The 144,179-nt window shown below is 45.9% G+C and overlaps 4 protein-coding genes and 1 long non-coding RNA gene across 16 annotated transcripts in view; 4 read left to right on the forward strand and 1 right to left on the reverse strand.

Moving 5' to 3' along the window:
• The first annotated feature begins 6,205 nt into the window (after nt 1-6,205).
• LOC144893583 (uncharacterized) lies at nt 6,206-30,740 on the forward strand. The gene is made up of 4 exons (XR_013624494.1): nt 6,206-7,986; nt 8,152-8,287; nt 11,331-11,390; nt 30,589-30,740. It is a non-coding gene; the product is annotated as an uncharacterized LOC144893583 (long non-coding RNA).
• On the reverse strand, nt 10,479-51,637 carry TAF1A (TATA-box binding protein associated factor, RNA polymerase I subunit A). 2 transcript variants are annotated; one of them, XM_068129586.2, is made up of 10 exons: nt 51,503-51,637; nt 50,855-51,015; nt 43,498-43,611; nt 36,547-36,733; nt 35,625-35,749; nt 33,278-33,436; nt 22,490-22,556; nt 11,908-12,031; nt 11,602-11,759; nt 10,479-11,366 (listed from the first exon to the last, which is right to left on the reverse strand). In XM_068129586.2, the coding sequence occupies exons 1-10, from the start codon at nt 51,621-51,623 to the stop codon at nt 11,302-11,304; spliced, it is 1,281 nt and encodes a 426-aa protein (XP_067985687.2). In that variant the 5' UTR covers nt 51,624-51,637; the 3' UTR covers nt 10,479-11,301. The 2 variants fall into 2 exon arrangements, with proteins under 2 accessions (XP_067985687.2, XP_067985689.2); XM_068129588.2 differs by having other exon boundaries at nt 51,400-51,526.
• On the forward strand, nt 51,635-73,825 carry LOC144893582 (uncharacterized). 11 transcript variants are annotated; one of them, XR_013624487.1, is made up of 6 exons: nt 51,635-52,425; nt 52,610-52,666; nt 52,930-52,976; nt 59,988-63,297; nt 67,002-67,122; nt 73,344-73,825. XR_013624487.1 is itself a non-coding variant. In XM_078784092.1 (5 exons), the coding sequence occupies exons 1-4, from the start codon at nt 52,233-52,235 to the stop codon at nt 67,074-67,076; spliced, it is 531 nt and encodes a 176-aa protein (XP_078640218.1). In that variant the 5' UTR covers nt 51,635-52,232; the 3' UTR covers nt 67,077-67,122; nt 73,344-73,825. The 11 variants fall into 11 exon arrangements, 4 of the variants coding, with proteins under 4 accessions (XP_078640218.1, XP_078640219.1, XP_078640217.1 ...); XR_013624489.1 differs by having other exon boundaries at nt 59,988-60,352; XR_013624490.1 differs by having other exon boundaries at nt 59,988-60,224.
• A 31,203-nt stretch (nt 73,826-105,028) lies between these two features.
• Nucleotides 105,029-141,076, forward strand: RRP15 (ribosomal RNA processing 15 homolog). Its single transcript, XM_068129584.2, has 5 exons — nt 105,029-105,165; nt 116,087-116,355; nt 116,739-116,836; nt 120,532-120,724; nt 137,822-141,076. The coding sequence occupies exons 1-5, from the start codon at nt 105,156-105,158 to the stop codon at nt 137,966-137,968; spliced, it is 717 nt and encodes a 238-aa protein (XP_067985685.1). The 5' UTR covers nt 105,029-105,155; the 3' UTR covers nt 137,969-141,076.
• A 2,921-nt stretch (nt 141,077-143,997) lies between these two features.
• Nucleotides 143,998-144,179, forward strand: part of LOC137435642 (transforming growth factor beta-2 proprotein) — a 124,650-nt gene continuing 124,468 nt past the window's right edge. Inside the window, exon 1 of the mRNA XM_068129583.2 lies at nt 143,998-144,179. This exon is cut by the window's right edge and continues 500 nt beyond it. The gene's annotated coding sequence lies outside the window, so the exon portion shown is untranslated.

Below are 144,179 nucleotides of genomic sequence, written 5' to 3' on the forward strand. Positions count from 1 at the left end.
AAGTAGCATCCATGCCGGCTGGTTCGACAACTAGTCAGAACACCTGGGATGCTGGTAAGCATGTGAGGCTGGTTCCACCCTTCAATGAAAAGGAGGGAGCCAAGTTTTTTTTACACTTTGAGAAAGGGGCTCAAATGCTAAAATGGCCTGTGGGGTCCTGGACTATGTCAGTGCAAAGTGTTTTGGTGGGTAAAGCTCAAGATATATTTTCGGCTTTACCGATTGATCAATGTGTAGATTATGAGAAAGTGAAGAAAGCCATTCTCAAAGCCTATGAATTGGTCCCTGAAGCTTACCGGCAAAAATTCCGGAATGCCAGGAAGAGGGAGAGTGAGACCCATGTGGAGTTTGCCAGAATGAAGGAAACCATGTTTGATCGGTGGTGTGATTCGAAGGGGGTTGGGAAAGACTTCAACCTGTTGCGACAATTGATCTTGGTGGAGGAATTCAAACAGTGTGTCCACGCAGATATTAACGTGCATCGGGAGGAAAAGAAAGTACCAGAGTTGTATGAGGCAGCAACCATGGCAGATGACTATGCCTTGACACACAGGATGGGGTTCCACAAACCTAACTTCCCGCCTAGAGTTAGCCAGGGGTGTTATGGTAAATCAGGGGCGGAGAACAAATATTCATGGAGGCCGCCTAGAGATGACTATGGGGACAAATCTGGTACCGCGACTTTTAGGGATCAGAAGACTACATTTCCAAGACAGACTTATCTTCCGGGGGGCCTGAGGCAGACCACGAGTTTTCCCTCCGGGCCTACTTGCGCTTTTTGCAAGAAACCTAGACATTTGATGTCCCAATGTTATGCCCTGAAAAGGAAAAATCAGGAGCGGAGTCAGACTAGTACAACTCCGAATGCATTGGCAAATGCGAGAAATCGTCCTTGGAGGACAGTGCCTTGTGAAGGTTCCCATGCCAAAGTTACGGCATCACAGAACGACCTTGTTCAAGAGGGTTACAAACCTTTTATTTCAGAGGGGTTTGTGCCACTGGATGTAGACTTGACTAACCAGAGACCTGTTCGGGTATTGAGGGACACAGGAGCACATCAATCTTTGATGCTTGAAGGCATTTTGCCATTGTCAGAGAAGACGGCAACTGGTGTTGGTGTTCTTTTACAGGGGGTTGGTGGCTATGTTAAAGCTCCACTTCATGTCATCCATTTAAAGTCTGATTTGGTGTCAGGACCGGTCACCATAGGTTTACAAGCCACTCTTCCTGTGGAGGGAATATCGTTTATTATCGGGAATGATTTGGCCGGTGGTCGAGTTTCTGGTACTGTTGGTTGAAAAGCCCAGTATGGAAAAGAACACCGCACAGTTAGAGCAGGAGATTCCGGGTATCTTTCCATCCTGTGCAGTGACTCGTGCTATGGGTAGGAAGTGCTCTGAAGAGAAGGAGAAGGAAGGCGATGTGGATTTGGGTTCCTTAGAGGTATTGGAGGAAAATTCTGAAAGAAGTAATAGGAAAGGGAGTGACATCAAGGAACTTAAGGAAAAGGTGGCATCTGGAACCAAAGAGGAAAGGGAGTGTCTGTCGGAGACATCTGGGAACGAGGTTGAGCAAACAGTGCTGGTCCGAAAGAGACTTGTTGAAGAACAACACGGAGATTCGGAGATCCGGAGTTTAATTGGTAAAGCGGTTACAGAGGAAGAGGCTATGAAGATACCTGTGGGTTACTTCATGTAAGGGGAAATACTCATGAGAAAATGGAGACCACCGGAGGTGCCAGTAAACGATGAGTGGAAAGTTCATTATCAAATTGTGGTGTCACCGCCGTACCGGAAGGAGATATTGAGTTTGGCGCATGAGACACCTTTGGCCGGGCACCTTGGAGTGAACAAGACCTGTGACAGAATATTGGTACATTTTTTTCTGGCCAGGATTGCGACGTGATGTGGCGGAGTTCTGTAAATCTTGCCACTCTTGCCAGCTGGTGGGAAAACCTAATCAGAAAGTCCCATCCGCACCTTTAAAACCCATTCCAGCTTTTGAAGAGCCATTCAGCCGTGTCATTATTGACTGTGTAGGCCCTTTACCTAAAACTAAGGCTGGACATCAGTATTTGTTGACCATCATGTGCGCTTCCACAAGGTTCCCAGAGGCAGTGCCTCTTAGAAAAATTACTGCGGCAGTTATTGCGAAGGCCTTGATTAAATTTTTCACTTTGGTTGGCCTAGCTAAGGTCATCCAGTCTGATCAGGGTTCCAATTTCATGTGAACGCTTTTTCAGCAAGTGGTACACCTGTTGGGAGTGGAGCAAGTAAGACCAAGTACTTACCATCCCGAGAGCCAAGGCGCCTTGGAAAGGTTTCACCAGACATTGAAGAATATGATCAGAACGTATTGTTTTGAATGTGACAAGGATTGGGATGAAGGAATACCCTTATTGTTGTTTGCTACGAGGGAATCTGTTCAGGAGTCATTGGGGTTCAGTCCTTTTGAACTTGTGTTTGGACACGCAGTGCGAGGACCGTTGAAATTGGTGAAAGAACAGTGGCTACAGGAGGAGTCACAGTCAACAGTGGAAGAGTATGTGTCAACGGTTAGGCACAGATTGGCAAAGGCTTGTGAAGTTGCGAGGAGAAACTTGAAAGTGACACAGGATAAAATGAAAGTGAGACATGACAAGAAATCTGAGATAAGAAATTTCAGTCCTGAGGACCGAGTGTTGGTGTTGCTTCCTGTTCCAGGTCAGCCACTACAGGCTAGATATTTTGGTCCCTATGCAATCAAAAGGAGGGTTAATGAAACAGATTACGTGGTGACAACTCCCGACCGACGGAAAAAGCGGCAGCTGTGTCATGTCAACCGACTGAAGAAATATTATGAGAGGAAGGCTGTGGAAGAAATGGTTCCAGTCTCACCTGTCATGCCTGTAGTCAGGGTGCAAGAGAATCCAGAGGTTGAGGCCGGTGTGAAGTTTGATAACTTTGATGACCAGGCTTGTCCCAGATTGACGAACACAGAAGTGTTGAGTCATTTAGATGAGAAATTAGGTCATTTGACCAGGGAACAACAAGGACAACTATCCAGCCTAATTTTTGAATTTGCACATTTGTTCACAGATGTACCTGGTCGTACTGACTTGGTATATCATGATATTGAGGTGGGGGAAGCCACTCCTGTGAAACAACACCCCTACCGGATGAACCCTGTGAAGATGGAGTATCTTCAGAAGGAAGTTCAGCATATGTTGGAGAATGACGTCATCGAACCAAGCAGCAGTGAATGGAGCTCACCATGTGTGTTGGTTCCAAAACCCGATGGCGGTTTTCGATGTTGTACGGATTTAAAACGGGTTAATGCAGTGACCAAGACCGACTCATATCCCATCCCGAGGATTGATGACTGTATTGATAGGCCCAGCTAAATTTGTAACAAAGTTTGACTTGCTGAAAGGGTATTGGCAGATTTCTCTTACTGATAGAGCCAAGGAAATCTCAGCTTAAGGCACACCAAATGGGTTGTATCAGTACAAGGTTCTTCCCTTTGGATTGGAAAACGGGCCTGCTACATTTCAACGGCTGATTAATAAGCTTATTGCAGACCTTGAGGGGGTGGAGGCTTATCTGGATGATGTCATCATCCACACCATGACCATGGAAGATCATATTAAACAAATCCATGCATTTTTCAAGAAACTGACCGAGGCAGGGTTGACCATCAACTTATCTAAGAGTGAGTTTGTAAAAGCACAGGTGGTGTTCCTAGGCCATGTAGTAGGTCAGGGTCAGGTGCAACTGGTGACAGCCAAGATAGAAGCCATTGATCGCTTCCAAGTTCCAAAAGGGAAGAAGGAGCTTATGAGATTCTTGGGTATGGCTGGTTGGTACCGGCGGTTCTGCAGGAATTTTTCCGATGTGGTAGCCCCTTTAACGAATTTGCTGAGGAAAGAGACTAAGTTTGTTTGGGATGACAAATGTCAAGCTGCCTTTGCCCACATTAAAGCAATATCAATGAGCTCTCCTGTCCTAGCAGCCCCGGATATTCAAGCACCTTTCAAGTTGGCCATTGATGCAAGTGATGTGGGGGCTGGGGCAGTTCTATTACAGGAAGATGAGGATGGAGTGCATCACCCGGTGTGCTACTACTCCAGAAAGTTTAACAAACATCAGGCAAATTATGCCACAGTGGAAAAAGAGACCCTTGCTCTCCTGCTAGCGCTTCAGCATTATGAGGTGTATCTGGGAACTACTACCTTTCCTATAAAAGTCTTCACTGATCACAACCCCTTAACCTTCATTCAAAAAATGAAAAATAAAAATCACAGGTTGATGAGATGGAGTTTGGCTTTGCAGTTCAACTTGGAAATTGAGCATGTAAAGGGCAGGGACAATGTCATTGCTGATGCTTTGTCCAGAGTGAACTAACTTTGGAAATCTCTGTAGGTTGTTTGAAGTTTTGTTGCTTTATTTTTGGGAAATATTGATTATCATTGCTCACGGGAATTGGTGATTTGGGTGTGAGTTTACTTTTGTTTGTTGGGAGAGTTTTGCCTACAAAGAAAGTTTTCACTATGTTCAAACTTTCTTTCTTGAGTGGGGGGGAAGTGTTACGGATTCGTCACTTCCGTTGTGGTGGTTTGCATCCACTGTAAATATTTCTGATTCCATGTATTATTATTGTTTTCAAAAGGTTTATTGTTCATGAACTGTTTTCAAAAGGTAAAAAAGCTAATGTTAAAAGAAACAGGAAACCGAATCGGGAACCGGACGACGAAGAGGAAGAAGAGGGAAAAGAGGGCGGAGCGAGGGAGTCGGACAAGAAAGCCGAGCTGCTCCGAGTTCTGAAGCGAACGTTGTCGATCGGGAGTTACTAGCGAACTTTCGGGTTTCCCGGGAAAGGGGTCCCTGCGACAGAGTTGTCATCGCTGTGACCGAAAAACCTGCGTGTCAGGTTTTTGGCGGTGGATTCCGAGGGGAATTATCGTCGGGCCATTACGTCTCAAGAACGGTTCGTCGGCCATTTTGACTCGCACGCTTCGCGCGTCGAGCAAGGTCTTTGCTTCGTCAGCCGTTTTCACCCGCTTTCAGACTTACCTGGTGTGTGTGTGTGCACCGTGGCTTCTGAAGATTAATTTGCGGTTCGCCGACTGTGAGCCGTGAAAGTCCATACCCGAGGGTGTGATTTCCCAGTCATATTGAGGCCGCCTTTATGCAGCTTTGGGCTGTGTGACTGTACTTTCCATCCGCACGGGATTCTGGTCTCGATTGGACATCGTTCGGGCGATCGCTGGAGCGAATCAACTTCGGGCTTGAAGCCTGGAATAAGAGACATTGGGGATGTTCTTGTTTCACTCACTTGGAGCACAGTGAGTTATATATTACAAAACTGATGGTACCATCATAGGACATATTGATTGTATTTTTGATTACTATTATTGTTGTACTGTTATTCTTGTGATCTTAATACACTATTTGTTTGTGAGTAACAATTGGGGTGGCTTCTCCATTGATGTTTGACATACAGAATAACACATTTTTCTGCCGTGACTCCTCTCGGGGCTCGGAGGTACACCGTGACCAGGGGGTCGGGGAGGAGCACGTAACAATACCAATGGCAAAGTTGTGTGTTAGTGTTGTTACAGACCAGTATTTTCAATTAATTGTGCTTTGGTGAAGGTTGTTTTGCGGTTGAATGTCCTTTTGGGTCACAATGACACCAATGGTGGCTGCAGCGGCTTTGGCAACAACAATAACATAAGATGTAAAAGACACCGATAGCTTGCGGAAGATATTGTTGCGGTTTTGAGTTTTGTACAGTCAGTATAATAAAGGTTAAAATTTCCCCCTCATAGTTAGTCACACAAGCAACATGTAGCCTCGCGATAGTGTAGTTATCTCTTAGTATTTGTGAGCTTAGTCCTTTTCCTATGTTAGTTCTGCGTTGAGTAGAGTCAGGAGAATAGGTCCTACTTCTACTGACTATCTCGCCTCCCTTGCCGCATGCCCCTTTGCGCTGACTTTGGTTCATTTTGGGCGAATTAACACGAGGCAGGCCTAGGAGGGTCGGGGCGGGGCCGAATGAGGGGCGGCAGAGGAGCTGACGGTAAGCACGAGCCGCCAACCAGGGCTCAGAGGGTGTGGCGGCAGCACTGCGTCACAGGGCGTCGTTGGAAGGTTCGAGAGGGTTCAAGAAGGTTTGGGGCGTATCTATATAAGCCGTTGTAAAAAGCCCCCAAGAGGACTGATGACGGATGGACTGAGGACTGATGGACTGGTTGACTCGCAAGGAGTAAGAGCGTCAAGGACTCACAAGGGCTGATGGACTGAAAGAGGACTTGCGAGTGAAGAGCGTCAAGGACTCACAAGGGCTGATGGACTGAAAGAGGACTTGCGAGTGAAGAGCGTCAAGGACTCGCAAGGGCTGATGGACTGAAAGAGGACCTGCGAGTGGAGAGCGTCAAAGGACTCGAGAGTTGAAGGAGCGCGGTGAGCCAAAGAGGACTTTGAGAGATACGCGATCGGCGGAAAACGCGCATGAACAAGGATACGCGCTAATATAGAGCAACGCTTGGTTTGAGCTTGAAGCCGAACCGTGTAAAGTGCATTAAGTTACGCGAGTGATAACGGCTGTGTAACCGCCAGCCGCGCTGAGAGACGCGCATTTTCCTCCTACCTCATCAGCTTCCTTTTGTTCGGGAGACACGCTACGAGGATCCTTCCACCGCCTGCTTGTCATCTTCGCGGGACGTGCTGGGACCGTGGAGAGCCGGACGGGGCCGTTCCTGGACGACCACGTCGACGCGGAACATCAACCTGCCTGCCATTCCCTGTGTGAGTGTGACAGGCCCGAGTCTGGGAGTTAAGAATAAGCCTGATTCAGTGCTGCTCTGTGTCTCTACGTCCACCGATCATTGTATATACGTGTGGGAATCATAATTAAACCTGTGTTCTTCCTTTTCCATTCGATCGTTCTCGTGATTTCCTCATCGGCTAAGCGTGGTACGAATAGAACCGCTCAAATCGGGGTCCACTACCTAAAGCTGCACGGACCACGTGGTACTCAATCCGCTCGGTGTACCCAGATCACACGTGGCCCGTGCGAGGCTTGCTTCCTCGCTTCCGTGGCGGTGCAGGGATTTAGGTACGAGCGAGACTTGGTCCCGAAACCCTACTTTGCGTTTTGCCCGGAAGAGGCGTTTCAAGTCTCTCGGTTCCGCCAAGCCCAGAAAGAACAAGGGGATTAATCCCCCCTTGGTAAGGGGAAGAAGGGCGGCGGAGAACCGTAACAATATAAAAGACACCGACAGTTTGCGTAAAGAAAATAAAGAAGGAGAAGGAACGGAGGAGACAAAGGGGAGAAAGGAAATGACACATTCTTCTGAGCTGTTGCGCTTATTCTCATGTGGTGCAAATCATTTTAAAACCGATTAACCCAGTAAAGGAGGAATCGGGGGTCTTCCATAGGAGTGAACCTGGGAAGGTTCAGAGATTCCGCTATTCCCTGACCACAACAGACCAACTTCACCCTGCTATATGTTGATCGGTGGAAATTCAGCTTCATTTCTAATATCATACGCCATCTCAAATGGTGAGTTATCATTTTCTGTAATAACTCCCACTACTCGTAAAATAGACTTGTCGGACATTGCACTGCTGTTGTCTCGGGGACAACTTCAAAGCTCGTTTATCCTCACTCGTGCATTTATTAAGAAGGCAGATTGTCCATTCCTCTACTTTCTCCTCTTCTTCAGTTTACATATTGCCCTCAACAAGCTTGGAGTTCCCACCTTCAATGTCTCTCACACAACTTGACCTGTGGACAGTTCTTCTTCTTTCGGTGAGACAAGGCTTTCACCTTCTGACGACTTTTAAGATGTGACATGCCTGTCGGCTTCATCCTGTGCACACCCTCTGGACTAGATCCTTATGAACGTGCTCACCGCCAACCCTTCACCTACTTATCACCTACTGGAGTTTGCTTGAGATGAGTCGTCACCTCGAGAGTCGTGAATCAACTTGCACCAGTGTGGTTGGTTATGTTTGTACTTATTTAATTTGGGGATTCCTGGGAAAGTCATTCAGTGTTACATTTAATTCGTATTAATATGTTTATGGTAGACAGTTGTGATTAATAAATATTCCTTATAACGTCACGCTTCTGTCTCCCGTCGCATGTTGGTTTCACCCGTAAAAGGAAAAGGGCACATCAGTGTCTTTATTTTCTGCCGTGACACCCACCGTGTTACTGGTGCACTCTCGACGGTCCCTCAAGGTTGACATGTAACAGTCTGACAATCTACACATTATCTACAGCTCTAACACCTCCTCTGGTGAGTTTCTGTATTTAAATTTAAAAAATACAACTTTGACCAAATAATTTCACGAGCAACTCCACCCTCAGCAGATAGGAAACAAGATCTCTCCTCTCTCAAACCTGTCTCCCTCTTCCAAATCCTGGTGGTGTCTGGTCAAATCTGTTTTTGGTGTTTGTTCCCCCTCCATCCCCTCCCTTACCTCAAACGGCTACACAGCTGACTCCGCACGTGAAAAAGCTGATTGCCTCAACTCTGTTTGCCTCTAAATCTTGTGTCTCAAACCCATCCCTCTTTGTACCCACCGTACCCAACTGCTCCTGGACTCTGTGTCCTTTTCTCCTGACAAGGTGAAGTTTCTGTCAACCCTCGACTCTGAATCTGCAACTGGACCTGATGGCATCAGCCCACAGGTCCTAAAATCCTGCTCTGCCACTCTTTCACTCCCTCTCTGTTTTCTTCACCCTCTCCTTTGCTCAAGGTCATCTGCCATCAGCTTGGAAAACAGCCAACATCACCGCTTTACACAAAAAAGGTGCAAAAACAGATCCTTGCAACTACAGACCAATCAGCCTGTTCCCAATTATCAGCAAAGTCATGGAATCCATCATTGCTTCGGATATCAAATCTTTCCTCTTCTCCAATGGCTTGATCTCTGACCATCAATTTGGTTTCAGACCAGGTCACTCGACTCTGGCCATGCTCCTTCTGCCGTCTCAGCAATGGATGGAGGTCCTCAATGCCAATCAGGAAATTAGAGCTGTCTCCCTTGACATATCACGTGCCTTCGATATGGTCTGGCACCCCGCTCTGCTCACCAAACTCTCCTCCTATGGTATCCATGGAAATCTCTATGCATGGCTTGCGGACTTACTCTCTAGTCGTAGTCAAAGTGTGGCCCTGAATAGGTTTCTCTCATCTCCCCTTCCTGTTCAGGCTGGAGTTCCCCAAGGCAGTGTTCTGGGCCCTGTGCTTTTTCTGGTCTTCATCAATGATCTCTCTGATTCTCTTGAAAATCCTCTCCACCTCTTTGCTGATGACTCCACTCTCTGCCGCTCCATTGCTCATCCCTCAGATTGGCAGTCTGCAGCCTCCTCACTCTCTGCAGACCTGGACAAAATCACAGACTGGTCAAGCAAGTGGAACATGTCTTTCAATCCTGACAAATCTCACACTCTCACGATGTCTCTCTGAAAAGACCGACTGGACAACCCTCCCATCTACTTTCTGAACAATCCTCTCCAAGAAGTTCTGTCACTCAAGCCTTTGGGTCTCACTATCTACCATGATCTTTCCTGGGAAAACCACATTTCCAATCTGGCTTCCAAAGCCAGTCGCCGACTGGGCCTCCGTCGTGCGAAGTCCTTCCTTGGCACACCTGAGCTCCTCACCACATACCCGGCTTTCATCCGCAGCTCAATGGAATACTGTTCTCCCCTCAGAATCATTGGAATCTCCTGCGATGAAGCTAACTGTGGAGGCCTTTCACTTACTCATCACAGGCAGGTTGGTGGTCTTTCTGTCTTCTACCGACTACTCTCCGGCCTTGCTCCCCCAGCTCTCTGTGCTCTGTCCCCCAAATATTCCTGCAGGTCGCACAAGATCTGCCTGCAACCCTCTTATGGTTAAACTGCCAAAATCAACTCTCTGCTCACCTTCACTCCTCTTTTCTCCCACCTCTGGAACAAACTCCCTCACTCTTCTCCCTCCAGGTCTATAAAACAGCTGTTCACCACCATCTCTTATCTTCCCCCATCCAAAACCTTGATCTTTTCTACCCCCGCTAATTTCACCCCAAATCCACTTTTTTGAGATACCAACTTCTTTCCTGGAAGTCCTTGGTGTCCTTGTGTTTTATACTTCTCCCATCCATCCCCCCCTTCCCTCGCCTCCTCCCCCCAAGCCCTCTCCCTCGCACAGATCTCTCGATGTCCCTGCTCTCAAATGTTGTTTGTGCTTACCTTTCTCTCCCCATCTTGTCTTCCACTCCTCTTATTATATGTTTTGTGTGTCTGTTTGATTGATATGTTATGTGTATATGTTTTTTTTTTTTCCATGTATATGTTTTGTTTATAATAATATAAATAACCACCTTTAGAGGCCATTCTGGTGTGTCCATATTCTTCTGTTTGATTTCTTTGTGATAAATGTTGGCTCTTTCACGAGCCTCGATCCTGTATAGAAAAAAGAAAAGAAAAAAAAAAGATACTTTTGTTTTCACAATCTTTAATCACAGCCACACGTCTCATCTATATCCAAATGGAAACTCATCAAATCACACGAGTCCAACATGGCAATCACTCAAGGTGGTTCTCAGCAACATTAGTCTTCATATAATACATACCACAAATAAAATAAATTAATAATCCCAAGTGGGACAGACACCAGTCTCCCGATGAAGGGTGGTTGTAGTCGGGGTCATGGTTGCATTGTGTGATGAAGTTGATTTGCAGTTTATTTCAATGGAAATTATTATTCTACGTGATATTCACGTAATTGCATTTTCAGTTAATTATTTCACCACCACCTGGATGGACATAAAAAGGTCTCCATTCGTTTTTGCGCATCGATGTCATGAATCGTCATGCCGAGTTTCAAAACAATCTATTGAGCCGCCTCAAAGAAGGGGGAGGAGTTAATGGATCCTCTACCTGACTGATTGGACATCGTTCTGGTTCTAAGAGCTCCTCGACTCTGGCATTGACGAGCTAAAATTGTAGATCTGACCTCCCTCCCCTATTCTGCAAATTCATTCCCATTCTCTCCCAATCCAACCTCATTCACATTTCCACCCTCTCCTAGCTTTTCATAAGCATCTTAAAGAAGCAAAGTAGACCAATTCACCATTTATCAGTTTCTCAATAAGTTTCACATCTCTGGCCATGTTCATTGACATTAAAACGTGAAAAATAAATTGACAGTTAAGAGACAATGTCGAACAGCATTGGGTGCAGCAGAAATGCAAACACTTGCTTGTAGATGTAGATTAAACATTGTAAGGGAAAAATGCAGAATGTCTTCAGCATCCTTCATCACCTTCTTGCCTTTTTCTTCTTTTTAGGAACCATCGTTTTTACCATTTTCACGTAAGCACAATCTGGAAAGAACACGATTCACTCAGGTGAGATTTTAATTCACTGAGGCGATTTGCTGAGGTGAGACAGCTGATGGAGAATTCATATAATATTACCATCCCAATGACCCGAATTAAATGTCTGCAATTTAGAAACTGTGATGACTCACAAGTAATATTTATGACAGTACAATCCAAACAAACACGAGTCGTTTTCCATAAAGCACAACGAATGATGGAACATATAGGTGTGACATACCACGTCCAATGAGAATATTGGCTGAGCACGCCTTCCGTTTCGCAAGAGATCTGTCCAGCCGCACATCTTTCACAGCTTCAGCCTCGTGAAAATGGAACTCTGGCCACCAGTCGTGCCGGTCTTTCCACAACTCCTCGATCCAATGGTTCCGGTCTACCCTGACGCAAGTAAGATGGCAGCGAGGGAAAATATTAAGGAAGGGGAAAGTGGCAGACAACATGTAGAAAAAGTGAATTTAAGTTGTTGGCGGTCGACAGAAAAAGGGTGAACACAAATGGAGGAACAAAATGGAGATTTCAGTCTCACTCATGCTGGCAGTCTTGCAGCTGCTCTGCTAAATGGGTCCAGGCTGCACAATGGCTCTTCCAACAGGAAAAATCCAGGAGGGAGAACAGCACCATCAGACTTTCCTTCTGATGAACCTCTTTTGCTAGGCGAGTCAAGGGGAAGACATTGAAAGTGAAAATATCTTCTTGTTTTTTTGTATACAACATCAAGGCTCGTGAAAGAGCTAACATTAATCCCCCCCAAAAAATGGAAACACAAAACATACAATAAAGGGAGTGGGAGACAAGATGGGGAGAGAGAGGGAAGCACACAAGTACAACAGTAGAGAACAGGGACAACGGATGATCTGTGGGAGGGAGAGGGCTGGGGGGAGGAGGCATGGGGGTGGGGGGTGGGAGAGCTAACAAACACATGGACACAGCTAGGACTTCAAGGAAAGAAGTTGGTAAGTGGATCTGGGGTGAATTAACGGGGGTAGAAAAGATCAAGGTTTTGGATGGGGGAAGATAAGAGATGGTGGTGAACATCTGTTTTAAAAACCTGGAGGGATGATGTGGGATTGAAGTGAGTGAGGGAGTTTGTTCCAGAGGTGGGAGTAAAGAGGAATTAAGGAGTGAAGGTGAGCAGAATCTTGATTTTGGCAATTTCACCAGAAGAGGGTTGCTGGCAGATCTTATGAGACCTGTAGGAATATTTGGGGGACAGAGCACAGATAGAGCTGGGGGAGCTAGGCCGGATAGGAGTCGGTAGAAGACAGAAAGACCACCTACCTGCCTGCGGTGAGTGAGTAAAAGGCCCTCACAATCAGCTTCATCGCGGGAGATTCCAATGATTCTGAAAGCATTGGTTTCAACAGCGTGAAGCCGAGCTAGGTGTGAGGCAGGAGCACCAGCCCAGAGGGGAGAGCAGTATTCCATTGAGCTGCAGATGAAAGCCTTGTATGTGGTGAGGACCTTAGGTTTGCCAAGGAAGGACTTCGCATGAGGGAGGATGCCCAGTGAACTTTTGGAGGCCAGCTTGGAAATGTGGTTTTCCCAGAAAAGATCATGGCAGATAGTGAGACCCAAAAGCTTGAGTGACAGAACTTCTTGGAGAGGATTGTTGAGAAAGCATAAGGGAGGGTTGTCCCGTTGGTCTTTTCGGACAGACATGGTAAGGGTGTGAGATTTGTCAGGATTGAAAGACATGTTCCACTTGTTTGACCAGTCATAGATTTTGTCCAGGTCTGCAGAGAGTGAGGAGGCTGCAGACTGCCGATCTGAGGGATGAGGAATGGAGCGGCAGAGAGTGGAGTCATCAGCAAAGAGATAGAGAGGATTTTCCAGAGTCGGAGAGATCGTTGATGTCAGACCGTATCGAAGGCACGTGATATGTCAAGGGAGACAGCTCTGATTTCCAGTCTGGCATTGAGGACCTCCATCCATTGTTGAGACAGTAGAAGCAGCATGTCCAGAGTAGAGTGACGTGGTCTGAAACCAAATTGATGATCAGAGTTCAAGCCATTGGAGAAGAGGAAGGATTTGATATCCGAAGCAATGATGGATTCCATGACTTTGCTGATAATTGGGAGCAGGCTGATTGGTCTTTCTTTACAAGGATCTGTTTTTGCACCTTTTTGTGTAAAGCAGTAATGTTGGCTGATTTCCAAACTGATGGCAGATGACCTTGAGCAAAAGAGAGGGTGAAGAGAACACAGAGAGGGTGTGAAAGATCGGCAGAGCAGGATTTTAGGATCTGTGGGCTGATGCCATCTGGTCCAGTTGCAGAATCAGAGTCGAGGTTTGACAGAAACTTCTCCACCTTGTCAGGAGAGAAGGACACAGAGTCCAGGAGCAGTTTGGTTCAACTTGGCAAGGTGGGTACAGAGAGAGATGGGTTTGGTACACAATATGTTAAGGCAAACACAGAGTTGAGGCATTCGGTGTTGTCACGTGCGGTGTCAACTGTGTATCCATTTGAGGTAAGGGAGGGGATGGAAGGGGAACAAACACCAGAAACAGATTTGACCAGACGCCACCAGGATTTGGAGGAAGGAGACAGGTTTGAGAGTTCAGTCTTGAGAGTCGAGAGATAGTGCTTCCTGGCTTTCCTGAGGGTAGACACACACTTGTTCGGAGCTTGGTGGAAGGAACTGAGATTGCCTTCAGTTGGATTAGCCTTCCAAGAGGCAAATGCAAGTTGTTTCAGGGCAATTGCCTCACCACAAGATTCAATGTACCATGGACGGGAGGAAGGGTAAGACAACTGAAGATGAGATGGGATAAATCTGTGCATGAGAGACCAGTTTACTTTGGAAGAATTCCCAGGAAGAGTTGATGTCAGAGGCAGTAGAGATGGGAGACCAGTCTAGATGATTGATGGCTGCTTGAAGACCATGCCAGTCGGGTCGGCCTGAGTGAAAGGCCAGACTCGTCGACGCTGAGGAGGCTCTCTGAGAATGGCCAGAGAGATGTCCACTTTAACAAGCACATGATCAGAAGAACCGATTGGAGCAGAAGAAGAGCAGCAGACATTTGCAGGGAAGTTTGTCATAATCAAGTCTGGAAGAGAAGATTCTCCGTTGACTGAGATCCGGGTCGGGAAATTGACATATTGTATCAGTCCCAATGAGTCGCAGAAGTCCTTTGCTGAGATGCCATGGCTGGTGAGAGAGGTACCCACACCCAGCCAGCTGTCATGATGCCAGTTGAAGTCACCACATGTGAGGAAGAGAAAGTTGGGGTGACTGGATAGAAGTTGGTCCATGTTGTCAGACAGGGAGATGTAAATGGAGTCATCACTGTTTGGAGGACGGTACAAAACACATATGAACGTAAGGTGAGAGCGGAGAGGAAGCCGTAGCCAGATGTACTTCTGGGAGTGGGGTGGAGAGAGCGCAGTGCAAGGAGAGTGAGGAAGAGAGTTTTTGATAAAGATAGCAACCCCACCACCAGGACGAGGCTCAGGTCTATCATACCGGAGGAGGAGGTAACCAGAAAGAGATATTAAGGAATCAGAGACATCTTGAAGGAGGAAAGTTTCTGTTAAGCAGATTACATCTGGTTTGTCAGAAGCAACCTGAATGGAGAGATCAGTCAGATTTGAGCGACGGCCCCGGATGTTTGAGGTCCATACCGTTAAGGAAGAGGAAGGGGGAGAATCGGGTGCAGGACAGGTGAGGGGAGGGGTATGGTAAGATGAATGGCGAGAGGGGGAGGTAGGGAGAGCTGTTGATTGTGTGTCAGAGAATGCAGAAGAGTTAGGAGAAAGGGAAGGATGAGGAGGACAAAAGGTTTGATGGTGATGGGATGAGGCACAGCAAGGGGTTGTATGAGGGGGGGTGGGGGTGGGGTCAGAGCAAAGTAGAAGGTTGATGGAGGTGGAGGTATGAGATAGTGGGGATGCAGCTTTGAGGAGGAGGGGGGGAGAATTGGAAAAAGATGGTGGGGGGGGGGGGGGTGGGGGGGGGGAGATTTGAAGGGAAGGGGTTGGGGGTGAGTCTTGAAGGGGATGGCTGAGGAGGGAGTTTTAAAGGGGAGGGGGAGGGGGAAGATTTGAAGGGGAGGGGTGAGGGGGGAGATTTGAAGGGGAGGGGTGAGGGGGGAATTTAGGAGGGGTGAGGTATGGGGGGAGGATTGAAAGGGAGGGGTGAGGGGGGAGTTTTGGAGGGGAGAGGTGAGGGAGGAGTTTTGAAGGGGAGGGATGGGGAGGGAGATTTGAAGGGGAGGGACTTTTGAAGGGGAGGGGTGAGGCGGAGATTTGAAGGGGAAGAGCAAGGGGAGAGATTTGGAGGGGAGGGGAGAGTTTATGAGGGGAAGGGCGAGGGGGGAGTTTAGGAGGTGAGGGGCAAGGAGGGAGTTTAGGAGGGGAGCGGTGAGGGGGGAGAATTGAAAGGGAGCGGTGAGGGGGGAGTTTAGGAGGGGAGGTGTGAGGCAGGAGTTTAGAAAGTGGATGATTAATGAAAAACGAACATTTATTACAAACAGGGTTTGATGTGATTTTCAAGTCAGAGATCCGTTTAAAAACGATAGAGGAGGGGTGGCATGAAGGTGAGTTTAGAGAATGTAGAAAGGAAGGACTGCAAGAGATTGAATTTTTTTTTTAAGTGGAATGAATTGAAGAGGAAATTGAAAAAAGCCTTTTAAATATGAAGAAAAACAGCATGTTGTAATAAACCACTGAATAAAATACTGCAGGGGGGAGTTTAAACATATTCAAACAAAACCGTGAAAAACAATCTGGGAAAAGTCCCTCAGAGAGGACGTGGATTTGAGAAAGAAGGAGAAAGGGTTGAATGAGTATAGAGGAAACTAGAGTTGGAAAGGCTGGAGAGGTGGAGGAAAAAGGAGATAAAGGGGACGCGCGAGACACAAAGCGAGACAAGGGGGCGAGAGAACAAGCACGTGTCCGCGAGGCGAGAAAGAATTAAGAAAGTAATTTTTTTTTTTGTATTTAAAACGTTAGACAAAGGGTAAGATGTTCGTGGGAGGTAGGGGGAGAAAATAAAATCATAGACAGGAGGAAAAGTCAGCATTTGTAACTCCTTGAGGCATTTCTTGTTAAAAGTTGGTAACAAGTGTTCTTAACATAATTTGGGTATGCTGAATCCGAATCCGGTTGTTACCAAGCTGGCAAATGCTTTATAGTGGCTCAAAATCGCAATTCAAAATGGCCGCCAAAATCGCACATATTTGATGTGTCAAATTTTGTTATTTCATGCTTTAGGTTAAAACTATGTTAGCAGAGTAGGTATTTGGTCTTTTGAAAACACTTTCAGCATGGATAATTCAAACTAAGTTGATACCAAGCAAATACAAGCTGCTGGCACCCCGCCAGAGGACAAAATCCAATCAAAATCCAATGATTGCGGTAAGATCATCAATCGAATCTGACGCATTGTCCAGTTCATTTTTCAGCTGCTCGTCATGCTCCTCAAGGTAGCTTGTAAGTTGTGGTGGAAGCACTTGCCAAAGTGCCTGCAATGTTAGTTTATGAGCTCGCATTCCTCTAGAATATGACTTGCCTGCCATACAGTGTTCTGTGGTGGACGGTCCCATAATTCCACTCTCGGACCAGATATCTGCGAACCCCGACGACTGCATGTCCTGGCCAATAGCTTTGAGAAAGTTCAAGGAGATATGAAGACCACCAAGGCGAGGGATGAGAACTTCCTTGAACTCCGGTATCGCAGATTTCAACTCCAGTAATTTGCAATACAATGCTTGGTCTACCGTGAGTACTACATACTTTTGACCTAGCTTTGAGCTGATGTGCATGCAGCGTTTTATGACTGTAGTAAGAGTGTCAAGCTCATGCGCCGGGGCTTGAATAATTGGTAAGTAGCCAATCGTTGTCATTTCTGGATCCGTCGTGCTGTAAAACTGATTGTGTTGCGTCCATCCCAACTGTGGATTTTCATTTTGCCGTTTCATGAAGAAAGACGTATCTGTAGCTCGCGCCAGTTGCGCTGATGCGTTTTCATGTTCAACTTCGGTGTACCATTCTGGCTGGATTTCTGCAGTAAACGCTGGTGTACGTTGTGTTTCCCTGACATTGGCTTCTATTATGTTATTCATGGCATCTGGCACTGAAAGTGATTTATGCTTCGATGGTACAAGATCAAGGAAGTTGAAGTCTGGAGCAGGACCTCGTTGACACACAGCCATCTGAGTGGCATGGAACGTGTTCTTTCCATCCATCAATGAATCATTGATGTCAATGTTATCTGCGGAAAAATGTACAAATTTTCCCGGTGTCAAATTAGGGGGAATGACTGCACTATTTTCAGTATCCATGTTCTGGATGGTATGCTCTGCCAGAGCATTATCCACTTGTAGGATGGAATCATAGCTGAGGACATGACCTGCACTATTAAACAGTTGCACCAGATGTTTGGACCTCGTTGCCTGGTGCAATGTACTTCCAAGTCCAATGTGCTTTGGGGTCCACTTTTTCCCATGGCTGACTGCAAATACAATATCTTGTGCAATGTTTAGGACGTTTGACTGAACTTTTGCCTCAAGTACTTCGTCGTCATTTTCATCAGTGTCACCATCAAGAGCCGACTGGCCTTCAAACAGAAGACGAAGGAACATATATAGGGAATCTGGTATACATGCAGCTGCATCATCTTCACTGACGTTGAATCCTTTGTGGCCTGGCTGTGACACGAGGTCTCCTGTAATCTTAAGGGCTACGTGGACTAATGAAAGGAAAATGTCGTCTCCAGGTTGATGGACTGGCGTGAATAGTTCGTCGTTGTCTTGATCTTCCATCTGTGAAATGGGAATATGGCGATATTTTGTGGGAACGAGAAGCGTTTTGTTTCCCGAGGGTGCCCTATCTAGCATAGGGATGAACTCGTAGATCTCCGTCAAATGATGTTTTAGCTTTTCTGTGAAAGAAGCCCTGCGGCTGAGAAACGATGGGCGAATCTCAATGTTTGCATCCTTGGTCAGGCAGCAGTACCGATTGAAAACATCATGGAGTTCCAATACATGTCCTTTCTGAGCTGAGACTTGCAGCTCTGAACATAGCCACGCCATGGCTAGATCAGTTCTGTGACTAATGCTTTGAATAGCTTGTGTGGACCTCGTAAAGTTCACATAGCATTGAAGGTGGTATTTGCCTTCTGACGCAATCAGATCGTTGACACATGCAACTCGAATACGTAACACTATCAAACTGTGCCGCCTCAATTATCTGCGCACTCATTACATGCTTTATATGATAGATGCTTAGATACAAGTCTATGCTTTATATGCACAGTTTGACAGAATAAGCATTTGTCCCAGTCTACCCAGGACAAATCCTCGCAATATATGTGTTGATCTGGAAGAGATGCATGTTTCTTTGCTGCTCGATGCTTGTTCTCCATCTGTGTCCATACTACATCCTGATGTTTTCTAATGCTGGTGCAACCGCTGAATTTTTCCCTTGTCAGTAAATTGTGCGTAGCAATGTCTATGCCACACAACTGACTCTGCATCTGTTGACTGAAGCACAACTTCGAGTCTATCAATAACATCTCTGTTGCTATCATCTCTGAGTTTACTTCGTGCGGTTACAGCATCTCGGAGTGTCAGCAAACCCTGCTTCCCAGCCTTGTGCACATCCTTGTCGTCCTTCTGACAAATGATACAGAGACTCAGGGATGGTGATGAAGATCGTCTCTTGAGACTAAGCACTGGGTCCATTTTTCTGAAAAGAGATAAGCCATGGTTAACACTCGTACCCAATAAGCATGTTCTCAAATATACAGGTTATAATACTATACTTATAATTAAGTCTTAAATAAGCCGCTCCGAGTGTACACATTTAAACTGTAGCTTAGACAACAATATGTTAGCATGTATATCTTACCTAATGCCATTGCGCTGATTAAGTATGTTAAACACCTTAACTAAGTCCACGGATTGTCGTCCAGCATAAAATGATTCCAATAATCTGAAAGAGAACTTATGAAAAGCAATAACATGAATGAGGCAGTATAACTACCACTACTCCAGGTATCATCCAATATGTTTGCTGTTGTAGAAATAGTCAGTATTGTGATTAATGAGTTGTTTTAACTCTAAACCTTAAGTACTACATTCAGACACCAATAACACATCTGTGGCTAGTGGGAAACCAAATATATGCATTTTTCAAATTTTACTGCGGCCATCTTGGATTTAAATGTTGCGGAACCCAACGTCGGCCTCTGTTCCCCTTAGAGGGGGGATTAATCCCCTCTTCTATAACTGACCGACGTGGTCCCTGACGCTGCCCAGTGACCTCCGGAAAGGCCGGTGGCACAGCCCCGTTCGTACCGCGGACAGATGTTAATTGCCGAGCAGTTTTAGCAACCGCGGCACGAACTATTAACAGAAACTAGACCCGATCCTTTAACGTTGGCCAAATCGTGCCACAGGTTTTCAATGGGGAAAAGACAAAAACGACGGATGTGAAGAAGAGGAAGACGAAGGCAGAAGTAGGAAATACGAATATAATTTATTACTACTATTTACACAATGAAAGAAACCAAGGAAGAAGGAAGGATAATAAAATAATGCAGAAAGAGGGACGGACCAGAAGGACACAGTGAAACTCTAGCTTACCTATTAACAGTCTTACTTAAACCCCAGGACAACACAGAAGATGGACGAACAATCAGACTTACATGGGGGATGATGGCAGGAACGAATGGTGGGAAGGGTCCGGGTGGTTGGGGTGATCGCGGCTCGAGTTGGGCAGCCGCCGGCTCTCCTCAACCGTCTCTCGTACGGCGATTCCTTGGAAGCTGCAACTGCCGTCACCGCTCAAAGCTGCCGTGGTTCCCAAGCTCCGTCGGTTCAAGCTGCTGTGGTGTGCCGCATCTGACGTGGGGGCCTTGCGTGACGGGTTCTCTCTCTCTCTCAAAGGCTTGCTGTCTCTCTGCCGGTTCTCTGACGCAACTCCCAGGACTTTTCTGTTTCTCTCACGCAACTCTCAGGACTCTCCTGGGTATTCAACTTGTCCTCCCTTGAAAGCTTTCGCGCGCGCTTATATAACGCCTCGGTCGATCAAGCCGCCGGCCTCCAGGACACGCCCATCTGTCAGCTCGCCTCGGCCCTGATTGGTCGCGAGGGCTCACCGATCCACCCTTAGAGGAGGCGTTGGCAAGGCCACGCCTTGTTCCCGGCGCTGGGCCGACTCCTCCCACCGTCTGCTCCGAGATGACCTCGTGGCTAATGGAGTCTTGCAGCGAAAAACCACAACCCCACAGCAGCAGCAGAATGCAGCAAACCGCTCAATGCAGTTGGCAATTGACGAAAGGGGGATGTGAAGGGAAACTACCTTGTTTGAATTTGGTGCAATGGAGTGTTAATTAATGGAAGACACAGCCTTAATCTAATACACATAATAAGGAGATAACTACTGAACAAGGAGGAAATCTATGATTTGCTACGTGATTGTTTATGGAATAACTACGGGCACGACCTTTGACCTTTATACAACAAATGGAGGAAGGAGGGTGATGTTTCCATATACACAAAAACACAATTCTCAAATCCATAACAATATGCATTTTTCAAATTTTACTGCGGCCATTTTGGATTTTGTCCTCTGGCGGGGTGCCAGCAGCTTGTATTTGCTTGGTATCAACTTAGTTTGGATTATCCATGCTGAAAGTGTTTTCAAAAGACCAAATACCTACTCTGCTAACATAGTTTTAACCTAAAGCATGAAATAACAAAATTTGACACATCAAATATGTGCGATTTTGGCGGCCATTTTGAATTGCGATTTTGAGCCACTATAAAGCATTTGCCAGCTTGGTAACAACCGGATTCGGATTCAGCATACCCAAATTATGTTAAAAACACTTGTTACCAACTTTTAACAAGAAATTCCTCAAGCATTTTATATAAGGGCCTTTTGAGGTTTTACGTCCTGTCTATCAAAGAAAGAAGTAAATACAGCGAAGGAAAGAACTTATATTCACAAAATACCGACGGGGGGAGGGAGCCGAGAGAGACTGGGCCACGCAGGAGGTGCGAACAAAAAACAACGAATTACACAAGACACGAATGGGATTATACTCAAACTTCGATGTTGTGGAGAGATCGAAGCAAGCCTCCTCCAAGCCTTGTACAATGCAAAACATTGTACACGATAACTGTTAATTGACAGACAATGTACAAATGTCCAGCTTGTCTCCAGGCTGACAGTGCAGGCGGAGGGGAAAAGTCTGGAATAAATTATTACATATCTGTTCAAAAAAAAAAAAACCATCGGATGAACAATACAGTATTTAATGTATATGGTCCAATATTGTATTTTTATTTTTTTTGGATACAAGATCGAGGCTCATGTCATTGCTAACATTGATCACAAAAAAAACAAACGGACACATAAAACATATAATAAAGGGAGCAGGAGACAAGATGGGGAGAGAGGGGGAAGCACACAAGTACAACAGTAGGGAACAGGGACATTGGGAGATCAGTGGGAGGGAGGGGGTTTGGGGGGAGGAGGCATGGGAAGGGGTGGGGGGGGGGGTGGGAGAGGTATAAAACACATGGACACTGCTGGGACTTCCAGGAAAGAAGTCGGTATTTCAAAAAAGTGGATCTGGGGTGAATTAACGGGGGTAGAAAAGATCAAGGTTTTGGATGGGGGAAGATAAGAGATGATGGTGAACAGCTGTTTTAATGACCTGGAGGGAGGAGTGGGATAGAAGAGAGTGAGGGAGTTTGTTCCAGAGGCGGGAGTAAAGAGGAAGGAAAGAGTGAAGGTGAGCAGAGTGTAATTTTTCACATTGAAAATAATTTTCACATTGTTCATGGAATTATCATAAAGAAGGTAATTAATACACATAATTTGAAAAAGCATAAACAGAAAAAACACAAATTTTGCAGCAATAACATACGCCACAGCAAAGCTGCTTCGTTCACTTTTGGTGGCGACAGAGTTTCATTCACAAAGGTACACGAAAGCTGCTCCATTCTGCGATGGCCCGAATAGTTTCACAGCGATATTGTAACACAAGGAAACGTCCATTAAATATTTTGTGATCACGTGATTACAACTGGGATTACATCCGTTTCAGGCCAATGAAGACAAATATTGTTGGAGAGAATAGAGAATCAATACTTACTTGACTCATAAAGAAGCTTTGTAAAATTAAGTGCGAGCTTGTGAGATGGGACCATCTTCTGCAAACCCTGAAAGCAATAGGAACAATAAAGGAGAAAATGACATAAACGAATAGAATATGGATCAACAAAAACTATAGTATTACAATTGGTCACAAAATAATTAGTTTGCAAATGTGAAAATCAAACATATAAAATTTGTTATGAACCTAACCTAATTAACTATATTTGTTTCCTGCTAATATAAGAAAATTTAAATTGCAGGAGTTAATAACACCTCCAGAGCATCCAAACATTACAACAATTTTGTGAAATAAAAAAAAAATTTTTTTTACAAATCCAAAGCTCTTGTGGTGATGGAACTGCATGATCCATCACATGATTTCAAAGAGAACAGCATCTTTCGAGCAAGGTAACTATACACAAATAAATAATAATCATTAAAAAATTAAATTATTAATCAATTCGGTCATGGGACACATAAACCACCACCATTTCATCAGAATCTGTAACTACAAAAAAGAAAAAAAGTCATTAATTGAATAATTAAATAATGAATCGATTAATTGATTAATTGATTAATTAATAAATCAAAAATGGCCTTTGCAGCCAAATCACCTGGTCATTGGCATGTCCAAATATCAGCTTCCTAACTTAAAAGGTGCCTGAGATAATGGTCAGAAGAGAAAGGAAATTTAATTAATTAAATAAGTACTTAATTAATCGCTAATAATTAAATAACTGCTCAATTAATTGATTAATCAAAAAACAAAAAATACTGTTTTTGACAAAGGACTTGCTCACTATTGTGCCGAAATATCAGCTTCCTAGCTCAAAGGATGGCTGAGATATAGCCCAGACAAACAAGAAAGCAAGAAAACAAACAAACAAACAAACAACCAGAGTGAAAACTGAGTACTCACTTTCAGCGTGCGTCATTGCCGAGCCCCTTCGGTGCCCGGCAATAATGTTATGCAGCGCCTGGAGATGGTGCGGTGTTATGCAGCGCCTGGAGAAAGGTGCGGTGTACAATAAAAAACTGAAATATCACATTGACATAAGTATTCAGACACTTTGCCATGACACTTGAACCCGATGGCAGCCCGCTTGGAGTTTGCAAAAAAGCACCTAAAGGACTCTCAGACTGTGAGAAACAAGATTCTGTGGGCTTTCATGCGTCTTTCACTGAGGAGAGGCTTCCGTCTGGCCACTCTGCCATAAAGCCCAGATCTTTGGAGTGTTGCAGTGATGGTTGTCCTTCTGGAAGTTTCTCCCATCTCCACACAGGATCTCTGGAGCTCGGCCATAGTGACCATCAGGTTCTTGGTCACCTCTCTTACCAAGGCCCGTCTCCCCCGATTGATCAGTTTGGCCGGGCGGCCAGCTCTAAGAAGAGTCCTGGTTGTTCCAAACTTCTTCCATTTAAGAATTCTGGAGGCCACTGTGCTCTTGGGAACCTTCAATGCAGCAGAGATTTTTTTGTAGGCTTCCCCAGATCTGTGCCTCGACACAATCCTGTCTCTGAGCTCTGCAGGCAGTTCCTTCGACCTCATGGCTTGGTTTTTGCTCTGATATGCATTGTCAGCTGTGAGACCTTATATAGAGAGGTGTGTGCCTTTCCAAATCATGTCTAATCAATTGAATTTACTACAGGTGGACTCCAATCAAGGTGTAGAAACATCTCAAAGATGATCAAGAGAAATGGGAGGCACCTGAGCTAAATTTCTAGTGTCATAGCAAAGGGTATGAATACTTATGGAAATGTGATATTTCAGTTTTTTCTTTTTAATAAATTTGCAAAACTTTCTAAAATCCTGTTTTCTCTTTGTCATTATGGGGTATTGAGTGGAGATTGATGAGGGAAAAAATGAATTTAAACGATTTCAGCATAAGGCTGCAACATAACAAAATGTGAAAAAAGTGAAGGGGTCTGAATACTTTCTGAATGCACTGTTTATGTATACATACATACATACATACATACATACATACATACATACATACATACATACATAGTACATACATACATACAATTATGAACCTTGTTGACTGGTGAGGATAACCATCGGGCACAAGTGGAAATTATAGTTGACTGATGTTCTCAAAACAATCTGGAGTTAAATGTTGTGAAAACCAAGGAACTTATTTATTGTAGACTTTCGACGTAAATGGTTCTGAAATCTAACCTCTTTTTATGCCTCTGCCAACAGTCGCCAGAGGCATGTTTTTGGGTTGTCCGTCCGTCCGTTCGTACGGGCTACACCTCGTTTTTCTCAGCAACCATATATCCGATTGAGACGAAACTTTCAGGATAGTAGTGACACCCATGCAGAATGTTTTTATGATAATTGTGATGTCATAGGTCACGTGGTATGGCAGCCATCTTGGATTAAAAGCGAATAATTAAAAATATATTTCCCGGAAACTGCTGAATGGAAAAATTTGAAACTTGGCACATTGTCAAGTACTCCCAATCATGATATCATGATAATGATGACATCATAGGTGAAGTGGTATACCAGCCAAAAATGTTTTAATCGAATTCCTTATCCTAAAAATCTTAAATTGCATGCACATCATCTATGACCCATTTGTATTGAAATATTAAATTTATGACATCATAGGTCACATGGTTTGGCATCCATATTGGATTGAAGGAAAATATTAAATAATTATATCTCTGAAACCACTCACCCTATCGATGCGAAATTTTACAAATATCATCTTACACCACTGTTGCATATAGTTTGAAAATGATGTCATAGGAAACGTGGTTTGGCAGCCATCTTGGATAGAAAAACGAACCTTATCCGATCAACACGAAACCACAAATGTGATACCCTACCCATACATATGCAGAGTGATGGCATCTACACGTAGTGGGACTATAAGGAGGCATATTGGTGACACAGTCGCATTGTTCTCGTGATAGATGTGAATAGAGTCGAAATTGTTGAATCTTTAAAACTCCTTGGAATTTGCATTTCAGCCAATCTGAATTGGTCAGTCCATATTGATCATTGTGCTAAGAAAGCAACGTTTGTTTGTTTTTTGAGACACCTTAAGAGTTTCAGCGTTGATCGTTCACTGTTGGTTAAGTTCTATCGGGCAGTGGTGGAGAGTGTCTTGACACCGGTCGGACACTCTCTATCACTGTCTGATATGTTAATGCTGTGGTGAACAATCGACGCCAGATTCACAAAATAGTGTGGACTGCACAGCATATAGTTGGTGGTGGACTGCTGAATGTGTAGTCCTTGTCGAACAGTCGGGTAATTGGCCGAGCTGTTGTTATAATTCGGGACTAATATCACCCGGCAAATCTGCTTTCTGAGCTTCTTCCTCGTATCTCCATTGGGACCCGGTCTAAACGTTTCCTCAATAGTTTTTATCCAATGGCAGTACATATTGTTGTGGTTTTGTGAATAAAGGATAACCCCCCTCATAGGTAGACGCACCACAACATGTAGCCTCGCTGTAGTTCAGTTATTTCTTCGTAAATGTAAGCGTAGTCTCCTTTCCTGTGTTAGTTTTGCGTTGAGCAGGCCAGTGAGTAGGCCTCAATTGGGCTAGAATGCCGTGTGCTGGGCCTGGAACAGGTCTGGCAAGGCCGAAGGGAGGAGCTGCAGGGGGAGTGGCCAGTAAGCAGCGAGCCGCCAGTCAGAGCTCGAGGGGAGTGGCTCACCACGGCAACGAGGGGAGGGGCATGGAACATTCGGGTAAGGCCGGGGAGGGGCCATATAAAACGCTGCCCTGAGCCCCCCGCGAGAGAGTCGAGGAATGAGCAGAGACAGTGAGAGCCAGAATCGGGGAGAGCGAGAGAGAGTGCGTCAGAGCTGTTGTCCCACCGCGAGTGGATTGAGTCGCTTGTTATAGCTGCTGTACACGAATTCCCCGTGCCCTGCGCTCTGCGGCTGTATTAATCGCGCGGTGTGGAGACGATCCATCCCGGAGCCACCTACGCCGGCGACCCTCCTACCTGGGCTCCCTGCATACGTGCCGCGAACACCAGAGGGCCACGCCGTCGATCTGTCCGGGAGCGACCGACGGCAAGGCGCGTTTGGCGCGCGAACTTGCTCTTCCTCCTTTTCCCTGCGTGAGTGAGTGGGCCCTTTGTCTGGGATTTAGTTAAGACTGTTTAAGTGCCTGCTCTGTGTCTCTTTGGATCATTGTACATTATAAATAAACCCGTGTTCTTCCTCTTATTTGATCGTTCCCGTCCTTTCACTATTGGCTTAGCATCGCACGAATAAAACCGCTCGAATCGGGTTCAATAAAAGTAACGGGACGAGTCACGTGATACGCAAACCGCTCGGTGTACTCGATTAGCGTGGCTGATGCTAGGTCCGGTCCCCGTTTTTGTGGCAGCGTGGGTACCAAAGGTACGTGTGGCATCGACCCCATACCCTTTTCCATGCGGGAGTGGCGACTCGGCCTCGTGGACACGAAGACCCGAGGGGGAAAAGGGGCTTAACCCCCGCTCTGTACGTCGACGGGCTTCGGGAGATCCGCAACAATATGATGAAGGAAAATTAATGAACGATTTACTTGTGCTTGCACGTTGATTTGTACTGCATTTTCATTTTTGTTGTTTGTAGTTATCGATGTTAAGAACCTGTTTTGTTTATTTCTTTCTTTTTGTGGCACCAGGATTAAAAAATAATAATTGCACATACTAGCGTGACTCGGCACGCTCTGCGCGCCTCACCACACGTCGTTTCAGAGGGGTAGGCATCTTTGACCATTTCGGTGTCTTTTGGGTCTTCAGGGCCATTTGGGTCTTCAGGGTCTTTTGGATCCTCTGGGCCTTTAAGGGTATTTTGGGTCTTTGAGGTGTTTTGGGTCTTTTGGGTCTTTGATGTCTTCAGAGGCTTTTGGGTCTTAAGGGTCTTCAGGGTCTTTTGGTTCTTCTTGGTCTTTAAGGGTCTTTGGGTCTTCGGGGTGTTTTGAGTCTTCGGGGTGTTTTGAGTCTTCGGGGTGTTTTGGGTCTTCGGGGTCTTTTGGGTCTTCGGGGTCTTTTGGGTCTTCGGGTATTCAAGGTCCTTTTGAGCCTCAGGGCCTTGAAGGGTATTTTGGGTCTTTGGGGGTGTTTTGGGTCTTTGGGGGTGTTTGGGGTATTTTGGGTCTTGGGGGTCTTGGTGGTCTGAAGAGTCTTGGGGGAATTAAAGGGTCGGCAAAGGTCTGAGGGGTCTCAGCAGTCTTAACGCAATTAAGAGGGTTAATTAAGAGGGTGGTAATTTTATTTGAAGAAGAAGACGTTTTAGTCGCATATAAACATAGCGACAAACATAGCGACATATCGACATAACCATATACCTTTGCTCTATTATAATAAGATTATACATACTAGGGCATGCCCGTACTATATCTATATCTAAAATTATATCCCCCCCTCTATTTACATGAAATGGTTTGGTTCATGAAATGTTTTGGTCCATTCGCAACGCCAAAGCGAACGGCGAACGCTTTACATGAAATGGTTTGGTGCATGAAATGTTTTGGTCCATTCGCAACGCCAAAGCGAACGGCGAACGGCTTGCGAGTACAGTGACAATCCCCCCGGGGTTTTTATTAGTTTTAAAACATAGTTTAACGCCAACATAGCGCCAACATAGTTTGCAAACGTGAAATAAATGAATACGCTCTCAAATGTGCCATCCGAGGCAGAGTGTGTCCGCCACGTTCGGCACACGCGATAGCTCGCTGCTCTCCGATTGGTTGAATCGTTTTTTGGACATAGCTCGGTAAGTAATTGTCCGATTAATATGAAACCTTGAAAAGGCACATCCTCGGGTCCCCAGCAATATACCTGGCAAGTTTAAAGTATATCGGACCCGTGGTTGTCGAGAAACAGCGGTCACAGACAAACAAACGTACAAACGTACAAACAAACACACAGAGATTACTGGAATTATAGATAGATGACAATAAACTCGATTTGATTTGAAACGCCAGAGGGCCTTTCTGATTGTGGGGGGGTGTTACATTCTTGGTAATCCCCATAAACTGCAAAGCCACAAACATGGGGGGGGGGGGGGGGGGGGGGGTAATGGGGAAAATAGGGTGAGGGACTTCAACTTAAAAAATTGTCCAACCTGTGACCTTAATTAACATGTTTGTGCGTTGTTTTTGTGCTATGAATTTTCATGAATAAGAGAGTTATGAAGAACATAAAATAAAGTTTATTTTCTTGAGTTATTTTTTATTATTTTGCCTGGAGCCTGTGGCTGCTGGTTGCATCATTGATATAAGCGTGGCTGTGCTGCTGATGCAGTGCCCCCTGTTTCCATTAAGCTGGTAGTCATTTTGCCAACCTCGGAAGGATGACAGGCTGAGACAACAAACCTGGTGTTTAATGGCACGACAGGGGCTCAAACTCAAGACCCTAAGATCTTAAACCAGACACCTCAACCGTTAAACTAGCACCAGGCTCATTTGCCTGTATGAAGAGCATAAAATAAAGTTTATTTTCTTGAGTTATTAAGATCATGAAACTTACCTTTAATTATAATTCTGATAAACTTGATCCAATAATGCGATGTTGATGATGGCGATGATAAAGACGAGTTGAGGACGATGATGGTACGTACCCATAATGGCGGCCGAGTCTTTACCCCAAAAAACATGCCACGCCCTCTAATTCTATATATCAATATATTGCAGGGTTCTTGGAAGTATGATGAAGGTGATTTGTGTTATACAGTCTTCAAGTTTAAAATTCAATCTAAATGAAGATTGAAAGAGGTTAGGAGGTGTATACATAAATTATTTCCAGGTTCTACCACCATTTTCTCCAGCGGATATTACACTACCCTCTCTAACACGTTACATTAGTTATTCGTGTCTGTTCTTTGTGTCCTTTACAACGTCCTTAAAAACCAGGTTCTTCCCTTTGGAATGATTTTCAATTTTGTTTGACTGGCAGGCAGAGTAAAATAAATCGCACCTTGCCCAAAGGAAGCAGTTCAGTTTGGCATTTTTTATATGAAATCGGCATAGCCGAGAAACAAATGAAACCCTTTGGAATTACCCTTTAGAACGTTTTAGAATTACCCTTTATAACCCATTAAAATTACCCTTTGGAAACCATTATAATTTCCCTTTAGAACCTTTTACAATTGCCGATTAGGACCCATTAGAACTACCCTTTATAACCCATTATAGCTACCCTTTAGAACCTTTTTGAATTACCCTTTAGAACCTTTTTTAATTACCCTTTAGACCCCGTTATAATTACACTTTAGAACTCCTTAGAACTACCCTTTATAACCCTTTATAATTACCCTTTAGAACACATTATAGTTACCCTTTAGAACCTTTTTGAATTACCCTTTAGAACCCGTTATAATTACCCTTTAGAACTCATTAGAGCTACCCTTTATAACCCTTTAGAACACATTATAGTTACCCTTTAGAAGTACCCTTTAGAACCTTTTAGAATTACCCTTTCGAACCCGTTATAATTACACTTTAGAACTCCTTAAAACTACCCTTTATAATTACCCTTTGGAACACATTATAGTTACCCTTTAGAACCTTTTTGAATTACCATTTAGAACCTGGTAAAATTACCCTTTAGAACTCATTAGAGCTACCCTTTATAACCCTTTAGAACACATTATAACTACCCTTTAGAACTCATTAGAGCTACCCTTTATAACCCATTATAATTACCCTTTAGAACCTTTTACAATTACTTTTTAGAGCCCATGCGGGTGTCTTATGATACCGAAAGAAGATGGATGCCCCTGCCTTGCATAATCCCAGGTCACCTCTGGGCAAGGTGTAGTACGTGTGAGCGAGCTTTAGAGCCTTTTTGAATTATCCTTTCGTACCCCCTAGAATTAAACATGGTGGGTTAGATGGCGACGGATGGAAGACTTAAAAATGATCTCACTCCTCTGTGTATGCGCACGATCTGAACAAATTCAGAGCTAATGTGCAGTAAAATGAAACACGAGTCTTCCTATTCTTGTTCCGATTTGTGTTCAAAATATAACATTCAATTTAATTAAGTTGTTCCTCGTTCATAAACCGATGCCAGATGGACAGACGGACATTAACCAATTGCTTAACCCTACTTTTCACTTCGCGTGTGCAGGTAATTACGCTCACTGGATCAACAGGATCAGGAGTCATCATCCATCTCTTCAACACATTTTATAAGTTACAATTTATTGGCAATTAAACTCAAACTCTCACTGGTAAGATGTTACTGTAGTGACTGCTACCACTACCATGCGGCACGGGTGGTTTAGGTTGTTTGCAGGGGCGTTGCTCGTTGATCGCTATTGAAAAGTGGGAGGGGTGGGGGGAGGGAGGGGGAGGGGACATTTTCTGGGAAAATAATTTTGAAGTGGCTATGAAGAAGATAATTATGTTTTTTTGTCATTTTCATGAATTTGATATAATCGCATAAATAGTCACCAATTTGAAATCTGATATCAAATTTAAAATTGAATTGACGATATATCAGGAAGTGGGAAGACTTCCTATGTCGGAATGACGCACAATTCCTCAAAAAATAAAAACTACCAAGATACGAACTTGTAAACCTATAAAAGTACCAACCAATCCGTCAGTCTGTGGAGGATTTCACATCAAATACCACTCATTAACCCTTCATGTGCTGCATCTCTTTTTTTCTAATTTCACTTAAAAATTGCATTTTTTTTGGTCGTTTTCAAAAAAAGTAAGAATTTTCATCTTGTGACAAATCTGCAACAGCAGCACACAAAAGGTTAAAAGTTTGGACAGCATCCCTGAACTACAAAATTGACAGAACAAAAGTAGCCCATTTGTAATTATTTTCAGACAGTAACTTAACATTGGGTTAAGCGCAGTACATTGTTCAAACCGAATCTACTGCATTTTACAATGGGAAGGACCATGATGCCTCAAATTTTCCATAACTTGAAAGGATTCCACGAAAAGTAGAGGTAACTGCCTATTTACACATTGGGCAATGAAGTGACAAGATGAGTGGGCGGGACCACTGTCAATCGGCCTGATCGGGGTGGTGCCACAAACCACATTTGACCGTATGTACTAATTAGAATGTTAGATCGTCTATAAAGTACGTACATTGCTGTACCATTACAATGTGAGTACATCTACAAAGTACGTACATTGCTGTACCATTACAATGTGAGTACATCTATAAAGTTTGGACAACAACATTTATAAATTAGAATGTCACATAAACTAGAGAGCATACCTCAGCCAGGCTGAACAGTTTACGTTTTGTATCCCTCTGATAGGTCAGATCTGGATCCAGAACAGACCCAAAATCTAATTGGCTTGTTTTTGTTGCCTAACCATCTCATCCACCAAGTTTTGTCATAAGTCGTCCACAACTTTTTTTTTTGAAATATCATCCTATATATCGTTTTTTTGGCTCTACCCTGGTGTTGGCTTAGCGGCTAGGGTGCCGGCTTGGGATCCTAGGATCTTGGGTTCGAATCCCGGTCGATCGCTGAATTAACGCCAGGGAGGTTGACTCAGCCTGTCATCCTTCCGAGGTCGGCTAATTGAGTACCAGTTCACTGGTAATTCCCTGTTTGTCGTAAAAAGGCGACAAACAGGGTTGGCATCAGGAAGGGCATCCGGCCGTAAAACATTGCTTCAAAAAAAGGGGACCAACAAAAACAACAACAACCACGGTGCCCGAAAAAGGCCAACCCCCGCTTTGCGGGGAAAAATGGCCTCTAAAGGTTGTTTTTTTTGTTGTTGTTTTTTTTATTATTATCGTTTTTGGCTCTATCACTCAATGGTGAGGAATCACTTTAAAGATTAAAAACTTGTATCCGGATCCAGATTCGAATATTCACCAAAATTGAATCTATTCTGGCTCAGTTAGCACTTTCTCCAATGTAACAAGAACTGAATAACATTTTCTTACTTAAAAATTTCACTATGGGTGAGCAAAGAGGTTCCTTCAGAAGAAAATGTGAAGGAACATAGTTACACTGCACTGCAGCGGGAATGTCTACCTGCATCACACTTTCAGTGATCACTAACCACGTGATACATTTTTAGCACCCTTAAATTTTTTGGGGTCTTTAAGGGTTTTGAGGGTTTAAGGGTTTTGGGTCTTTGTGCTTCGACCAATCAAATCCAGCATGACATGCACGAGACGATACCGCTCTCTGTTATTAAATAATGCCCACCAGCGCAGTGTCAAATTAAGAGATAACTTATTTGGGGGAAAGTTAATATTGATTTATATGATTTGGATTTGATTTTTTTTGATGAGGAAATTGATGAAATTTGATGAAATTGAGTTCGATTAGAGATGATAAACTTGCAAAGGACGCTGGGGGAATTTCAACACCGACAACTATTGGTGGTACATGGGACACTCAGTTTAACGTCTATCCATTAGACGAAGCCCACATTGAAACACCAGGGCGACTGTTGGCTTTTAATGAAGAAAGCAACAAACTGACATAACTCTGGTTGAAACGTCCTTTTTGTACCTTCGCCAAACATATTGTGCAAAGTAATAATTAAGGTAATTAATTAATGGGATGAACAATTTTACTTAAGTTAGCTATTTTCCATGATCCCAAGATGCACCACAACAAGCCAAACTCTCTAAATCGGCTTACCGGGCAATTAAATGCATCAGGTGGTTTGCCATTGCCCTCCAATCGAGACCAGAATTTGAATCTGCAATCCGCGGATTACAATACACAAACTCAGCCGGTTAAACTGACCCGGAATGCTCAACAACTGCTAAACAAAAGGCAATAATAAACAAACACAATGCTGACAACAGGTAGACTTACACGCAGGACTTGAAGAATCTGTTCTGTAGGAGCATCGTGCCTCATAAGGAAGTCATATAGGTATACGTAGGCGTTGGGATTTGAAGGGAATTTGCTGCTGTCTGTGTAATCTTCCAAAACAACACGTGCTTTGTCCCATTTTTCTTCAAATTCCAGCATCTGCAGGGGAGTCATATGAACTCGATATTAAAACAAGTTTCATTGTGCAGTCCTACTCAATAAGATTAATGCAGTGCATTATTTAACACATTTAGCCATGCGTTTGTCACATGCTTTTATTACCCTGCGCTCGCGAAGCGAAAAGCAGGGTTAGGCATTCGCTTGTTACGTGTGTACGTGTGGCGTACATGTCTGCATCTTACTATAATTCACCAAATGTCCGTCCGTCCGTTCGAAGGTACCGCAAAAACGGCTCAACCGATCGCAACGATATTTTGGGTGGGTATTCCTGGGACCCCTGGGAGTAAAATAGGCTATATTGTTTTTCCAATTTTCCAATTTTCCAGTTTTTCCAAACACGATAGAATAATATTTACCGATATGAACAGTGATGTGGCTTTTGTTGAAATTCTACAAATACTGTTTATTCTACGTACCAGGAGAGAGTAGATCGACTCCTGACGAACTCTTCCTATATAAAACGTGTGGCTCTGAAGTAACATGGTAGCGTGTGCAAAGCGACTGAGAAACAGGTGTAGCGGCCGCTTCCGTGTTACAGATTCGGTGCGCACTCTTCACACATAAATGTGCGACTAAGAAAGAAGACGTGTAGCGGCCGCCTCCGTTTTGCAGAATTCAATCTTTTTTCAAAATGGGCGCCATGTACTGTTTAGATATTGATGATTTGCGTGTGATATGATTCAACAGATGTTTATATAAATCGTTTAAAATCAAAAAAGCCTTCAATTTCTGATATTTTGCCTTTTCATTTGGGCCACCCAATTGTTAGTACCGTTGCTAGTTATTAAAATTTATTTTCTCGGCAACCGTTGGTCCGATTGACACGGCAAACTTGTCTCCTTTTATGTATAGGCTATGGGATGAAAGGAATGGAAATAAAATTTGCACTATCAAATAACGAGCTAATTCATCGCTATAATTTCCTGTGTAGGACGTCGTTGTATTGTAATTTGAGCAGTGCTGTAGCCAGCAGAACCTGTCAACGCAGATTAGATCGAGGCCATGCATCCCACGTGCGATCAATTTACATATCCTTACATATTTACATATCCAATTTACATATCCTCTAGCTCTTCCACGAGCCTAGATCATATTTAAAACAATTTTTTTATCAACAACTTCAATTTGCAAATCTGAACTTTGAGCCAATCCGGGGCCTGGTAAATTTTGCCAAAATTTACTGAACTGGATCCGAACCAAGTTTTTGCTTCTCAGTCCCTGCACTACTTTGAACCTTGCAGGAATGCATCCTATGATCATGTCAAGCTTGACTATTCATGAAATGGACGTCTGCATTTGGAAAGATGATGCCGTGCGTCATTACCAACAAAGTAGCCTGGTGTTGGCTTAGCGGTTAGAGTGCTGGCTTGGGATCCTAGGATCCTGAGTTTGAATCCCAGTCGATAGTTGAATTAACTAACGCCAGGGGAGGTTGACTCAGCCTGTCATCCTTCCGAGGTCGGCAAATTGAGTACCAGCTCACTGGTAATTGGGGCACTGCATCAGCGGCACAAACGCGCTTCCAGAAAAAGATGCAACCAACAGCCATAGGGCGCATATTAAAACAACAAGCACAAAGTAATAGCTACCAACTCTTTGATAAAGGACATCTTCACGTTGTGAAATACGAAGCTTGTGCCAAGTATATTTACATGAGAGCCAGATATACCAGGCTAGACACTAACTCGTTCAGGTGGTTCTGAACACCGATGCCCGATGGGAATATCATATCTGGGGCTTGTGAATGGACATGGTAAGTTTAAATTTAATTTTAAAAAATGATGATATTTACGAGTAATCATATTTGTGCTTGTGTGTCTGCCACTGCTCACTGATAGTAACAGGAAATGTTAATAACTCGACACCTCTCAGTCTCATCCACAGATATTTCTCGTATTTCCTACATTTCCGTGAGTCTGATTTGCATCCACGAACACAACAATTATGGTTAACCATCTAGAAATTGCCTCTCTTGCTTTTAAATGGTGAAAATTATGTTTAAAAGAGGATTTGAATCACACATTTCTCCCTAGCAATGGCAGGTTAAAAGAGTCCGCGCTAGCGGAAGTGACTCACTGAAAACGTACACAGCGCTTGCACGAAAGGGCTCATTAGCATTCGTACGTCATTTCCAAAGTCCCGTATTAACCGGGTAAATAGTTCATACCTCCACATATTTTAACAAAAACACATCCCAAATTCCAGGCCATTTCACGATATCTTCCAATGGTGGCAACGCTTGTTTAAAGTGATGCTGCATCTCCTTCATCTTGGCCAAGTCATCAGGTGAACCTGCAGAATAAGGATAAGCATCTTTCATTTAAGGTACAAATGCAATCATTTGTGTTTACTACTTGTACATCAACAAAACAGGATTGTGCAGCAAGTTTCAGAAAATAATTACAAAGCGAATGTGGAGTACATTTTGTAACTACCAGACAATAGGAAGATTAAAGTCTTTTAAAAAATACAAGAGAACCACATTTCAAAAAACTATAGCAATAGCAGTCAGAGATGCGATCGGTCCCCATGGACCGGCCCTTTCCCTCTTATGTCCGTGTCTCTGTGTCCCTCTCCAACTCTCCAACTCTGTCGTGGCCCTGACTTCGTGAAGGCAGGGGTACACCATGCTAGATGTGGGGGATATCTGGGTCGCTCCTGGGAGATCAATTGGCTGTCTCCATGCCGCAAGCTCGTTCAAGATAACTGTCCGGGGCTATACAACAACAACAACCATTTCCCCACACCACACCACCCACAACACTATGTGCACAACGACAACCTGCACAGCCCAGGTTTCTTAATACAGCCTGCTAGCACACCATAACCGATAAACCACCCAGCAAATCCGGAAAGGAGAAAATTACGAAACTATGACAGTTGTGATGTAGGAAGGAGTAGAAAGAACCCCAATGATGACGGTGTCGCTTTGACACATTGCTGGGAATGAGCTGCAAATCGGAGTCAATCACACTCAGGATTAAACAGCCCAAACACATTTAATGCTAGAGCTGACAGTGCAACAACAGCCAAGTTCAAAATAAAATTTGCAATGCAGGACTACACGATCCTTGTGAGGACAAACACACCTTGGAGGAAGCGCTGCCACACTTCATGGTCGAGCGAGGCTCTGTACGCCTTGAGGAGGAGGTAGACGCGTTTTGCTGCACCAGATGACCTGTCACGTCCATGGAAAGACTCTGAAGTGAGCAACTCATTTCGGGCATCTATGGGGCGTCCAGTATGTAGCAATGCCAGGGCGTGCTCCAGGCTCACCTGGATATGAGGCATTATTACATTAACTATTTACTCAATCACACCTTGTGTGCATACCTTTATCACAACAAATCGGCATAATCTATGGTCCCCCGCCTCTCTGACAAGGTCGAGGACGAGGGACATTAAAATGAGCTCTGATTGTCCATGTACTTTTGTGTGTACCACAATATTTTAAAAAACGTTGAACATTTAGCTTTCATATTGCAGATATATATTCCTCATGACATAATCTCAACCTGATTAAATCACGGCTGTGATTGGTTGAATTACGTTGCCATATCTACGTGATATTTCAAAAACCGTTTAAGATTTAGCTTTCCTGTTACACAGACACAGACATATTCCTCATACCACCCAAAAGTTGGGGGCCTTAGAGATATCAGCTCCATATTTTATTTAATACTAGCAGAAGTACCCGGCGTTGCCGGGCGGGGGAGGGGAACGGGGACGGGGGGAGGGGGAAGGGGAGGAGAGGGGGAGGGGGAGGGGAGGAGAGGAGAAGGAGAGGGGAGGGTGATGCAGGACACTTCCTCTTCCTCCCCCCTCCTCCCCCTCCCCCTCCCTCCCTCCCCTCACCCTCCCTTCCCCATCCCCCCTCTCCTCCCCTCCCCCTCCCTTCCCCATCCCCCCTCTCCTCCCCTTCCCCCTCCGCTCCCTCGCCCGGCAATGCCGGGTACTTCTGCTAGTTCTATATATTTTCAGTTCAATGGTCTGGCGGCGAAGATGGAACATCACGTGATCGCTCTGAACGAATCAGCGAGCTGCTCTGGCACATGCTGAGATTCAGTGTATAATGTTCCTCGCTGAAATGCGCTGAGGTAAATATGAATAAAAAATATGGATCTCGTCAAATATTTTTAGGTAGGCCATGTCCTTCCCAGGCTCAATGGCCAGGTCTATGCCAAATATCAAGTACGTGAGCCTCTCCGTATAGAAGACTATAGGTAACGCACAAACAAACTGTGTTTTATATATATAGATACTGTACCAGCAAAAGTACCTGGTACTACAAAAGTACAAAAAAATATGCAATTTGGTGTCTGTCTGTCTGACGATTTTTGACCATGGTACAATCAGTCGTTACTTATCCAATCTCAACCAAACTTGACAGGGGGAGGGGCTAAGGGTCACACAATGAAGAATGAATGAATGAATGATCATTTTAAGGCCATTTTTCCCCGCTTGAGTGGGGGTTGGCCTTGCAGGCCCCATGACCTCATGGGGCCCTGTTTGAGGCAATGTTTTTATGGCCGGATGCCCTTCCTGACGCCAACCCTTAGTCGCCTCTTACGATGCGCAGGGATACGGTGTACCTATTCTAAATCGGGGTACACACCGGATCATTCATCCCAGCAAGCTGGTACTCAATTTGCCGACCTCGGAAGGATGACAGGCTGAGTCAACCACCCTGGTGTTAATTCAGCGATCGACCGGGATTCGAACTCAGGATCCTAGGATCCCAAGCTAGCGCCCTAACCGCTAAGCCAACACCAGGCAGGCTCACACAATGAAGGTTGTAGCAAATTCATTTGCCCCACACCAAAGGGGGTTTCCCCACCAAAGGGGGATTCCACACCATGAGGGCTGCATGTTAATGTGTATATCCATGTTAAGATAGCTTTATCATGGCGTTTTTCCAAGACCACTTCTAATAACAAATGTAACAACAACACTAAATATAATAGCATAATATTAACGTTATTACAAAACAATGTTAGTATTAAAAATATCCCGTCTCCCCAAGGGATGTTTCCTCCGTGAACAAACGCCATGTTAACGTGTATAAATAGTGTCCTGTCCGTAGCCGATGAACATCAGCCTAGGACCAATAGGCAAAACGGTCCTCAATTCCGAGTCGAGTAGCCAAAAATTGGCGGTTGGTCCGTCGCGCGCGGGTTGAAGGAAACAAAAGGCTTATCTGAACTGAAGCACACGGGCTTATTCCTGAACCCACAAAGAATAAACAAACACAACTAATGAGAAATGCCACACAATTAATTTAATGAGGTAGATCAAGGAATAAAAATGAAAGATGAGGTAAATCTTATATTTCCTACTGTGAGACGTCTCCACTCAGTCACAAATACAACACATAGGGAAAAGATAATGAAAATAAAATGTTTCTTTTAGACGGCCAGCACTCAGCTTTGGCCTCAACGAGGACTTTTAGGAGCTTGGTGGTCGTTGAAGCTCGAAGCCCCACAGGCGGGAAGCACGCAAGATGGCCGCAGAGCCGCGCGCCTCAGCGGCACGAACGTGAGGTACTTTGTGAGGGCGGTCCTCTTTCGGGTCCCTCTGCTGCCCGGGGAAGCATAACGCAGACCCAGTCCACCACTACCTCAGCAGTGCCAGAAAAATCCCTCAGAATCCTGCCGACTCGGCAAAAGCGATCGTCTCAGGTGCACACACACAAAAGAAAAGACACAGCTCCTCCACAAATGTCTGTTTCTCTACAAAAACGCACTCCGAGAGAGCGAGTGAGACGCGCTCTTCTTCCTCTCAAACCTTTTCTCCCGACGTCATACCGACCAATGGCCGAGCTCTATTGAATCACCCCACGGTCTTCTCGCCCAATCATGAACTTCAGGTCGTGGCCTGCCGGCTGTGCTTGGCATGAGCGTTAATTAAGGCGGGGCTTACTTTGCCAATCAGCAATGTTCGGGTTTTGTCGGCGGTTGTGCTGGTTTAATGGAGGCTTTGCATGGCTGGCCTTGCGGTAGAGGCAAAAACGTAGGGAAAGGCAACAAAGGAAAAAATCACATACTGGGGAAAACTAATCTTAATCCCTAACTAGTTATCACAGCTTCACCCCTCGTGCGAAGACACATAAACAATCTTACGCTCCAATTTCCCTACTAAAATACATCGAGATGTCTCCTACGCGTCCACGGTCCATGCCATAACTATGCAATCCTATCCTTACTATGGGATTCCTCATCTACCCCGACAAACGTAACAATAGCTTATCGTGCCATTTCGTGGGAGCAGCCCTACCAGAAGTAAAAAAAAAAAAATGATAAACCACAAACACGTTGGATTACCTTTTGAAACAGTTGATACTGCTGTTTAACACTAAACTAAAAGGGAGAAAACCCGGGGTGTGTTCAGTTACCAAGCAGCTAGCTAGCGCTTGACAAGCCTGCCGTTCATCATCAACTGTTTTGGATGTCGCGCTTGCTCGAATGTTTAAACTAATTGGGGAGTGCTCTACATGAAAATTGGTAACTGAACACCCCTCTCTTCCCCCCAATGTTCTTGAGGCCCGGCCGTTGATCTACTGTAATCTATATATCCCAGAGAGGAATGACCTTTCCTGCCGCCCCCATAGGGGAAACGGGTGTACTAGTGCTTTGGAATACACACAATCTGGGTCCGTCATATACAGGGAGTTTTAAAAACGGATGGTTCAAATCTTCGGCTTTCCTACAAGTATCGCAGGTCCAGTACAGTAGAGTAGGGTAACACCCTATCCTATGGAGGTATGACTTAAAATGACAGAGCATATGGAGGGATGATAGCTTTGCTTAAATAAATAAATACAAAGATATAGGAATCGCTAATGTCTTAATTTTTTCAGATTTCACTTCAGATTTTGATGCTTATTTAATGTATGGAATCCGGTCTTCAAATCTGAATCCAGATTTCGATTTTATACTTTAATTAGTCCATGAGAGTAGATAGTGTTTCCAAGGGAAGGCATTTTTGAATAGGTCAAAACATAATGGTGGCATAAGAACCCAGAGATGTGACAGAGGGTTGACTATGATGGCACACCACCATTTGGGTAAGGCTTATTTTGTTTTTTTGATAAGAGCACTGTGTTAACCATCTTCAAAAGGGGGTTTTTTAAACACACCCAAACACCCAGTTTTCATTCATGCACTCGATTTGAGGTCGATAAGTATACATGCAAAGTTTGGGGCCGCTATGTTTCATGGTTTTGGAGTTATGGAGGAGACACGCATGTGTGTGCAAATACACAAACACACATTCACTGGGAGGTCTCCGTTCCACCTTCTGAAACCTGCATTTGGAGATAACGACCAACAACACATGCACACGTTTTATTATTATTACAGATAAAGGCTGCACCAATGTTGTGGCGTTGTTGGTACCCAGAGTTACCCAGGAAGTAACGGCACTTCCCCCATGCTCAATGGCTATGTTTGTCTCGTCTAACAGTCCTGTGTTGAGTGTCGAACATACAGACAAATACACAAGTGTTTGACATACGTGTGTGGCCGCTCAACCATGAGCCTTAGATTCTGATTAAAAACAAGACCGAAAGTCTAACAGTGATGTAGCCGGGCTTGTAAAATATTATAAACCACAAACACGTACGATTAGCTTTTTCAACAGTCGCTCATGCTGTTTGTAACATTAAACAAAGTAATTTGGAGGAATCCCGACATCCGTGAGGAAAGTTTTACTTGCAGACCTGAGGGAAGATCTACTGTAATCTATTTACCTCAGATGGGTTGGATTACAACAGGCTATCAAAAAAACGGAGGCGAATTCCTTACTTCAGCGGTTGTTAATACCGTACACCACTTCATTCCATTAACTTTGTATTCTCGACATTCGGATTAAAGTGTTATGGTCATATTTACAATATTATTATTATTACTATTACGAAAACGATAGTACTGAAACGATACACTACTGTATTAAGAAACCTGGGCTTCATTTGTCCGAAGCGGCCCAAAGGTGAGGCATGAAGCCTAAGGCCTATACGTACCGTATTGTTTGAAGAGACGTAACGCTGATGCTTTCGATATTTGATGATCATTTTAACAATCGGTTTGTTTGTGCTTCACACTGAATGAAAAACGTAAAGGTAGAGCATGGCGATTGTGATATATGACAGGTTTGACGATATGTTAGGCCTGAACGGCATATAAATGAAATGGCGGTGTGTGCAGAGTCAGCCGCAGCACCGCCATAATGACATCAGACGTAATCACATCACCCAATCATGTGACCAGATCCTCAGCTCTGATTGGTATACATTTGAGGGGGCATACATACATACATACATACATACATACATACGGATGGACAAAAACTGTTCCAGACGACTTTGCCCTATGGGCTACACCGTAAAAACCTAACAAAACTGGCTCAGGTGTTCAGGATATAGCAATTTTGGTTTTTGTAGTGGCAAGACAGAGATATCAGTGAATGGCTAAGCACTTAAGGACTACTCAGGTTGCATCCTCCAAAGGAGCTAAATATACTTATGTGTGTATAAAAAATATTGAACATTTTGAACCACCTCGTTATGATGATACAACCACAACCTCTATACGTTTTGAGGTAGACTGGTAGAGGCTAAAATACTGACCCTGACTTAAAAAAAAACTTTGCTTTACTTTACCCTCACAATATTGTCGCGCGAATCCCTCGGTTAATACCGTAGGATCGCAGATGGCCCAAACGGACTTCAATGGAGGCGACGATCAATGACGGATTCGACTATAAAAGCACTGGAGGAAGAAGGAAGAGGAAGAAGCGGCAAGCTCTTACCTGACGCCCTGACGGCAGCCCTCGATCCTGCAGGGAATGAACTCACACGAACACAGGATTTTGAATAGAAAAGAAAATAATACAAGGATTTATTTACAATAAATAGTGGGACAGGAAAATAACACGCCGGTAAATAAATGTCCTCAACCGGGACGTCCCCACACCAGACTTAACAACAGGACAAAGGAGGAGTCAATAAAATAAAACGTTCGTTGTGTATTTGTGAATGCGTCTTATCTGTCTCTGTCGTCCAGGCCCCAACTCGCGTCCGGACGCGGCTCCGTGCTTGGCGGGAAGGAAGCCTGTCCGCCTCGTTCACGCGCTCCGCTAGTCCAGCGCACGCCGCCAGGTAGGCCCCGCTCGCACACAGGCACCAGCCTCGCTCCAAGCACTGCTCCAAGCACCAAGCCTCCAGAGCACCAAGACCAAGAGCACCAAGCAGAACCCAGGGAAGTGAGCGCGAAGGAAAACCAGGGAAGAAGCCAGCCAAGAACTCCGAGCGCCAAGAGATCTCAAAGAGTCCAGCGCAGAGAGAATCCAAAATGCCCACGAGCCAGTCGTTTTGTCACTCGCCCTGTGACGTCAGCTCTCTCCCTCTACCAATCCGTGCCTTGTATCTTATTGGTCTTTCGCGCCTTCCGCACTGATTGGCCGAGGTGTCACCGGTCGGTGGCCAATCAGTGTGCCGCTCCTTCCACCTTCCTTTCCTGGCTCCGATGTTTGTCACCCACGGTGGCATACTACGTTGCTGGTGTCTGTTGCTCTTCCAAAGTCATTGTGGTGGGGGGAAATTATTTAATGTGTGCTCTAATGGACCTATCTAAGTGTCTATATGAGTGCGTTGCCATAAGGGGCACTGGATTGCCCACAGAGGGAACGACAAACGAGGGAATTTTACCCATAATCCCTGTACTAATTAGCATTCCCCGCCTCCCGCGGCGGGGACACAGATACGCACTTATTCCGACATTCGGGCTATACATAGAAATTACAGGTAGATTCCCTATCACGACAGTCGAGCACCTACCTATGCAGACCTACCTGGATCTAGATATTCCTCTACCCCCCCCCCCCTCCCAACCCCCCCCTGACATAACAATATTATTCAAGACCCATTGCTCACATGACTTCCCATCTTGTCCCCTCTGCTCTGCCATGGCATTTCCGTTCCTCATTCCCAAACCTTTTTTGTCCATCTATCCATCTCTTTCTCTCATTTTCAAAGGTACGCCTACCTTCAGGCGCATTTCAGTGTTCTGACTCTTCATCCTCTCAGCAAATGAACCAAACTGCAAAATGTCGCTTGATGGGTGATTAAGCATTATCTCAGCTCCAGCCTTCCATAAAGCCTGCCATCCACAAAGGCAAAGTCAAATATTAAATAAAATAAGCACAATTGCTGTTCACAAAACTCAAGAAGGTCAGCACTTTGTTGTAACAACCATGTTATACCAGACTCCATGAATATTTTTTATAAACCTATAAATTACAGCCTCGGTCTTGTTTTGAATTGATATTTAATAAGTGACAAGTGGGAGCACCATTATAAATGTTGCATTATGGTTTGGTGGTTCTAGATCGCCAGGTCCCTGCTCGGTTATCTGACAACAGTTTAGCGGTGCTTGGTCAAGATGGTTGGATCTACCTCATTATACCTGAAAAATTACATCACTCATGGATTTTAAACAAACAGTGTAAACAAAGCTGGAAATAACGGGAAATTTAGACTCTTCAAACAGACCGACCGACATCAGGGGTGTGTTCCGTTAGCAAGCGGATTGCGTGATACAAGCAAGCACTCCAACGGAATGGAGTGCTCGGTACTGCTTAAAAACATGGCGGCCTCCATGTAAACAGTGCTATCGTGGTACTCGAACAAATCATACGTCGTTTCGGGGAAAAGAAAATTGCGTCCAGGTGAACTTTTATCTCCAAACAACATGTCAATGGGGCGGCTCTCATTGGTTCAAACACACACATTACGTCACGTCTTACATCATTACGTCCTATCCCGACTCACTCGTATTGAATCATGGAAATCCCTTCACAATTTTGTCATCGTTGTAAGGAGGCTATTTCAGTACGTAACATGACGGATAGTTAGGTTTAGAGTAGTTAGCATTCGGGTAAAGGTTATTATGCCCAAGTTAGATTAAAGGATTTCTATAAGGACAACTACACTTACTGAAAGTTTGGGGTAGTTATGTATCGGAATAGCCTCCTTACGACGACAAAACCGTGGTCGTATCCATGGATTCAATAGGAGGGAATCGGGACGTAATGAACAAAGACGTGACATAATGTGCGAGTTTGAACCAATGAGAACCCCCAATTCAGTTATCGTTTGGGAATTTTTTTTTGCGGCCTGGCCATAGTCTTCAGTTTTACTCGATCCTAGTAACAACAACTTCCCCAAACAAATTCATCGTGTTGGCAGTGGCTACTGAGTTTTATATGAAGAGTAAAATAAATAAATAAATGGAAAAGTCAGAAAGGAGAGTCCCCCTCCAAGCTTATTTATGGACCTTCCACTGTGCATTGTGGGGAGTGGGGTGGAGGGGTTTCGCATGTTTGTATTAGGTGTACCGGAAAGTAACGTTTTTTAAGCTGCGTCTTCCTCTTTGATAAACGACATTACTTTCTGGTACACCTAATATATTTTAAAGAATTAGGATGAAAAGTAGAAGGAACAATAAATGTGTGAACTGTAGGTTTCATTATCGCCCTCTGTGAGAGGAGGATGGAAGAAATACCCAACAATCATTTTGAGTCGGACTACGGCGGCCATTTTGCTCACCTAATGGGCGAGTTCCGTTAGCAAGCGGCTTGCTAATTGAACACATTCCAGCTTTGCAGTGTGCACTCCATTGGTGGTACAAAGAATGACGTGGACACTTGTGTACCTTCTGTAGGTTTCCCATGAAGAAACTCTGGTCAAGTATCCTGCTAAGGTAATCGGCAAGGGGTCATTGTGTAATCGAGGACGAAGTTTGATCACCAAGTTATATAGTTGAGGAAAATACCACAGATTGTGACAATGTAATAAACCTAGACCTATTAACAACCTCAATAGTAGGGAAGTTGATAGAGCCATTGATTTTATTATTATAGATCAGATAAGGAACCATTTTGATAAATTTGGATTAGGTGAAGACACTCAGCCTGAGTTTTTGGAATTTTATGAGGCAGTTAGGATTTGGTAGATGAAGGGAGGGCAGTAGATGTAGTTGGTATATCTAAACCTCCAAAAGGCTTTTGATATGGCACTAAGTAGAAGGCCGCTAGGTCAGCTTAAGGTGTTGGAATGGCTGTTAGAGGAGCTAACTGGATTTTGAACTGGCTAAGAAGAGTAACCTTTGGTTGGACTATGTTGGGATAGGAGGTGGAGAGTATGGGGTATCTCAGTGATGAGCGTTCACAAAATTCTTATTTGTAATCTGTATCAATGATTCGAACAATGGCAGTAAAGAGTAACGCGTCCAAATTTTATGGCTTTTTAATTACAAACAAGACCGATAGTCTGACAACAGCGTACCTGGGCTTGTTTGATATTTTAGTTGAAGAGGATATTATATATAGAAGAGACATGACCTGGGTGGGGATACCAGTTACCAGTTAGCAAATAATGTAAGTATTACATATTTTTGACTTCAGGCATGTACAGCCAGTTCGTGAATGACTTGGGTAAAAAAACGGCGAATGGCAAACGATGAACCAATAAATTCCACATTCCTGTGTCACCTTCAGTCGAACTTCAGGCATTTACAGCAGGTTGTCTATATTTTCATACCAAACAACATCATTCATCATTCCAATCACAATTTTTTTTTTTTTTTTTTGTACACAAGATCGAGGCTCGTGAAAGAGCTAACATTAATCACACAAAAAGACAAACCGACACACAAAACACAAAAAACAAGGGGAGCGGCAGACAAGATAGGGAGAGAGGGGGAAGAGGGGGAAGGACACAAACACAACATTTGAGAGCAGGGACATCGGGAGGACTTGGGGGGAGGTGGGAGAGGAATAAAACATATGAACACTGCAAGGACTCTGGGGTGAATTACCGGGGGTAGAAAAGATCAAGGTTTTCGATGGGGGAAGATAAGAGATGGTGGTGAACAGCTGTTTTAAAGACCTGGAGGGAGGAGTGGGATTGAAGGGAGTGGGGGAGTTTGTTCCAGAGGCGGGAGAAAAGAGGAATGAAAGAGTGAAGGTGAGCAGAGAGCCTAGACTTTGGCAGTTTAACCATAAGAGGGTTGCAGGCAGATCTTGTGCGACCTGAAGGAATATTGGGGGGACAGAGCACAGAGAGAGCTGGGGGAGCAAGGCCGGAGAGGAGTCGGTAGAAGACAGAAAGACCACCAACCTGCCTGCGGTGAGTGAGTGAAAGGCCCTCGGTGTTGACTACATCGCAGGAGATTCCAATGATTCTGAAAGCTTTGGCCTCAACAGCGTGAAGCCGAGCAAGGTGTGAGGCAGGAGCACCAGCCCAGAGGGGGGAACAGTATTCCATTGAGCTGCAGATGAAAGCCTTGTATGTGGTGAGGAGCTCAGGTGTGCCAAGGAAGGACTTCGCACGACAGAGGATGCCCAGTCGGCGACTGGCTTTGGAGGCCAGCTTGGAAATGTGGTTTTCCCAAGAAAGATCATGGCAGATAGTGAGACCCAAAAGCTTGAGCGACAGAACTTCTTAGAGAGGATTGTTGAGAAAGTAGATGGGAGGGTTGTCCAGTCGGTCCTTTCGGAGAGACATTGTAAGAGTGTGAGATTTGTCAGGATTGAAAGACATGTTCCACTTGTTTGACCAGTCTGTGATTTTGTCCAGGTCTGCAGAGAGTGAGGAGGCTGCAGACTGCCGATCTGAGGGATGAGGAATGGAGCGATAGAGAGTAGAGTCGTCAGCAAAGAGATAGAGAGGATTTTCAAGAGAGTCAGAGAGATCATTGATGAAGACCAGAAAAAGCACAGGGCCCAGAACACTACCTTGGGGAACTCCAGCCTGAACAGGAAGAGGAGATGAGAGAAACCCATTCAGGGCCACACGTTGACTACGACCAGAGAGGAAGTCCGCCAGCCATGCGTGGAGATTTCCATGGACACCAAAGGAGGAGAGTTTGGTGAGCAGAGCAGGGTGCCAGACCGTATCGAAGGCACGTGAAATGTCAAGGGAGACAGCTCTAATTTCCTGTTTGGCGTTGAGGACCTCCATCCATTGTTGAGAAAGCAGAAGCAGCATGTCCAGAGTAGAGTGACCAGGTCTGAAACCAAATTGATGATCAGAGATCAAGCCATTGGAGAAGAGGAAAGATTTAATATCTGAAGCAATGATGGATTCCATGACTTTGCTGATAATTGGGAGAAGGCTGATTGGTCTGTAGTTGCTGGGATCTGTTTTTGCACCTTTTTTGTGCAAAGCGGTGATGTTGGCTGATTTCCAAGCAGATGGAAGATGACCTTGAGCAAAAGAGAGGGTGAAGAGAACAGAAAGAGGGAGTGAAAGAGCAGAAGAACATGATTTTAGGACCCGTGGGCTGATGCCGTCAGGACCAGTTGCAGAATCAGAGTCGAGGGTTGACAGAAACTTTTCCACCTTGTCAGGAGGAAAGGACACAGAGTCCAGGAGCAGCTGGGTACGACTGGGTACGGTGGGTACAGAGAGGGATGGGTTTGGGACACAAGATTTAGAGGCAAACACAGAGTTGAGGCATTCAGCTTTTTCACGTGCGGAGTCAGCCGTTAAGCCGTTTGAGGTGAGGGAGGGGATGGAGGGGGAACAAACACCAGAAACAGATTTGACCAGACGCCACCAGGATTTGGAAGAGGGAGACAGATAAGAGAGTTCGGTCTTGAGAATGGTGAGATATTGTTTCCTGGCTCTCCTGAGGGTGGACACACACTTGTTTCGGGCTTTGTGAAAGGAAATGAGATTTCCTTCCGTTGGATTTGCTTTCCAGGAGACGAAAGCAAGTTGTTTCAGGGCAACAGCCTCACCACAAGATTCCGTGTACCATGGACGGGAGGAAGGGTATGACAACTGAAGACGAGATGGGATAAATCTGTGATTGAGAGAGAGCAATTTACTTTGAAAGAATTCCCAGGATGAGTTGATGTCAGAGGCGGTAGAGATGGGAGACCAGTCCAGATGATTGATGGCTGCTTGAAGACCGTGCCAGTTAGCCTGAGTGAAATGCCAGACTCGCCGACGCTGAGGAGGCTCTCTGAGAATGGTCAGAGAGATGTCCACTTTGACAAGCACATGATCAGATGAGCCGATTGGAGCAGAAGAAGAGCAGCAGACATTTTCAGGGAAGTTTGTCATAACCAAATCCAGAAGAGAAGATGCTCCGTTGACTGAGATCCGGGTCGGGAAATTGACAGATTGTGTCAGTCCCAGTGAGTCGCAGAAGTCCTTTGCTGAAGAGCCATGGCTGGTGAGAGAGGTACCCACACCCAGCCAACTGGCATGGTGACAATTGAAATCACCACATATGAGGAAGAGAGAGTTGGGATGGGTAGATAGAAGTTGGTCCATATTATCAGACAGTGAGATGTAGATGGAGTCATCGCTGTTTGGTGGACGGTACAACACACATATGAACAAAAGGTGGGAGCGAAGGGGAAGCCGTAGCCAAAGATATTCCTGGGGGTGAGGTGGAGAGAGGGCAGTGGAGGGCGAGTGAGGAAGAGTTTTTTATAAAGATAGCAACCCCACCTCCAGGACGAGGCTCAGGTCTATCATACCGGAGGAGGGAGTAACCTGGGAGAGATACCAAGGCATCAGAGACATCATGAAGGAGGAAAGTTTCTGTTAAGCAGATCACATCTGGTTTGTCAGAAGCAACCTGTATGGAGAGGTCAGTCAAGTTTGAGCGAAGGCCCCGGATGTTTGAGGTCCATACCGTTAATGAAGAGGAAGGGGGAGCATCGGGTCCAGAACAGGGGGGGGGGGGGGAGGGGTAGGGTAAGATGTGGAAGAGGAGGAAGAGGTAGGGAGAGCTGTTGAAGGTGTGTCAGAGATTTCAGAATAGCTTGGAGAAAGGGAAGAATGGGGCTGACAAAAGGTTTGATGGAGATTGGGTGAGGCACAGTGAGGTGTTATTTGAGGAGGGGGAAGAGCGAGGCAGAAGGTTTGCGGAGATGAAGGTGAAAGTTGGAAGGGGGAAGAAGCAGGGAGGATGCTTTGAGGAGGAGGGGTGAGAGGGGAGTCTAGGAGGGGAGGAGCGAGGGAGAGTCTCGGAGGGGAGGGGTGTGGGGGGAGTTTAGGAGGGAGGGGAGGGAAGGGGCAAGGGGGGAGATTTGAAATGGGATGGGTGATGGGGAGGATTTGGAGGGGAGGGGTGAGATTGGATTTTGAAAAGTGTACGATTCATGGGAAACGAACATTTTTTGCAAAATGAGTTTGAGACCTTCGAGTCAAAAATACGTTTGAGGACACTGGAGGAGGGGTGGAGTTCTGGATAGTTTAGGGAATGTAGAAAGGAGGAACTGTAAGAGATGGTATTATATATATATTTTGGAATGAATAGATTTGGTGAGCAAGACGAAAGCATCCTTTTGTAGGAAAAGAAGAAAAGGGTGTTATAATATATGAGAGAAAATAGTTGTTCAGGGGAGAGATTATACATTTCTAACCGCGTGATCGCGAACGAAGAACGAACGAACAAAAAGAACAACAAATAAACGAATAAGACCTGGGAAGGAAATATTTTTTTGGGTTTTTTTTTTGTTGTTGTGAGTACAGATATTAAACAAGGAGGTACGGGGTGAACGACTGGGACGAAACAGAGAACGAAAATAATTTCAGCGCATTCGACGAATCGCTGAGAGAAAAACAAAACCACAAGGTCGGAGACGGTACGGTAGTCTAAGCCTACGAGTACTAGGCCGCAGAATACTCGATACCATTAACCGACGATTGTGTATACATGTACGAAAAATTAGCACCGAAAATTTTCCAAAAGATACGCTATAGGTACACACACCGAAGGATAGATACAGTCTGGACAAAAACACGATTGTGAAAGATCACTTAGCTTCGAGAGCGTGAGCGCATGGAGCAGCTTCGAAAAGACGTGACCTCGCCGTGATCTCGCGTGAGAGTATGACCTTAACACGATAGTATCAATATATCAAAAAAGAATGTTAAATTACGATTGTATTGCGACATTATCGAACCAGTGAACCGTCATCTGTTGACTTCCGGATTCGGGAGCAAGGTCCGTGTCGATCGTTCCGTGTTTTGCGTAAATGACCCCAAAACGTTCCGCAGAAGGTTATTATATTTCCTTTTAGTAAAATATGAAACTGTAATGGTTACTAAATGCTGTTCCCCATTCATGTGACCAGATCCTCAACTCTGATTGGTGGACGTTTGTGGGGACACACAAACGCTCTTCCAGACAGCATTGCCCTACGAGCTACGCCGTCAAAACGTTTTTATTGGGATGGGGATTAGTTGCAGAATGAAGAACAAGTCTTCCTTGTAAAGGTTATTTATTACTTGCACATTCATATGCATAATTAGTCAATGAAAATTTTTTATTTTAACAATAAATATATCGAATTAATCGATCAATCTTCAGCTTTTACCGGACCAAATTTCTTCCGCACTTTAGGCTTCTCCATCGCTGAAAGAGCTACAACCATAGCCTCAGTTGCATCCGCCCAGTTTCTTTGCTGAAGAGCCTCTCTCACAGCTATGAGGCAATGTGGGGATGCAGGAGCTGACAAATCCGTCATGGCCGACTGAGCTGGAAGAATATGAGAAGACCACTTGTCAGAAATTGCAACTTGTAAATCAAAAAGCTTTTAACATCAAGTAAAGATTAACAGTAATCATCAGCAAAATAAAATTATATATATATATATATATATATATATATATATATATATATATATATATATATCCTTGTAGCTGCTCCACTTAAATTTAGTCGAACAGGAACTGATTGTGTTAACCTGGTGTTGATGTAGCACAGGTATGGTGGGCCAAATGGCCTCCTCCTACATCAAAGTACCTCCTCTATCATGTTTGAAACGTTTTACGACGTTCCCAGTTTTAATTTAACCAACCAGTAACATTCACATTGTACAAACGTTGTGTTTGCCGCGTAACCAAACCAGGAACAATTCACCTCACGAAACACTGATGGACCATGGGTAGAGAGAGGAGGCCACGAGGGCAGAATAAAAATACCAAAACGAGTGGTTAATAAAAACATTTCGTATCAAGAAGACCTTTATCCGAGGGTACATCTTCTGATGAAACGTCCCCGATGTCATCAGACTCTCGATCGCCGACTTCTGATGAAACTCCTCGGATGTCATCAGCCTCTCGATCGCTGATTTCAGACTCCATGACCAAGTCGAGTGAGCGAAATGCCCTGGATTTTGCAGGCGGTTGGGTTAACCTGGAATTTGGGATTTCCGATCCGCAGATTCGCCACACGAACATAAGACGTACACGAATCAGCCAAGCACAATAACGACTACCGATTTATACCAAATACAGTACGTTTGACAACATACCGACTACCAAGTCCGTTTTCTTTCAAATGAGTGTCATTTTTTCATGAAACGCAAGTGTTTCATTTGTGACTGATATTATTCTGTTGAATAAGAACAATTTGTTAATAATACAGTTGTGAATAAAGGTGTTAAGAAAATTTGTGGCTATCTATTTATTACGAACGCAAATAGTGTTTGCGTAAATGATGACGTCGCCGTCAGATGTGCAAAATTATTTTCTAGCTATTCGAGCACTATTTGATTGTCACGCCAATGTAGTTCGCTGTTGTGCTTCCGAGGTTTTATTGAGATTTGAGTGGTTTTTTTTCCCAGCCTTCAGCATGGTGTTGTATCCCATTTTCCATCACTTATTTCTGGTAATTATTGCAGTGAATATAATATTGATGACTTCGAAATAACGGTGTAAAATAAGAGATTTCATATCCGGGTTACATCTTACATGGGTCGGCGTACAGACCGCGTGTGGGCCCTGGGTAGGCCGCACGTGTTAGTTATTTGAGTGCATGGCCTCTGTTATTTTTTTGAAGTTTCATGGTGTTGTCGATGAGTAGAGTGTAGTTGTTTGCGGTAAATTGAATAGTACATTAGCTCAACCACAAAACAGAGTTTATTTATGTCACGAACGGTACTCGGTAGGTTTCAAAGCTGATTGAATTTGATTTTGAAAGGTTGTTTTATTGCCTGCCGCCTGTCTTGTTATTGTTATTGTTATTAATATTACCTTTACCTCGTGTAACGCGGTGTTACCTGAATCTCACCCACGAGGCATTCGTGTGTTTCTTTTTGTTCTTTTCCCGGTGGATTCCTCTCTGGCAGTCATTTTGATTCGGGGTCATAGGTCGGCTGACTTCTATCCTGATTTCGACCACAAAGGTAGTTTTTGGGTTTTATTTTTAAATAAAGGTAAAAGTAATGGAGGTGGAGGACGAACCAGTTCGGGTGTTGGAGAGGAAGGATTGCATCATGGTGAAGATTGTAGCTTTCATATTCCTATTACAAATACAATGGATGCACAAACCTGTACGGTGTGAAAATAAATAATTTAAAATAGCTCCAAAACAAAGCTAGTTTTCATATTGAATGTGTCAATGAAATTTTGTTTCCTGCTCCTTTTTCTCCCAACCCCATCTTTACAGATTTTGTTTGCAGGTCAAATGAACGTTTGTTACCTCCGCCAACAAAGGTGGGTGGTTATGTTTTCACCCCTGTCTGTCCATTTGTCTGTTTGTGAACAAGATATCTCAAAAAGTTGTGGACGGATTCGGACGAAATTTGGCAGAGGTGTAGTTTATGTGACTTGGACGAAATTATGAGATTTTGGGGAAGATCCGGATTCGGATTCGACTACTAGAATTTTTATAAGTGAATCTTCACCATTGGGAGATAGTGCCAAAAACGATACATGGCAGGATATCTCAAAAAGTTGTGGACGGATTCGGACGAAACTTGGTGGACAGGTTTTGTGTGTGACAAGGAAGAATAGATTAAATTTTGGGGAATATCTGAATGTGGATTCAGATATGAGAATTATTTAAATTTTTACGTGATTCTTCACCATTGAGTGATGTGGCTGAAACCAACATATAGCAGGATATCTCAAAAAGTTATGGACGGATTTGGACGAAACTTGTTGGACAGGTTTTGTGTGTGGTCTGATCCAGGGCAGACGTCACCAAATTTTTGAAATCACCAAATTTGGCCTTTTGTATGTCCTCTACAATGTCTGATCTCGGGCAGACACTTTTGACTTCTTAACACCCAATTAGCATAAATCCAAGATGGCTGCCACAAATCTAGGCTGCAACTGGAATTTGACTCGCTGCTCAGTAGTTACTGCTCCAAATTAAACCTGTTTGAAATATAGATTGATAGTTCTGATTTATCAGTAATTGAATGAACTGTTTCCTGGCCATACAATGTCGTCACATGGAAAGGTCAAGGCCAGTGGCATTTTTGACTGAAAATTACCAAAAAAAAAAAATGAAGATGTACCATATATATTGTTACGGTTTTCCGCCGCCCTTCCTACCCTTACCAAGAGGAGATTAAGCCCCTTGTTCTTTCTGGGTCGGCGTAACCGAGACTTGAAACGCCCCTCCCGGGCAAACGCAAGGTAGGGTTTCGGGACAAGTCTCACACGTACCTAAATACCTGCGGCACCGGGGAATCGAGCCTTGCACGAGCCGCGTGTAATTTGGGTACACCGAGCGGATTGCGTACCACGTGGTCCGTGCCGTTACCGTTAGTATTGGAACCAGATTCGAGCGGTTCTATTCGTACCACGCTTAGTCAATGATGGAAAACAGGAGACTGTCGAATAAAGGAAGAACACTATTTAATTACTATTTACACAAGTATGTACAAGTTGGTAGAAAGCAGACAGAGCAGAACTTAAGCAGTCTTATATTAACCCCAGCCACTGGCCCGATCACTCACAAACGGGAAATGCAGGTAGGATGGTGTTCACGTGCTACCTTATTCGTCCAGGAATGGCTTAGCCCGGCGTGGCTCTCCACAGTCACAGCACGTCCCGCGATGAAGGCAAGCAGGTGGTGGAAGGGACCCTTGTAGCGCGTCTCTCGAACAACGGGCAGATGAGGCAGGAAGGTGGGAGGGAATGTACGCGTCTCTTGGCGGTTTTCCACAGCGCGTTGAGTTACCGGCGCACTATCACTCGCGTAACCCAATCGAGGCTCGGCCTCAAGCTCAACCGAGCGTCCAATTTGGTAAGAGCGCTTATACTTAGTTCATGCGCGTCTTGTCTCTTGTACAAGAGTTCCAGCCGGTCTTTTCAGAGAGACATCGTAAGAGTGAGATTTGTCAGGATTGAAAGACATGTTCCACTTGTTTGCCCAGTCTGTGATTTTGTCCAGGTCTGCAGAGAGTGAGGAGGCTGCAGACTGCCGATCTGAGGGATGAGGAATGGAGCAGCAGATAGTGGTCATCAGCAAAGAGATAGAGAGGATTTTCCAGAGAGTCGGAGAGATCATTGATGAAGACCAGAAATAGCACAGGGCTCAGAACACTACCTTTGGGAACTCCAGCCAGAACAGGAAGGGGAGATGAGAGAAATCCATTCAGGGCCACACGTTGCCTACGACCAGAGAGGAAGTCCGCAAGCCATGCGTGGAGATTTCCATGGATACCATAGGAGTAGAGTTTTGTGAGCAGAGCTGGGTGCCAGACCGTATCGAAGGCATGTGATATGTCAAGTGAGACGGCTCTGATTTCCTGTTTGGCATTGAGGACCTCCATCCATTGCTGAGACAGCAGAAGCAACATGTCCAAAGTAGAATGACCTGGTCTGAATCCAAATTGATGATTAGAGATCAAGCCATTGGAGAAGAGGAAGGATTTGATATCTGAAGCAATGATGGATTCCATGACTTTGCTGATAATTGGAAGCAGGCTGATTGGTCTGTAGTTGCAAGGATCTGTTTTTGCACCTTTTTTGTATAAAGCCGTAATGTTGGCTGATTTCCAAGCAGATGGCAGATCACCTTGAGCAAAAGAGAGGGTGAAGAGAATAGAGAGAGGGAGTGAAAGAGCGGAAGAACAGGATTTTAGGACCCGTGCGCTGATGCCGTCAGGTCCAGTTGCAGAATCAGTCGAGGGTTGACAGAAACTTTTCCACATTGTCAGGAGGAAAGGACACAGAGTCCAGGAGCAGCTGGGTACGGTGGGTACAGAGAGGGATGGGTTTGGGACACAATATTTAGAGGCAAACACAGAGTTGAGGCATTCAGCTTTTTCACGTGCGGAGTAAGCCGTGTAGCCGTTTGAGGTGAGGGAGGGGATGGAGGGGGAACAAACACCAGAAACAGATTTGAACAGACGCCACCAGGATTTGGAAGAGGGAGACAGATGAGAGAGTTCGGTCTTGATAACGGAAAGATATTGTTTCCTGGCTCTCCTGAGGGTGGACACACACTTGTTTCGGGCTTTGTGAAAGGAAATGAGATTTCCTTCCATTGGATTTGCTTTCCAGGAGACGAAAGCAAGTTGTTTCTGGGCAACGGCCTCGCCACAAGATTCCGTGTACCATGGATGGGAGGAAGGGTATGACAACTGAAGACGAGATGGGAAAAATCTGTGCATGTGCGAGAGCAATTTACTTTGGAAGAATTCCCAGGATGAGTTGATGTCAGAGGCGGTAGAGATGGGAGACCAGTCCAGATGATTGATGGCTGCTTGAAGACCGTGCCAGTTGGCCTAAGTGAAATGCCAGACTCGTCGACGCTGAGGAGGCTCTCTGAGAATGGTCAGAGAGATGTCCACTTTAACAAGCACATGATCAGATGAGCCGATTGGAGCAGAAGAAGAGCAGCAGACATTTTCAGGGAAGTTAGTCATAAACAAGTCAAGAAGAGAAGATGCTCCGTTGACTGAGATCCGGGTCGGGAAATTGACAGATTGTGTCAGTCCCAGTGAGTCGCAGAAGTCCTTTGCTGAAGAGCCATGGCTGGTGAGAGAGGTACCCACACCCAGCCAACTGGCATGGTGACAATTTAAATCACCACATATGAGGAAGAGAGTTGGGATGGGTAGATAGAAGTTGGTCCATATTATCAGACAGCGAGATGTAGATGGAGTCATCACTGTTTGGTGGACGGTACAACACACATATGAACAAAAGGTTTGAGCGAAGGCCCCGGATATTTGAGGTCCATACCGTTGAGGAAGGGGGAGCATCGGATACAGAACGGGGGGGGGGGGGGGGGGGGAGGGGTAGGGTAAGATGTGGAAGAGGAGGAAGAGGTAGCGGAGAGCTGTTGAAGGTGTGTCAGATTTCAGAATAGCTTGGAGAAAGGGAAGAATGGGGTGTACAAAACGTTTGATGGTGATTGGGTGAGGCACAGTGAGGTGTTATTTGAGGAGGGGGAATAGCGAGGCAGAAGGTTGGGGGAGATTAAGGTGGAAGGGGGAAGAAGCGGGAGGGACGCTTTGAGGAGGAGGGTTGAGAGGGGAGGAGCGAGGGAAGGGGGATGATTTGAAAGAGCTGGTTGATGGGGAAGATTTGGAGGGGAGGGGCAAGGGGTGAATCGGAGTGGAGGGGTAATCGGGTAGTTTTGGAGGGAGGGGTGATGGGGAAGATTTGGAGGGGAGGGGCAAGGGGGAAGATTTGAAAGGGATGGGTGATGGGGAAGATTTGGAGGGGGCGGCAAGGGGGAGGATTTGGAGGGGAGGGGCAAGGGGGTAGATTTGAAGGGGAGGGGTGATGGGGACGTTTTGGAGGGAAGGGGTGATGGGGAAGATTTGAAGGGGAGGGGGAAGATTTGAAAGGGATGGGTGATGGGGAAGATTTGGAGGGGAGGGGCAAGGGGGTAGATTTGGAGGGGAGGGTTGATGGGTAAGTTTTGGAGGGGAGGGGTGAGATTGGATTTTGAAAAGGGTACGATTCATGGGAAACGAACATTTATTGCAAAATGAGTTTCTTGAGACTTTCCGAGTCAAAAATACGTTTGAGGACGTTGAAGGAGGGGTGGAGAGCAGGACAGTTTCGGGAATGTAGAAAAAAGGAACTGTAAGAGATGGAATTTTTTTTTGGAATGAATAGATTTGGTGAGCAAGTCGAAAGCATCCTTTTATGGGAGAGGAAGAAAAAGGTGTTATAATATACGACAGAATACAGTTCTTCAGGGGAAAGTTTAAACATTTTTAACAACGTGATCACGAACAACGTGATCGAAGAACGAACGAACAAATAAGAACAACGAATAAACGAATAAGAACAGAAAAGGATTTTTTTTTTTTTTTTTTTTTTTTTTTTTTTTTTTTTGAGTTGAGATTTTAAACAAGGAAGTACGGGTTGAAAGACTGGGACAAAAAAAACAGAGAACGAAAGTAATTGCAGCGCAATCGACGAGCCGCTGAGAGAAAAAGAAAGCCTCAAGGTCGGACACGGTAGCCTACTTGGCCTCAGAATACGCGACACGAATTAACCGACGATTTTATATACATGTATGAAAAATTAACACTGAGAATCTTACTAAAGACACACTAAGTACACACACCGAAAGATAGATACAGTTTCGACAAAAACACAATTGTGAACAATTACTTAACTTCGAAAGCGTGAGTGCATGGACAGCTTCGAAAAAACGTGACCTCCAATCTTGCGCATGCGCACTCCTCATTGTGGACGGATTCGCACGAAATTTGGCAGAGAGGTAGCATGTGTGACAAGGACGAAATGATTAGATTTTGGTGAAGATCCGGATCCGGCTAGTAGAATTTCAAAAGTGATTCTTCACCATTGGGAGATAGGGCCAAAAACGATATATAGCAGGATATCTCAAAAGGTTGTTCAATGGATTTGGACGAAACTTGGTGGACAGGTTGGATGTGTGACAAGGACGAATCGATTCGATTTTGGTGAAGATCTGATTATTTTCTGTTTTTTCTCCTTCTCCCCCTCTCTCCTTCCCCTTCACCAAAGGGGATTACCCCTTCCCCGATTTTATCGACCAATTCCCCTTTAAAACCCCGTAATGACCACTATGACGGAAGTTCCCCTTGCAGCTGAAAACTCCAAGCTGTGAGGTTTTTCCTGTCGCACATTAAATGTTTCTATTCACGCCCTCCCACGACCTGTGATGGGAATTGTTAGCGTGGGAGGGAATTTGCTGAAATATACATCCAAAACCGCTAGGGTGAAATATGAGATTAAATTTTACCTATTTAACCTTTGTATATTTGCTTATTATTTATTTTATGTTTCACTAATATATGCTAATATATGCTTCGCTTTTTGGAGGACCTGTTCTCAGGGGTGTTGCAAAATAAATGTTACTTTTTTCCCCCAAAGATGAAATGAAGTTTCGGTCGGATGAAAATCCAACCAAAGGCTTTATTTCATTCAAAAATTAAAAATTCACGTTTAATACGCGTCTATGTCCACCATTAGCTTCAGAAACCATTTGAAGTCGACTTATAAAAGATTTCGGCAAAGACACGAACATTAGTTGCAAATATGATGGAGACAACACGCAGGCAACGTGCGCGACACGACACACGTGAAATTTGAATTAAAAAATCGCGGACATGTCAATACAATCTGGGGGGGGGGAAGTATCATTTATTTTGCAACACCCTACATGAACTCTCGAGTTACCTCTGCCCCCTCAGGTGGACGAGGTTGTTTTCATGTCTGTCTGTTTAGCTGTGAGCAGGATATCTCAAAATGTTATGGATGGAGTCAGACAACTTTGTGGACAGTTTGGGTGTGTGACAAGGGCGAATAGGTTCGCTTTTGGTTAAGATCCCAATATGAGAATTTAAGTGATTCTTCACCATTGAGAGGATAGGACTAAAATGATACAGCATTCCTCTTCGCCTCCTCCTCCTACTTCTCCTCCTCCCCCTTCCCCCTCTTCCCCCTTCCCCCTCTTCCTTCCTTCCCATTTTGTTTTACATCTTATGGTTCCTTTATTCCACACACTACCTTGTATGATCCCCAAAGTGCATCCTTCCACTGGGAATATTTGCCATTTTAACTGCTCAAGTTTAAACTTTAAGGAAGACACGGTATTCTGTAGCATCTCACGAAGAAAGACATTGAGTTTAAATTGTTCTTCTCCTCCTCTTCCCTTTACAAGTTGCGAGCTCCAGGGGCACTAGGGTGCATCAAACGCCCAACTATTTTTAAAAAGATGTTGGATTGATCTGTCCCAAATTTTATTTTGTTCCAATCATAAAATAAAGTTGCTATGCAAAATTTGGTAAGGTTTGGACATCATCTTCTGGGTCCACCTCACCATTTCATATTTTGAGTCGGTGGTATCAGAGTTGGAAATTTGACACGCAGCTGTTTTGAGGCCCATAAATAAAAATGAAAGGATTGACTGATTGCTACATATAATAACTCTTTGTAAAGGTATTATTGTGCTCTGTAGCAATATATCATCATCATAGGGATAGGGATACAATTCATTTATATACAAATAGTCAAAATAATGATTTTTTTCAAAATATGGATATAAAGCTAAATGAAGAGTATTTTTAAAATATAATATATAAATTAAAGAATATCCTGAATGTTGTAGTCATCTTGTCTTTACAGAGATCTTTTAACTAGACAAGACGATTAAAACAATTATTAGGCTATACTCTAATAAAATTGGATAATTGATTTATTTGTTGTACATAATTATGAAATGACATTATTGTTACTAATACTACCTCTTTCTTTCAGATAAAACAATGGATGGCACAGTAAAGAAAGCATCTGTTGCAACAAGAGAGTCCACCAAGGTGTTTGGTCTTGGAAGTGCCATAACTGAACAAGATTCCCAGATCAATGGCACCAGACTTCCAACTTGTTTACAAGTACTACGTTGTTTCATGTGGCACACGGAAGATGGCAAACTTGAACGACGCTCTCGGTGGGAATCAGCAAAGCTTGTACTGCAGAAAGTGACACCATTTTATGGCAAGGCTAATATTCCTATCATCTCTGAACGCAAGGCTATTGAGAAAATTATCAAACTTGCAGATGATAATTCCAAGCTTAGATCAATCCCTATCAACCGAAGAACAACTCCAGCAAGCATCACAAAGGTGAATCAAATGGAGATGAAATTTATGGAGACATTTCCCTTGTGGCCCAAGGATGCTAGTTCTCACATCAAGAATCCTGAAGACTTAGCATTCCTGGAATCTATGAAGACAGATCGCTGTGCAACATTTGGCCGCCAAGATAAACTGTTGGCAGATAAGATGCAGCGTAAAGTTTGCTGAGGTGGACCCAGAAGATGATATCAAAACCTTACCAAATTTTGCATAGGAACTTTATTTTATGACTGGAACAAAATAAAATTGGGGACAGATTGTTTTCTTGACATGGGGGCGTTTGATGCACCCTAAGGGGCACCAAGCTCTTTCCCTGACCACGATACTCCTCCACTCCCCTCTGTCCTCAGCAAACCATCTCCATTCTCCAACCATCCAATGTACTTTGTTCCCTTTTTTTTTTCCGTGGTTTTTTCTAAAATGACTGTTTGAATTCTACCATTTGGTCGATTTCACAAGTTGATGATGTTGCTGAGTTTGTGTCGATGGTGGTACGTGTCAGTTGAGCAAAGTTTGAGGGTAATTTCCAGATGGAAGTGACTCAGGTCATGTATTCCAAGCCAATGTTTAGTTTCTGCTTTACCAACATTGGATTAATTTATGTGAACAGAATTTTTTTTCTTTTTTTTGTATACAAGATCGAGGCTCGTGAAAGAGCTAACATTAATCACACAAAAAGTCAAACCGACACACAAAACACAAAAAATAAGGGGAGCGGTAGACAAGATGGGGAGAGAGGGGGAAGGACACAAACACAACATTTGAGAGCAGGGACATCGGGAGACATGTGGGAGGGGGAGGGCTTGGGGGGAGCTTGGTGAGGAATAAAACGTATGAACACTGCAAGGACTTCCAGGAAAGAAGTTGGAATTTAAAAAAAAGAAAAAAAAGAAGTGTATCTGAGGTGAATTAGCGGGGGTAGAAAATATCAAGGTTTTGAATGGGGGAAGATAAGAGATGGTGGTGAACAGCTGTTTTAAAGACCTGGAGGGTGGAGTGGGATTGAAGAGAGTGAGGGAGTTTGTTCCAGAGGCGGGAGAAAAGAGGAATGAAGGAGTGAAGGTGAGCAGAGAGTCTTGATTTTGGCAGTTTAACCATTAGAGTGTTGCAGGCAGATCTTGTGCGACCTGAAGGAATATTGGGGGGGACAGAGCACAGAGAGAGCTGGGGGAGCAAGGCCGGAGAGGAGTCGGTGGAAGACAGAAAGACCACCAACCTGCCTGCGGTGAGTGAGTGAAAGGCCCTCGGAGTTAACTTCATCGCAGGAGATTCCAATGATTCTGAAAGCTTTGGCTTCAACAGCGTGAAGCCGAGCTAGGTGTGAGGCAGGAGCACCAGCCCAGAGGGGGGAACAGTATTCCATTGAGCTGCGGATGAAAGCCTTGTATGTGTTGAGCTCAGGTGTGCTAAGGAATGACTTCGCACGACGGAGGATGCCCAGTCGGCGACTGGCTTTGGAGGCCAGCTTGGAAATGTGGTTTTCCCAAGAAAGATCATGGCAGATAGCGAGACCCAAAAACTTGAGCGACAGAACTTCTTGGAGAGGATTGTTGAGAAAGTCGATGGGAGGGTTTTCCAGTCGGTCCTTTCGGAGAGACATTGTAAGAGTGTGAGATTTGTCAGGATTGAAAGGCATGTTCCACTTGTTTGACCAGTCTGTGATTTTGTCCAGGTCTGCAGAGAGTGAGGAGGCTGCAGACTGCCGATCTGAGGGATGAAGAATGGAGCGGCAGATGGTGGAGTCATCAGCAAAGAGACAGAGAGGATTTTCCAGAGAGTCGGAGAGATCATTGATGAAGACCAGAAATAGCATAGGGCTCAGAACACTACCTTGGGGAACTCCAGCCAGAACAGGAAGGGGAGATGAGAGAAATCCATTCAGGGCCACACGTTGCCTACGACCAGATAAGTCAGCAAGCCATGTGTGGAGGAAGGAGACAGGTTTGAGAGTTCAATCTTGAGTGTGGAGAGATAGTGCTTCCTGGCACTCCTGAGGGTAGACACACACTTGTTCCGAGCTTGGTGGAAGGAACTGAGATTGCCTTCAGTTGGATTTGCCTTCCAAGAGGCAAAGGCGAGTTGTTTCAGGGCAACTGCCTCACCACAAGATTCAGTGTACCATGGACGGGAGGAAGGGTAAGACAACTGAAGACGAGATGGGATAAATCTGTGCAATTTCGTTTACTTCCAGCTCATCCACGAGCCTTGGCAATGCATACAAAGAATATTGGTGATACAAGTAAAATGTACAATCTGTATTTTCATTGTGCTCATTGTCAGAAGGTGTGGTGTACAGGTCATGCACGTGATGTATGAAGCTAAACACATTGCAGCTTTCTTTTGACCCATTCTGATCTTCATCCACCCACTCGCTCTCCCTCCTTTCCAAACCACGCTTACTCATGTCTCACCTTAATACTGATATCTATTATTTTGTCCTTTCTCATCGATATGTAACCAACTCCTTGTTTATATTTCTCGTGTTCTTGCCACCAGCAATTCAAAACTACTGCTTTCCATGATCAGAACAGGTGGATCGTCCACACGGTAATTTCTGGCTGCCAATGGCATGCTAACTGATCGTTTACATGCTCCAGGCTGACTTTTCCACTTTGAGTAAACTTGCTGTCATAAAGGAAATGGTTGATCATGCCTTTCCTTATGGCTAATTTGGTGCCAATATTAGGATCATTTGGCACAACATACCCGTGTCTGAAACCTTTTCGGGGAACAAAATTCTTTCAATAATTTGCCACATTTTTTCAAAAACTCCAATTTTCACTGCTGCTTTGAATTTGTCTTATTTGCTGAAATTGATATAAATAAAAGTGTAAATGAGGAGTTGGTGGAGATCTCTGAGGTGCGGGTGGCATTGAAGAGGGTGAAGGGAAGAGCACCAGGCAATGATGTGTTTGCATCGCAAGAAGATTAGAGTAAGTTGGACGAAGAGGCTGTTGAATGTACGTTTGAGAGGATTGGAGGACAGGGTTACTTGCACCACCGGTATGGAAGGGGAAGGGCGATTAACATCCGGGGAAGTACAGTGGCATGATGCTCCTACTTCATGTCATAAAGGTGCTGGAAATGATTCTGGACGGTACGACAATGAAGAGTGTGGAGATGGAGATTGAAGAGGAGCAGCAGGGGTTTAGAAAGGGTAGGGGATGACAGATTGGATGTCCGCACTGAAACAACTGGTGGACAAGAGGTTGGAGGTGCACGATGAAATATCATTGGTACTTGTGGATCTCGAGACGACCTATGACACTGTTCCGAGAGAGACGGTGATTGTAAGACTGAGACGGGTGGAAGTGCCGGAAGCAGAAGTTATGTTGGTGGAAAGGATATACAAGGGACCGAAGGGAAGAGTTTTGGTTGGTCCTGGGATGCTGGAGTAGTTCAATGTGAACATTATATTGAAGCAAGAAAGCTCTCAGCCCACCTATGTTTATCATAGTGATGGAGCTGGTAAGCAGGGAGGTAAATGAGGGGGTATTTTGGGGAGGATTTTCTATGCGGACGATCTGGCTGTTTTGGTGGAGGGGAGGTGGGAGATGTAGGAAGTACGTACTGGGGGAATGGAAGGAGGCATTTGTGAAGTATGGCCTGAAGACTAGTATGAAGAAGAACTGCGGTGATGTGGATCAGGCGGCAGAGAAAATAAATGAATATCAAGTTAGAGGGGAAGGAGGCCAGACAAGAAAATAGGTTTGAGTATTTGGGTCTGGAACAGTGACCGGGGATGGCAAGTCGGAGCGCAGAGTTGGGGCGGAGGATTTGGGTGGGTATGAATGCATGGAGGAGGGTGGAGGGATTAATGGCAGACAAAGATTTCAAGGAAATTTGGAAGGGAAGATTCTCATGTCGTGCGTAACGCCGGCATCGCTTTATGGTCTGGAAACTGTCAATCACAGACAACAACGGAGGCTGCAGGTTTGCGAGAACAACTGGGTCAGGAGGATTGCTGGAGTGAAGAGAGTGGATAAGAGGAGGAGGATGGATGAAATGAAGAGGAAGATTGGTGAAATGCCAGCTGAGATGGGCTGAACATTTGGTGCGGATAGGGGAAGAGAGAATGGCAAAGAGAGCGGATAGGCTGAGGGAGCAAGGTAGGAGGAAAAGAGTTAGACCGTGGTTGAAATGGAAGGATTGTATGAGCAGGGATATCATTAAGGTTTGGAGAGTGGAGATAGTTTGCTGAGGACAGAGGGGAGTGGAGGAGTATCGTGGTCAGGGCAAGAGCTTGGTGCCCCTGGAGCTCGCACCTTGTAAAGGGAAGAGGAGGAGAACATCATTTTAAACTTGACGTCTTTCTTCATAAGATGATACAAAATACCGTATCTTCCTTAAAGTTTAAACTTGAGCAGTTAAAATGGCAAATATTCCCAGTGTAAGGATGCACTTTGGGGATCACACAAGATAGTGTGTGGAAAAAAGGAACCATAAGATGTAAAACAAAATGGGAAGGAGGAAGAGAAGAGGAATGCTGTATCGTTTTAGTCCTATCCTCTCAATGGTGAACAATCACTTAAATTCTCATGCTGGGATATTCACCAAAATCGAACCAATTTGTCCTTGTCACACACCCAAACTGTCCACCAAGTTGTGCGACTCCATCCATAACATTTTGAGATATCCTGCTCACAGCTAAACAGACAGACATGAAAACAACCTCCGTCCACCTGAGGGGGCAGAGGTAACTCGAGAGTTCATTGAACCGGTCCTCCAAAAATCCAATCGACTTGTTATTGTCACCTATCTAACTCATCTACCAAGTTTCATCATGATTCGTCCACAACTTTTTGAAATTTCGTTTTTGGCCTCGTCTCTCGATTGTGGAGAATCATTTATAATGGAGTGTCGACATATTCACCAAAATCTAATCCATTCGCCATTGTCACACACGCAACCTGTCCAAGTTTAATCCAAATACGTCCATAACCTTTTGAGATATTCTCACGGACAGACAAATCCTGGTGTCACTATAAACTCCAACCTTTGCGGAGGGAAATGGCTAACCAACGCAAGGCTAACCCCCGGTCTTGAAGGGAAAATGGCCTTAAAATGCCTGTTGTTGTTTGTTTGTGGAGGGAAATGTCATTCCAAACAGGAAACCTATTGTTTTTAGAGACGTCATGAAGGAGATAACTGATTTTAAATATGGTGGTGTCAAAAATAAATGGTGCATCAATGGCGGTAAACTTCAAAATGTTTTTTGTTTTTTTTAACAGCCTTTAACTTTTTTTTTCTTCTTGTTTTCAATTGAATTTTCCACTTGCACACAAGAAACACAAATCGCCTCTTCGGCCTTGTCAAAAACCTTCAGTTCAGCAGTACCTGGACATCAACTGGCATTTCGACCAATCAAATTTGCCGTATGTGCTGGGGAATATTTTTATATTTCAAATTTGTGATATTTCAAATTCAAATTTGCCCACTCCCCCTCCGCTCCCCCAAGACTGTGGGTTAATATAAGGTATTTTCTGAACTCTATTTGTTAACATGTTATGCCGACATACCTTGTCAACGTCCAAAGCATTCTGCATGGAGTACAGAAAACTCTGCTTTGTCAATGACTGCCAAGTTCCTTTCCATGAATCTTTTCCAATATCTCTGCAATTTTGGTTGAAAATAATTTTCGAATACTTAATAGTTCACAATGTAATGGAGGTTTGAAGCTTTCATTCTTCTCGATTTAAGGGTGTCGTGCTGGTGAAAAATTGAGAAAACTACATGGGTACCTTTGAGAGGCCTTTACACAAAAACAAAGTCAAGTTAATATCTAATTTTCAGTTTTTCTTGAAAGATATAATCTTGGCTTTAACTCAGACCAGTTTCAACGCTTCTTTGTCATATTACATGCATATAATTTGCATAAATTAGACCGTCAATAAAAAAACAAAGAACACATTTCTATCTTCTATGTCACCTATCATTCTTTTCACACAAAACTTGGTACATGTATTATACATGTGTTACTCTACTACCTGATGAGAGGATTTTGTGAAATTATGTCAAATGTTCACTAATTAGCTAATTATGCCAATTACCAGATAAAACTTGGTCGTCCTTCAATAAATCCACAATGGCTACTCCTATAAACAAAAGCCGTCATCATTTTAAAGGAAGTGATATTCTGAATATCCTGTCCAAATTTCAGCCCAAAAGAATGATGCATTTCCCAAGTTATAACAAATTTCATGCAAAATATTATATTGAATTGAATTGAAATTTGAATTTTTCAATAATTAGGGGTACTTCTATGACCTCTAATAGCATGATTCTTGTTTATAAGACTATAAGGAAACTGTTCAGCTAAAAAACAAAAAAATCAAAAAACAAATCACCTGTTCACCTGTACTACACCCTTAAACATTTAATTGTATTTTTTTATATCTTGTTTTGTAATCCTTCATGTGATAAACTTGTTTGATGTATATTTTGTTTCAAACTTATCAGTTTGTCGAGGCTTTGTCAACACATTGTACTCGGATGAACGTTTGATTTGCGATCATGAGATTAAATTGCAGTTGCGCCCCTTCCCCCCTTACCGCCTCCACCTCTGCTCACACCGATTATTGTCAGAGGGCTGGAGATTTCTCGTCTCCTCACCACATGCCTCCCTCATCGTCTTTAGGAGGAGGACCTACCGTGTGCCACCGTGCCTGTCTCGGACAACCAGACACTGCCCAGGATGGGTCATCTTTCCTGAAATGGCTAAAATGAGGCTGCCCATCCACCCACATCGGTGACACCAGGTATATTTTAATCTCCCTAGACCCACCCCGGTGGTATAAATTTAATGCAGGTGATCCCAATGTCGTGTTATTGTGCAGAAGTCTCGTTCGGGTTAGGTGGTAAGATATGAAGTGGTAAGATCTTTGATACAAGACGGCCCTGCCTTCCACTCCCCTTTTGTTACCTCTGCCACCTAAGGTGGATGGAGATCTATTTCTGTCCGATCCTTAAGCATGACGGACGGAGTCGGACAATGTGACGGGCAGGTTGGGTATGCGATGAGCAAAGATTGATTAAATTTTTGTGAAGATCCGGATACCAGAATTTTAATTGATTCTTTACCGTTGAGAGATTGCGCCAAAATACGATGCATAACATGTTTCAAAAAGTTGTGGATGGATTATAACATCTCGGTGAATGAGTTGTGTTGTGAAAATCAAGATTCAACAGCAACCCAAAGTAGGTTTAATCGTAATTCGTTCTCAACATCATCTAGAGAGAAACCAATAAACATGGTATTAATAATACATACAGGTGAATACAGGTGCGGACAGGCTGTATGACTATAAAAGCTTTGATACATATTGCAGACACGTTACCTTTCTAAGGGAAGCCCAGAGAAGCTCTAGAGGTACATCGCTAGGGTTACATCGTGGTGACGGATCTACATCGCCTGTCCGCGCTGATATATATATAGGAACCGAGAAAGGGTCGCGTAGCGGCCATGAGGCGAATAACATCAGTGTCGTAATTTGGATGACGATTTCATTACATTCTCCCCGCGCTTAGATCCAAACTCGGCGGTGAAGAACAGCAGACACATACAGAGGAATACATAGGAATGCAAAGAACGAAATACATTGGAAAGATGTCACAGCCGGTCGAACGTCCAAGGGGCCATCAATCCCGATGGCAGGGTTACTGCATTTCAGCCAGTTAGCCCGGTTAGCAATCAATCTCCAGCTATAGATATAGCCCTCATGATAATTAGAGATGATGGATGAATTGTATGTATACATCTTCCTCTGCAATCGAATAGAAAACTATTATTATGTATGGTACTTTAATGTTTATGGCGTAGCCCTTTGGGCAATGCCGTCAAGAACAGTGCTGGTCCATCTGTATGTATGTATGTATGTATGTATGTCCCCTCAAACGTATACCAATCAGAACTGAGGATCTGGTCACATGACATGGCGATGTGTTACATCTGGAGGAAGTCCCAGTCAAAAGATATCGGACCGAGCAAGCAGTGGTCATCCCAGGGAGAAGACGTTGAGCCCGTGGGTAGTAGTAGTCTTCCTGTGGGGTAGTCTGAGTAGATAAGTGTACCTCGTTGAACAGTGAGACACGGCTCAGTAGCTAGATGGATAAGGTGTACCTTTGAGATTCGCAACTCATTACATAAGGTGTGCCATGACGAAGAGCGACTGGCCATACGACGCAAAGCAACGCATTACAGGCAGATGTCGGTGTGGCAGATGTGTAATTCAGTAAACCATAACAGTAAGTAAGAAGACCATTACAGTAGGTCTGTACCCGTGGCTCCCAAGGGTACATACGCAGTACAAGCGCATGTAGCGGCACGCGAATCTACCGTTGGCAGCGATCGCACGAGTCACGAGCGGCCTCTGAAGGCTGCCTGGACGACCGGCATGGCCGATTACGACGACGCACAAACGGTCGAAACGCGCCTCTCCAGCGAAGCGCGCAGGACCGCCGGGATGCATATGGCAAGCTTGTCCATCTGCACCGCGCGGGGAGGATCGGAGAAGATCGGCAGACCGAGAGAGTCCCGGCTGGACAAACCATGTTTGTCCCAGCGTCGTCCCGGATCGTTATGATTGATTGTCATGATTGTCACGCGGATCGGAGAAGATCGGCAGACCGAGAGAGTTCCGGCTGGACAAACCATGTTTGTCCCAGCGTCGTCCCGGATCGTTATGATTGATTGCCATGATTGTCACGCCAGATGACCCGGATGGATTGGCCATCCCGGATGTCCGACCGATCCATCCAGTTGACGCCATCGTTGCATGGCACGGATCCAGCCGGACCGCGGATGGATCGACCATCCACGGACGCAATGGCACAGAGAAGGCCCGGATGGATTGGCCATCCCGGATGTCCGACCGATCCATCCAGTTGACGCCATCGTGGCATGGCACGGATCCAGCCGGACCGCGGTTGGATCGTCCATCCACGGACGCAATACCGCAGTGCAGCTCATTGAGGCTGCATTGGGAGGGAGAGGTGTACTCTATTTGATTGATTAATTGTATTTTTAAAATCAATAAAAGATTATCACAAAATATTTTCATAATCAATTGGCGCATCGCATAACTAACCCACAAGGGGCGAGGAGGGAGTCGCCACCCGGGCGAGCAACAAGAACCTCCCGGGTCCCCACAAGAGTCGAGGTGGCCCGATCACAGGGATGGGCCATGTCGAGAAAACAAAAGGTCGCAGGGGCCATGGGTCACGGTGTACCCAGTGAGACCAGCGCGACCTCACGGGAGCGCGGCAGATTAGCAACATGGTCATATCCCTAGGACATACTATCCACAAACCGCAAGAATAACGAGGTAGACAAAACATCTGTTAAAGAGGTGGCTGCAGTGCGCTGCATACCGAAGACAGACGACCTTCACAGTCTGGGTCAGGCTGAGTCACAGTCAGACTGGGGCATAGGGAAACGGAATCAGACGAGGCAAGAGCTCTGTCCGATAACAACGAGCCCAGAGTCAAGGACGAGCACGCAGTACGGTGTCCTCGTTACATGCGCAGGCGACGAGGGAGTCGGGCGCGACGCTCAATGTCACGAGGTCACCGTGTACTCCCACCGCGGTGACCCTGAGGGAGCGCCGCGGTACGTTGTACACGTCGTTACGTAAAGGACAATTAGTACATAGAAAGGTAACGAATCCCCGATGAGACCGCGGGAAGCACGCCATTACGCAAATGACGCCGCGAAGCGAACGCGTCTAAGATGCTGTAAAGCGTACGCGTGATACAGTCGATGACGTCATCAAGTAGGTCGGGCGGGTTTGACGGCGAGCTCCAGCCGAGCGGCATCCCCAGACGGAGCAAAGCAGCACACCGAAATCCAACGTCTCGCGCGCAGCAGCACCCGAGCGAGCCCGAGATCGGCACACGGCACACGAACCCGGCCGACGGCGAAAGCATCATCTAGGGCGCACCGCGTACGAGGGAAACCGAAAGCCGCGTCTCGGCCCGTTGATCCAGAGCGGGCGAGCCCGCCGAGCCGAGGGGCGAGCACGCCCGGCAGCGACAGACCGCACGACCCGAAGCAGCGCCCCGCCTGCCTGGCTGTCGGGTCTAAGGAGCGATCACATACAACGCCCTGAAGTAGCATCTCATATGAGGTGCATCGAGCATGAAGGATGAAGAGGAGGCCTTTCAGTCCGACAAGCCTGCTCTACACCAACACTACATAAACGCAATATAACGCAATCCAACAGCTGATCGAATTAAATAATTGGGTGAAACGCGGGGTGTAAAAAAAAAGAATGAAAGCATTCGGTCCACATACATTCCATGCACAGCATTTTTACAATGGTCGCAGGTGGTTAACGCATACGCCGTTTGATCAAGTAAAACAAAGGACGAAGAAGAACGATCACTTATAGAATACACATGGTAGTCAGGTATACGATCAACCATTAGAAGCATATGCCCGTGTGTCGTGAAAGGCTATGAAGGTCCCGCTCGACGTCCGTAGAAACTCATCCGTGCTGCGACGAGTCGTCGCATGGTGCCAAGCGAGCCTCCATTGAGGCGAATCCGGGCAGCGGAGTCGCCGGCCTCGGGGGAGCAGCTGCTATCGCAGGTGGGATTGCGACGGCCGCGATAAGAATCGCCGGCCTCACCGAGTGCTCGTCGCCTGGCGCCAAGCGAGCCTCCATGGAGGCGATTCCGGGCAGCGGAGTTCGCCGGCCTCGGGGAGTAGCTGCTACATGCAGGTGGGATTGCGACAGCCGCGATCAGAATCGCCGGCCTCACAGAGTGCCCGCGAGAGGAACCGCATGCAAAGGGGTCCATCCAGTGAAGAGGCGGCGCGCGCAACTGGCGCGTCGTGCATTTGTAGTGATTCCTTCCAGCGACGGTGCGGTGCCACGCGAAGGGTGCCACGTGTAGGAGGTGATCGGAATCAGGATGGGATCGCGGGCCTCCCAGAGTAGTAGCATGCGATGGGAGCAGTGCACGTCGATTCGCGTGGAGGAGGTGGTTCCACCGAGTATCGAGTGGTCGGGGTGAGCCGGTCGTGAGAGGCACGGCGTGCTTCCGACGAGCAGCGCGCGTTCGCGCGGAGGAGATGGGCCACAGAGTAGCGAGTGGTCGGAGTGGAGCCGGTCGTGAGAGGCACGGCGTGATTCCGACGAGCAGCGCGCGTTCGCGCGGAGGAGATGGGCCACAGAGTAGCGAGTGGTCGGAGTGGAGCCGGTCGTGAGAGAGAGATGTGACTCGGAGTAGATGGGCCACTGAGTAGCGAGTGGTCGGAGTGTGCCGTCCGTGTGGAGGCATAGCCGACATGGGAGACGTGATCACTCGCGTAGGAATCTCAACTCGGGCCGAGGCACGCATATCTAGGATGAATCCCTCGGACGGAGCCGTTAGTGCTTCCGAGCCGCGATCGGACGGGTAGGCCGGCGGCTCCAAGCGGGTCCGTCGTTCCGACGGGGTCTCAACCGCGGGACGTTGCCCAGTAGCATCGTGCTCCAGGCATCGAGCCGGAGTCCGTCACGCCTGCTCTGGCGTTCGGGTCTCATGAGAGCAGGTCGCTTTTTGTCGACGCGGTCCCGCGAAAAGGCTTGCGACGTCCCGTCTTTCGAGGCAGGCCGGCAGCGAGAGTAGTCGGAGCTCCGTTGCTGGAGCTAGCTCGACGGGTCCTCCGCTGGGCATTCTTCGCCGAGGCGAGCAGTGCAGGAGCGATGTCAGGAGAGGAATTACGATTAAGTGTTGTGAAAATCAAGATTCAACAGCAACCCAAAGTAGGTTTAATCGTAATTCGTTCTCAACATCATCTAGAGAGAAGCCAATAAACATGGTATTAATAATACATACAGGTGAATACAGGTGCGGACAGGCTGTATGACTATAAAAGCTTTGATACATATTGCAGACACGTTACCTTTCTAAGGGAAGCCCAGAGAAGCTCTAGAGGTACATCGCTAGGGTTACATCGTGGTGACGGATCTACATCGCCTGTCCGCGCTGATATATATATATAGGAACCGAGAAAGGGTCGCGTAGCGGCCATGAGGCGAATAACATCAGTGTCGTAATTTGGATGACGATTTCATTACAAGTTGGTCAGGTGACAAGAACAAGCTATTTTTGATTTTGGTTTGGGTCTGGATCCACATGTGGCCTATCGGTGGGTTTGCAAACATGAACTTTTCAGCCTGGTAAAGGTATGCATTCGTTCTACCAAGTGCCGTTGAAGTTTTCTCTAAATGTAGCATATATGGCTCTACCTTTCCATCTGATAATTTTAAGTGGTTAAATATTGTATGTGTCCCTCCAAATCGCCCTTATTTGACGGAAGTTCCCCTCGCAGCTGAAAACTCCAAGCTGTGAGGTTTTTCCTGTCGCACATTACATGTTTCTATTCACGCCCTCCCACGACCTGTAATGGGAACTGTTGCTGTGTGAGGGAATTTGCTGAAACATACATCCAAACCCAAGGATTGTTACAAGTTAGATGTTTAACTTACCGTATGTAATCTTTGTATATTTGTTTTTTTGTTTTTATTTACCAGTAATACATGCTTCCACTTTCAATGAGTTATGTGGTTTTCTTGGACTTTTCTAAAATGATTGTTTAAACTCTGTCATTTGTTCTATTTCACAAGTGAAATATGCTGCTTAGTTTGTGGTCAATGGCCGTATGTGTCATTGTGCAAAGCATGATGGGTATTTTCCAGATAGTAGTGACTCAGGTTATGTAGTCAATGCCAATGTTTAGTTTCTGGTTATCTAACGATAAAATAATTATGTGAACAGAATTGTTTGGTGATAACAGTGAAATGCATAATCTATTTTCATGGTGGTAATGGTCAGAAGGTGTACATGTAGTGCTCGTGATATGTTAACCTGAACACGTGGCAGCTCTTTTTACCTATTGCCTCCTAATAATGATATCCATTATTTCATCCTTTCTGTTCTATGAAAAACCTACTCTTGGCTTCTTTTTTTTTTTTCATGTTCTTCTCTCCAGTCACTCAAAGCTACTTCCTTCCATGACCAGAACAGGTGGATCGTCCACATGGTACCAACCTGCTGCCACCGGCATGATAACCGACAGTTCACATTCTCCCTGCTGAATTTTCCATGTTGAGTAAATTTACTGTCAAAGCAAATGGTTGATAATCCTTTCTCCTATGGCTAATTTAGTGCGAGTATTGGGGTCGTTGTCACAACTACATACCCTTGTCTTCTAAAACCTTCCACAGGTAACAAAATGTCAAAAATGTACCACATTTTCCAAAAAGAATCCTTTTGAATTTGTCGAATATTTGCAGTTTTAAAAATCTTGAAAGTACAAATGAGGATTTTGAAGCTCATTCCAAAAATTAAACATTTGTTATTTCACCTGGGTTTGTTGTGCAATATTTAATCTTGGGTTTTTGAATGTACTGTGAAACCCTGATATTTGTGCACCCCACATATTCGTGGTTCATAAAGTGGGACCTGCTTCTACATTTGTGGCCCTGTGCTTCACATATTCTTGGTTTTTTGTGGGCGCAAAATGGTTTATCACACATTCTTGATTGGGAACTGCGAGTGATAGAGCATCTATCCGGAGTTCGTCATCCACCAGAGCACAACAACATCTGGTTGGCTGTGTTCGTTCTTCTCGTCGTGCCTCCGGAGGTCCAAGCTCCCGAAGACCTGGTGCCGTGCTTCCGTCATAGCCCTGCCGAAGCCGAACAAACCTGCGGAAGATCCCAAGTCTTACAGACCGATCTCGTTGCTCTGCATCCCATTTAAGATTCTGGAGAGGATGATCCACAGCCGCATCGACCCAGTGGTGGACCCACAGCTCCCGCGGGAACAAGCCGGTTTCCGTCGTGGCAGGTCAACAGTGGACCAGGTAACATTTTAACGGTAACGCGTTTACGCGGACGACTTGGCCATCATGCTGCGACGACCAACATGGAAGGCGATGGAAAACGGTATCAACCAAGACATGGGCACCTTGGTAGCCTCCCTCCGGAGGTGGCGTTTTCAGCTCAGCATTGGTAAGATATACCATCTTAGCGGTCAGCGGTATACCATCTTAACAACAGAGAAGCAAAACGGGAACTGGACGTGTTCGTTGACAACAAACACCTGGAGTTCCAGCAAGCCCCAAAGTACCTCGGTGTACGCCTAGATCGGATACTGTCCTTCAAGCAACACCTAGAAGAAGTTAAGGCCAAGGTGACATCAAGGGTCTCGCTTATCCGACGTCTCGCTGGTACGACCCGGGGAGCCTCCGCTAAGACCCTACGAATATCCACGCAAGCCCTGGTCTTCTCTGCAGCCGAATACTGCGCCCCAGCCTGGAGCAGAAGCCCACATGTGAGAAAGGTTGATGTTGCCATTAACAATGCCCTCCGCATTGTAGCTGGTTGCTTGAAGCCCACCCCGGCATTCCACCTGCCAGTCCTAGTGGGAATCGCCCCGGCCGGCCTCCGACAGGAGGCTGCTACCCTCGCCCTGGCAAGGAATGCCCAGAAACACGACTGGCACATCCTGCACAACACCACAACGATAGTGGCGCCTCCAAGCAGACTCAAGTCCCGCCATCCCTACAACAAGGCAGCACAAGAGATGCTCAGTTCTATCCCTAAGGACCTCTCTAGAAACGCATGGCTGGCGGCATCTTGGAAGCAGGTGTGGGAAACGGCCGGGCCCACCTGCATCCACCGCTACATCTGGGACCCAGGAGGTGGTGTCGTAGGAGAAGACCTACCACGCCTGCAATGGACCTTGCTGAACCGTCTATGTATGGGGGTCGGCCGCTTCAAATCATCACTGAAGATGTGGGGCCTGGCAGACAGCGCCGCGTGCGAGTGCGGCGAGCCTGAGCAGACTGCCGAACACATAATTACCACCTGCCCCCTATACAGACCACCTTCAGAAGCCGGCCTCTTCGACGTAGGACCAGAGACGAGGGCATGGCTGCACGACACTGTGGCTGAGCTGGCCATCTGATGATACACGAAAGAAGAAGAAGTGATTGTGCAAAGTGATAGAGCAGTCTCAAACAGTTTGTCTGCATGTATGTATGTACGTCCCCTCAAACGTATACCAATCAGAGCTGAGGATCTCGTCACATGACAGGGTGATGTGTTTATCTCTCGTGTCATTGCGGCATACAACGGCTGACTCCACAGACCGGCATTTTGATTCCAATGTCGTTCAGGCCGAACATATCGTCGAACCTGTCCTATATCACAATCGCCATGCTCTACCTGCACGTTTTTAATTCAGTGTGAAGCACAAACAAACCGATTGTTGAAACGATCATCAAATATCGAAAGCATAGACGGTTACGGGTCTTCCAACAACACAGTACGAAAGGGCCTTAGGCTTCATGCCTTCATGCCTCTCCATCAGGCCGCTTCAGACAAATTAGCCCAGGTTTATTAACCCTTTGAGTATGGGATTTATTTTTTTTGATAAAAATACACCCGGTACGAGATTAATTTGGCGTTACGGGAATGCAACCAGTACTGACGATCTATTTATAGGTATAATCAATGACGTGTGGTAACGTCATCCGTACACAAAACTTTTTCTCGGCCCGTGCGGCGCTGGACGTCATCCAAACTCAAAGGGTGAATACTGTAGTGTTGTTTTTGTAATAATGATCATGGCAGGGGTCCCAGCCCTCCTATTTTTCCTATTTATTCCTACTTTTTAATAGGATCCTATAAATCTCCTATTTTTTGGTGGAAATTCCTATTTTTTAACCCTCAATGTTCCAAAATTTAAATTGATATATTAATTAGTAGAATTTCTGTATCTAAGCATCAGAACAGACATTCCTATACCAATCGTCAGCCATGGAATTGCTTTCTGGGTCCATAATCGCAAGACAAATTTCCAAAACGACTTTAAGCTCAAATCCCCGAAGAACATATGTCTCTTTGTCTTTTTCTCGAAAACCGTTTGTTCGATCGATTTCACAAGTGGTGAGTGCATTTTTGAGGACTCAACAAAGTGCAGTGTTGAGGAAAAATTGAGTATGCAGTGATGACGTCACAAATAAATACTGTACGAAGTGGAGGCATGTCGTTTACACCATGGTGTAAAGTACGTGTTGTTATTGATCTCGACTGGAAATGATATGTATATCTTATGTATATTATGTTATTGTTATTTTTGACTTTGTCATAATATTAAGTATATCCTTCCAAACAATTGTTTTACCTTTATGATTCGTGCTTCATGCTATTCAGTAACAGAATTATAAAAGATAAAATGAGATGAAAATAATATAACTATGTTTATCACGCATTTCTCTTGGATTATCTCATATACTTTGTGAAGAATGACTGAATGATACCTTGACCATTATCATTGTCCTTTGTCTTATTTCAAAAGTTCAGCTGAGCTCAATTTTTAAGGTTTGTACTTTACTTAGAGTAACAAAACCAACTGTGAACTTTGCGGTTATTCAGTTATTACTAACAACCTTTCCCTAAAGATTCTACCTGAAATTGAACTTTTCTACTAATTTGCTAAACATTGACATTTGATACTACATGTTTAACTCAATCTTTCGCTTATTACAATGAGATTGTATTTTGCCTAAAACTAATAGTATTTGGCAAAGAACTAATTCAATCGACAATTCACACATTTCATCATTTAATTGCAGATAATAAAGAAGGACCACGACACAAAATAGGGATTACAACTTAATTCTGTATACTTTCGTGTGGTAGTTGCATATTCAGCTTTTAACAAAATTACAGTAGAATTAAAATTTACATACGCAATGCTGCACAATAGGTAATGCAAGCAATGTAGGACAATAAAAAAAAAAAAAAAAAAAAAACAATAAAGACTGTTAAAGTCTTGTTGTTTCATAATCTTCTGAAGATAGTACAACAACAATACCAAAGATACATAATTGAATTGTCATCGCTTAGCTTGAACTCAGATTAGTGTTCAAGCTATTCAGCAGTGGAGAAAATGCAATTATCGGGTGGTAAACATGTTAGGACATGTTATTTATCATCTTTCTTGTTTCAGGTATAATCTGCAGACCGGTAAGAAATTTGTTGATTTGCCTTTAAATTACTTTGTTCTCATTATTTTACTAACTTATGTTTCAGTTTTGAAAAAAAAAACTGTTTGGTTCACAGTTCTTTCCACTTCATGCGTTAACAGGTTAGGATTTTCTATGCTAATTCATTTAATCTTATCTCATATTTGTTTTCTTTTTGACAGGTATACTCCCAGCAGTATAATGCCTGGTGGGAGAACTAAATTTAACCCAGAGTGGTTGAAAAGTGGACATGGATGTAGGCTTTCTGACTGGTGTCAGCCTAGCAAGTCCTCAGTGTTCTCAGCTTACTGCTCGTTGTGCCATTCGGAAGTGAGGTGTGACAATCAGGGTGTGAAACAACTGACACAACATGCCCAAAACAAAGGGCACCTGAAGCGTGCGAAGGAACTGCTGGGTGGGTCACAGACGTTGCTGACATTCGTTCAACCATCAACTTCATCTGCTTCAGCATCAGGGTCAGCTTCTACAGATGAGCCAAGTCGTGCAGCTTTAGTCTGTATGTCCAAAAAAGACGCTATTACAAAAGCAGAACTTCTATGGACATTGAAAGTTGTTCGTTCGAATCTGAGCTACTCTTCCTGTGACGGTTTGAAGGATCTTCTGCAGGCAATGTTTCCTGGTGTTATCCCGGATGGTTTCTCAATGAGCTCATCGAAAGTTTCATATCTCATTAGCGAAGCCACAGGTCCTTATTTTCAGGACATGATAGTCACTGATGTTAAGAATTCAGCTTCTGGCTTCAGCCTCATGTATGATGAAACCACCAATAAACAGAACTTGAAGCAACTAGAAATCCGTGTACGGTATTGGTCTGATGCCGAGGAACAGATATTAGTATTTCACCTCAAAACTTACCTCATGGGTCATGCAACTGGAGAAGATTTGTCCAGGAAAATAATCTCTGCCTTGGATGAATCGAAACTGCAGCTTCAGGATATTATCATGCTCGGCAGTGATGGGCCTAATGTGAGCACCACTGTGTGGAGACAGATTGACAAAGCCATTCTCGACAACAGGGGCCCTGGTCTCCTTGATGTAGGGACATGTACTCTCCATACAGTACACAATGCTTTTGCCAAAGGACTTGCAGAGTACTGTGGAAACCTAACTGAGCTTGCAGTGGACATTTTCTACTGGTTCAAAGGCTCTGCTGCTAGATCTGTTGATTTTCAAGACATTCAGCATAAATTGGGTGCTGTTCCAAAAAAGCCTTTGAAGCATGTCGAGTGCAGGTGGTTGACACTGGGACCTGCAGTGGAGCGGCTGATAGAGATCTGGGAATCTCTCAAAGAGTATTTCTTGGTATTTCTTCCAAAGCAGCAGCCAAAGGACATGTTTAAACCCAGGTACAAAAGAAGCAAAACAGAACTACAGCGACCGGAAATAAAAGCTCAACTGCATTTCCTGAAGTTCTTGGCAGCAACATTTGCAGAGTTCCTCACCTTCTTCCAGTCAGAGCAACCACTTGTGCACATTCTATATGACAAACTCCATGACCTGCTCAAAAAACTGATCAGAAGAATTATGAAGACTCCTTCAGTTGATGCTGTGAAAGACATCTCAAACCTTGATGTTTCCATTGTTGCAAACCAGCTGGAGAATGAATCCATGGGTGTGGGAGAGGATACCCGACGGTGTATCGCTAAGTTGAAAGTCTCTGAGAGGGAAAGGATGTATCTTGGGATGAGGAAGTGCTACCAGGCAGCCATAGTACACCTACAAAAGAAGCTTCCATTGACAAACAAAATCCTGAAGAATGCCAGATGTCTGCAGCCACAAAACAGGACTGCTGCATGGTCTCTTGAATCAGCCAAGAGCCTGTCCAGACAGCTGAAGAGGAATATTGACAGTGACAGCATTGCAGATGAATGGAAGGTGTACCAAGAGGAAGCCATTCCTACTGACTGGTCCCAGGAAACACAGGAGAATGAAGAAGAAGTCTGCATGAAGAGAGTGGACAGTTACTGGGGAAAAGTGTTGGCTTTAAAAGGCTGTACGGGAAACTGTAAATTCCCCCAAGTGAGACAAATGATAAGGATTGTCCTTGCACTGTCTCACGGAAACAGTGACGTGGAACGCGCGTTCTCAATCAGTGGGAAAAGTGTCACCAAGGAGAGAGTTAGTCTGAGCGAGGCATCAATCAATGGTCTCCGTGCAACAATGGATGGCATGAGATTGTATGGTGACCGGCCCGAAATGGTCCCAGTCACAAAGGGACTCCTCTCGTTAGGACGTTCTGCTCACATGCACTATATGCAGAGACTTGAAGAAGAACGAAAAGCCAAGGAAGATGAACAGAAAGCCAGGGAGAAAACCAGGCAAGAGAAAGAAGAAAGAGAGAGAACAGCTAAGATTGCTGTAGAGAAGGCAGCGGAGCTGTCTCGTAAGAGCGAGGACTTGAAGAAAACAGAGAAATCTCTGGCAGCAAAAGAGTCATCTCAGCAGATGTCACTGACTGTTAGCAACAGTCTGCTTGATCAAGCAAATAAAAAGCTTAAGGTGGCGCTTAAGAAAGGTGACATGACTGAAATTGCAGTAGCTCAGGCCATGCTTGAGTCTGCTCAGAAAAGATTCAAGAGACACAGACTCGTATGGTGGAAACCAGGGAGGCGCAGAGAAAAGTGGAGAAGAAAAAGCAGACTTTGATAGAGTCCATGGTGGCTGCCAAAAAGAAGAAGTATGTCATAGTTTTTGTTGTCGATGTTAAGACGGGTGGGCCCAAGTTCATTGGGGGTGTGTCCATGCCCATACATGTACATGTATTTGCATAAATCTTGCAGCAATAAAGCTACCGATGTTGTTCCAATGCTGAAACTGTGCTATTACTTCCTAGTTTTTTCCTATTAAACTCCTATTTTTTGTGATCAGAATTCCTATTTTTCCTATTATTTTGTCAATCAAAGTGGCTGGGACCCCTGTCATGGTGTTGATACTAATATAGTAAATAAAATCGTAACACTGCAATCCCTTTGTCGTTATTGCAGTTTCTCGACTGAAGCGGTGTATGGTTCATGAATCGATGATAAGCGGTGTATGGTACAAATAACGCGGAAGTAAGGTATTGGCCTCGGTTTTCTTTTGTAATATAATTTTCAGAATAGTGATAACGTAACGTTAATATTATAGTAAATCTAATCGTAACACTAATCCCTTCGTAGTCACTGCAAAGTTACTGGAGATGAAAATATATCATCATCTATATATTAAAGTAGCAGTTTTGTGTCTGCCCGTCACACTGTCATTACGGCGAACGAGGGCTGACTCCACCAACCGACATTTTAATTTACTCGCACACCTGCTCACTACGGGAGCGGCAGGCATGGTCATTCCTCTTTGGGGGTATATAGATTACAGTCAATCTATGGTCAGGTCTCAAGAACGTTGGGTGTGTTCATTTATCAAGTTTCTTGTGGAGAGATCGCCAAGTGGTTTAAGCATTCGAGCAAGAACACAATTCAAAACAGTTAAGGAACGGCTGGCTTGGCAAGCGCTAGCTAGCTGCTTGGTAAATGAGCACACCCCGGTCTTCCTCCCTTTCAGTTTCATGTTAAACAGCAGGAAAATTGGGTTTCATTGGTGGTTTTCAAAACAAAACCTTCATTGGTGGGTTTCAAAAGGCCGCGACGAAACACGCCACTTTAGCGGCAGGAAGGGTCATGTTATTTACCTAACCCTTGTGGGGTATTTAGATTCCAGTAGATCTTTGCTCAGTTCTGTCAATAAAACTTAACTCACGGATGTCGGGATTCCTCCAAATTTCTTTGTTTAATGTTATAAACAGCATAACAACAACAACAACAACATGCATTTTAAAGGCCATTTTCCCTGCTCGAGCGGGGGTTAGCCTTGCGGTCCCCATGACAATCTTCTCCATTTTGCCCTATTTTCTGCATCTCTCCTTGTTAACCCACTTGCCCGCATTTCTTCTTCCACCATCTTTAGCCAAGTCTTTCTCGGTCTTCCCCGTCTTCTACTTCCTTCTACATTCATTTCCATCACTCTTCTCAACCAGTCACTTTCATCCTTCCTCAACACATGACCAAACCATCTCAACCTGTTCCTCTTCACAGCATCAATCACAGGCTCTATTCCCATCATCTTTCGCAATTCATCATTTGTCTTCCTCTCTCTCAACGATACTCCACACATCCGTCGAACCATTCGCATTTCCACCCTTTCCAACCTTCGTTGATGCTCTACGTTCATTACCCATGTCTCGCTCCCATAAATCAGAACACTTCTCACACATGCAGCATACACCTTTCCCTTCAGCTTCAACGACACTCCCCTCATATAAACAGCATAAACGACTGTTAAAAAAGCTAATCGTATGCGTTTGTGGTTTATAATATTTTCCAAGCCCGGCTACGCTGCTGTTGGACTTCCGGTCTTGTATATTTGTTGTTTAGTTTTACAGTTCATGATTCCTTCATTCCGCACATGATCTTGTATGATCCCCCTAAGCGCGTCGTTTTACTGGAAATATTTGCCATTTTAACTGCTTGGAGTTTAAACTGGAAGGAAGATCTCCCGCAATGAAGCTAACTCCGAGGGCCTTTCACTCACTCACCGCAGGCAGGTTGGTGGTCTTTCTGTCTTCTACCGACTCCTCTCCGGCCTTGCTCCCCCAGCTCTCTGTGCTCTGTCCCCCAAATATTCCTGCAGGTCGCACAAGATCTGCCAGCAACCCTCTTATTGTTAAACTGCCAAAATCAAGGCTCTCTGCTCACCTTCACTCTTTCATTCCTCTTTTCTCCCGCCTCTGGAACAAACTCCCCCACTCTCTTCAATCCCACTCCTCCCTCCAGGTCTTTAAAACAGCTGTTCACCACCATCTCTTATCTTCCCCCATCCAAAACCTTGATCTTTTCTACCCCCGCTAATTCACCCCAGATCCACTTTTTTGAAATTTCAACTGCTTTCCTGGAAGTCCTTGCAGTGTCCATGTGTTTTATACCTCTCCCACCTCCCCCAATCCCTCTCCCTCCCACAGATCTCTTGATGTCCCTGCTCTCAAATGTTGTGTTTGTGTCCTTCCCCCTCTCTCCCCATCTTGTCTACCTCTCCCCTTATTTTATGTTTTATGTGTCGGTTTGACTTTTTGTGTGATTAATGTTCGGTCTTTCATGAGCTTTGATCTTGTATACAAAAAAAAAACAAAAAAAAAAAACGGTATTCTTGTCTCATCTGACGAAGAAAGACGTCGAGTTTAAATTGTTGTTCTCTTCCTCTTCCCTTCATAAGGGATGAGGTCCGATGGTACCAAGCTCCTGCCCTGCCTTGACCACAATACTACTCCACTCCCCTCTGTCCTCAGCCAACTGTCTCCACTCTCCAACCACCTCCACCTTACTGATATCCCTCTGCACGCAATCCTCCCATCAACTATGGTCGACCTATTTTCCTCCGACCTTTTTTCCTCAACCCATCCACTCTCTTTGTCATTCTTCCTTCCCCATCTGCACAGTGTCCAGCCCATCTCAGCTGACATTTCACCAATCTCCCCATCAAGCTCATCTGCACACCAATCTCCTCCATCAGTTCATTCATTATCTTTCTATCCACCCTCTTCACTCCAGCAATTCTCCTCACTCAGTTGTTCTTGCAAACCTGCAGCCTATGTTGTTGCCTCTGTCAGTTCCACCGTTCCCAAACTGGAAAGGTAAGCCGGCGTTACGTACGACATCGGAACCTTCCCCTTCAATCTCATTGAAATCTTTTGTCTGCCATTACATCCTCCACCCTCCACCCTCCACCCTCCTCCATCCACCCTCCTCCACGCATTTGCATCCACCTGAATCCTGCTCCACACCTCTGCCTCTGACTTACCATCCCTGGTCACTGTTCCCTTCCAGATACTCAAACCTCTTTCCCTTCCAACCTTTATTCATTTATTTTCTCTCCTGCCTGACCCACATCACCTCCGTCTTCTCCATGCTCATTATCAGCCCATGCTTCTCAAATTCCTCCTTCCACTCCCCTAGAACTTCCTGCCTCTTTCCCACTCTCCACTTCGCTACTTCCTCCGTCCATAACTGGTTTATATCACTGGACTATGGTCACAAGGCTTGGTCACATTGCTTCGCTGCAAAGTATGTGCTTCTCATTACACAGACATATGGAAGGAGGCATCGCATTGTGCAGACCGAACAGTACGAGGGGGGGTGGGGGGCTGAGGGGGTCGATTTGTTGTTGGTTTACATAATAGTTGAAGCATTAACGGTGTCCGTTGTCGTCTTGCGTTACAACTCATGAGACAGAAAATATTGTGAAAGTCAGTTCTAAAAAAAATGGAGAATCATCATATAACTTAAAATAATTTTTAAAAAACTTTATTTCATCAGGGTATACACAATCAAATTGACAGAATTTGCTCTTCTCAGATAATAAACATCAACCTCAAAAATGAACATGCGTTAATTACATTGCATCTATCTATAATTCCAGTAATCTCTGTGTGTGTGTATGTGTGTATGTCTGTGTGTTTGTCTGTGACCGCTGTTTCTCGACAACCACGGGTCCGATATACTTGAAACTTGCCAGGTATATTGCTGGGGACCCGAGGATGTGCCTTTTCAAGGTTTGAAATTAATCGGACAAGTAGTTACCGAGCTATGGCGATTTCTTTACCAAACTCCGCAAGCCGTTCGCTTTGGCCCAAACCATTTCATGTAAATAGAGGGGGGGGGTTCTGTGGTCGTTGCGAATGGACCAAAGCATTCATGTAAATAGAGGGGGGGGGGGGTTCTGTGGTCGTTACTGCCACGTGGTTTCAAAGTTTTTTTTTGTTGTTGTTGTTTGCACGCATGTTTTTTTGCACCCACGTACGGGCACGCCCTAGGATGTTTACACACACACACCCCTACACAAATTTTTTTTTTTTTTTTTTTTGGCAAGGAACGGGCACCCACGTACGGGCACGTCCTAGTCTATCTATAATTCCAGTAATCTCTGTGTGTATGTTTGTATGTCTGTGACCGCTGTTTCTCGACAACCACGTGTCCGATATACTTTAAACTTGCCAGGTATATTGCTGGGGACCCGAGGATGTGCCTTTTCAAGGTTTCATATTAATCGGACTAGTAGTTACCGAGCTATGTCCAAAAAACGATTCAACCAATCAGAGAGCAGCGAGCTATCACGTGTGCCGAACGTGGCGAACAGACTCTGCCTCGGACGGCACATTTGAGAGCGTATTCATTTATTTCACGTTGGCAAACTATGTTGCCGCTATGTTGGCGTTAAACTATGTTTTAAAACTAATTAAAACTAATTTGCGATTCTTTCGCTTTCCTGCGCATTTGTGCACGCTATCACGCTATGGCGATTTCTTTACCAAACTCCGCAAGCCGTTCGCTTTGGACCAAACCATTTCATGTAAATAGAGGGGGGGGATTGTCACCGTACTCGCAAGCCGTTCGCTTTGGACCAAACCATTTCATGTAAATAGAGGGGGGGGATTGTCACCGTACTCGCAAGCCGTTCGCTTTGGACCAAACCATTTCATGTAAATAGAGGGGGGGGATTGTCACCGTACTCGCAAGCCGTTCGCTTTGGACCAAACCATTTCATGTAAATAGAGGGGGGGGGATATAATTTTAGATATAGATATAGTACGGGCATGCCCTAGTACATGTAAATGACAGGATTTATTATTGGAGACTACATTTTTAATTTTGTATTAGAAATGTTTTGCTTTACAAATTCTAAAGGGAAAAAAATCGTTTCCCATAAGGTTTGGGCACGGAACCGGAATTTTGTTTCCCATCGGTTCCCATAAACTTAAATCACGGAACCGAAAAACGGTTACCAACGAGATCTGAAATCCCCAGGCCTGCACACACGTACACACACACTCTGCCCTTTATCATTATTATCGAAGATAGATATTAAACCTCTTATGGTGTCATATTGTTGCAGACTTTGGTTTGAATGTTTATTTCAAACTGAATTTTTTTTTTTGTTTGTTTTTTTTACATGTTCTTGTTCAGGTGAATGTGTCATGTGTGGTGACTTTTCTGGAATAAGCCTGCTGTTGGCTTAACAGTTAAGGTGGCTGCCATGAGATATGTCATGCAATTGATTTAACACCAGGTGAGTTGACTCAGCCTGTCATCCTTCCAAGGTCGGCGAAATGAGGACCTGGTGGCTGGTTATAAAGAGGCATTGCATAAGCCACAGCCGCACCCGCAGAAAATGATGCAGCCAGCAGCAACAGGCTGCACACGAACTACCACCACTTCTCTGAAGAACATTTGACATTCAGGTAGATTTGCCTAATCCTGCTAACGAGCAGTGATTTCATTTTGCTTATGATCGTTAATCTGAAGGGGTTAAAACTCCAACTTCGATGCGCATTTTGAAGCAAAATTGTCAGGATGAATTTTATTGATATTTTTTAATACAATCTGATTTTAATAAAATAACTGAAGCTCATGTGTTTCTATCCTATCTTGTACAAATAACATTTGAGAAAAATGTAAAACCTTCACCCAAATGGGATATAACCTTATGTTGGACATTTTAACTACCATTGTGCAGAAGAATATGACTTTCCTGTGGATGTAAAAAGTTATTCAAGCAAGGGTGTGTGTAGGCCATTTAATCAGTTTTGGAATGTTGTAGCTTTGCTCAGTGGTCAAGATGAATGATTCTTGTGTTCATGTTGTGGTTAAAATGAAGGAAATAAAGATTTCAAAGATCTGATCATTCCAGTGTTATTCTTTATTGTCAATCGGTTTACTGCTGGTGCTGCCAAATGTGATTCCATGAATTACGTGTAGTTCGCATGACTAATCTCTCCAACCCTGAAATACGTCTTTCAAGGTTCGCCTTGGCATGACGATGTCCCGTGGTTTTGTTTATCCGCCATCTTGTAGGTCAGACTTTACCGGCACTTTTTATCATCCAAATCACAGCTGCCTCATTCAACAATGCATGGGAATTGTGCATATCATTGCACTAACCGGAGGGGAGATGACGCAGGGCCCAGTTTCTACCGATTTCCAGTGGTCTTGGGGCACCGGGAAAGAAGGGTTGCTGCTAAAGTCTATCTTGTTTTATTCTGAAAGCTTCCTACTGTGGTAGAATAATGAGCAGGGACTTGCGGAACAAAAGCGCAATGTAAAATGTGACCAAGTCCTCAACAAATGTACCTATTCCCAATCGGGGTACACACCGGGATCATTCATCCCAGCAAGCTGGTACTCAATTTGCCGACCTCGGAAGGATGACAGGCTGAGTCAACCCCCCTGGCATTAATTCAGCTCAGCAATCGACCGGGATTGGAACTCAGGATCCTAGGATCCCAAGCCAGCACCCTAACCGCGAAGCCAACACCATGCTCGTGGTAAGAATAGCATGGTCCGTATAATTCCCATAGCATTGATTTCCTCTTGTAAACCAGGAAAATGTCAGTGCATGTAGTTTTGCTAAATGTGATGTTGAGGCAGTGTACACAATTCTGGTTCATTTATGCTTTAAAAGTAGACGGTATAAACTTTGGCCAGTGCGCACTGCAGGCCATGGCAGCAAGATCAGTTGCAAAGCCTTGGAGAGGGGCGCAAGACTTTTTATTGGACTGGCCCAGAAGATGGCATGCCCACAAGCGGACGGATAACGACCGGGACGCACTTCCCCAAGGTGTGGTACCAATGTTTACCAGGGCTGTGACCGTGTCTGAGCACGGCAGATTTGTACTTCCTTTCCAGTTCATTACCTCCGCCACCAAAGGTGGATGGAGGTTATGTTTTCACAACTGTCTGTTTGTGAACAAAATATCTCAAAAGGTTGTAGATGGATTTGGACGAAATTTGGCAGAGATGTCGTGTATGTGACGAGGACGAAATGATTAGATTTTGGTGAAGATCCGGATTCGGATCCGACTACTATAATTTTAAAAGTGATTCTTCACCATTGAGAGATAGGGCCAAAAACTATACATAGCAGGATATCTCAAAAAGTTGAGGACGGATTTGGACGACATTTGGTGGAGAGGTTGTGTGTGTGACAAGGACGATTCGATTCAATTTTGGTGAAGATCCGGATCCAGCTAGTAGAATTTTAAAAGTGATTCTTCACCATTGAGTGATTATGGCCAACCAGGTGGAGGTATGCTCTCTACTGAGTGCCGTTCTAGTTTGTAGTTTGGTTGTGGTTTGACGCTGCGAGGTGTCAGGAAGACATCACATTTTCACATCTTCACCTTTGTACCCCGAGCTGCACTGCAGCCGCAACCATGCTGCTTACCCCGAGCCTGGACACGTACCAGCCTTTGTAACAAGTCTTTGCCCGCCCCGTTGTTTTGATTTCATTACTTATTAGTGGTGCCATAGTTGCTCGGTTGTCGTCTTTTATTTATCTTCGTTGTATAAAACTTTGTGTATCTCTCGCACCTATCTGTCGACCACCAGGTTTGTGTCATATCCCCCACCCCCAGTAAAGCATTCGTTCTTGAACGCTTTTAATATTCAGATTTTATTGTGTAGTACTCATTTTTTCTGGACACACTCCATCAATATCCTTGCACCACTTAATTATTTGCCAAGTCTTCTTAGACCTCTTGTGTAGCATTTGTCGAGTCACCTGTGCTAAAGAGGTCTCGACTGCCAAGCACAATTCTTTAATCGTTACTGGTTTGTCGACACTTTCTCCTTGATAAAGTTTGATGGGCAGGACGGTCTCTTTATGTGTGAAGTTCCATGGAAAGGAATTCCTCTGTTATATATTGGGAACTGGTGTCCGTCCGTCCGTCCGTTCGTGTCTCCCGTTTAGTGCGGCCACTTCCCCCGCTACATTTCAAAAGTGCAACATTCACTTTTGAAGTTATGGAAGAATGGACATTATTAATGTTGATGCCAAATGTTATTTCGCAAACAGCATATGGTTCCCTCTTTTTAGACAAATTGAACCTCCGCCACCCAATGTTCCACCACCATTTTGCAGTGGGTGGTACAAGTAGCTTCGAGCTTTTGCTCCAAGTCAAACCATGAGTGCAACACAATTAATCTTTTTAAAGTCCATGAGATTTTTTTAATTCATAGATTACCTTACACTTTTCCCAGTGCTGGGGATGGATACTCTTCCTTGTGGTACTTGATAAATGATTATATCGTACACAATGTTGATAATTGTCAATCTTCTCCTCCTTTTCCTTTTGTGTGTACATATATAGATAGAGATAGAGATAGACATATAGAGAGATAGATAGATAGATATATACATATTTATTATGATGCAAAGATGAACTGATTATATTTAGACTTCAAAGGTCATGTCAGGTGAAAATGTGATCATTGAGAACAGCTGAATGGATTTACATCAAACTTGGTACAAGTGTGTATAATGTAATAATGTGGGCGGAGGTGTATCGGTTTACGTTGTGATGTCATGGCATGCCATTCTAGTGTCTAAATGCCCCCATTATGGATCTTGCCACCTTGGCAAGCGTAGCGGCCCCATGATCCCTCGAACAGTGTTTTTCCTTTCACACCAACCTCTTTAAACTGCTCGAGGACAGCACGACTGCTGTCCACTCACCTCCTCCACATGCCTGCACCTCAGTTTGGAATCTCTTCCGAGTGATTTTTACGAGTTTACATGAGTCATTTGAGCAAGTACATCTGAGCCTTCATTTTATCGTTTGAAAGTTTAGTATTTTTACTACCGTGGGAAAGAATGTGCGCCTGATGTTTTGAGCGTTTTCCCTTTGTCAGAGGAAGATTGTGCAAACCTTCAATTGCCTTCAGGGACGAGTATTTTTCTGTTCATTCGGCGTTTCTCACTGTAACTCCCCTCGTCCCCCAATTCCCACTGTCCAAATAATGTATCTGCTCAAGATGCATCGATAAGAGTTGTATATACCCATTTGCAGTTGACACATTGTCTTTATCTCCATCTCTCGCACTGTTACCATGGAGCTTTTTTAGTAGTTTTTGTTTTGTTCTTTCTGCTGTAATTTGTAAAAGGAAACTTCAAAATTTTTACTTGTCCTCCAGTGTCCCTTTAAATCCCCTTCTAATCAGCTTTGTCTGACACAAGTTCCTTTTGCAGATGAAAACTACAATCTGTGAGGTTTTTCCTGTCGCACATTCGATGTTTTCTTTCTATTCACTCACTCCCACGACCTTCGGTGGGAATTTAATTGGTTCCCTGGGAGGAACTTGCTGAAATGTACATCAAACCTAAGATTACAAGTACCGGGACGAGATGTTTAGTGTGTGCTTGCAATCTTTACATTATCTTTTTGATCCGCAATGTCAGCTCCCAATAGGGTTGACAGGATGGCCAATGACTTGAGCGTTCACACGACATACCAGTTCACTATTATGGCAGAGGTGATCGGAACGGATGTACATTACACCGGTAAAGTTACTGCTCTCCCCTCTGGGCCGGTGCTCCTGCCTCACACCTAGCTCGGCTTCACGCTGTAGAAACCAAAGCTTTCAGAATCATTGGAATCTCCCGCGATGAAGCTGATTCTGAGGGCCTTTCACTCACAGGTTGGTGGTCGTGGTGGCAGGTAGGTGGTCTTTCTGTCTTCTACCGGCCTTGCTCCCCCAGCTCTCTCTGGGCACTGTCCCCAAAATATTCCTGCAGAACGCACAAGATCTGCCTGCAACCCTCATGGTTAAATTGCCAAAATCAAGACTCTGCTCACCTTCACTCCTTCATTCCTCTTTTCTCCCGCCTCTGGAACAAACTCCCTCACTCTCTTCAATCCCACTCCTCCCTCCAGGTCTTTAAAACAGCTGTTCACCACCATCTCTTATCTTCCCCCATCCAAAACCTTGATCTTTCCTACCCCCGTTAAAACACCCCTAATCCACCTTTTTCAATTCCCAACTTCTTTCCTGAAATTCCTAGAAGTGTTTGCTTTATACCGTGTACCCCTTCCTCCTCCTCCCCAGCCCTCCCCCTTCCACAGATCTACCGACTTCCCTTTTCTCTGCCGTTGTGCTTGTGTGCTTCCCTCTCCCTCCCCCTCTTGTCTCCCGCTCCCTTCATTGTATGTTTGATGTGTCTGTGCATGTTTTCATCTTCAATGTGTTAGCTCTTACATGAGCCTCGATTCTGTATACAAAAAAAGATAAAATTCAGACTAAATCTCACAATTATGTTGTTTTTCAAAGGTCGGTACATCCCAAAATACTAGCATCCATAAACAGTCACTCTGCAGGTGACAACCTTGGATTGGGTCTGCATATTTTTTTGTTTTTTTTAGGACTGCAATCTCTGCCCAAGGAGCACTGGTCTAAGGTCGTGGTCCGACCAAACTGACACTGGGCAGCAGGTTCCCAGACTCCCAGATAGTAAGGGTTGAACATTGTGTACACCTTGCCTGCATTGAATGTACATTAATGTCCATTTGGATGACCAGCAGGTCATCATGTCCGGTCTGACAGAAGGGATTAACTACACCTGTTGGCTTTTCACGTGTCATCTATTGTTCCACACAGTGGAGTCGAGGGCACGAATGGAAGTTTTTCAAAAGAATCAGATCATTGATTGTAGATCAGGAATATTGAATGTTTTAAGATACTGCCTTGTAGAAACTCAGCCTGAAAGAGAGATTGTGGGCAACCTGCTCTTTATTCTCATTGAGGAAATCGGATAACCACTTGAACCGAGGACCCTGAATACCTGGCCATCTGCCGGCCATTTTTTTTGGCAGATTCATCACATGTCATGGACTTTCACTTCACTGACAAATTGAATGTAGAATGTTCCTTGCCATCAATGTGCTTGGTTCCATCAACCATCACTTCAAACATGTTTTTGAATTACCTTTGTCAATGCAGCACTTTTGAAATGAGGTAATCCACCCCAAAATGCTCGGTGCGCATGCGCAGAAACCACAGGAAGCTGAAGAGATTAGGGTGAAATTTTTTTATTGTCTTGGATAAAAATTGTTTCCTGGAATGGCTCACCAAGCTTCCGAGAAATATTTGGAAAAGTACCTGTGAGAAAGGGCTGTGACTGCACAATAAGAGGTTTGGAGACCTTTCTCACGTCAACGAACGACACCTGCTCGTACTGCAAATTCCCGACCACGTGGGTCAGTGGAAGGCCCGTATGGAGGAACGTGTTACACAACTATGTTTGAAGGCCCGTGTAGAGGAACATATGTTACACAACTCTGTTTGAAGGCCTGTATGGAGGAACATGTGTTGCACAACTCTGAAGGCCCGTATGGAGGAACATGTGTTACACAACTCTGAAGGCCCATATGGAGGAACATGTGTTACACACCTCTGTTGGAAGGCCCATATGGAACTGTTACATGACGGATCACGAACAATGAATGGATTGACTTTATCTGGATTAGGGGTTTCTGAACACTGATGCGAAGGATATATCTGGGGCTTGTGCATTGTGATGAAATATGAAGAAGAAGATTCGGTTGATACTTGAGTTGATATATAATGGAATGTTGTGTAGGAAGGAGGAGGAGTTTGCTTCATTTCTGTGTTCTGTGAGCGGACACTTGAGTAAGGTATGATGGGGAATGTTAATGGTCACTTGCTTATAGTCGAGTTGGGAATGCTATTTCGTCCTCTTTGTAGTTCTAATGTTATTCATTTATTTTGTGTTATAGGGTATGTGGAGAGAGATTTTAATAAAGCCTCATATCTGGAAACGAGGTCTCCACTTGATTTCATAACAATTTATTGAAATCTATCTCGACACTCGGGTGCCATGGACAAGCTTCTCAAACCGGAGAGGTTCATGGATATCCGAATACCAGCAATGCCACGCAACACTTGACGCACTGGTTACGATCTTTAGAACTCTTCATACAAGCCGTGCCTGAAGCCACGGACCTACAGAAGTTGAATGCTCTCATTTGCAACGTGTCCAGCGATGTCTATGACTATTTCTCCCACTGTGAAACCTATGCCGATTCTGTCGCGGTCCTGCAAGCTCTCTGTAAAACCACGAAGCACTATTTATGCACGACATCTGCTCGCTATGCGCAGGCAAGAGGCGACTGTGACTTTGGAGCAGTATACGCAGGAGTTACGACAACTCGGCAAGAACTGTGGAGTGCAGGATCGGGTGGCCATCGATGATCTAATGTGAGATGCTTTCATTACTGGTCTCCTATCGCCTGCCATCCATCAGCGGCTGCTAGAGAACGAGGCTATGACTTTTCAGGGTGCGTACAAACAGGCCCGGGTTCTGCAGCTGGCCCAGACCCGATCTGAAACATACGGACGACCCTATCTAATGGCGAGCGCTGCTACCGCCGAGAAACGCTTGGAGGCGGTGTCCGCCATTGGGTCAGGATGTCCGTCAATCGCCGCTTTTCCAGGATTTTCTCGATGAGAGTCCAGATGCAGAGGAGAGCGGTTCGGTCACCACAGCGGCCACGACTCCTACTGGGATGACAGGCAAATGTTTCTTTTTCGGATCGCAGACATCCTCGGAGCCAATGCCCGGCTCAGGATGTGCAGCGCAATAGCTGTGGGAAGAAAGGACATTTTGCTCAAGTCTGTCGATCAACGAAGACCAGACGAATGACGCTTGCAGGCGCACACACCTCGGACGGCTCCTGGGGTTGTGCCTCGCAGCCTGGCGAGGGCTGTGATTCCTGTGGTGATTAATGGCGAAGCAGTTGACTGAACGACACTGGGAGCAGTGAGTTACGGCAGCCAGGATCTTGTGCGCAGACACGGCTGGCCCACTGTTCTGGCTACTCAACACGTGTACATGGCCTCTGTGGCTCTGTGGCAAAGCTCCAAAGGATTCTGTGTAGTGAACTTGGTAGCTCATGAGATACTGTACTCGGATATTAAGGTGATGGTATTGCCGAATCTGTGCTCCGATGTTCTCCTTGGACATGACTTTTTGAATCGGCACGGGCGTTTGGAGATGCGATTCAATAGTGAACAACCCACTAAGATCCTCTTAGTATGTAGCTTGACGGAGATGTTGATTGAGCCACCCCCACTGTTTTCGTGTCTGACACCTAATTGTCACCCTATTACTGTGAAGTCTCTGTGATATTCGCAGCCGGATGCACAATTTATCGCTGATGAGACCAAGCGGCTGCGAAGCGAGGGCTTAATCTAACCGAGCAGCTTGCCCTGGAGGGCTCAAGTGCTCGTAGTCAATAATCCTAATCACCAGAAGCGTATGGTCATCGACTATTCTCAGACGATCAATCGCTTTACCCAACCTGATGCCTACCCGTTTCCCAGGATGGATGACATGGTCAGAGAAGTATATCTACCGACAGTGTATTTAGCACCTTGGACCTCCGAAGTGCTGACCACCAGATACCTATTCGGGAGAATGATGGTCCTTACACCGCTTTTGAATCTGGTCAGCAGTTATCTCAATTTTGTATAATCCCCTTAGGGGGTCACTAACGGGGTTGCGTGTTTTCAACAGGTAGTGGATGACATTTTAACCAGAGAACAGCTGAAATATGTTTTCGTGTATGTCGATAATGTCTATGTGGCCATGATCAGGTAGACCATGACTCTAATTTACGGCGGATTTTGGATGTCGCGAAGAAATACAGATTGACCTCCAACGAGGATAAGTGTAACTATTCCGTCAAAACAGTGGATCTCTTGGGGTACACCGTGACCGGAGGGGAGATACGACCTGACGCCGCTCGGCTGCAACCTTTTCTCGATATGGCCCCTCCGGCTGACCGTGCGACTTTGCGCAGAGTAATGGGATTGTTCGTCCATTATTCCAAGTGGGTTCCAGGGTCTTCAGAGAAGATTTAGGCCATTGGTAGAATGTAAAATATTTCCACTGAACTTGGCTGCGAAGGCTGTATTTCAGCTACTGAAAAACGACATACTGTAGCTGGTGCTGTTGTGACCTCGATCGCCGAGAATATTCCTTTTATGATCGAGACAGATGCCTCGGACTGTGCTATAGAGGCTACCCTCAATCGAGCTGGAAGGCCAGTCACTTTCTTCTCTCGAACACTGTTCGTGAAATGCGGTATTCGTTTTTTCGTTTTTTTTTTAAACATTTATCAAACTCACATTTATTAGTTAAAGAGCTAACATTTATCAAACAAACAAGCAAACAAAGTATATAAAAAGGGGAGCGGTCGACAAGATGGGGAGAGAAGGGGAGGAAGCACACAAACACAACATTTGAGAGCAGGGACATCGGGAGATGTTTTTGGAGGGAGAGGGCCTGGGGGGAGGCAGGATAGGTATAAAACGCAAGGACTTCCAGGAAAGAAGTCAAAAGTCACCTCAAAAAAGTGGATTTGGGGTGAAATTAGCGGGGGTAGAAAAGATCAAGGTTTTGGATTGGGGAAGATAAGAGATGGTGGTGAACAGCCGTTTTAAAGACCTGGAGGGAGGAGTGGGATTGAAGAGAGTGAGGGAGTTTGTTCCAGAGGTGGGAGAAAAGAGGAATGAAGGAGTGAAGGTGAGCAGCGAGTCTTGATTTTGGCAGTTTAACCATAAGAGGGTTGCAGGCAGATCTTGTGCGACCTGCAGGAATATTTGGGGGACAGAGCCCAGAGAGAGCTGGGGGAGCAAGGCCGGAGAGGAGTCGGTAGAAGAAATGGAAGAATTTCTATCAAGAAGGAAGCTTACAAGATCGTAGAAGCCGTCAGACAGTGGCGCCATTTCCTTCTAGGGAAACATTTCCAGCTGATTACGGACCAGCAGTCCGTTGCTTTCATGTATGATGGACGCCATCCCCAGAAAATAAAAAATGAGAAAAATTGCGCGCTAGCGCGTCGAATTAGCTGATTTCAGTTTTGACATTGTATGCAGACCGGGACGAGATAATCTGGCTGCTGATGCGCTATCTCGACCTGTCTATTCGGCAATGACCACCGGCGAGTTACGTGATATTCATGAATCGCTTTGTCACCCCAGGGTGACTCGATTGGCTCACTTCATGTGGAGTAGGAATCTGCCTTTTTCTGTAGATGACATCTGGTGTCTTTGTAAGACATGCTCCATGTGCACTGAAGTAAAACCGAGTTTTTATAAACCGTCTATGCTTATGGGAACGCTGATTCATGCCGGATGGCCATGGGATTGTTTGAACGTGGACTTCAAGGGTCCATTGCCGGCGGCGGGGGCACGCCGATACATCCTTACTGTTGTTGACGCGTACTCCATATTTCCGTTTGCTTTTCCGTGTGTTGACATGTCTTCAGCGACGGTGATTGAATGTTTCCGGCAATTGTGCTTACTGTTCGGCTATCCTGTCGATATTCACTGACCGAGGTACAGCTTTTTTGTCTTGACAGATTAAACAGCTTCTCCAGGATCGAGGTGTAGCATCTAGCCATACCACGGCGTCCAATCCTCAAGGCGTTGACTTTTTTTGTTGTTGTTGTTGTTGTTGTTGTTGTTGTTGTTGTTGTATACTGAATCGAGGCTCGTGAAAGAGCTAACATTTATTTCACAAACTAATCAACCAGACAAACAAAATATACAAAAAGAGGGAGCGGAAGACAAGATGGGGAGAGAAGGGGAAGCACACAACCACAACATTTGAGAGCAGGGAGAAGTGTGGGAGGGAGAGGGCTTGGGGGCAGGAGGCGTGGGAAGGGGGGGGGGGGGGGGGAGAAGTATAAAACATAAGGGGACCGAAATTAGCGGGGGTAGAAAAGATCAAGGTTTTGGATGGGGGAGGATAAGAGATGGTGGTGAACAGCTGTTTTAAAGACCTGGAGGGTGGAGTGGGATTGAAGAGAGTGAGGGAGTTTGTTCCAGAGGCGGGAGAAAAGAGGAATGAAGCAGTGAAGGTGAGCAGAAAGTCTTGATTTTGGCAGTTTAACCATAAGAGGGTTGCAGGCAGATCTTGTGCGACCTGTAGGAATAATTGGGGGACAGAGCCCAGAGAGGGCTGGGGGGGCAAGGCCAGAGAGGAGTTGGTAGAAGACGGAAAGACCACCAACCTGCCTGCAGTGAGTGGGTGAAAGGCCCTTGGAGTTAGCTTCATCGCGGGAGATTCCAATGATTCTGAACGCTTTGGTTTCAACAGCGTGAAGACGGGCTAGGTGTGAGGCAGGAGCACCAGACCAGAGGGGAGAGTAGTATTCCATAGAGCTGCGGATGAAAGCCTTGTATGTGGTGAGGAGCTCAGGTGTGCCAAGGAAGGACTTCGCACGACGGAGGATGCCCAGTCGGCGACTGGCTTTGGAGGCCAGATTTGAAATGTGGTTTTCCCAGGAAAGATCATGGCAAATAGTGAGACCCAAAAGCTTGAGTGACAGAACTTCTTGGAGAGGATTATTCAGAAAGTGGATGGGAGGGTTTTCCAGTCGGTCTTTTCGGAGAGACATCGTAAGAGTGTGAGATTTATCAGGATTGAAAGACATGTTCCATTTGTTTGCCCAGTCTGTGATTTTGTCCAGGTCTGCAGAGAGTGAGGAGGCTGCAGACTGCCGATCTGAGGGATGAGGAATGGAGCGACAGAGAGTAGAGTCGTCAGCAAGACTTGGTGGAACGATATAATGGAATTAGCTGGAGAGCCGTGTCTATGAGCTTGAAGACGCGTGGTTTGCCTTCGCAGCAGTGGGTGCGAGTACTGCCTGACGCACTGCACGCTATCTGGTCACTACTGTGTACAGCTATGAATGAAACTCCCCACGAACGCATGTTTCGATTCCAGTGACGTAGTGCTAGTGGGCAAACGCTGCCCTCTTGGTTGGCAGAGCCCGGTCCGGCTCTGCTGAGACGAGCGGTCAGGCAAAGTAAATACAAGACGTTGGTAGATCACGTATAAATTCCAGAGGCAAATCCGGAGTATGCTCATGTTGGGCTGCAGGACGGACGTGAGACTACTGTGAAATTTTGGGCTCCCCCATCAAAACGGAGTCGCAGCAAGGGTCGACTGGGGATAAAGTAATAGTTGATAATGTCAAGGTTACAGAGATCCCGTCGGTGACAGGGAGCCCTCAAAAGGAGCGGATTGATGAGGATGATCCTCCTTTTGTGAGATCTGTGGATCCAGGAACTGAAGGGATTATCAAACTCGTGCTGGTCGATTGTGCCAACCACCTACTCGTTTTGGTTGGTAGAGATCTGATTTCTGTTATGTTGATTTATTGTTTATTTGCTATTTGCTTGCGAGCTTGTTTTTCACAAAGGGAGAATGTGATGAAATATGAAGAAGAAGATTCGGTTGTGGGTTGATACTTGAGTTGATATATAATGGAATGTAGTGTCGGAAGGAGGAGGAGTTTGCTTCATTTCTGTGTTCTGTGAGCGGACACTTGAGTAAGGTATGATGGGGAATGTTATTGGTCACTTGCTTGCTTATAGATTAGTTGGGAATGCTATTTCGTCTGTAGTTCTAATGTTATTCATTTATTTTGTGTTAAAGGGTATGTAGAGATAGATTTCAATAAAGCCTCATATCTGGAAATGAGGTTTCGACTTGATTTCATAACATGCATGTACAGACTTAGTTCAAAATGATGATATTTACTATTAATCATGTTGGGAGGGGGAGATAAACAGGAGCTGTGAGTGATAAACAGAAGCTGTGAGTGCTAAACGGGAGCTGTGCGTGCTAAATGAGAGCTGTGAGTGCTAAACGAGAGCTGTGAGTCCTAAACTGGAGCTCAGTGCTAAACTGGAGCTGAGTGCTAAACGGGAGCTGAGAGTGCTAAATGAGAGCTGTGTCTGAAACGAGCTGAGAGTGCTAAACTGGAGATGAGTGCTCAACGAGAGCTGCGAGTGCTACTAAAAATAAATGTTTGTTTGGTTCTGAGCCACAAGAGAAATTGCACTAGATTTTGCATCTATTGGTGAAAGGAGAAGCATCCGTCCTTGTTTTTTTTTTGTTGTTGTTATACATGGGCGAAAGCTCGTAATAGAGCTGACACACACACACACACATGAGACAAACACTTAAAGACACTGAGCTTGGGGGAAGTACCATCACTTCCCGGGATACTCTGGGTACCAGTAACGTCGCAACAATGGCGCCGCTTTTCTCAACATACTCGGTGGAGCATTTCCTCCTCCCCACGGATGCCAACCGATGGGGATTGTCTGTGCTCTATCATTTTCAAGCAAGGAAGCAGCACGTACATTTTTAAAGTCTTTGGTATGACTTAAACCGGTCCAAACCGGATGGGTGTTTTTAGGAGACACCATCTTCTTACTGGATGGTCGTTGCCTCCCTAAGGGAGCTCATCCGCCTTTTGCCAGGTGCTGTTTTTGGTCCTGGCAGGTATCACAATCACCCTCAGCACTAGCAAAGCCAGTGAGGGGTGTCGGTTTTGTCGCCGACAACCTGCCCATGCGGCAGGTAGCACGGGGTAAGGTTACCTGTTACCAGTGGCAGTCCCAAAATACCTGACCTGACCAGACTGATCTTACTTATGAAACAGGAAAAAAAAGTAAGTGAGGTCACAGGTAAAGGAGATTTGGAGAGTAAGGAAATGGATGAAAGGTGGGATTGAATGGGGGAGATGAGTAATTATAATTTGTTTGCATACGTACTATGTGTATGGATTCAAATGTCAAACTGACAGGTCCCAATTCCTTGTATTTATGACTTTTCAAGTGATCATACAGAAATGCGATGCAATAGGGTCAATGAAGTTAGTATGGGAACAATCTCAATGGAGTAAACGACCAAAGGCAAAGATACACTCAAATGTGAATGCAATGGAGCCTCGTTCTCCTGCTACGAATGGTCGTTTCTTCTTTCACCAGATGAAAGACAGAATATTGAATTTCTGGGGCTTCCTGTGCTTGTAGTGATACAGGCATTCCAGCATGAATTTGCTGATGAATCTCAGGTTATCCCCCATCCAAAATCATGATCTTTTCTACACCTGTTAAACCACCCCCACTCCATCGCAATTTTTTTTACTTATGTATCCATCTTGTCCACCCTCTGCGTTCTCCCTTACCCCTCATCGTTACCTGCATCCCTTGGTTGTCCGCGCAAATCTACCTTCTCCTTCCCTTTCTCCTGCTGTTCCATTTGTTATATTGTGTCTTCACAAGCCCTCTCCCTCCCACACTTGTCCCTGCTCTCAAATGTTGTGGTTGTGTGCTTCCCTTTCTCTCCCCATCTTGTCTTCCGCTCCCTCTTTTTGTATATTTTGTTTGTCTGGTTGATTTGTTTGTGAAATAAATGTTAGCTCTTTCACGAGCCTCGATTCAGTATACAATAAATTAAAAAAAAGATGTCCTAGCTCTTCCACGAACCTAGACCTTGTCTATATCAGCAAGACCGATAGTCTAACAATGGCGTACTCGGGCTTGTTTGATTTAGTTGAAGAGGATAGTATGACCTGGGTGGGGACACCAGTTAGCAAATGATGTAAGTATTAAATTTTCTTGACTTCAGGCATGTACAGCCAGTTCGTGAATGACGAGTAAAAAAAAACGGCGAATGGCAAACGATGAACCAATAAATTCCACATTCCTGTGCCACCTTCAGTTGAACATCAGGCATTGACAGGAGGTTCGTGAAGGACTTGGGAAAAAAATGTACCCAGTCTAAATGTTGCTATATCCAGTCAATGGCGAAACTGCAGATAGAGAATCCCCGAATATCACGGATGGAAACTCTTACGTCATTTCCTCATTCTACTTTAAACTCAATATGTCTATTTTCATTCCAAACAGCATTCATCATTCCAATCACAAATTAATACCATGGTATTAATATATCAAAATATTGTAGCGACCCATAGGTCCCCCAAAGCTCGAGACCAGCAACAGAATCTCCGGGCCCAAGCCGGTGACGTAACCGGCGGCCAAACCGCGGCGCCGAGGTTATAATCCTCTGCACCTGTCGTCACATGACCACCAAAGCGTGCCTCGCCTGAGAGGCGTGGTTTTGGTTCGGATGTATGCTTTTTGGTTTGGATATATATATGCGAACCCGATAAACGGGCTTTCAGAGTTCCCGAGATGATTATACAATAAACATCTTCTCGGACGAGTTTGTGTCTTGTCCGTCACTTCGTCCATCTCAAGAAGGAGCGCTGCTCCTTCACTGGTGACCCCGAGTTTACGACACGCGATGGACACGGCAGTGTCCCTCAAACTGCCCACTTTCTGGGAAGCACATGCCGCCATCTGGTTCGCTCAGGCGGACTCCCAGTTCGCCCTGCGTGGCATTACGGAGGACACCACGAAATACCATTACGTGGTCGCCGCGCTCGGCTCCGTGACCGCCGCCCGCTGCCTGAGCCTCCAGAGCCCGCCCGCTGACGGCAAGTATGACGCCATCAAGGCACTTCTTCTGGGCGCTTTCGCCCTCTCCCCGGCTGAACGCGCACGATGCCTGCTCGACCTTCCTGAGCTCGGCGATACGCGCCCGTCCGAACGTATGGACTACATGCTCGCGTTGCTCGGCGAGCACCCCTCGGATTTCCTTTTCCAAGAGCTTTTTCTCCGCCAGCTCCCGGCCCAGGTCCGGGTCGCCCTGGCAAGCACGACCATCACGAACCCCCGCGACCTCGCCAGGGAGGCCGACAAGATCGATTCGCCAAGCCAGCTCGTCGGAGCGGTGAGCCAGCTCGTCGGGGTGGCTGCCGGGAGCCCGCCCGCCGCCCAGTCGGCGCCCGCGGCGCAGTTTCCCGCCCGACGCCCGCGACGCAGCTTCCTTCCCGGAGGCCGCCGGGCCGGCGCGACTGGCAGCGGCGACGCCGCGTCGCCCGGTCCCGACGCGTCGACCGGAGTCCCCGCCAGACCCGGCCTGGTGTTATTTCCACGCCAGGTTCGGGCGGCAGGCCCGATCATGTCGACCCCCGTGCACGTTCGGCAAGTCGGGAAACGGTCGGGCCGGCGCTCACTACCAGCCATGAGCGCCGGCCGTTCCGGAAACCTGCTGTTCATCGCGGACCAAGCATCTGGGCGGCGTTTTCTCTGCGACACCGGCACTCAGCTGAGCGTCATTCCCGCTTCGGCGGAGGACAGGCAGGCCGCCATTTGCGGCCCCTCCTTAATCGCGGCCAACGGCTCCGCCATCCGCACCTTCGGCCCACGCACCGTTGCCCTCTGCTTCGGCAGCCAGCTCTTTCGCTGGGAGTTCGTGACAGCGGACGTCCCCATGGCTTTGCTCGGGGCCGATTTCCTTTGCGCCCATGGGCTGCTGGTCGACGTTAAACGTCGGCGTCTTGTCAACGCCGAAACTTTCAGCTCGCTGGCGTGCGCCTTGAGCCGTTCCGCGCCCACCGAGCTTTCCTGCGTCCTCCCGTTGGCAGACGACTTCGCGCGTCTCCTCGCAGAGTTCCCGGCCCTCACGCGACCGACGTTTTCGGCCGTCGCGTTGCATCACGGCATCGAGCATCACATTCCCACTACGGTCCCGCCCGAGCTCGCCGTCTCGACCCAGCCAAACTCGCCGTCGCCAAGGCCGAGTTCGCCGCGCTGGAGCGCCTCCGCATCGTGCAGCGCTCCGACAGCGCCTGGGCCTCGCCGCTGCACATCATCCTGAAGCCGGGGGGCGGGCCATGTGGCAACTACCGCCGCCTCAACGACGCCACTACCCCCGACAGGTACCCCGTCCTGCACATCCAGGATTTTTCTGCCCGGTTGGCGGGGCGGACCATTTTTTCAAAAGTGGACCTGATTCGGGGATACCACCAGGTGCCCGTCCGCCCGGCCAACATCCCGAAGACGGCCGTTATTACACCTTTCGGCCTCTTCAAATTCCTCCGGATGCCCTTCGGCCTCAAAAACGTGGCACAGGCGTTCCAGCGCCTGATGGACGGCGTTCTGCGCGACTTGCCGTTCCTCTTTACCTACCTGGACGACATCCTCGTCGCCAGCACGTCCAGAGCCGAGCACCTCCTCCACCTCCGGACGCTGTTCGGCCGCCTCAGCGAGCACGGCTTGATCGTCAACCCGGCCAAATGTCACTTTGGTGCGGCGACGATCGACTTTTTGGGCCACCACATCACCCGGAACGGTGCCGTACCGCTACCGGCCAAAGTCGAGGCCATCGCCGCTTTCCCGCGCCCCCGCTCCATCAAGGCGCTGCAGGAGTTCCTCGGGATGGTGAACTTTTACCACCGCTTCGTGCCCCGAGCTGCGCAACTCATGCGGCCCTTGTACACCGCTCTCCGCGGCCAGCCGGCGAAGTGCGACGTCGTCTGGTCCACGGACATGGACGCTGCTTTCACCGGCATGAAACGGGCCCTCGCCAACGCCACGCTGCTGGCCCACCCGGTACCCCATGCTCCCATCGCCCTCACCACGGACGCCTCCGACTACGCCGTGGGCGCGGTTCATGAGAAATGGGTAAACGGGGCCTGGCAGCCACTCGCGTTCTTCAGCCGGCAACTCCTGCCCAACGAGTTGAAGTACAGCACTTTCGACCGCGAGCTCCTCGGGCTGTACCTGGCCGTCCGCCATTTTCGCCACCTCCTGGAGGGCCGCCCGTTAACGGTCTTTGTCGACCACAAGCCATTGATTTTCGCCATGGCCAAGGTCATGGAGCCGTGGTCGGCCCGCCAGCAGCGCCACCTCTCCACCGTGTCGGAATACACCACGGACATCCGACACGTCGCCGGAAAGGACAATGCCGTGGCCGACTACCTTTCTCGAGCCGGCACCAACGCCGTCCACCTCGGCGTCGATTTCGCCCTGATGGCAACGGACCAGGCCACCGATGGCACGGTGCAGGTGCTCTGGGTGGCGGACATGGGCCTCCGCTTGGCTGACGTCCCCTTCGCGGACACGGTCCTGCTTTGTGACGTTTCCCAAGGCCGACCTCGCCCCGTTGTGCCGGTCACCTGGCGTTGTTGCATTTTTGCTTCGCTCCACGGCCTCTCACACCCGGGCCGGAAGGCGTCCCAGAGGCTGGGGTCGGCACGTTTCGTCTGGCACGGGTTGCGACGGGACGTCCGCGACTGGGCCAACGCCTGCACACCCTGCCAGCGGGCCAAGGTCCACTGTCACACCCAGGCTCGGCTGGCTCCTTTCACCGTGCCTGAGCGACGTTTCGACCACGTCCACGTGGACCTGGTGGGTCCCCTGCCCCCATCGCAGGGGTTCACCCACCTGCTTACCATGGTGTACAGGACCACCAGGTGGCCGGAGGCCGTGCCCCTCACCTCCACCACCACCGCCGACGTGGCCCAGGCATTCATCGCCACCTGGGTCGCGCGTTTCGGCGCACCGGCGGACATCTCGTCGGACCGCGGCCCACATTTCACGTCCGAACTGTGGGGCGCGGTCGCCCGCACGTTGGGCGTTACCCTGCACCGCACCACGGCCTACCACCCCCAGGCCAACGGGTTGTGCGAGCGGTTCCACCGCTCCATGAAGGCCGCACTCATGGCCGGCCTCCAGGACGACGGCTGGGCCGACGGGCTCCCGTGGGTCCTTTTGTGCCTCCACACGGCTCCAAAGGAGGACCACCAGGCGTCCACTGCCGAGCTGGTGTACGGCCAGGCCCTCCGCGTCCCGGGCGAGTTCGTGCCCGACGCCACCAGCCCCTGGTCCGTCGCGCGCCAGCGCATGGACTTCCAGGAGGCCACCCAACGTTTCGCCCCGGTGCCCACGTCCCGTCACGGCGACCCCCAATCCTACGTCCCCCCAGCACTCCGCACGGCGGAGTACGTCTTTGTGCGCCACGACGCGCACCAGGGGCCGCTCCGGCCACCATACGACGGACCCTTCCGGGTCCTACGACGGGACAACAAGTCCTTCGTCGGCGGCCGAGCGGACCGGATTTCGGTGGACCGCCTCAAGCCGGCCCACATGGACGTCGGCCGGCCACCACGGCGGCCGCCCCCTGTCCACTGCACCCCCCCTTCCGGTCACCCGCCACCACGGCGGCCGCCCCCCGTCCACTGCACCCCCCCTTCCGGTCACCCGCCACCACACCACACCGGACCCCCCCCCCCCCCCCGGCGACCAGCCAGGGGTCGTTTTGGTCGGGTCATCCGGACCCCCCTCAGGTTGACCTTCGTGGACCAAGTCGATTCTGGGGGGGGGCGTGTGTAGCGACCCATGGGTCCCCCAAAGCTCGAGACCAACAACAGAATCTCCGGGCCCAAGCCGGTGACGTAACCGGCGGCCAAACCGCGGCGCCGAGGTTATAATCCTTTGCACCTGTCGGTCACATGACCACCAAAGCGTGCCTCGCCTGAGAGGCGTGGTTTTGGTTCGAATATATATATGCGAACCCGATAAACGGGCTTTCAGACTTCAGAGTTCCCGAGATGATTATACAATAAACATCTTCTCGGACGAGTTTGTGTCTTGTCCGTCACTTCGTCCGTCTCAAGCAGGAGCGCTGCTCCTTCAATATGACATTTAATCACGATTGTAATTTGTATTGAGATATTATCAAACCAGCAAACAGTCATCTGTTCACTTCCGGATTCTGGAGCTAGTTCCGTTGGTCCGTCACAAAGTAGTAACTAAGTATTTTGTATAACGATGTGTAACGATGTAAACTTGTCGAATAACGGTGACGATCTCAGAGTTAGAGATAACGAATGTTGTGGTTATGAGGCGGTGTATAGGTTGACAATTGTGTGCAGCACTGGTTTATTTCTGGGTTTATATGAGCTTCTATTTGCTAGTTTATAAATTTACAAACAAAGTCAGCTCCGTGGAGCGTTCTCCTGCATCCGTTGTGATTGTTACTGAAACATTCAGGAAACAGGATGCGGAAGTGGATCTCGTTCTCGTGGCCGAGTCGAATTATGGATCGTACGTCACGTGGTGCACGTGTGGTAAAAGGTGAAGCCGATTGTGAATCCCGACGACGCTCATTCTCCCTCAGATCGACGTTTCCAATCACGGCCCTATTATGATTTCCAGTAAGTGGTTGTATTTCTTCTACATCTGATAGTACTTATTATTGATTTGTTTTAAAATGCTCGTGCCGATTCAAATAGTTCGTAGAACGTTGTGCAGAACGGTTATTAATTAATCTACTGTAATGTAATGACAGCACAAACTCGCAAAAAAAATGTGGTGATTGTTTTGTCTGACTTGTACAGCGGACATCAGCGGGTGCTTCTTCATCATCATATTCATGGTGGACAATTAGCCCGAGGTTAATTATGGCTTGTTAGTTCGACGATATCGAATGAACCAAACATGGACACGATGATCTTTACCCCGCGTGGCGCGTGTCGAAGCGAAAAAGCGGGATCCAGACATTGGTTCACTTTGTCTATCTGTTCGGGATCCAGCTATTGCCATTGGTTCACTTTGTCTATCTGTTTGGGGTCCAGGCATTGGTTCACTTTGTCTATCTGTTTTGGGGTCCAGGCATTGGTTCACTTTGTCTATCTGTTTGGGGTCCAGTCATTGGTTCGCTTTGTCTATCTGTTCGGGATCCAGCTATTGGTTCACTTTGTCTATCTGTTTGGGGTCCAGGCATTGGTTCACTTTGTCTATCTGTTTAGGGTCCAGGCATTGGTTCACTTTGTCTATCTGTTTAGGGTCCAGGCATTGGTTCACTTTGTCTATCTGTTTGGGGTCCAGGCATTGGTTCACTTTGTCTATCTGTTCGGGAGCCAGCCATTGGTTCACTTTGTCTATCTGTTTAGGGTCCAGTCATTGGTTCACTTTGTCTATCTGTTTGGGGTCCAGTCATTGGTTCACTTTGTCTATCTGTTTGGGATATAGACATTGGTTCACTTTGTCTATCTGTTTGGGGTCTAGACATTGGTTCACTTTGTCTATCTGTTTGGGGTCTAGACATTGGTTCACTTTGTCTATCTGTTTGGGATCTAGACATTGGTTCACTTTGTCTGTTTGGGGTCGAGACATTGGTTCACTTTGTCTATCTGTTTGGGTCCAGTCATTGGTTCACTTTGTCTATCTGCTTGGGATCTGGACATTGGTTCACTTTGTCTGTTTGGGGTCCAGTCATTGGTTCACTTTGTCTGTTTGGGGTCCAGGCATTGGTTCACTTTGTCTGTCTGTTTGGGGTCTAGACATTGGTTCACTTTGTCTATCTGGGGTCCAGCCATTGCTTCGCTTTGTCTATCTGTTCGGGGTCCAGCCATTGGTTCACTTTGTCTATCTGTTTGGGGTCCAGCCATTTGTTCACTTTGTCTATCTGTTTGGGATCTAGACATTGGTTCACTTTGTCTCTCTGTTTGGGGTCCAGTCATTGGTTCGCTTTGTCTGTCTGTTTGGGGTCCAGCCATTGGTTTGCTTTGTCTATCTGTTTGCGATCCAGCCATTGGTTCGCTTTGTCTGTCTGTTTGGGGTCCAGTCATTGGTTCACTTTGTCTATCTGTTTGGGGTCCAGTCATTGGTTCACTTTGTATGTCTCTTTGGGGTCCAGTCATTGGTTCACTTTGTCTGTCTGTTTGGGGTCCAGCCATTGGTTCGCTTTGTCTGTCTGTTTGGGGTCCAGCCATTGGTTCGCTTTGTCTGTCTGTTTCAGGTCCAGCCATTGGTTCACTTTGTCTATCTGTTTGGGGTCCAGCCATTGGTTTGCTTTGTCTGTCTGTTCGGAATCCAGCCATTGGTTCGCTTTGTCTGTCTGTTCGGAATCCAGCCATTGGTTCGCTTTGTCTATCTGTTTGGGGTCCAGCCATTGGTTTGCTTTGTCTGTCTGTTCGGAATCCAGCCATTGGTTCGCTTTGTCTGTCTGTTTGGGGTCCAGCCATTGGTTCACTTTATCTATCTGTTTGGGGTCCAGTCATTGGTTCACTTTGTCTATCTGTTTTGGGTCTAGACATTGGTTCACTTTGTCTATCTGTTTTGGGTCTAGACATTGGTTCACTTTGTCTATCTGTTTTGGGTCTAGACATTGGTTCACTTTGTCTATCTGTTTGGGGTCCAGCCATTGGTTCGCTTTGTCTGTCTGTTCGGAATCCAGCCATTGGTTCGCTTTGTCTATCTGTTTGGGATCCAGCCATTGGTTCGCTTTGTCTATCTGTTCGGGGTCCAGTCATTGGTTCACTTTGTCTGTCTGTTTGGGGTCCAGACATTGGTTCGCTTTGTCTATCTGTTTTGGATTAAACCCTGGTGTTGGGCTAGCGGCTAGGGTGCCGGCTTAGGATCCCAGGATCCTGGGTTTGAATCCCGGTCGATCGCTGAATTAACGCCAGGGGGGTTGACTCAGCCTGTCATCCTTCCGAGGTCGGCTAATTGAGTACCAGTTCACTGGTAATTCCCTGCTTGTCGTAAAAGGCGACAAAAAGGGTTGGCGGCAGGAAGGGCATCCGGCCGTAAAACATTGCTTCAAAAAGGGGACCAAAAAACAACAACCACGGTCCCCAAAAAAGGCCAACCCCCGCTTTGCGGGGAAAAATGGCCTCTAAAGGTGGTTTTTTTATTTATTTATCTGTTTTGGATACAACCATTGGTCAGTTTTGTCTATATGTTCCGGTCCAGTCATTGGTTCACTTTGTCTGGCAGTCAAACAAAACTGAAAATCATTCCAAACAGGAAACTTATCTTTAAGGACGTGTTGAAGGACAAACGGGCACCAAAACTAATTTTCTCCTCGTCCTCTTCCCTTAAAGATGGGTGAGGCCTCCTTCCACTCCCCCAGTACGTCCTGAATCTCACGCCTACTCTCCACCACACCAGCTAGATTATCTGCAGACGACATCCTCCCCAGAATACCTCTCATGTTCACCTTCCTGTTTAGCAGCTCCATCACCATGAGTTGACTGAGAGAGCTTCCCTGCTTCCAACCGATGTTCACACTGAAGTGCTATGACATCCCAGGCCCAAGACAAGCTCTTCCCGCCTTTTCCTTGTGCATCACTTCCACCAACCTAACTTCTGCTTCTGGGAACCCCATCAATCTCAGTATCACCATTTCTTTTGGGACAGTTTCATAGGCCGTCTCCAGATCCAAAATCCCAAGGCCATTTCACCTTGCACCTCCAACCTCTTCAACACTTGCTGCTCTGGGTGAACATCCCATCTGTCGTCGTCCTACCCTTTCAAAACCCCTGCTGCTTTTCTCCGATCTCCATCTTCACACTCTTCCTTATCCTGCCATCCAGAACCCTCTCCAGCACCTTCATGCCATGACTTAGGAGTGCGATTCACCTGTACTTCCCCAGATCTTGAACATCGCCCTTCCCCTTCCATATTGGCACAATTAACCCTGTCCGCCAATCCTGTGGAATTGAACCCTCTCTCATACCTGCATTCAACAGCCTCTTCGTCCAACTGACTCAGACTTCTCCTGCTGCTGTTATCATTTCTGTGTACACCATCAATGCTTGGTGCTCTTCCCTTCATCCTCTTCAATGCTGTCTGCACATCCTCCTCGATGATCTCCACTAGCTTCACCATCCCCTCCACATAACTCGGTAGCTTCCTCACTTCCTCACCTTCCTCAAGCTCCAACTTGCCATTGCTTCCTCACCAGTTCAACAGCACCTTGAAATATCCTTCCCACACCTTCAATACTATCCTCTCTCTGTCACTAGCCTCCGGTCACCATCATTGATCACTGCCCCTCCACTCTGCCCCATCTTCATGTCCTCATCCCTGACCTGAGCCAATTAATTCAGCATCTTCCCACCATCCTCTTCCAACTCATGCACCTCTTCTATATCATTCCTCCTATTGAAGGTGTGGGAAGGATGTACATTGCCTATAGAAAGTCTACGGCCCCTTTCAAAATTTTTCACCTTTTGTTCCCTTGTAGCTAGAAATTAAATTGCATAAAATCAGACATTTTCCACCGTTATTTACACATAACCCAAAACTTCCAAGTGAAAAACACATTCGACAGATTTTAGAAAATTAATTGAAAATACAAAACTAGAATATCTTTGTTTGATAAGTGTTCATCCCCCTTAAAATAGCAATTGTAAATTAGCTCGGTGTGACCAATCACCTACAAAATCACACACCATGTTAATGTTCCTCCATCTGTGTTAAATTGTAGCATTTCTGGTTAATTCAGATTCCTGTAGGTTTCCTTTGTTGGAGAGTGGTTTTCACAGCAGACTCTACCATGAGCACCAAGGAGCTTTCAAAAGACCTCCAGGATAAAGTTGTGGAAAGGCACAAATCGGGGGATGGGTATTAAAATATTTCAAAGGTCTTGAATATCCTTTGGAGCACAGTCAATAAATCATTAAGAAGTCGAAGGCGAATGACCCTGCTTGGATCAGGCCGTCCCTCCAAACTGGATGACCAAGGAGGAGACTGATCAGAGGCCCAATTCAACACCGCGCACTCTCAGAACTGTTCAACAGAGGACCCCGGCTCATAACTTGTTCAAGCGCCTCTCTCCTCAAAAACTGAGGTGGGGGCTTTGCGCAAAGGGTTATATTGCCACGCCCTTAGCCCGCATCGAATGTTCCAAACCATGCCTTTTGACGCAGTGCTAAGCCACTCCCTTCGAGCCCTGATTGGCGGCTCGTGCTTACCGGCCACTCCCACTTCTCCTGTCCCGCCTTCCTTTGGCCTGTCTCGACTTGTCAGGCCGGCCTCGTGATAATTTACGCCAAAAACCAAAGCACCGAAGTGGCATAAAGCATTGGAAGGGACCTAACTCTCATTATTCAACTCAACGCAAACTAAACATAGGAAAGGTCTACGCTTGAACACGTACTATGAAATAACTGATTTTAAACGAGGCTACATGTTGTAGTGTGACTATGAGGGGAAAATTAACCTTTATTTGTAAAAACACAGAACTGCAACAATATTATAGTTTTGTATTTTTAATTAATTTTCTGAAATTTGTAGAATTTGTTTTTCACTTGGAAGTTGTGGGTTATGATGTGTAAATCAAGGTGAACAAGTCTGGTTTGATGCATTTTAATTCCAGGCTATAAGGCAACAAAAGGTGAAAATTTTTGAAAGGATGTGTAGACTTTCTATAGACATTATGGTCTTCCATTCATCGTTGGTTTCATTGAAATCCGTTGATCCATTCTCAAGTTGTAGAACGACAAATAAACAGACAGACATGGCTCCTTTTATAATATAAATTATGATGAAGGTTTTGGTGAAGATGAATGTATGGCCAAGTTTATTGTCCACCATTGTTCTCAAACAACAACAACAGCAACAACATGCATTTTAAGGCCATTTTCCCTGCTGGAGCAGGGGTTAGCCTTGCGGTCCCCATGACAATCCTCTCCATTTTGCCCTATTTTCTGCATCTCTCCTTGTTAACCCCCTTGCCCGCATTTCTTCTTCCACCATCTTCAGCCATGTCTTTCTCGGTCTTCCCCGTCCTCTACTTTCTTCTACATTCATTTCCATCACTCTTCTCAACCAGTCACTTTCATCCTTCCTCAACACATGACCAAACCATCTCAACCTGTTCCTCTTCACAGCATAAATCACAGGCTCTATTCCCATCATCTTTTGCAATTCATCATTTGTCTTCCTCTCAACGATACTCCGCACATCCATCGAACCATTCGCATTTCCACCCTTTCCAACCTTCGTTGCTGCTCTACGTTCATTACCCATGTCTTGCTCCCATAAATCATAACACTTCTCATACATGCAGTATACATACATCTTTCCCTTCAGCTTCAACGACACTCCCTCATCAGCACGCCACTCAGTTCCCGAAACTTCTTCCATGCACATCCCACTCTAGCAACCGTTGCTGAGTCTGATCCACCTTCTCCATTCAGCACGTCTCCGAGGTAGCAAAATGTTTTCACACCTTCCAGCTTCACGCCGTCTCCAAGATCCAACTCAACATTTCCTCCATCTGCAGCTCCCTCTGTGCACACCTTACATTTGAATGAAGCTGCCACACTGGTTAATGACCCTCTCAGACCACTACATTTTTGATGAACCCACTCAGCGCACATTGTACATTGAATGGAGTTCACTCCGACACCCTTCCTGCACACAGCACAGGGCCACTTCCCAGTTCTTCGGACCTCACCACATACTTTACCACTTGCCATCACCTTCGTCTTTCCGATATTCACCTTCAGACATTTTGTCTCCATACATTCCTTCCACTTGTTCATCTTCTCCTTCAGTCCATCCATACTTTCTGCAATCAACACCAGATCATCTGCATACAACAACTCCCACGGTAAACCCTCCTTTACGTTCTGAGCCAGCACCTCCATCACAGCTACAAATAGCAGGGACTTTGTACCGACCCCTGATGCACTCCCACCTTCACCTCAAACTCACCACTGTTCCCGTCCTTCGTCCTTACAACTGTGCGCGCTCTTTTGTACATTGCCATCACTACTCTGATCAACCATTCCTCCACTCATAACTTCCTCAATGCCCATGTCAATACTTTGTGTGGAACCATATCGAATGCTTTCTCCAGATCAACAAACCCAAGAAACAACTTCTTCCTCTTCTCCATGTACTTCTCCTGCAACTGACTCGCAATAAAAAGCGCGTCTGTCGTTCCTCTTCCTGGCATAAATCCAAACTGCATTTCGTCGATCTTCACTTTCTTCCTTATCCTCCTCTCCAACACCCTTTCCAATACCTTCATTCCATGCTCCAATAACTTTATCGCTCGGTACGAGCCACACTCCAGAGGGTCACCTTTCCCTTTGTACAGAGGGACGAGGGTACTCAGTTCCCAATCCACTGGAATGCGGCCTTCTTTCACCACCAGATTACAGATCTCTGTCATTCTCTTCACACCCCAACTTCCTGCTGCCTTCAACATATCTCCCACAACTCCCGTCGGCCCTCCCGCTTTTCTACTCTTCATTGCTTTTATCGCTTCCTCAACTTCCTTCTCAGTTATCTTCTCTGCCAGTCCTAAAACTGGGTTACTCTCTATGTTGCCATCCCATTCATTCTCTGTATTCAACAGCATTTCCATATATCTTTTCCATCTTCCTTTAATTCCATCTGGGTCCACAACGATTTGTCCCACTTCATCCTTCAAGCAACTCGCCCCCATCACATCACACTTCTCTTTCGCTATCTGCTTTGCAATCCTGAATACTGCTCTCTGACCCTCTTCCGAATCCAAGTGTTCTCCGAACATTTTCCTACATACCTCTTTCTTTGCAGCCTTTTTGGCTGCCTTATAACTTTCATGCTCTGCTGTTTCTGCTCCCATACCCTACGCCTTCTGCCACTCCTTGAACTTCTTCCTCTTCTTGTCAATCCTCTTTCCAACTTCATCATCCCACCACCATGTTTCCGAGTGCCTCGGTGGTCCTTTTGTCCATCCACATACCTCACCAACTGCTCCCAACAGACTAGCTTTCATTGACATCCAACCACTTTCAAGCTCAACCACATCATCCTCTACCCTACTCAGCCTCTCTTTTAATGCCTCCCTTACTGTCACCTCTTTCAACCTCCACACCTTCATTCTCAGTTGGTACTTCACCCGCCGATCCCTCCTCGCACCTTTCACCCTATGTCGCAGACAACCAAGTGGTGCTGTGAAACAGCCTCCTCCCCCGGGATCACGTTTGTGTCCCGGAGGTGCCCCCTATCTCGCCTATGCACCATCAGGTAGTCAACGGTTGTCATCGACCCACCTGACCTGTATGTAACAAGCTTATTATCCTCTTTCTGGAACTGAATATTACAAATCGGCAAACTCCAAAATCCTTTCACCTTCTCCATTTCTCACACCATATCCGTAACCCCCATGAACTCCCTCAAAACCATCCATACTCCTTCCCACATGTCCATTTAGGTCTCCTCCTACCACAACAACTTCCTCATCTTTCACGTTTTCCATCAGCTTCTCTATCGCACACCAGAACTTGTCCTTCTCTTCATCGCTCCGACCAACCTGCGGAGCATATCCCGAGATGACGTTCACCAAGAGCTTTCCAATCATCATTTTCATCATCATCAACCTATCACTCACTCTAGTCACACTCACCACACTGTCTACAAACTCCTCAGAAAACAGGACACCAACACCATTCACGCCCTCCAGGCACCCTTGCCACACAAACTTGTATTTCTGTCCCTGCCTGCCCTTCACAATTCTCACACCACTTCCCTTCCATCTCGTCTTGCACACAACATATGTCCACTCTTCTTCTGACCAATACTTCCACCACTTCTCCTGAACTCCCTGTCATTGTCTCTACATTCCATGTCCCAAACCTCAGAAACCGATCTCCACTTCGGGCTGTACCCTGCCCATATGTAGTTGTAATTGTCATGGTTCTCTTTTTCCACATGGTGTTCTCAAAAGCCAAGCATATTGACTAATTCCTCTAATCTACTCACATTCCACTAATAACTGCACTTTGTGTGGAAGGAACAGTACCTCAAGTGAGAAAACATCTGCCCAACAAGATTGACCTTTCAAACTTGTCTCCCTTCTCTAAATCCTGGTGAGGCCTTGTCAAGTCAGTCTCTGTAGTTTGCTCCCCTTCCATCCCTTCCCTCACTTCCAATGGCTCCACAGCTAAATCCGCTCATGGGAAAACCGAATGCCTCAATTCTGTTTGCTTCCAAATCTTGTCCCTCACCCCTCACCCACCCTTCCCTGTCGTACCCAATTGCTCCTGCACTCTGCGTCATTTGCACCTGAGAAGTTGGAGATGTTTCTGGCAACCCTCGACTCTGACTCTGCCATTGGTCTGGAGGGCATCGGCTCACATGTCCTATAAACCTGCTTTGCTGCTCTTGCATGTCCTCTCTGCCCTTTCCACCCTGTCATTTGCACGAGGTCATCTTCCATCTGCTTGGAAGTTGGCCAACATCACCTGCATTATATAAAAAAGGTGCAAAAACGAATCCCCTCAACTATGAATCCTCTTAAATACAGACCCATCATCTTACTTCCATTCATCAGCAAGGTCATGGAAACTATCATCGCAGTTGATAGGAAATCCTTTCTTCTCTTCAACCACCTCATCACAGATCACCAATTTGGTTTCAGACAAGGTAACTCGACCATGGACTGCTCGTCCAACAATGGATGGAGGCCATCAATTTCAGACATGAGATCAGGGCCTTCTCTCTAGAAATATGTCGTGCTTTTGACACAGTCTGGCATTTTGATACAATCCCCCCTTGCTCTACCAAACTCTCTGCTTATGGCATCCAAGGCCAACATGCCTTACTGACTTCCTCCACTCTTGTAGCCAATGTGCGGCACTCTACGGAATCCCTTCGTCTCCTCTCAATGTCAGGCCTGGAGTGCCCCAAGGCAGTGTTCTAAGCCCCATTCTATTCCTAATCTTCATAAATGATCTCTCTGACTCCATCTATTTCTGGTCCTTTTATCTATTTCCTCCTCTTTATCCTCTTTATCTATTTGCTGATGACTCCACTCTCTGCCATGACATTCGTCACCATTCAGAGACAGAGACAGGCAGCAGCCTCTTCCCACTCTTCAGTCCTTTCCAAAATCACAATCTGGTGGAAGCAACCTTCTCTGTCTTTTAAATATCATTCTTCCCTTCATGGTTTCAAGACAGCTGTTCACTACCATCCTGATCAGGTCAGTCTTTTGTGTCTGCCACTGGTCACATGTAACCCAGTGCTACCTGCCACATGGTCATTTTGTTGGCAACTAAACCAACACCCCTCACTGGATTTGCTCGTGGGGAAGGTGACTGTGACACCATGCCAGCACCAAAAACAACACCTGGCAAAGGGCAGATGAGCATCTGTAGAGAGCCAACGGCCATCCAGTAAGGAGTTGGTGTCTCCTAAAAAAAAAACACCCATCCGGATTGGTCCGTTTCGAGTCATACCAAACACATTAAAAATGGTACGTGCTCCTTCCTTGCTTGACGTTCAGCCTTTAAAAGGATAAAGCATGGACATGCCCCATTGGTTGGCATCCATGGGGAGGAGGAAATGCTCCGCCGCTGGAGGAGGAAATGCTCCGCCTCCTAAAGGCGGCGCCATTGTTATGTCGTCGCTGGTGTCCAGAGTATCACGGTAAGTGACGGCACTTCCCCCAAGGGTGCATATCCGTACGTGCACAGTGTGTGCCAGCTCCATTTTCAGCCTTGGACCATGTATTTAAAAACAAAATCCAAAATGATGATTGTCTCCACCCCGTCACCCCATAAGCCACTCGACCACCCCAAATTTTGTTTCTGTCTCCATGTTGTCCCCCATTTTTTTTTTGTCCAGTTTTTCTATTTCCAAAAATGTGTCATGAGTCTTGTTTCACCAGCATTTTATCAAATAGCGTATTTACTCCAACCACTTAGAATCCAGACAACTGCAACCGGCTCCGTGACTGAGTGTGGTGCCTGACCTGGATGCGCGTGCGCGTGTTTACGTTGTGTTGTTGGGGTGTTGTCCCTGAGCAAGCTGCAATACTGCACTATATTTCTGATTACTTTCTGGCACAGGTGCAGCAAGCAGTTAATGTTGTATCATTTCACCTTGTGGAAGGTGCGTGGCAATGCCCATGGCAGAAAGTTATATTTTCCTTTATAACAATAAAATTGTAATGCTGATGTTAAATACCACGGTTTTGATTTTGTTGCCTTGGTGTATGCGACGTACTGCAAGTTTTGCGTGTATTTCAATTACCGTGCTTCTATGTTGCCCTTCCTTTTGTAACCATGTGGTGGCAGGCTTGTCAAGAGGTTTAACTGGCATTAGTGTGTGAAGATGTTTTATTTTATTTTTTTAAACCTTTTTTATTTTTCCTTTTGATAGATGTCTTCTTCTTTCCTTGCGCATGTAAAGTTCTTGAAAAGGTAAATGGCTTGTTGTGGTCATCGTTTACCTTTGGTGCAGGTGGTATGTTTTATTTGCATACAGAGCTGATTGCATGAAATGTGCAGGTTGCAATTGCCTTACTGATTATGTATTCAATTTGTCATCTCCAAACTGTTGCAGAGGTTCAGGCGGAGTTGAAAGTCGAAAGCAGCAGCGATGATTTGGACGACAATTCCGAGTTTGAGACCGGTGGGGAGGGCGAGGCACTGGAAAATGATGGCCAAATCTCCCCATCGGAGGACAACCCCAACGCTGGCTGGGCCGATGCCATGGCTCGGGTTCTGGGTAAAAAGACTCCAGAGAGCAAACCGGTGATCTTGTCCAAAAACAAAGAGCACCAGAAGACCAAGGATGTCAACAAATCGGAGATCCAGCGATGGAAGGTCCAGGTTTGTGCGTCCTGTGGTCTGCTTACCATTTTCAAGTTTAGGTTTGATCATGCAGGAGGCCTCTAATAATTAACCCCATCGCTCTCCTCTTGTTAAATTTTGCTTCTTTTATTTATTTATTTTTTCTTCCATCAACATCCATGACATGGAGATTGCTGTTAAAAATGTGCTGTGTTTTGTTTTTGCGATGTTTAGTTTAACTGCAGAGTGGGGCCTACCCAACAACTCAAGTTTGTCATGTGTTGATGGAAGCATGCTCTCCTATGAGCTGACCAGGCAGAATTGAGTGAAAACATGAATGATTTGCATGACGAGTCATCGTCGAGATGTTGTACGAGCCGTGCCGATCGCTCAGCAAAGCCGTTGTACCACCCTCGCCACAGCTACAGAATAAGGAAGTGAAGGAGCAGCTGTGTCGTGTCAAGCCAGACACTGTTGGAGACAGGGAGAAGGAGCGGAACCTGCAGAAAATCGCCACCAGGTATTAATAGGGAAAAGGACTTTGAGAGTGAGGATTAGGACCAGGCTGCTGTTGATGTTGGGGGCAGTTACTTTTATTTTTATTCTGCTCTTGCTTTTTGTTAATTCAGGTGTATGGACATGTCAATGCCTCTCTGCTATGATAAGATAACATGGTTAATCTGTACTTTATATCCCCATGTATTCAGACAATTCAAACTTGCATCTGCACATTCCGCCCCCCTCCCCTACCATTTCCTTCCCCCACACAGCATGCCACACGTTTGCCTTCCGTGAATTGCTTCCAGGGAAATCCCGTTTGAAGTGTACATTTACCATCCCAGAGCCCCAATCTTGACCCAACCACTCAGTGATGCCTTGGAAAGCCACCTGAGGCCTGGAGTCAAAAAGAGCACAGTCCATTAATTAACTTGCACTTGTTTTAAAGGTTTTGTGGTGCAATGTTGCACTTGATATCGACCACAATTTTCTGCAGGTTTGTAAGCGACGGTGACGTCCTGTTAGAAATTGAATACACGATCATTTAATTAGCCAGCATTTTATTTATTTATTTTACGACCTCCATACAAATTTTGCTAAACGCCACATCATGTCACCTGTTCCTCTGTGCTGTTCATGAAATCCGTCCCACGCTCTCCCCACCAACTCCTTCTACAGTCATACGTGTACATGGCACCTCTTCCCTTCATTGCAAGTTACCTCCTCTTTGCAGTTATTCCAATTCGGCCCTCTGCAACAACAACAACAGCAACAACAGGCATTTTAAGGCCATTTTCCCTGCTAGAGCGGGGGTTAGCCTTGCGGTCCCCATGACAATCTTCTCCATTTTGCCCTATTTTCTGCATCTCCCCTTGTTAACCCCCTTGCTCGCATTTCTTCTTCCACCATCTTTAGCCAAGTCTTTCTCGGTCTTCCCCGTCCTCTACTTCCTTCTACATTCATTTCCATCACTCTTCTCAACCAGTCACTTTCATCCTTCTTCAACACATGACTAAACCATCTCAACCTGTTCCTCTTCACAGCATCCATCACAGGCCCTCTGCAATCTCTCCAAAATGCCTCTGCCAGATTAGATTTATTTTCAGACTTCTCACTTCACTCGCTCCTTCTCGGTTCACTCGGAGGATAACTCGCCCAGGACTCTCGTAAGGAGTGGGGATTGAAGAGAAAACATAAGGAGGAGATTGTGATGACAGTTGAAGCGACTATTTGCAAAGCATGTGGGGAAAAAGGTTGTGGGGAATCTCCCAAATTTGCGTACATAATAAGTATGTGGCTCTTGGAGTTAGTGTGCACATGATCGCTGGGTATCTTCTTACAATGTAGATATAAACGTCGTGACAATGCGGTGTCCTATAATCATTGAATACCATGGTGTTAAAGTCTCGATATCACCAAATTTAAACCCTCACAACAGCCCAGTGGTTCCCAACCTTTTTTGGTGGCGACCCTGATTACAATGTTGTCCTGCTTGGTGACCCTAAATGCTATACATGCAGTTAATGACCTATCGTTTTGATACATTGTTTATTCATATCGTTTTATTGAATATATATATATATATTGCTACGGTTTTGAGGCCGGCGGCGAGATCCGCAACAATATATATATATATATGGCAATGTACGAGAGAGCGCGCGCAGCTGTAAGAATGGACCGAACAGTGGTGAGTTTGAGGTGAAGTTGGCAGTGCATCAGGGGTCGGTACTAAGTCCACTACTATTTGTAGCTGTGATGGAGGTGCTGGCTCGGAACGTAAAGGAGGGTTTACCGTGGGAGTTGTTGTATGCAGATGATCGGGTGTTGATTGCAGAAAGTATGGATGGACTGAATGAGAAGATAAACAAGTGGAAGGAATGTATGGAGGCAAAAGGGCTGAAGGTGAATATCGGAAAGACGAAGGTGATAGCATGTGGTGAGGTGGAAAGAACTGGGAAGTGGCCGTGTGCTGTGTGCAGGAAGGGTGTCGGGGTGAACTCCATTCAATGTACGGCGGTTAACAAGGGGAGATGCAGAAAATAGGGCAAAATGGAGAAGATTGTCATGGGGCCCGCAAGGCCCCCGCTCTCGCAGGGAAAATTGCCTTAAAATGCCTATTGTGTTGTTGTATATTATATAGTACTTAAATTATATGGTGATATTTATATTATATGGCGGTACTTAAAGATGTTGATTAAACTCAATAATAAAGATGTTGAGCCTTCAACTCCTCCACCAACCCCACTCTGGGACCTCAACTCCCCCATCACCCTCACTTCGCATTCCGGCCATCACCCTCAAAACCCTATTTTCTGCATCTCCCCTTGTTAACCCCCCAGTCCTCAACTCCTCCACCACCCTCACCCCGAGTCCTCAACTCCTCCACCATCCTCACCCCGAGTCCTCAACTCCTCCACCACCCTCACCCTGCGTCGTTAACTCCTCCACCACTCTCATCCCGAGTCCTCACCATGAGTCCTCAACTACTCCACTACCCTCACCCTGAGTCCTCAACTCCTCCATCAATTCCACCCCGAGTCCTCAACTCCTCCACCAATCCGACCCCGAATCCTCAAGTCCTGCCTCAACCCCAAGCCTCTTCCACCACCCCCAACCTTAAGCCCTCAACTTTGACCACTCTAAACCCTCTCCAAGTCTCCCTGTCGAGCCCTCCAAATCTCAATCTCTTCCCCTCTCTCCACTCCCTTTGTCTCTCGGCCTTGTTTGTTTATTGGTTAATGAGACGACACGTTTTGAATGTTGGGTTACGTCGCATGTTAGAAAACCACAGGAATCCATACGCCCTGTTTATCTTGCTTTGGAGAGAAAGTTCTGTTTGCTCAGATGTTTCACTTTATGGTCTCCTATTTAATAACGTTTATATTTTGGGGGAGAAAAATAAAAAAGGTTCAAATTGTATTTTTTTTTTTTTTAAACATAAATTTCATACATAGCCTCGTTTTGCATCGAGCATTGGACCTTTTGCTTAACAATTATCCCTGCCCTGTAAGGTTACCAAGGGTTATTTTGGGTTCCATGCTACTCGTGTTCAGTGTGAGTTTAATTACCCAGCTGGCTCGGTTATCATGAGGCAAGGCTCGATGGGATTTAGGCATTATATGTTCGCATTCCGGCCTCAACGTCGGTTTGATGAAAGCTTTCCAGTCTTGCTTGTGGATTTTCTGATCTTTTGGCAGCGAATTTTTGCTCCCAGGAGGTTGGGTGGGTGAAAAGCAAAATGATAAATGAATGAGGCCTTGTTGCTGTCTTCTTCGCTGGCATTTGTCAAAAATAAATAAATAAGTATTTTTAAATTCCTTTATCTATTGCTGTTCAGAAGCAATCCTTGTCCTATCACGTAGTCGCTAGTTTTAAAATAGATCCACTTTTGAGTTTAAATCCTGATTTTTTTTTTTTTTTTTCTGGTGTGTTAGAGATGTCCCTTTCTCGTGATATTTAAATGGGAATGCTAAAACTGCTCATTGATGGAACCCGTCCTTACCATTTATATATTCGTCCTCTGCGTATCTCTGCCGTGATAAAGTCACTGTGTCTTGGCTTTGGCTTGACTAACATACTTGTCTTGTTTTTCATCATGGTGTTTCACCGGCGGAAGGCGAAACAAACAAAAAAAACCCCACTCCATGGCCGAATACCACTCTGTGCCGAACCGCTGCATTTATAATTTACCTGTTTTTGTTTTCTTTCTTGGCTCAGGGGCGTGGTGCAGCTGTTCAACTCTGTACGTAAGCATCAAAAGGTCATTGAGGGACAGATGCGAGAGGCTGGGCCTTCAAAGCAAAAGCGTGCGAAGTTGTTGGCGAGTGTTTCACGCAAGGACTTTATTGGCGTGCTGAGGGGTTCTGCCCCCGGAGGAACGGCACCCAAACCCAGCCCCAAGGAGATCAAGGTGGGGCGGTCATGAAACTGTCAACTGATTTTGAGGCACTAACAATTCCAGTCTTGTTTTATTGAATACCTGTGTTTTTTGTGCTATATATCCTTTTTGTCTAACTGTGTGTGTATGCGTGCACACCTGCCTGTTTGCTCTCACACATTCGTCTCATTGTTCACCACACCTCTTCATTTTCACTTACCCTTCTCCCACGCCCCTCCCCTCCACGAGGTGACCCCATGTTTGCTTTCTTGTTTCACTGTTTATTGTTTGTGGGTGGAGCTGTGAGGTTAACTGGTAACATCCCCATTGCTGAGATTGTTTCTCACACCAAAACGAACTAGAGAGTTCATGGAACACCTTACCCCACAAGAAGTCACAACAATCTTGAGAAACAAGAACATGGGCGGTGTCTGCAAGCAGCAAATTTGATTGGTCGTGATGACGTAAAATACCGTAATATTTTGTCCAATTACTGTACTGCTAAACGGAAGGGTTTGGAAAGTGACAAAAAGGCGATTTGTGTTCTCGTGTTCAAGTATATAATTCAATTGAAATAAAATAAATTTTAAAGGTCGTAGAAATAAAAAATTCGGAAGTTTACCACCGTAGATGCAGCGTCTTTTACATCCACTGATTTAACACGTTACATTAGTTGTTTGGGTCCTTTTATGATGTTGTTAAAACAGTAAGCTTCCTGTTTTACACTGCTCCTTTCCTATTCCATCTCCAGACACTGCATGACGTCATTGCCGGGCACTGAAGGGGGCCCGGCAATGATGCACGCTGAAAGGGAGACTCAGTTTTCATTCCAGTTTCTTGTTACTTGCAAAATCGAAGACTTTTGAAGTATATTGGTCGGTTGCGGTTGTTAGTTAGTCAGTCTGTTCGTTTGTCACTGGCCTACAGGTCACAATTCTAAACAGTCATGAAAACTTCACCAAGTTGTAGAGGTCGATACAATTGAGAAGAATATTGATTTTGAGGTCAAAGGTTAAAGGTCATCTGGAGGTCAAATTTTTTATAATCGCCATTTTTAATCCGATTGACTTGAAAATTGAACAGCATTTGTATATTGTCACTAAATTGGAAAACCAACTATTTTGAGGTCAAAAGGTCAAAGGTCAACTCAAGGTCGAACTTCCAAAATCATAATGTTTTTCTGAAAAATCACTTTTCATCTGATTGACTTGAAAATTTAACAGCATTTGCATCGTGCCCCACTGAATTGAGAAGCCAACTACTTTTGAGGTCAAAAGGTCAACTGAAGGTCAAACTTCTAAAATCAAGAATTTTCATCTAAAAATCGTCGATTTTAATCCTATTGACCCGAGCTTTGGTCAAGATCGTCAATTTTGATCTTGATGAAATGGAAAATTTGCTGGATCAATTGCAACCTTTTTTTCGGGGAGAGTCTGAGGGGGCGGGGTGGGGGAGTGGATTTTGCAAGCATCATGCTCTGCATGACGTCTTTGTTTGTTTTTCCGGCCGAGATCTCAGCCATCCTTTGAGCTAGGGAGATGAAATTTTGTTAATGGTGAGCAAGTGCTTTTGCAAAAACTATTTTTTTGGTTTTTTGATTAATCAATTAATTGATTAGTTCCTTAATTATTATTGATTAATTAAGTACTGTACTTATTTATTTCCTTTCTCATCTGGCCAATATCTCAGGCACCTTTTGAGCTAGGAAGCTAATATTTCTACACGACAGTGACCAAGTGATGTGACGAGGAAGGATATTTTTGATTTATTGATGAATAAATTAATCGATTAATTATTTATTGATTAATCAATTAATTATTTTTTAAAATTCGATGAATGACTTGTTTAATTTTCAAAAAGTTACAGCTTTGGGTGATGCACTGGTCGTTTAGCTATGCTATTAGCCAATTGATTAAGAAAATATTTGATCATTATTTATTGATTTTAATTATGCAATTACTCAATCAATATTATTGTACACCTCTCCCAATACAGTCTCTGTGAGCGAGCTGCACGGCGGTATCGCCGGGCGCTGAAGGCGTGCCGGCAATGCTGCGCTGGAGGATATTTATTTATTTGGCATGGGGGCGGTGTACTTTGAATGTATCTGTACTTGTTTGGAATTATTTTTGATTTTGTTATTTTTTATTTATTTATTTATTGTCATTTTACAAAAATCGTGGTCCTCTCTGCGCATGTACAATCGGAATAAATTCAGAGCCAGAGTATTTATTGTTAAACTATGGGTTTGTTTTCAGATTTGTGTTCAAAATACAACATTCAATTGAAATTGTCGCTCTTTGATCATAAACTGACAAAATCAACTGACAGAGACAGACAGACAAAGTGAACCAATTGCTTAACCACACTTTACACTTCGTGTCTATGTGGGTAACTACCATTGAACCTTGCTTGGTGGACATTCACTGCGTGCGTCACTACCAACCCGATGGAGACTGTGATGAGAAGTCACTTTGTGTCTGTCTTTTTCTGTTTATTTTTTTTCTGTCTGTGCTTATTTGTCACCTCCACCACCGGAGGTGGATGGAGTTTGTTTTCACACATATCTGTCTATGAGCAGGATATCTCAGAAAGTTTGTCTGTCTCTCTGTCTGTCTCTCTCTCTGTGTCTCTCTCTGTGTCTTAGTGTCTGTCTCTCTCGGTATCTGTTTTTGTTTGTTTGGCTTTGTTTTTTGTGTTTTTCTTGTATTTTCGTGTTGTCTTTGTCTTGTATTTTTGTGTCTTGCATGTGTTTTTCTGTTGCAGTGTAGCATTTTTGAGTATTTAGCAAACAGGGCATCTTTTCTTTTTCTTTCAGTCAAGTTGACTACGAGTAGTAAGCTGCTTGGCATTGCTCACAAGTAGAGCTGGTGATGACTATTTCCTTTGTGAGAAGCTGAGACATTGGCCATTTGTAAAGTCAAATTGGTCTAGGCCCTGTTCTGTACCAATTTGTTTTTGCTTTGCTCTTTGAATGTCTCCCTCGTGGGACTTCGACCTCATCCACCCACTCCTTCCTGAAATGTGTGTCACTTTATCTGCAGATAAGTGTTTTTTTTCCTCCAGACCTTGATACATTCTCTTCTGTAGATGCCTTGGATGGCAAAGGACTCGCCGTCATGGCATCGAGGATGAAACCACTGATGGTATCCTCATGACGTTTACAAGGCTCACAAGGCAGACATCAGCATATGGCCTCCATAAAGTCATACCTTCTCTTGTAGTTATTTTAAAATTATTAATCTGAAAGCAGCTCGGTCACAATCCATAAGGTTCCATCATAAACAACCTTGTAGTGCTTACCTTTGCTTACAATATAAGCGTCTCCAAAATATTTTTACGTCATAATTTGTAAAGTACTTTGTTGAAACCTTCCTTCTAAATATTGTAATTCTTTATTACCAGGTTATTGTGCATATGTTGCTTCGTCATTTGACGGTATCCATAATCTTGCCTTACACTTTTAAATGTCGTATGAACTTCCTGTTCCAGCTTAAGGTGGAAGGTTCCAGCCTTGGCTACCGTTGGTTTTTCTTGTTTAATGAAATGTCGAGTTGAACGCGTCTTGCTTTCCTGTTGACGCCAATGCTCAAAACCAGCTGTGGTCAAATTACGGTTGTGGATGATTCAGAATTGAAACTTTTTATGGATGTAAAGGGCATATTTTGGAGAGGAATCGGTAATGAGAGAGGGGAAGTGATTGTCTTGAGAACGTGAAAAGGAAGTGAGGATTACAAAGTCCTGGTTGAAGACTTTGGACACAGATGACTGTAGCTTCGGCTGAGTGCAAACTATGAATGGGTTTGTAATGGGACGGCCGTGGTGCATGACACGGTGCGATCTGCGTAGTTTTGAAAGCCAAGATTGTATGTAGAGAAATGTTGATCACAAAAGAGATTCTAAATCAGCTGATGGTTAAAACATTTACCAAACTCCCTTTGAGCAAAATGTAAGGAATGAATTGGCTGGTGTGCTCCGGCGAGTTGTGAAGACCTGAAGAGTTATTGGGAATTTGGTTAATCGATGTTGACGAGAATGCAGTCGTTGAGACGAGGAAGCGTGTTCGTGGTTCAGGGTACGGTCAGTTCGTGAGACTTAACGCATGAAAATGAACCCCACACACGGCAATACAGCTTCACCTATCTCTCGGATGCTGCATCTGCATCACTCGCTTGATGGAGACAGACTTCGTCAACAAAAACGTTCTATTTTCACTAAAGACATTCTAAAGTACCATGTGCCGTATGAACCACCAATCGCAGACACCAACCTTCATTCTGAATTTGATAGGTTCATCTTTTCTTTTCTTTCCCCTCACCCCCGAATCCAATGTTCTTCAATTGTAGTCAATTACTCTCAACTTCCGAAGGGGTGCGAGTGCAGAGGGTTTGTCTGGCACGAGAGTGGAGGGTGCAGCATCTTGGTTGGCTACGCGTTCTCCACATCCTCGAGCATTCGATAGTCGAGCATCCCGCCTTGCTCTCCAAACTCTGCCTATCCAAGGACAACTGCACACAAGGTCTACTGACTTTCTCCACTCACGTAGTCAACGGGATCCTTTCATCTCCTCTTCCTGCCAAAGCCCAAGGCTTTGGGTCACATAATCCCAATTAACGATCTCTGACTCTTCGAAAAATCCTCTTTCTCTGCTGATGACTCCACCTTCTGCCTTAGCATCCCTCATCCTTCACATCGGCAGGCAGCGGTCTCTTCCTTTTTTTTTTTTTTTTTTTCTTTTTTTTTTCTATACAAGATCGAGGCTCGTGAAAGAGCAAGACTATCCTTTCCTTCTGTGCAGTCATTGATATAAATAAATTGGGAGTTGTCAGAAAGAAGTTGGAACACTTTGAAGTTGTCTTTCAATCCTGACAAATGTCATGCTGTCACTCGATTTCTCTGAAAAGGCTGTGTGGTGAACCGTCCCATGTGCTTCCTTCACACTCCTCTTGAAGAGGTTCACTCAAACTTTTGGGACCACATAATTATCAAAATTTGTCTCCAAAACCAGTCGCTTAACTGGGAAGATCTTCACACCGTTATTACAATCCATGGTGATCTTCTAACCATCTTCATCAAATAATCATCTTCATCGAATAATCTAATCATCTCCATCTAACCATCTTCTAACCATTCATCATGGTGATCTTCTAACCATCTACATCTGTCGTGCAAAGTCCTTCCTTGGCACACCTGAACTCCTATCCACCTATAAGGCCTTCATCCACAGCTTGATGGAATGCTGCTCTACCCTCTGGGATGCTGCATCTGCATCACTCCTTGCTCAGCTTGAGGACGTGGAAAACAAGGCCTTCAAGATCATTGGAATCGTGTGATGAAGCTGAGTCCATGGGCCTTTCACCTTCACATCGCAGGGAGGTCAGCGGTCTTTGCATTCTTCCGCCTCCTTTCTGGTCTTGCACCGTCTGCTCTTTCTGTGCTTTATCCCTCCCCCCTCCCACGCTTCTGCAGGGCACACATGGTCCACCATCAAACGTCTTCTGGTGAAACTACCTTCCTGATCCAGTGCCACTGTCCAGATATTCTCCCCCCCCCCCCCCCCTGCTATCTTCTTCACCCCCCGTCCCCCATGTCCTCCCCCTACTCTCTTTCTTTCCCACACTTTTTTTATCCTGCCAAGTCTTACTTCATCTTGTCCCTCAACCCTGATTTTTTATTTATTTATATGGTCTGGTACATTCTGGTTTCTGTGTCTGGCTGTTCTTTTGGAAGGTTCTGCCGTTTATTTTATTTGAACCAGCCCATTGTCCGAATCCTGGACAGGGATTGGATTTTCTCTTGAGATTTTTCTCAAACGTGCTCCCCATCTACTCGTACATCAGCAGCACTTTCCTCGCAGTTCTTGGGATTACTTGTTCATTGTGTGCGTGCCTACACGTCCATTTGGAATTGCACCCGAAACGTACATGCGGGGTAATTTGGAACTAATGGTTATAGTTTGTGGGAAAGCTTTTCAAAAGCATCTAACCCTGTTAATTTGAGCAGTTTTTCTGTCCATCGGTGGCTCCTATCCCATATTGGAGAGATGCCATGCTATTAGCCCACAGCCCACTTCCCACTGACTATTTTGTGGACTTATTGGCCCGGCGTCAATATGATCAAATATTTGTACAAGCCGCGTTGAAAGCCGCCCTGTGCCTGGGCCCTGCAGCTGGTAGCAATTAACAGGGAGAACACGACTGGTGGAGACGTCGGTGTGGGACCGTGCCGCGCACCATGCCAGCCGTTACTGTCCTTGCCCCACCAGGCTTCTGAGCTGGGACATGCTGTGAGTACGAAGGCCTGCAAGTGATTAGCATCCCTTTCCTTATCCTCAACCACTTTTCCAATTCCTCTTTTGGCCATTCCTTGTTGCTTTGCGCTTGGATATTTAATTCCCAGCTTTGTACTGACGTGTTCTGACTTGAGTGTATGTAGCGGAGCAACAAAAAGGAACGCCTCGGATTATTTACCACCTTTTGCTCTTTTGTTTTTCGAACTTACATCTTAAAACCATGCTAATTAAGGCACACTAAGCCAATTCCCAATCCAGCAGATGGATCGGTAGTTGTCTTGATGTGTTTGGAAGAGGTCGCAGCATGGTTATGTTTGTGGAAATGTTTTTTTTGGGGTTGTAATATTTCACCATTTTACTGCCCATTCCCTGTTACCCCTTCAGCCATTGGGTTTGCCACATTGTGTGGATTGGCATGATATGTACGTTAGATTGGACACTGGACCAGGCATGCAGACTATCCTTTCCTGTGTTGAGGCCGTAAAGGTGTTGTGTGACAGACAATGAGTCCTGGAAGAATTAGGCAAATGGTTGAAGGATAACAGACTGACATTGGACGAACAGAAAACAGGCAGACGCGAGTAAATGGTAAATGAGAGCGGAAAAGATTGCGCCGAGGTATTTGGGATCACGAGATGGTGCTGAAGGACTGGAGGGAAGATTGACGTTGAAAAGACGGAGATCGAGTCTCGACACTCCCGATCTCACGCTGATCTGATACCGATTTTTTTTTTTTTTTTTTTTTTGTATGCAAGATCGAGGCTCGTGAAAGAGCTAACATTAATCGCACAAAAAGTCAAACCGACACACAAGACACAAAAAATAAGGGGAGTGGCAGACAAGATGGGGAGAGAGAGGAGAGGGGTAAAGGACACAAACACAACATTTGAGAGCAGGGACAACGGGAGAAATGTGGGAGGGGGAGGGCTTTGGGGGAGGTGGGAGAGGTATAAAACATGAACACTGCAAGGACTTCCAGGAAAGAAGTTGGACTTTCAAACAAGGTGGATCTGGGGTGAATTAGTGGGGGTAGAAAAGATGAAAGTTTTGGATGGGGGAAGATAAGAGATGGTAGTGAACAGCTGTTTTAAAGACCTCGAGAGAGGAGTGGGATTGAAGGATAACAGACTGACATTTTGTGTGGAAAGGGAGAGGTTTGTGTTGAAAAGTTTTCCACATTTTGTGTGGAAAGGGAGAATTTGTGCAGAAGGGGAGAAATGTAACGGGTCCTTATTTATTTATTTATTTATTTTAAACACATCATTATTAATTGCTGTTTCCTGCAAAACGTCATTCTGCTTTCCTGCAGATATAGCAAACGAATTATGTGGTTGATCGATCTTCGTTTCTGTAAAATGAAGAGCTGTTCGTGCCGGTGAGGGTTGATTTGCGTCGGCGGACAGGTGGAGCAATGAATGGAATTGGCAGAACCTGATTGAGGTATGCTAACCACTGTGGGACGCCGCTTGAGAGATGGTGCAGTCGAGTTGCCAGAGTGAGCAAGTGGGAAAAAAGGGAGAAAATTATTTATGGAAGTGCTCCCATGAGTTTTTCAGGCACTCGGAAGAGGCTTGACCGGTGCTCAAGGGGAGAATTCCCGAGGCCAGACCGCTCGGCTTGATCAAATTTACAGACCCTTTGGTGTTCAGGTTGCTCTCTTGAGACGGCCAATGATATTCTTGTCTTTACTTTGGGACGTGTGAATGCAATGCAAACCTGTTTTTCTGTGGAACATCCTGAGTGATACGCAACATCGTCAGGGGCAGGAGGTGTTTCGGTGTACACCATTTAACTCCACTATTTGGAGAACCTTGTGACTCCATCGGATTGTGAGTAATGTGGCTTTGCTATGAACAATCCATCCTTCTGTTCAGTCATCTGCGTTTGTGGGTCGGGGCGTTCTGGCCACACACCGAGGCGTTACGTGTTCCTCAAGCCTTTCTTTGCTCGCTATTAACCTTTGGACGTGACATCAAGAAGTGCTAAAGAGGAGCAGTCTGTGATTACGCTGGAATCGACTGCTAAGTCTTGTTGATGTTCATCAGCCTTGGGCTTGGGGTTTGTTTGAGCAACTGAAATGTGATTGATAGCTTTTTGTTTTTGTGAGTGGCAAATTAAAACACCTGCAAATGGCAAGCAGCTGTCGAGTCTCCTTGGATTTATCGAGGCTTCCTGAGCGGTGCGGGGGATTCGGGGGGCAGGATGTGCAAAAACGGCCTCGTCAAAATGGCTTATTTGTCGTTTGTGACGAAATTGCACCAGGATTATGAACGACCGGTGCTCGTGCACTGTCCATCATGGCGTCACTCCATGAACGATTGGTTGTTGGAAATTGAGCGGATCGTTTCCAACGGAGTGAAAGTGGAGCAGGCCGCCGGCTTTGATGCACAATGCCACTGTTGATGCCTTGAGGGTTTGCCATCCCCGGGCCCACGTTTCAGGATAAATGTGTTCCTTCCTGATCCAGTGCCACTGTCCAGATCAATATTGGCTTTTCCAGTCCGCTCTGCGGTGGTCAGTGTGCGATAGAATTTGCCATGACTGTGCTGATAGTTAACCGGAGCTGCCTCTTGGGCGAACCTTGGAATGCCGAACCATTTAGCTGTGATGTTGGCAGTTTTCCATGTCACATTTGTTGCTCTCTACCTCCTTATTAAAGTAGATGTTATAAAGTTGTGTTGTCCCCTGACTGTGGAATGGCCGACGTTTTGCTTTTGATTTGGGAGAAATTTCATTTTCCCCACATCATAAAAATGCTTTAAATAGTCTTTACTGTATATTGACCCCTGACTATGGAATGGCCGACGTTTTGCTTTTGATTTGGGAGAAATTTTGAAACTGCGCATGCGCGGTATGACGTCATCGTTCCTGAGTGGACCTTCTTCTGTGCTGCGACCTCGTGTTTCTCTTCGACCAGTGACAAAGCCTGGAGGCCACAGGCGAACTCGAGCCTCGCTGCGGCGTCCAAAGCCACAAACCAACGGTGCTGATGCTTACGTGCTGATGTCCTTGGACTTCGCGCCAGGCTCTGGGCCGACCGGGCCGACGTGCATCGAAGTCCTTTCCAAGGGTGTGGTGCTGACCGGGCCGCCGTGGTGTTTGCATTACAGCCCGACCGCATATCGTCGCTTCGTGGCTGCTTTCCGCCGCCGAAATCCAGCGCGGCTTTGGCGATTCTGCCCGTTTGGAGAACACCCAGCGAGGCCTTCATCGAGGCTGAGCGAGCAAGGCTTCCACTGCCGAAATCCAGCGTGGCTTGGGCGATTTTGCCCCTGTTTGGAGAACACAAAACGAGGCCTTCATCGGGGCCAAGCAAGCAAGGGCGTGTCGGGACCTGGTTCGCGCCATTGACCGAGTGGTTCGCACCAACCGGAGCTGTTTTCGGATGACGTGCTGATGTCCTTGGACTTCACGCCAGGCTCTGGGCTGATGTGCATCGAAGTCCTTTCCAAGGGTGTGGTGCTGACCGGGCCGCCGTGGTGCTGACCGGGCAAACGTGGCGTGGTGCTGACGTGGCCCCCGCAGCTGTGATGCCCCCCACAACCCCCCCCCCCCCCCCCACACACAGAATGTCCATGTTTTAAACGTTTCCCAGTGTGTACCCTGTATTAGAATAGGTGCACCGTATCCCTGCGTGTTGTAAGAGACGACTAAGAGGGTTGGCGTCAGGAAGGGCATCTGGCCATAAAAACATTGCCTCAAAAAGAGAACCATGACAATTACAACTACATATGGGCAGGGTACAGCCTGAAGTGGAGATCGGTTTCTGGGTTTTGGGACATGGAATGTAGGGACAATGACAGGGAGATCAGGAGAAGTGGTGGAAGTATTGGTCACAAGAAGAGTGGACATATGTTGTGTGCAAGAGACGAGATGGAAGGGAAGTGTGAGAATGGTGAAGGGTAGGCAGGGACAGAAATACAAGTTTGTGTGGCAAGGGTGCCTGGAGGGCGTGAATGGTGTTGGTGTCCTGTTTTCTGAGGAGTTTGTAGACAGTGTGGTGAGTGTGACTCGAGTGAGTGATAGGTTGATGATGGTGAAAATGATGATTGGAAAGCTCTTGGTGAACGTCATCTCGGGATATGCTCCGCAGGATGGTCGGAGCGATGAAGAGAAGGACAGGTTCTGGTGTGTGATCGAGAAGCTGATGGAAAACGTGAAAGATAAGGAAGTTGTGGTAGGAGGAGACCTAAATGGACATGTGGGAAGGAGTATGGATGGTTTTGAGGGAGTTAATGGGGGTTACGGATATGGTGTGAGAAATGGAGAAGGTGAAAGGATTTTGGAGTTTGCTGATGGAGCTGATTTGTTGATTTGTAATACTCAGTTCCAGAAAGAGGATAATAAGCTTGTTACATACACGTCAGGTGGGTCGACGACAACCGTTGACTACCTGATGGTGCGTAGGCGAGATAGGGGGCACCTCCGGGACACAAAGGTGATCCTGGGGGAGGAGGCTGTTTCACAGCACCACTTGGTTGTCTGCGACATAAGGGTGAAAGGTGCGAGGAGAGCTCGGCGGGTGAAGTACCAACCGAGAATGAAGGTGTGGAGGTTGAAAGAGGTGACAGTAAGGGAGGCATTAAAAGAGAGGCTGAGTAGGGTAGAGGATGATGCGGTTGAGCTTGAACGTGGTTGGATGTCAATGAAAGCTAGTCTGTTGGGAGCCGTTGGTGAGGTATGTGGATGGACAAAAGGACCACCGAGGCACTCGGAAACATGGTGGTGGGATGATGAAGTTGGAAAGAGGATTGACGAGAAGAGGAAGAAGTTCAAGGAGTGGCAGAAGGCGAAGGGTACGGGAGCAGAAACAGCAGAGCATGAAAGTTATAAGGCAGCCAAGAAGGCTGCAAAGAAAGAGGTAGCAAAGGCGCAGGAGGTATGTAGGAAAATGTTTGGAGAACGCTTGGATTCGGAAGAGGGTCAGACAGCAGTATTCAGGATTGCAAAGCAGATAGCGAAAGAGAGGTGTGATGTGATGGGGGTGAGTTGCTTGAAAGATGAAGTGGGACAAATCGTTGTGGACCCAGATGGAATTAAAGGAAGATGGAAAAGATATATGGAAATGCTGTTGAATACAGAGAATGAATGGGATGGCAACATAGAGTAACCCAGTTTTAGGACCAGCAGAGAAGATAACTGAGAAGGAAGTTGAGGAAGTGATAAAAGCAATGAAGAGTAGAAAAGCGGGAGGGCCGATGGGAGTTGTGGGAGATATGTTGAAGGCAGCATGAAGTTGGGGTGTGAAGAGAATGACAGAGATCTGTCATCTGGCGGTGAAAGAAGGCCGCATTCCAGTGGATTGGGAACTGAGTACCTTCGTCCCTCTATACAAGGGGAAAGGTGACCCTCTCGAGTGTGGCTCGTACCGAGTGATAAAGTTATTGGAGCATGGAATGAAGGTATTGGAAAGGGTGTTGGAGAGGAGGATAAGGAAGAAAGTGAAGATCGACGAAATGCAGTTTGGATTTATGCCAGGAAGAGGAACGAAAGACGCGCTTTTTATTGTGAGGCAGTTGCTGGAGAAGTACATGGAGAAGAGGAAGAAGTTGTTTCTTGGGTTTGTTGATCTGGAGAAAGCATTCGATAGAGTTCCACGCAAAGTATTGACATGGGCAATGAGGAAGTTAGGAGTGGAGGAATGGTTGATCAGAGTAGTGATGGCAATGTACAAAAGAGCGCGCACAGCTGTAAGGACGAAGGACGGGAACAGTGGTGAGTTTGAGGTGAAGGTGGGAGTGCACCAGGGGTCGGTACTAAGTCCACTACTATTTGTTGTTGTATGCAGATGATCTGGTGTTGATTGCGGAAAGTATGGATGGACTGAAGGAAAAGATGAACAAGTGTAAGGAATGTATGGAGACAAAAGGTCTGAAGGTGAATATCGGAAAGACAAAGGTGATGGCAAGTGGTAAAGCATGTGGTGATGTGGAAAGAACTGGGAAGTGGCCCTGTGCTGTGTGCAGGAAGGGTGTCGGAGTGAACTCCATTCAATGTACAATGTGCGCTGAGTGGGTTCATCAAAAATGTAGTGGTCTGAAAGGGTCATTAACCAGTGTGGCAGCTACATTCAAATGTAAGGTGTGCACAGAGGGAGCTGTAGATGGAGGAAATGTTGAGTTGGATCTTGGAGACGGCGTGAAGCTGGAAGGTGTGAAAACATTTTGCTACCTCGGAGACATGCTGAATGGAGAAGGTGGATCAGACTCGGCAACGGTTGCTAGAGTGAGATGTGCATGGAAGAAGTTTCGGGAACTGAGTGGCGTGCTGATAAGGAGGGGAGTGTCGTTGAAGCTGAAGGGAAAGGTGTATGCTGCATGTGTGAGAAGTGTTATGATTTATGGGAGCGAGACATGGGTAATGAACGTAGAGCAGCAACGAAGGTTGGAAAGGGTGGAAATGTGAATGGTTCGATGGATGTGCGGAGTGTCGTTGAGAGAGAGGAAGACAAATGATGAATTGCGAAAGATGATGGGAATAGCGCCTGTGATTGATGCTGTGAAGAGGAACAGGTTGAGATGGTTTGGTCATGTGTTGAGGAAGGATGAAAGTGACTTGTTGAGAAGAGTGATGGAAATGAATGTAGAAGGAAGTAGAGGACAGGGAAGACCGAGAAAGACTTGGCTAAAGATGGTGGAAGAAGAAATGCGGGCAAGGGGGTTAACAAGGAGAGATGCAGAAAATAGGGCAAAATGGAGAAGATTGTCATGGGGACCGCAAGGCTAACCCCCGCTCCAGCAGGGAAAATGGCCTTAAAATGCATGTTGTTGTTGTTTGTTGTTACTGTATATTGACCAGGTTTAATCAGCTGATGAATCCAGTACTGTCCGTTGGAATTAAAAAATTACCTTCTAAGCTTCCATGTTTGTGTTGGGGATACCATGATAATTATGAATACATTAATAATTTCGAACATCTTGTGGGGTCTGCCGAGGGGCATGTTTGGCCGAAGTCTTTTCAGGAACTGGCTTGTGAGGCCCGAAGTTCGATTTGACCAGTTATCCCGGCAATAACTCACCTCCGCTTCACAAAACACACTGTGGATATTTCCGGTGCACCGTCTAATGATCGCGGACGGGACGCCAAGCTTAACGTCCATTCGAGAGAGGTGGCACACTTTAAGAAACTTCCTGCCTGCGAAGCACCAATCCCATGGTTTGTGTAATCTGGTCGGGAATTGAATCAAGGCAAGATGGCTCAAAAAGCAAATTAGTCAGGTTCACGATGTTTTTTCGTTCAAAATCATGGTAGATTAGCAAACCTATACATTTTTGGAAACGTTATTGCATGGAAAATCTGAAAATCAATGTTTACATTTGCCAATTCCGACCAATTCGATTCGACCAATTCGACCAATTCCATTCGACCAATCGCTTCGATCGACCATTCGACCAATTCGATCGATTCGATTCGATTCGATTCATCGAATTCGATTCGTTCGACCAATTCGATTTGCCAATCAATTTGACCGACCTTTGCTTGTGTGGAACGGACTGTGAAAACGATGCGGACTATATTGTCGGATACGACACACAGGACAGTGATGACGAACTCTAAATGGCATATTCTGTAATCGTGTATGTTTGATGCCATTGACTGCCCGTGTATATTTTGTCATTGACTGCCCGTGTAGATGTGAAGTTATACTGACTGCATGTGTATATATGATTTTGCTGACTGCCTGTGTATGTTTGGTGATATGAATTATTTTGACACATTTTGATGTTATTAACTGCCTGTACAAAATGATAACATGTATTTGATTATGCAACTTATCGCGAATATAAAGACAGTATTTTGCAATTCAAAACCTTTGATTCGTGTCTTACCATTCCCCATAGCACTAATTTGATACTTTCATTGGATTCCTTGTCCCTGAAAATATAGGTTTAGTATATTTTAAGAAGTTTTTAGGGTAATTAGAGGCAGAAATAGAACAAAATATGTATTTTACAGTGGCCATTTTGAAAATCCAAAATGGCCGCCATACAGGTATCTCTCCAAATGTAAACATTGATTTTTAGTTTCCTTATGCTATAACCTTTCCAAAAATGTATAGGTTTGCTAATCTACCATGATTTTGAACGAAATATAATTTATTGACATAGTGAACCTGACTAAATGCACAACCCCAGCACCATCCTGTCGGAATACCTGTTGGCTGCACTGGGGAAATCTTCCATGCTTTCACGTTTATCGCTTTCTTTACAAGTGGTTCGTCTTCATGCAGCCCCACAAAGCCGGACTCATAGGCCCGTCCCCTGTGCAGCTGGAGACGGGGTTGTGTAATCACTTCTGTGTGTCTGTCCGGGCCATAACTGTTTTACCATTTGAGTTTTGTCATCAAAGCTTTATGATTATACGGAGAAGGCAAATTGATAATTTTGTCAAAAGGTCAAAGGTCAGCATCACATAATCATCAATTTTCATCCAATTGACCTGAAATTTAAATTTACCATTTGAGTTTTGAAATCTAATTTTCAACAAAGATTTATTATGAGAATATTGAGAAGGCAATTTATAATTTGGTCAAAGGTCAGCAAAATAACAACAGGCATTTTAAGGCCATTTTCCCTGCTGGAGTGGGGGTTACCTTTGCGAGCTCCATGACAATCTTGACGTGACGATCTGGTCAAAGGTCAGCGTCACATAAAATCATCAATTTTCATCCAATTTACTTAAAATTTAAAGAATTTGCATATTGAGACATCGAATTGGTTCACCAATCAAAAGCGCCAAGCCAATTTTTTTTTTGTTTTTTTTGTTTTTTAGATCAAACTGTCAAAGGTCAAGGTTGTGTAAAATCATCAATTTTCACCTATTTGACCTGAAATTTAAAGAATTTGCATATTGGTTCACCAATCAAAAGCGTGGGAGTTGGGCTAGCGGCTAGGGTGCCGGCTTAGGATCCTAGGATCCCGGGTTCGAATCTCGGTCGATCGCCGAATTAATGCCAGGGGGGTTGACTCAGCCTGTCATCCTTCCGAGGTCGGCTAATTGAGTACCAGTTCACTGGTAATTCCCTGTTTGTCGTTGAAGGCGGCAAAAAGGGTTGGCGTCAGGAAGGGCATCCGGCCGTAAAACATTGCTTCAAAAAGGGGACCAAAAAACAACAACTACCACGGTCCCCGAAAAGGCCAACCCCCGCTTTGCGGGGAAAAATGGCCTCTAAACGGTGGTTTAATCAAAAGCGAGAACCCGATTATTTTTTAGATCTAAAGCTCAAAGGTCAAGGATGCATAAAATCGTCAATTTTAATGTTTTTTTTTTACTGTTTTTGTTATTTGAGCATACAGAAGATGTCCGAATACAAACGGACGTGGACGGGCCTTGCATTTTCAGATGATTTCTGGTTTACAGTTGGTATCGTTCAAGATTTCTAATGATTCACAGGAAGCTGACGATGTGGCATGTTTGGTGTAATCAAGTCGAGCAGTTTTCATTCCCAGATCTCCTGCACGAATCCATATCCCCAAGTCGCTCATCAGTTTCAAGGATGACAAACCATTCTCGAGCCCTGTGCTCTAACCTCATGTGTTACATCATGGAGGAGGAAATCTTCCGAACACAAACCTTGAGCATGTACCGGTCACAAAGAATTACAGGCAAACTCCCACGTTTAAAGTTTCGAGTTTTCCGATATTTTATATTTTTACCTCGTGTTTGGAATAAAGGTTACAGGTAAGTGCTGATATTTATTTGTGCGTTTGATGTTGAAGCGCATTTTGTGTATCCAAAATGGATAACTCATCATCGGGGCAATACTCCTGGCACTCACCTGGTAGAATAAACAGTATACTGCACTGACTGAAGGTATTTTAAACCAATTTCAATGGTTGCTGGAAGACGAGGCAGCATGTGGAGTAAACCTCCTCAGACCCCAATTTTTTTTAATGCCTTGACTAAACATTGGTACATCCCAGGTGAAGAAGGTTGTGGTGTAGTTTGAGAAGGCAAATACCTATTGTGGGGGGGGGGGGGGGGGGGGGTCAAGCCTGGATCCAATTTGACCCCCGGTAGACCCCCATAGGCCCTGACTTTTTTTTAATGCCGTCAACAAACTTTAGTCACAACAGAACAAACATCATTTGTGCCAAGTTTGGTCACAATCCCATCAGCAGTTTCGGAGAAGTTTCAAGTGTTGAAGGACGGACGGACGGACAACGCGCTATCGCATAAGCTCCCCTGAACTTCGTTCCAGGTGAGCTAAAAATGCATTGATTGCTCAATTCCCTCAGACTGACAGCAGAGCTCGAGGTAACTTCGGAGTTAAGATGTGAAGTTTGAGTCGATTCCCGGCCTAGCTGTAAACCGTCGTCCTGGTTGCTCTGCAAGCCAGGCATCACATCACGGAGTGCGCCGTCCCATTGAGGGGACGTCAAACCGTCTTTGCCCTCTGTTAGCGCTTGCATACGGACATGAAAGATCGTGCGGTTGCCTTTAGAAAAGGCAGCCATTGTACGCAAGTACCCAAACTAATTTTCGAAAATTGGTGCACTGCTCAAAAATCTGGATTGTTTTTTGCGTCTTTCATGTTGCAATTAAAAGGTTAATTAATTTTTTTAATGCTCAGTTGATTGAACATTTAGGTTGTCACACAGGTGTGTTTTACCCACAATTGATGGATTTTAGAAGTGGTATTTTCACATATAATTTGATGCATATTTTTGCCATGTTTATGTATGTATTATATAGATGGCTCAAAGTGATGAAGCGGCCGAAATGTATTGATCAGCATGTATTTGAGACGAGTGTACGTGCTCTGGTTACGATGGAGCGATGAACTTTGTCGTTCTCATGAGAAACGTCTAACCTGACTCTGTGTTCTGGAATCGCAGACCGAGGAGACAGCGCAGTGCAAACAGCCTGCCTGGAGCATCCTCCGTGACGACTTCATGATGGGAGCGAAAATGAAAGATTGGGACAAGCAGAGCGACGCCGAGGATGACGAGAGTGCCAGTGGCGTCGAGAGCGATTCGGACTGAAACAGCTCATTTGGAATGTTTGGGACGAGCTTGTGAATAATGGGCATCAGGACTTCTGTTCAGTGTCGGAGTCTCGTCTCCATCCTGTTGCTTCTCCGTGGTCCTCTTGCCTTGTCTCACCATCGGGGTGGAATGAGTACAGCTGGAAAAGCTGCATGTTTGGTTGTGCGGGAGATTTTTTTTTTTTTTTTTTTTTTTTGGATACAAAGTCGAGACTTGTGTAAGGCTAAAACATAAACACACAAAGAACGTGTAATAAAGGGAACGGACAACACCAGTGGCGAACAGGGAGATCTGTGGATGGGTGAGGCCTGGGGGAGGCGCTGTATACACGGTATAAAACAAATGGACACTATTAGGACTTTCAGTAAAGAAAGCGGCATTTGAAAAAGGTGGATTTGTGTGTATTAACGGGTGTAGAAAAGATCAAGGTTTTGGATGGGGGAAGATAAGAGATGGTGGTGAACAGCTGTTTTAAAGACCTGGAGGGAGGAGTGGGATTGAAGGGAGTGGGGGAGTTTGTTCCAGAGACGGGAGAAAAAAGGAATGAAAGAGTGAAGGTGAGCAGAGAGTCTTGATTTTGGCAGTTTAACCATAAGAGGGTTGCTGGCAGATCTTGTGTGAACTGTAGGGATATTTGGGGGGGGGGGGCAGGGCACAGAGCTGGGGGAGCAAGGCCGGAGAGGAGTCGGTAGAAGACAGAAAGACCACCAGCCTGCCTGCGGTGAGAGAGAGAAAGGCCCTCGGAGTTAGCTTCATCGCAGGAGATTCCAATGATTCTGAAAGCTTTGGTTTCCACAGCGTGAAGCCGAGCTAGGTGTGAGGCAGGATCACCAGCCCAGAGGGGGGAACAGTATTCCATTGAGCTGCGGATGAAAGCCTTGTATGTGGTGAGGAGCTCAGAAGACCCCAGAAATGACGGCACGATGGAGGATTCCCAGTCGGCGACTGGCTTTGGAGACCAGCTTGGAAACGTGGTTTTCCCAATAAAGATCATGGCAGATAGTGAGACCCAAAAGCTTGAGTGACAGAACTTCTGGGAGAGGATTGTTGAGAAAGTAGATGGGAGGGTTGTCCAGTCGGTCTTTTCGGAGAGACATAGTGAGAGTGTGAGATTTGTCAGGATTGAAAGACATGTTCCACTTGTTTGACTAGTCTGTGATTTGGTCAAGATCTGCAGAGAGTGAGGAGGCTGCTGCCTGCCGATCTGAGGGATGAGATATAGAGCTGCAGAGAGGAGTCATCAGCAAAGAGATAGAGGGTTTTCCAGAGAGTCAGAGAGATCATTGATGAAGACCAGAAAAAGCACAGGGCCCAGAACACTACCTTGGGGAACTCCAGCCTGAACAGGAAGGGCAGATGAGACAATTCCATTCAGGGCCACACGTTGACTACGACCAGAGAGGAAGTCCACAAGCCATGTGTGGAGGTTTCCATGGATACCATAGGAGGATTGTTTGGTGAGCAGAGTTGGGTGCCAGACCTTATCGAAGGCACGTGATATGTCAAGGGAGACAGCTCTAAATCCCAGTTTGGCATTGAGGACCTCCATCCATTGTTGAGACAGCAGAAGCAGCATGTCCAGAGTGGAGTGTCCAGGTCTGAAACCAAATTGATGATCGGAGATCAAGCCATTGGAGAGGAGTGAGATTTGGCAGGCTGGACAGGTTCTTGGTTTTAAATCTTATTTCTAAAAATGTTCCTGCCGTTTAAAATTGATTTGGGCTCGTGTGACAAAGTAGAAGTTTTTGTGATGCCTGACTGTGTGTAGCTCTGCTCTGTGAGTCTTTTGGATCTGTCTCGGCTCTTCCTTTCTCGGCTCATTCACTTCAGTCCTCTGGCTGGTAGATGGCGCGATTTTCAAACATTTAAACAGAGCACCGATTAATCAATAACTGGTGTTTTGCTTTATTCACACAGGGTAACCATCGGTCTCCAAAACGAAATGAGGAAAATGTAGGATAGTTAAAAAAAAAAAAAAAAAAGTAGATATATATATATATATATATAAACACACTGCAGATCGATGTTAGGCGAGTGAATTCTGGTGACTTTACTCTAATTTAACCTGCAAAGGGGACATTTGCTGATATCGGACAGATGAACAAAAGGCATGGTCATTAGACATCTGATCCGTTCACAAGAGTCGTCCGCTCAGTTGGGAACACAAAGAGGTGCTGAAAACACCAGAACGGGTCCTTACACCCAAGATTGAACCCTAACCTTAACCCGAACAACTACCCAACCCTAACCCTTCCACTCAGGATTGAACCCTAACCCTTCCACCCGGGTTTGAACCCTAACCCTTCCACCCGGGAGTGAACCCTACCCCTTCCACCCGGGAGTGAACCCTACCCCTTCCACCCGGGAGTGAACCCTAACCCTTCCACCCGGGAGTGAACCCTAACCCTTCCACCCGGGAGTGAACCCTACCCCTTCCACCCGGGATTGAACCCTAACCCTAACCCTTCCACCCGGGATTGAACCCTAACCCTAACTCTTCCACCCGGGAGTGAACCCTAACCCTTCCACCCGGGAGTGAACCCTACCCCTTCCACTCGGGATTGAACCCTAACCCTTCCACCCGGGATTGAACCCTAACCCTTCCACCCGGGATTGAACCCTAACCCTTCCACCCGGGAGTGAACCCTAACCCTTCCACCCAGGATTGAACCCTCACCCTTCCACCCGGGATTTAACCCTACCCCTTCCACCCGGGATTGAACCCTAACCCTTCCACCCGGGATTGAACCCTAACCCTTCCACCCAGAATTGAACCCTCACCCTTCCACCCGGGATTGAACCCTCACCCTTCCATCCAAGATTGATCTCACCCTTCCACCCAGGATTGAACCCGAACCCTTCCACCCAGGATTGAACCCTAACCCTAAGTGCACGTGTTTTAAACTGTAACCTTGATCAGGATCGTTTTGTCATGAAACTATCATGTTAAAGTCAATTTATTATTGATCCAATATGGCGGCTTCTGTGAGAGCAATGCAGGGGTAACACCGCTAACGAGACGCTGGAGGTAACTCCTTGAAAGGGATGCCTTTGTGCAAACGAACCAAACTGGGTTTTGGTAAATAAAATGTTAATTTTGCAAAATGTCCGAGTTTGTTGTGATCGAATGGAGGTAATCAAGTGAAACTTCCCAACACCTTGCTTAAAAACACCGATACCTTATTGAACTGTTGATTATGGTTCATACAACCTCCATTTGTCTGCTAGGTCGGTTCACAGGTAGCGTGTTTCACATTGGGCTGTCTTACCTGGGTTTGAATCCCGACCCTGCTCTGTTTGTTGGTTTCTCGCAGATTCGTCGATGTGCGTGCCTCGGATGAACCTTAAAGTGACGTCACGTTTACCTGCAATAGTTGGTGGACGTTATACCACACGGTGTCCTTCACGAAGAGTAGGCGAGCTATCGCCGGCATCATGAACAAATTACGAATTCCTGCCTGAACTTTGGGTCGGAAGTGCTTGGTTTTGGACAGCAAATGACGTCACCTTCCACTGTCGGCTCTTTCGAGTGGACAGCAGCTCCGACACTATATGCGAGAATACACCTGTCCAGGTGTTTGTACGTCACGGTTCATAAAACAGCGAAGAGGGCAATCGACATAAAATGGGAGGGGAGGTTATGAAAATATGGATTTATTAATTTTAATGTAATACCATATACCTTTGAACGGTAGATATATCGGCTCTGTTCTGTTTTCGCGGTGAGTAGTCGGGAATCGTTTTGTGACGTCACTGTGAGACACCACCCCCCCCCCCCCCCCCCACACACACCTTCAAGGTGGGGGAACCTTTGGCCAAGGCCGCGAGCATGGCGTTTCCGCTCGAAATCCACGTCAACGGAAGTCCGTCACTTCGCAGGTTGCGTTTGGGAAGCGTGACGTCACAACAGGTGACGTTTGAGGTGTCATCCCTCCGCGTGATGTCACCGTCACGAGGAAGCCATCTAATTGGACCCGGTGTATGATTTGGCTTTTTTATTCGACCAGAGATACTTTACTTACTGCTCTCTGCCCGGAAGTTGGAGTCGATTCGGAAGCGATTTTTTTTCCCGCGCCCGACATAGATTAATGGACCCGATGTAGGACGATATTTCCCCCATATCAAAATAGCTGCCGTTGGGGGCACAGCAGGACCCCCCCCCTCCCCTTTCCCCCGCAGCTGGAACCGGTGTGAGCCCGAAATATCGCAGCACAAAAATGCTTCGATTCGCTCGTGGAGTCTGAAAAGGTCGGATTGCGATTTGCGTTTTCGCGCCAAAACCCGCTGTTGTTCCAGAACTCACGGCCACGGGAGCGTCACACCCCGTTCGTCACACTACGTCCGTCACACTCCATCCGCTACACTCGGCCCGTCCGTCACACTCCTTCCGTCCGTCACACTCCTTCCGTCCGTCGGCTTCGCGTTCCGAGGCTCGTGGGCCGCAGCTCCTGAGGACGGGACTCGGACGTGCCACGGTCCGGCTGGTCGGGTTCGGTCGGTTAGAGCGAAGTGTGTGTTTGGGGAGGGGGTGTTGACGTTACGAAGCGTGAGAAGTTACCGTGCACGGCCGTACGTGCTGTCCAAGCGTCGGGGTATCGTGAAAAGTGCCTTTGGGTCGGGGAATCCGGGAATACCGGCACCGTGACGTCACAATCGGTAAAATTAGCACGCGCGACACGCCCCGCCCCCCGGCCCGCCCAGATTTGTACCCTCCTCTCTCTGCCCAGGTACACGTGATATGGCAGAGCAAGCGCTATATATCGCTGATCCAAAACCCAATGGTCTTTCTGCGTTGACGGTCGAATCGCAGAACTCGGGACGTGACGCGAGGGCGATCTCTGCCGCACTCATGCTGTGTGTGCCAACATCCGGCCCAGAGTGGGTGCAATGAGCGCGCGCTGCGACCTGGCAATGGTCATCCTGTGGAGCAGCTCGCGCTGCTAGAGCCTCAAGTGCTGCGATTTCGTACGTTCTGCGAATCGAAACCGATGGGGATTCGTTTCACAGTGCTGTGAATGCCTCCTGTACACGCTGGAAGTTTCGTGCCGCACGCGCACTGAGGGTTCGTGACGCGTGCACGTGGAGTTAGGTCGCACGCGCACAACTTAGGTGAGATCACACGCGCTGAGTTTGGGGATATCATGTCGCGCTGGGGGGTTCGTACCGCACGTGCACAGGTGGGGTTCACGCGCACAAGTTAAGTTCGGTCTCACGAGCTTGATAGCGCGTGTCATCCGCGCACGAGGAGGTTCGAGGGTTAGTGTCGTCCGTGCACGAGAGGGTTCGAGGGTTAGTGTCGTCCGCGCACGAGGGAGTTCGGGGGTGTGTCGTCCGCGCATGAGAGGGTTCGGGGATTAGTGTCGTCCGCGCACGAGAGCGTTCGGGGTTAGTGTCGTCCGCGCACGAGGGGGTTCGGGGATTAGTGGCGTCCGCGCACGAAAGCGTTCGGGGTTAGTGTCGTCCGTGCATGAGAGGGTTCGGGGGTTAGTGTCGTCCGCGCATGAGAGGGTTCGGGGGTTCGTGTCATCTGCGCACGAGGGGTTCGGAGGTTAGTGTCGCCCGCGCATGAGGGGGTTCGAGGGTTCGTGTTGCATGTGCACAGGTGGAGTTCACGCGAACAAGTTAAGTTAGGTCTCGCGAGCTTGGGAGCGCGTGTCGCCCGCGCACGAGGAGGTTCGAGGGTTAGTGGCGCACGAGGAGGTTCGAGGACTCGGGGATTAGTGTCGCCCGCGCACGAGGGTCTCGGGAGTTCGTGTCGCCCGCGCACAAGGGTCTCGGGAGTTCGTGTCGCCCACGCACGAGGGTCTCGGGAGTTCGTGTCGCCCGCGCACGAGGGTCTCGGGGGTTCGTGTTGCCCGCGCACGAGGGTCTCGGGGGTTCGTGTCGCCCGCGCACGAGGGTCTCGGGGGTTCGTGTCGCCCGCGCACGAGAGGGTTCGGGGGTTGGTGTCGTTCGCGCACGAGGGGTTCGAGGATTCGTGTTGCACGTGCACAGGTGGAGTTCATGCGCACCAGTTAAGTTAGGTTACACTCGCGAGATTGGGAGCTCCTGTCGCACGCGTACAGGAGGGGGGTAGGGGAGTTCGTGCCTCACGCGGTCGTGGAGAAGTGGGGGAGGGGGGGTTGAGTCGCACGTGCACGAGGGGTGGGGGCCATGCCACACGGGCGCAGGGCGGCGGGGGGTGCTCATGATGCACGTGCTCCCTAGT

The sequence above is a fragment of the Myxine glutinosa genome, chromosome 9, assembly GCF_964187855.1.
Source record: "Myxine glutinosa chromosome 9, kmMyxGlut1.1, whole genome shotgun sequence".
Taxonomy (NCBI): Eukaryota; Metazoa; Chordata; class Myxini; order Myxiniformes; family Myxinidae; genus Myxine; species Myxine glutinosa.

Bases quoted from the DNA above. Each gene is read 5' to 3' on its own strand.
- TAF1A (XM_068129586.2), bottom strand. From the start codon at position 51,623: ATGGAGTCTGAAATCAGCGATCGAGAGGCTGATGACATCCGAGGAGTT. The intron at 33,437-35,624 runs GTATGAACTATT...ACTCCCCTGCAG, and splicing joins TTTTGTTAAAATATGTGGAG to ATGCTGGAATTTGAAGAAAA. The intron at 11,367-11,601 runs GTATGTCACACC...TGTTCTTTCCAG, and splicing joins CAATATTCTCATTGGACGTG to ATTGTGCTTACGTGAAAATG.
- LOC144893582 (XM_078784090.1), top strand. From the start codon at position 52,233: ATGGGTCGGCGTACAGACCGCGTGTGGGCCCTGG. The intron at 52,267-52,609 runs GTAGGCCGCACG...CCTCTCTGGCAG, and splicing joins AGACCGCGTGTGGGCCCTGG to TCATTTTGATTCGGGGTCAT. The intron at 52,667-59,987 runs GTAGTTTTTGGG...TCTTTCTTTCAG, and splicing joins TCCTGATTTCGACCACAAAG to ATAAAACAATGGATGGCACA.
- RRP15 (XM_068129584.2), top strand. The intron at 116,356-116,738 runs GTTTGTGCGTCC...CCCTCGCCACAG, and splicing joins TCCAGCGATGGAAGGTCCAG to CTACAGAATAAGGAAGTGAA. The intron at 120,725-137,821 runs GTGGGGCGGTCA...CTGGAATCGCAG, and splicing joins CCAGCCCCAAGGAGATCAAG to ACCGAGGAGACAGCGCAGTG.